This window comes from Sphaerodactylus townsendi, linkage group LG12 (genome assembly GCF_021028975.2).
Source record: "Sphaerodactylus townsendi isolate TG3544 linkage group LG12, MPM_Stown_v2.3, whole genome shotgun sequence".
NCBI lineage: Eukaryota > Metazoa > Chordata > Lepidosauria > Squamata > Sphaerodactylidae > Sphaerodactylus > Sphaerodactylus townsendi.
In genome coordinates, this window is record NC_059436.1 from 36,391,543 (window position 1) to 36,508,132 (window position 116,590).

At 45.0% G+C, this 116,590-nt stretch overlaps 3 protein-coding genes across 7 annotated transcripts; 1 reads left to right on the forward strand and 2 right to left on the reverse strand.

Moving 5' to 3' along the window:
• Window positions 1-21,195: 21,195 nt before the first annotated feature.
• ENTPD8 (ectonucleoside triphosphate diphosphohydrolase 8) lies at window positions 21,196-42,675 on the forward strand. The gene is made up of 10 exons (XM_048512308.1): window positions 21,196-21,531; window positions 31,250-31,377; window positions 32,286-32,403; window positions 34,175-34,325; window positions 36,014-36,173; window positions 37,150-37,380; window positions 38,903-39,160; window positions 40,604-40,714; window positions 41,520-41,657; window positions 41,827-42,675. Exons 2-10 carry the CDS (start codon window positions 31,252-31,254, stop codon window positions 42,007-42,009), a joined length of 1,476 nt encoding a protein of 491 aa, XP_048368265.1. The 5' UTR covers window positions 21,196-21,531; window positions 31,250-31,251; the 3' UTR covers window positions 42,010-42,675.
• A 1,621-nt stretch (window positions 42,676-44,296) lies between these two features.
• Window positions 44,297-61,331, reverse strand: NOXA1 (NADPH oxidase activator 1). 4 transcript variants are annotated; one of them, XM_048512062.1, is made up of 15 exons: window positions 61,037-61,331; window positions 59,068-59,150; window positions 57,733-57,841; window positions 56,226-56,360; window positions 54,308-54,415; window positions 53,293-53,352; window positions 52,359-52,390; window positions 51,331-51,466; window positions 50,579-50,638; window positions 49,336-49,420; window positions 47,618-47,673; window positions 46,627-46,796; window positions 45,936-46,041; window positions 44,790-44,913; window positions 44,297-44,525 (listed from the first exon to the last, which is right to left on the reverse strand). In XM_048512062.1, exons 1-15 carry the CDS (start codon window positions 61,208-61,210, stop codon window positions 44,368-44,370), a joined length of 1,596 nt encoding a protein of 531 aa, XP_048368019.1. In that variant the 5' UTR covers window positions 61,211-61,331; the 3' UTR covers window positions 44,297-44,367. The 4 variants fall into 4 exon arrangements, with proteins under 4 accessions (XP_048368019.1, XP_048368018.1, XP_048368020.1 ...); XM_048512061.1 differs by having other exon boundaries at window positions 46,627-46,820; XM_048512063.1 differs by lacking the exon at window positions 56,226-56,360 and having other exon boundaries at window positions 46,627-46,820.
• Window positions 61,332-67,465: 6,134 nt separating this feature from the next.
• LOC125441921 (discoidin domain-containing receptor 2-like) lies at window positions 67,466-95,228 on the reverse strand. 2 transcript variants are annotated; one of them, XM_048512948.1, is made up of 17 exons: window positions 94,992-95,228; window positions 89,899-90,052; window positions 87,857-87,959; window positions 86,791-87,019; window positions 85,347-85,494; window positions 84,817-84,922; window positions 83,152-83,338; window positions 81,724-81,970; window positions 81,183-81,281; window positions 80,343-80,503; window positions 78,320-78,515; window positions 77,606-77,850; window positions 76,080-76,201; window positions 74,444-74,641; window positions 72,561-72,795; window positions 70,905-71,054; window positions 67,466-69,647 (listed from the first exon to the last, which is right to left on the reverse strand). In XM_048512948.1, exons 2-17 carry the CDS (start codon window positions 89,963-89,965, stop codon window positions 69,507-69,509), a joined length of 2,634 nt encoding a protein of 877 aa, XP_048368905.1. In that variant the 5' UTR covers window positions 89,966-90,052; window positions 94,992-95,228; the 3' UTR covers window positions 67,466-69,506. The 2 variants fall into 2 exon arrangements, with proteins under 2 accessions (XP_048368905.1, XP_048368904.1); XM_048512947.1 differs by having other exon boundaries at window positions 81,183-81,284.
• Between the last annotated feature and the right edge of the window lie 21,362 nt (window positions 95,229-116,590).

Below are 116,590 nucleotides of genomic sequence, written 5' to 3' on the forward strand. Positions count from 1 at the left end.
TGGTAATTATGGTTTGCAGCAACAAATGGACCTATCTTCCATAAATCTTTTTGTGTGTGTTTTGTTTTGATATACCTTTTTGCTAGCAGCCATTATAAACATCTTGGGACAATGCCAATAACAGGTTGTACTCTCTAGTGTAGGGGAAAAAAATTACATTTGAAGTAGTGATATTGAATGGTTTGGAGGTGCAAATGACTGAAAGGAGTTCTTAGATGTGTCTGTTAGATGCTGCCTTTTGTGTGCATTGTAGGACTACATAATTGGAAGGGCTTTAGCCAGAGATGTTTTCTCAAAACGTCTAAGGCAAGGGGATGTTCATGACCTCCTTGGTCACCTTGTTCCATGCCTGAACAGTTGCACTTCAAGTCAGCAAATGTTTCCTCCATGTTTTGAACCAGATCTACCTCCCAGTAATTTTAAAGCCATTGGTCCTTGTCTTATTCTCAGCGTGCAGTTACTCTTCCCCTTTCTTGCTTTTTGTGAGACAACAGCCAGGACCCTGCCTAGGAGGTGACCTCGGAGGGTACAACTAGAGCACTTCATTTGGAGCCCTGATGCCCGGTCATCTCCTGAGTGGGGAAAAGGGACTTGCCTCATTGTTCACTGCTGTGGTCCTGGGTTTTGAAGAAGCGCCTAATCAGTTACGTTGTCCTTCTATGGCAGGGGTAGGGAACCTGCGGCTCTCCAGATGTTCAGGAACTACAATTCCCATCAGCCCCTACCAGCATGGCCAATTGGCTCATAAAAGTTTCCACCTCCCCAGAGTCTAGCATATCTGGGCTTCCTGGGCAGGGACAGGGCCACAGAAATAAGCCTCCTTCCTGTTCTCCACACAATATGGGAAGACAGCATAGGAGCTCCTCTGTAGATCTATATGAGAGAGATGCTTCATAGATAGGTTAAATTTTGTCTTCCTGAGATGCTGACATTTCAGTCCCCAATGATGTGAGCCCGGTAGAACTGCCATAGTCCCATGGCTTTTGACACTGGTAAATAATATGCCCCACAGAGTGTACAAACACTATATGTGCTCTGGGGCTAACACAAATGCCTCCCATCATTCTCTTGGGTTGGCTTTGGTGCATTTTTTTGCCAGTGGTGGTCACACTTGAGCAATTAGACTTGCTCAAAATATTCTCTTGGCAAGGTTCAGGGAAGACCCCTGATTTTGCAGGACTGCCTTGAATGCAACACGATGTCCTTGTGCAGCTCAGGAAGGAAGATCAGAACAGCTCTGAAAAAATTATGACCAGGGGTCTGCAACCTGCGGCTCTCCAGATGTTCATGGACTTCAATTCCCATCAGCCCCTGCCAGCAGGGGCTGATGGGAATTGTAGTCCGTGAACATCAGGAGAGCCGCAGGTTGCAGACTCCCGTTTTAGACTAAGAAACTGCCTTGCATAAGAGTCAGACAGGTGGTCCATCTAGCCCGTCATGGTCTGTTGTAAGTGCCATCAGCTCTGCATGGTCTGGAGTGGAGAAATCTTTCCTGGCTTTGCTACATGAGATAACAAGATATGCCAGAGATTGAAAGCACATGTGCTCTGCCTCAGAGCTGGGTCCTTCTTTAAACACCAGTTCAAACTATACACCATCGACCATGTTCTTTCCAGCGCCCCACTGAGGTGGGATTCTAAACGTCTAGTCCAGGGAGCTTCAGGAATGGCTGCCAGTGAGGGGATGGATGACTGTTACATCATACAAGTTCAGTTGCGCACTCCATATGATGACGTTATGAATTTTGAAACTTTGAGTTTCTTGATTCTGCTGAAACTGTGAGTGTTTTTAATGAGGTTTGGCGTGCAATGATTACATAACAAGATAGTTATTTATTCCTTCTCCAGAGCTTTTCATGATTGCAAGCTGTTGTTGTTGGGGGGGGGGGGGGGGTTCTGACCAGGCGGCAGAATTTGAACCCTTATTAGGCTGAAGACCTGTGGGAAGTGCTCATATACTGATGTTGCATCGGGACCAACCCATTCCTCCAGGGGAATATCAAAGCAATAACATGTTGGGGTCTCCTAGCAGCCCCATTCTTTTGATCTTTCCTCTCCCTTCTATATCTAGCTGTGAAGGGTTTCTTTGTGCATAACCATCTTTATCCCCAAGAGGATTAACTTTTTTAGTGTTGATCACACAGGTCCCCATGCAATCACAGTCCTAATTTTAGGGAAGGTAGACAGTATAGATTTGGCCCAAATCATAGTGTTTGGGACACATGGATGGTGAAGCCTTAGGATATAGTTACAGCTATACTGTAGGGTAGGGGAAATTATAATGCAGTCTAAGCATTCATAAATTCTCCCCCAAAGGTCTATAGAGTAGTACTGAGGTCTGGGATACAAAGAGGGTTCGCAAACCTTGTTTCACGAATCTTTACATAAAACCCTACAAGCTTATATAGTTAAATGGGTTGGATATATCCAATGTGTTTGCATAAACAGAAGACGAGATTAACCCAAAGAAGTGGTGGTGATGGCTGATTTGTTTCTCCTATGAAGGAAGGATTTTGTGTCACTCAGTTGGGTTAATTTTGCTTGAAAACTGAGGCTTTTATAATGGCACCCTGTCTTGGATGCTTCTAGGACCATCTTCCTTGAAGCAGTCCTACAGAAAGGAAAACTCCAGATTCTTTGAGTCAAAATTTCCAATTGTGCTATGAGTGAGAATTTTAGGAATTCATGGATGGGGCCCTTGATCCTAGAGTCCTTTTTGCAGTTTGGATCCTGGGTGGCTTTGTAACTTCTGATTAACCTTTTGGTGAAAGCCACAGTCTGTGATTGCTAAAACGGACATTAGCTGGAACAAACAGTGTGGGAATTTGAAGGTTTGTTTGCTTCTTTCAACACAGCTGTTTCCACTGCCGTAAAGGAAAGTTTTTTTCTGAAGCTATGAGGTGGCTTGTATCTTCTACAGTTAGGAACTGGCTGTATTTGCAGTACTCCCTCTTCTTTAGATAGCAACCACTGACCTCAAGAGGTCAGGTGAGTTCTTTGCGAATATATGAATTGCCTTGCTGGGTGACACCAAAGTCTTGCCTTGCTTTTCTGTTCTATTTTGCAGTCTTTGGAGACATCTGTCTGGCCATGTTTGTAAAGAGAATTCCGGTCTGTGACAATGCAAAGCAGTTCTCTGAGTCCCCAAATCTCTCCCTCTAAGAGAAGTCTGAAGTCATGTTGTCAAAGACTGAACTTGCCGGCTCATCTTCCAGAAGGAGATCTTTTCATCTGCCATTAGAAGTTGGGTCTATCCATCTCTTGCTTCTCTGTATTCAAGGATCATTTTCTAAACAAATGGACGTTTCTAGGTTTTAAGAAGTGATTTAATAAAAAGAAACCTTGAGGATGACAGAGAATTGATTCTTGTTCTTTTCTCCAGACACACCCCTGCTCATTGGTCCTAAACCTTGACCTCATTCTAAAGGGATTTTATAATGGTAGATCAAGAGCAAGTCCCTGGGTTAGTTCATTGAAATAAATTCTACGGGGACAGTAACATCTTTGTGTTTGTGATCTCTCAGCACAATACTCACCCCACTATTGAGAAGTCTTATTAACACACAGACTGTCAACTGACGAGTGCTCTGATGAGGCTGCCTTGTCCCTTTGCAGCATCCCATTCCTACACTTGTGTACTCTGTGCTTTTTATACTCCTGAATAGTTGGAATGTTCATAAATATTCCACAACATTCCACCAGCTTAGCCAGTGGCTAAGGGCATACTGCAGGCAGGTTTGACCCCCAGTAGATATGGAAGTTTCTAATCATGTAACCTGCATTCACTTATGTCTTCCCCCAATTTTGCAAGTTTATCTGTTGGTGGAGGTTAAATTGCACAATCGCACAATTCTCTGCAAATCCATAATTTCCTTTCATTTGATATCTCTCTGCAACCAAGAGTGGACATTATCTTGAACTGCTTGTTGTTTGAAAGCAGGTATTGAATGTGACAGTTATAATTCATAGTGCCCTTTGTAAGTTTGGTCATAAGAAGCATGCTGTTTTACTCCCTTGTGAATTTTTCATATGTTTCAGCTCAGTTTTAAGAGAACCCACCTGGAGAGTATGAAGGTAAGATCTTTCCAACAAAACAATGAACATTTATTTGAGTTTAGGTCAAAATACCCCTAGAAAAGCACACATTTTGCTCTGTGATATCACCTCACAAGGCACCAGCAAACTGAGGCCCTTTCCGCACACACACGGAAATGCACTTCCACCGGCATAATTCATGCAAACGGCTCGGGGACCGTTTGCACGCTAGTGTGCGAGCGGCCCCGACTTTCCCCTCAGCCAGAGAGGCAGCTCCGTACGGCCCCCTCCACTCACCGTCCCATCCAGCGTCGCTCTGGAGGGCTGCAGGGACCTGCCCACGCTGCCCTCGGACCTCCAGGTCTTACTGTCGGCGTCTTCCTGTCGGCGTTGTTCGCTCCGCGCCGATGGGAAGATGGTACTTTGCAAAAACCTCGCTCATTTAGCAAGGTGAACAGGGGCGGCTTCACGCCGCTCTCGGGCGACCAGGATGGCACTGCTGCGATGCAGCAGCGACTCCTGTGCAAACAGCAGCCCAGGGACAGTGTTTTTGCCATCCCTGGGCTGCTGTATATCACCTGTGCGGAAAGGGCCTGAGTTTGTATAGAATAAGGACAAGACGATTATGCCAGAGTTGAGGATGTATAACAAATAAAAATTGGAATGGGTGAGTTTTACAAGTATGGTTTCTCAAACTCTTACTCTGGGTGGAGTCTCTCACTAGGCCAAGAATAGAAAATTGCAGTTTTCCTGGTTAGGCTCTGATAAAGGGTTTTATGAAGCAAGAAGGAGCAAAACTCAACTGTTCTAAGGAAACCCCGAGAAGTGAAAGTTGTGTAGATATAAATACACTTCAATTCTCAGAAGGTGGTCTAAATTCTGATTTAGAAGGATATCAGCTCGTTTACCAGCAAATTAGCTTGACACAGTGCTCTTTCACACGCAAATTAATTATTTTTCTTTCCCCTGGTCCCTGCTTTCCCAAATGGCTGCTCTTCAGAGCAGAGAGACTATTAGTTAATAATTAATATTTTATAGGATGGCACTCTGACACTGACCAAGGCAGTTATCAAACAAAAATATAGGCCGTTTCCGCATGGCAGCGGAAACAGCTGGGTCGGCGCTTCTCGCGCCGACCCGAAGACGCTGGGACCGTCCGCATGGACGGTCCCGGGAAGAGGCGGGCAGCCGGCGCCGCGGAGCGCCGGCGCCCGCACGACCCGGTTTGTCCCTGGGCCTCCGCCGCGTCGCCGGAGCGGCGCAGGGCAGGGGGGCGTGTCCCCAGGCCTCAGCGGCAGCGCCCGGAGAGCCAGGGACAAGAGTGAGTGCCGAATTGAGGAGGTACCGATAAAGCCGCTGCCGTTAAAACCGGCAGCAGCTTCCTGGCCAGCGTATTCCCAAAGAAACGCTTCTTAAGCGTTCACCGAGGAATCCCTCGCCCGACTCGCGAACAAGCCGGGAGGCGTGGGGGCGGCGCGGCTGCGCTGCAGCTGCGCCGCCCGTGCAAATGGCAGCCTGGAGACGGCGTTTTTACCGTCTCCAGGCCGTCATTTTCCGCCTGTGCGGAAACGGCCATAGATAACATTAAAGCCAGCAAACTGCTTTTTTGAAAGGATTTGCCCTAGGATGTGACCAAATTTAAGTGTGAAAAGGAGTGTGAAAAGGTGGTGATATGATAAACCCCTTTCTTACTGTTTTTGAAATTGTGCCCTTAATCTGAATATATGAAATTCTAAGTCTGGGAAGGAATTTATTTAATGTGCTCCAGGAGAAAAATTTTCAAGTTTACATTACATTGATGGCATTTTACACACCATACACTTGTGCAAAGTGGAGCTGTGGTTCTGTTTTCAAAGCCATTTTCCGTTTCTGCACACTGAATTGTTCATCTGAAATGTACACATTTCTCATGTTATTTGTAGACCAATAAATTAGTGGGGAGGGATTTACTTGAAAGAGCCTTGGAGGGGACTGATCAGGGACTGGGGAAAGGAAGCTTTGACTTTGGCAAAGCGGGGTCAGCATTCTCCGTGGCAACGATAGCAGAGGCAGTCAGCCCTGAGAGATGCCAGTGAGTCAGGCTATTCCTGCGAACCTTCGAAGATGGTGGGGAGCAGGATGGGAAACGCTGATGCCACAAAAACTTAGACAAAGATGTTCCAGTTCCTTTTTCCCCCACACTCAAAATAGTTTTGACCTCTTGGGAGCGTTTTTAACAGTTCTAAGGAAACCTGAGCTGGTGAAGCAACTTTAGGAGGCTTAGTTGAAGTTGCCAAGAGGGAAGCACAGAGGGGGATTTGGACAATTATCCCCATGAAATCCCTCAGGAGCCAAGGATTTCTCCCACAGAGACACTTTCAGTCGAGAGGCCCTCACAGCCATTGCCTTGGGGGTGAGGAAGTGGCAGGCGAAGGGGATATATGGCTCTCACTCAGGCACAACAGGCAGTCCTTGTGGGCATCATTTTTTGCCCTTTTAGCCTAACTGCAGCATTTCTTAAATAAGGCCTCCTTTAGAAGACATTGCGAAATAGTAAAGTGTCACCTCAGAAAAACAAAAGAAGTGGGCTGAGGTAACCTCAGCACGCAAGATCTAGAGAACTTGCTACTGCTTTCCACAGTGGCAGTAGAAGAACTGAAGGGAGTCCTTCTCCTCCCTCCCACCTTTTGGGTGGGAAAACCTGTCCTGGGCTCTGGTTGGGATGGGGAGGAACACTCTGGAGAGTTCTGATCTTCACTAAAGCCTGCTATTTGATCCGTGACTGATCTGAACAAGGCCTCTCCTGTTCCTGTCCAGAAGACCACTCGATGAATAACAGTTACAGGTAAGTGCAGTGTTGTTTTGCTGCTGTGAGTAGCTGTGCGGAAACCACATAAACACTCTCTGTGGGGACACTGCCTCCACCCTCAGGGTTACATGGGTGTGGCATGCAGATGTTCTTATGCTAGAAATCAAAAGGTGAGGGAGGTTGACTTTCCACCCTTATTTCAGGTCAGGGCTGTCATTTTTGCTGGGCGGGTAAGTTCTCTAGATGCAGGAGAATTGCTTGCTGGCACAGCAGTGCCAAAGACGTTGGCAGCTGTCACTCAACTAGTTCCCTCTGCATATCTGCCTCTGCACAAGGAGGTTTGCCTCCCAACTTCTTTCAAGCACTTTTAATGTTTAAACATTTACAGCAGTATGTAAATGGGACACAAATTCTGATTGTGTAATTGTTTAATATTTTACCTTGCTAGGACACAGCCACCAAAATACTTTTGTCCGGACTTAGGTGATAGGTGGATTCCACAGGTTTGGCCTGTGGCTCCAATGAACCTCCAGCAGAAAGTCCATGGCTTTTCCCCTGTAAAAAAATTATCTATTTGAGAATCTCGCCTACACACCTTTCATTGGTATGGTTGGCATGATGAGGGTTTTCACCCCCTTGACCTTTTGAGATTTTCTCCCCTATTTCCTGCTGCAGTTTCAGAGAACAGCAAATGACACACTAAGCAATTTTAATGCTCAATCCTTCCCTGGTAGAAAGTAGTAATATTGTAATTGAGCATTGATCCCAACTATTTCACTCACGCCCTTCTTAGCAAATCTGGTTTCTATAATTTCTGGAGGGTCTTCGGAAAGTACTCTGCAGGGGCTCCGTTCTTTTCCACCCATAGTTTTCAATTATGTTAAGGATGCAAGGATGAATTTTCTCACACCCATCTCACCTGACTTTGCAAAAGGTATATCAAGTTTTGCTTCCAGGTGAGATCTCATAGCCTCCTCTTCCTCACATGGTGCTCCGCTGTGCTTCCTTTACTGTCCTTAATTTCTCTAGGATCAGTGAAGCCAGGCTGGCTGCTCCACAATTCTATTGCATCTTCAATGGAGAACTAGAAGACCATCCTAGAAACTGCTGAGGTGATCACCCCATTCCCCAAAAGGAGAGATACTAATGGGAGGCAACGGAGTGTAGCCTTCCGGCTGCTTCTCCCTGACATTGGTCTCATCAGGACATGGGAAATAATCCCAGAGTGCCACTCTTCTGTTTCATGATGGGAGCAGAGGGGCCAAATATCTCTCATCGGCAGTGTGCCATGAGTTTTGGCAGGTGCCCCTGAAAGTAACTCCGGCTGGCACTGTGGAATGTAAGCATCAGATGTCTCCAGGAGTCACCTCCTCTTTGCACGCATCTCTGTGTCCGGGCTCGGCTGCAGTGCCCGGACTTACCCCTCTGAGTCCCGCACCAGCTGGCACTGCAGAGGAGCCTCTTGCAGGGAGGATAAAGGCCTTAGAGGCCTCAGAAGCCTTGTTCAAAGGGGAAGGCAGGGAAGAGAGGAGGCTTAGGCCCAGCAAGCCCACAGCTGAGGCAGCTGTAGAAGATGGGCTGGAGAAGCAGCTCAGACCAGGCAGGGCCCACCCGCCCACAGCTGAGGCGGCTGTAGAAGATGGGCTGGAGAAGCAACTGGGATGAGGAAGAGGAATGAGAGGGCAGAAGGTATATAAGGAAGTGGGAAAGGGCGAGTCTGGAGCTGCCGCAGCAGCAGAGAATGTGGATGGTGGTGTGAAGAGACAAGGGAGAAGGACAGCTCAATGGTGGGAAGTGGGAAGGAGGGAAGAGGACCCTGAAGCCCAGACCTCCTTTGAGAACCTAGACCCCGGTTCAAGCTGGTCCCCATCCTGTGCAGTAACAGGGTGGGAGTCGTTCACACAAGCTGTAAACACCTCTCCCTGTGAGGCCACAGGGGAGAGACAAGGCCCTGGAAACTCCTCTCCCTGTGAAGCAACAAGGGAGAGAGAGAGAGGGAGGGTGTGAACTCTCAAGCCAGACAGGGGAAAAGAGGCAAGGAGACCTACTAGGAGGAGGGTGGCATGGGCGAGGGCTGCCTGTACATCCAGTGCTTTGTGGGCGCGGTGGTTTCTTGGCCCTTGGGCCAATTGGGAAAGTCATCGTCTGGGGAGACCAAACCCCAGGTTAGGGAGGAGGGAAGGACACACCGCCCAAAGGGCCTGGGCGAGGGGGGGGGGGTGGAGAACGCCACACTCAGATTATATCCTGCACTTGAGTAAATGAATGTTAATGGATACCTCTGAATGATCCTTTATAACAAGGCATTGGATTCTAAGAGTAAACACACAAAATGGTTACCTTTGTCATGGTGAAAGCATGAAGAGGAAGCCAGCATGTAGGGGGAGGGGAAAATGTGAAATGAATAGGAAGTATTTGTGCATGTTTCTCTTCTCCACCCCCATCACACATCTTTCAGTGCCTTTATGTAAATTCAGTAGAGCGGTAGAATTACTGGGTGCCAAGGTTCCTGTCAAATAAGAATCCCAAATAGACTTGGCAGGCTACACTATGATCTCTTTACAAAAAAGGTCCTGGTGCATGGTATGCATGTTCCGTCTTACCCATCGGTCAAATATACTCTGCCCAGGATTCTTTTTCTGTGTAAACAAACCCAGCTAACTCATGACACCCACAAACCTCTGTAAACCTTTTCTTGGGTTTCACAGGGCCTATCTTGGGTGTGGAGCATGAATTTCCATGCAGTTGGCACATCAGTTGGGGGTTTCTTTGCCATCAAGTCACACCTGACCTATGGTGATCCCTTAGGATTTGTAAGGCAAGAGACATTCAGAGGGGATTGCCGTTGCCTGCCTTCATGTCATGACCCTGGTATTCCTTGGTGGTCACCCTTCCAAATACAAGCCAGGGCCATCCCTGCTTAGCTTCTGAGTTCTGAGGAGATTGGTCTGGTCTGGGCAATCCAGATCAGGATCAATCAGTTTATAGGGTAGACTGTGAAAATGCTTTTACATCACTAGGGTGCTAAGAAACCTCCTTCCAATTTGGCTGGTTTGCATACATTTTGCACAACAGTCTGTTTCATGAATTTTTCATATCCCAAGTACAGCTCTCCCTCTCAATTAAACTTGAAGGCACACTTGATTTTTAGAAATCAGGGTTTATTAGAGTAGCTCGAAAGCACACAGGTTTAACTCACATTCTGTTCACCAGCTGAGTGCAGCGAGACTATTTTTCATTCAGCAGTTCAGTTATTTGAAGATGCTGAAAAATAACCCAGGCAGGCTTAAAGTGTTCCTAGACAGTACAGCACAGAACATTTGACAGTCTTTTGTGCATGCATATTCCCATGCAGCCCAGTGAGAGTTCTAATTTCTGCCCTCCGCCCTAAAACAGTTATTGCTGCATGCCAGTAAGCTCCCAATTGTTCAATCAGACAGAAGAAATCAATTGATCAGCCAATTTAAAAATAAAAAAATATATGTTAAAGATTTTCTGTTTGATGTTTCAGTCTGGGTTACTGATGTTATTTAATGTGTGTGAATTTTTGTACAGCCATACAGGATGCATAGATTACTTTCAGGGTGACTCCAGGAGACACTCCTGGCAAGAGAACCCAGGTTTGGTGAAGCTTGGTACGGGAGGGGGGGTTCAATATTATGGACCCTGCAAAGGGTAGGGCCCATCTCCCACCATCCACCAAAGCAAAGTTCATGAAACCTAGGTGGTGTCATCAGGCCTTGCTCCCTTTAAATCTGGCGCCCCAATCCACGCCGAAAGAAAAACAGTTCTCACGTTGTTCAAAGGGATCCCAGAAGGTCTCTTTGGCATGGATTGAGGGGTGAATTGAGGGGTGGATTTAAAGGGACCTTCTGGCTCCCTTTAAACACCCCTGAATCCATTTGGATGCCTGAATCATGGTTCAGATTCTGGCATTCAAATGGATTCAGTTCAGCTTGCATTCGGGGAGCTTGAATTCAGCTTGAATACTAGCCGAATTTCTGTTTTGGTGATTTGGCCATGCCCAATCGCCAAGCCTATATATATGTTCACTGTTATTTATCCCTAAATGATAGAAAGTTGTTGTGTTTAAATTAAAGGTTTCTTAATTTGTTCAAGCAATTTCATATTTCTTTGTCGAACCAAAGGGTACTGTCATTATATTAACTTTTTAATTTTCCTAGGTCTCCAATGGAGATTGATGTGATCAAGGGTAAGTAGGTTACACCTTCACCATCAATAACAATAATCAATAACAAATACAATTTAAGAGCAGCTAGGAAATGTGTGTGACTCTGGAAATAAGAGGTGAAGAACATTAGAGTCCTGCTGGATCAGAGCAGTGGTTTGTCTAATCCAGCATCCTGTCTCACACAATGGCCAAGCAATTCTTCTGGAGGCCCAACAACAGATCACTGAGACCAAAGCAGTGTCAGTTGCAGAGGAGGGTAGAATGTTATTTATTTTTATATTGGGTTTTAGATCCACCCCCACCCCGGCAAACACTGGTTTCAGTTCTCTGCTTATTGCACTCATTTTGTAGATACTGTTGTACAATACATTCATGATGCATGCATTTTAATGCACAATTTATGCAATATTTGTGCATGCAGGTTGTGATTTGTATGCGTAACTTATTTATAACCTTAATTTATTTAACGCACAAATACCATTGAACAATATGAAGGTGATGGGTGAAAAGGCAATGAGGAAGTGGAAAAAGCTAGAGGAATAAAGAACCATGGGTTTGATTTTCAGAAAGGATGCACAAAATTGGATTTTGGATCAAAACAGGGAAGAAAAATTTGTGATTACACAGGGCCACTTTTTGAAAATCGAGACTGCACCTTCTGATAATTGTTTCCCAAGAGGGGGCAGAGGGAAGGATGGATGGAGGAAAGCATAAATTATATCACCAGATATTACTACCTCAGTGATTTATTTTAAACTGTTTTAAATTATTTAAATTGTTAATTGGTTGATTTTAATTGTGGATTTATATTTTTAATATTGTGAAATGTTTGTATTATGTTGTGACCCACCCAGAGCCTTCCGGGGATTGGGCGGATATAAATCTAAATAAATAAATCTAAATAAAATAAATAAATAAGACCAGGGATCCTTGCCTGCCATTGGCAACACAGGATGAGGAAGTGCTAGTTTCTCTCAGGATGCCCGTTTGTCTTCAACCAATCTCTTTTCCGCATTCTTGTTTCCCTGTCAGATCTTTAAAAGCTAATGAACCAGTTCCTGAGTGACCTTTCCTTTGATAAGCTAGTGGAGATTAAGGTGTGGGATATTAACTAGATTTTGCTGGTACCCAACATTTTGCCACTTGCTGGCTGGCGATTGGGGCGGGGGGGTGTCTTTGCCTGGTCTACAGAGTGAATTTTGTTCACTGTGGGAGGAATCTTGTATTTGGTTCTTATTGCTGTAAGTGCATCTGGTTCTTGTTCAAGCTGGAGTCCAATAGGTCAGATAAAGTTAGATATGTCTTATGTGGGGGTTTGTTAGAAAGAAAAAGAGAAAGTGTGTCAAAACAAACCAAAACTTTATTAACATGAACACATTCCAGTGACAGGCTGAAAACTCATATCTGCACTTGGGAACGGTGAGAAGAAAGCAACAAGGGCCAGTTTGTTGCACACAACATTAACTCAAGCAACAGACATGCTACAAGGCCTTCCCAGGGACCCTTACAGGCAGAGGTGGGATCCAACCAGTTCTCACCACTTCTCTAGAAGTGGTTACTAATTTTTTCTGAGTGCCGAGAAGGGGTTACTAAAGCAACCTCCCTGCCCAATAGGGACTGGAGGTGCGTGTGTGCGGCGGCGCCACTGTTTGAATCCCACCACCATCAGAACCTGTTATTAAAATTTTTGGATCCCACCACTGCTTACAGGTCAAGTATGCTCTTTGCTTTCTGCACCTGCTTTGCAGTGACCTGGGCCCCCAAGCTCTCCTTGCATTCCTGCACTGCTATCCTGCCTTTTTTTGCACACGCAACCCACATGCCTTTCCTTATTGGCTCTTGGTTGCAAGGCAGCCTCAGACAACTCGAGTTGGCAGTTAAGGAGCACACAGACCCCAGTCCTTCCAGTGGGGCAACATTGTTTTGTCCCTATGTTAGTTGAGTTTCCTGAATCTCCCAAACTTCTTCTCCAAAATAGCCTATGGAGGCTGAGGGTGCAGTGCAAGAGGTCTGGGGACTGTCCTCAGCAAGCACTGGCAGCGTTGCCTGCGCCGGCTGAGTTTCTGCCAATCGCACAGGAACGTAAGCAGACTGGCGTGGGCTCTCGTGTTGTGGCCTTCCCCCTGAGGAAGCTGGCAATGAGGCCAAACCAGGTTGCTGTCCGGATAGTGTGGCACCCACTCCCCCCCCTGTTCGCCAGCAGTCAACCTGTGCCTCATAATGTCCACCAGGCTTTCCATTATCAATTACCCCAATCTATGGCCCTCATTATTGAGGGAAAATGCTGTGAGCATTCCGCAAAAGCCTGTCTTGTATGTTCCGCCTCCTGTCTTCTGCCTCTGCCTCGCTCTGCTCCACCATTGCATGTGCGAAGTCAGCTAATACACCCACCCTGCGAACTCTTCGTCTCTCCAGCAGGGCCCGGCATTCCGGTGATGTCTCAACACGAGGTAAGGTGCATTGTTGACCTGTGAATTGTAGAGCAGATCGTGAAAGGGTCACTTGCCTCCATGATACATCCTTAATTGCCAATCAGTACACACATACATGTCATGAGGGTGGGCATTTACTCAGCCACCTGAACAAAAGGTTAAAGTACACGGTGGGACAGTAAAATGCACTGTGGTGCCCCGTCTCCTGATCCCATCGCTCTGAGCATCCAAATTGAATGAACCATGTGTTGTGACTTCCAATACCTTCACTGCTTGAGGGGTGGTTGCTCAAAACTGCCTAATGAATCCCTTGGAAAAGGGTAGCGAGGGTTTGTGGGCCAGGCTGCAGAATGAAACACCAGCCCCAGAATTTCAAATTGTGTCAATTAGTCTACACACCCACAAACCTTTTTATATCAAGCAGTATACACACAAGTATGTTTGTGAGTGTTGTGGCATACTCACAACATTTTTAAAATGATTACACTGTCCAAGAAAGTTTCATTAAAAATGCAGAATTCGATTGGTCGGGGTGAATATGTAAATATTGTGTAAGAATAATTCTTTGTTCTGGGAAATAGTGGTTCATGTTGCCGGAGGAGTATTTTGGCCTACACCACGGTTTCATTCCATTGTCCTGCCACTGTGTATCTTATTCAACATTTCCTTCTTTATTTTCCCATCACCAGCAATGTTCAGTTCAGTCAATGGAACTCACTCCCTCACCCATAATGCACATCTGTAAGGAATAAGTACGGGTCAAAACTTATGCTTCATGTCACGCTGCATCAGAAGTAACTGTAACACGTTATTGCCTGTCAGGATACATGAGATATAAGTACAGCACATACTGAAGAGAAAGCCTGACAGCATCTTTAAATCTTTTTGAGATAAGTTCTGACAGGAGCTCAAATGTGCATTCATGGGTGGGGTGATGAGGGTGGGGTGGCACACTCAGGTTCTGTCTGCTGGCCCACAGGATGTGCCTCACCCGCCATCAGCCGCACCTGCTTGATTTCCATGTCGTGCTTAGGCTGCCAGCTGGCTGAGGTTTGCTTTCCCATGCCACCCTTGCGCCAAAGAAAGCCTTTTTCATGGACTTCCATTTATTCTTAACCTGTGTTGGCGTCCTGCTGAACCCTCGCGCGATCCAGTGCCCAGCTGATTGAAATGTATGCCTTCCTATTGGGCAACCTGGTGCTGCCCATAAGGAGCTTGGCAACATGTCGCTCCTTGATAGTAAGGAGCATCAGTTCAACCTCTTCCTTGCTCCACATCACTCCTTTTTGGCTGCGAGGAGACATTTCCCCAAATGCAGCTTGCTTTTTGGAAAGCCTGGTGCACGCGTGCCCACGTCAGAACTAAATCGAAGCCGAAAATCGGCCCCGCTAGCACGTTCCATTCTGTTCCCTGTGCCCACGTGTTAATGTTAGCATGTTTCGGCGTGTGCACGTTTAAACAAAACGTTTGAGCGTCAGCACATCAGCACGTGATGCATTCAACACCATTTCTGTGTGGAATGTGATTGCAGAGACCTCACGGGCAGTTTTTGGATCTGGCAACTTGCTATCACCTTGCCCCATGTTTGAATTAGCCAGGCTTCATTCAGATATTCTACACAGTGCAACCAAAACATGCTACTTATGTTTGATATCCACTCGCTGGCATGATTCCTCTGCAAAAAACAATTTCATAGAAGTGGGAACGTGATTACAAGACCGGTGCTCCCACTGCGGAGAATAAGGCAGACCTCCTTATGGAAGCAGATTTTGGATCACTATTGAGGCGTGGCAAAGTGACACAAATTTAATGTATTGTGACCACCTCACCATGGCAATGATTCCCCAAGTGGCTCACAGGAACCTCACCCCCTGTTCTCCTTGCCTTGGCCCACTTTGGCTGCCTTCATGCCACCTGAAGCTCTTATTCTGGCATTTTAAAAAACAGGTTTTGGGGTGCAAGGCTGTCGCTGAGCCTGCAGAAGGTTCTCTTGGTCATCCTGAAGTTCCTCAACCACTCCTCATCGTCCCAGGAGGACCACATGCGGCTGTACCACCAGTCCCTGCTCCACCAGTCCCGATGGGGCATTGGCACAGCTGCAAGCGCAAGCTATTTTCGTCCTCTGCGCCCCCTGTGCGAAGAGTGAGGCAAGGTTGCCATATGGCGCAAGGCAGTGAGGGCAGCCGCCACGAGGCTCCTCTGAAGGCTGAGATATGCAAGGATCAGGAACAGAAGGTCTGCCACATCACGATCAAGAGGCATGTTAAGTCCCGCAAGGGTGGCTCTGCCTCTACGTCAACTGTGCCAAACGTAAATCAGATAAACTAAGAAGTGACCTCAGTGCCTACTGTGACTGGTACAAGATTACCCCTCTGAGCCAACTGAACACTGCCAAAGTAGAGGTGAGCACTGTGTCCCAGGCAAAAATTCACTGTGTCCCAGGCAAAAATTCACTCTGTCCCAGCTGTGAGCTGTATAAGCCTTCTGTGTCAACACGGTCACAAGTTGTGAGAAACTGCCCTCTGTGCCAACGTGCCAACAGGACAACGTGCCCATGGGAAAACACTGGGCAAGATTGCAAGAGACTCACATGCAAGCATGGCCAAATGGAAACAGCAAGGTGAACGAGACTCTGCGGTACCGTTCCCACAACAACACAATAGCCAATCACGATAGGCAATCTGAAAAAAATATTATAGGTGGGGTGATCACGCGCACGTGTTTATGTGCTCACGTTACCACGTACTCTTGTGAGAAAATAAAGTTCCTGCCCCTACACACGCAACAACCAATCAGGACAAACCATCCAAGCTGATCACGTGTAAATGGGGATTGTTACATTGATTGAAACCAAGATAGGCATAGATGTCTTCAATAGAAACATGCTGCGGTGGGGAGATTGAAACCTTGATGAAAAGGTGCGGTTTATTTTGAAACCTGGTTGTATCTAGTTTTGATTTCTCAGTGGGGATTCCACCAAACTCTGGGCCAGAATCTCCAGGAATTTTCCCATGGTGGAGTTGGCAACCCTATGCCTGCAATAAGTAGATCCCCTCTCATAGCTCTTAACACCTCCACTTTAAAATACCTTAAAAGACTCCACACCTGCTTTTCCCAGCCATACTAGATTGCTACAGATCAGCTTGGTAAAAAAATTAAAAAGCCCTCTAAAGCACAGGTGTCAAATTCACGGCCCTCCAGATGTTATGGACGGCAGTTCCCATCATCCCCTGCCAGCTGGCAGGAGATGATGGGAACTGTAGTCCATAACATCTGGAGGGCCACAAGTTTGACACCTATTCTCTAAAGGGCTGAGAAGGTGAAATTTAGCCCCATTCCCCAGTGACTCATGGGAGTATCTAGATGGATGCACCCCAAAAGTTTCTAATCTACTTTAGATAAAGTTTGGTTTATACTTTCTCCTGAGAAAAGGGGGTAAAAACAGAAAGTAGAAGAATACAGATTGGGCATAATGAAGTCTGGATACTTCCCCTTACTGTGGGGATTTTGTATAGTCGGTGAGGGGTCAAAAAACCCTGTGTGGGAGCAGTGTTTGATTACTATGACATTCTGAAATAGGGAAGTTTCATATCCAGGGAATGTCCTTTTGTGGCTGGCACAGGGCAACCCAAGTCCACACATAAAATAGGAAGCTGGACTGTGAAGTTCTGTACCCTTTTCAACGTTTGACTCAGCTTTTGAGAACGGGGAAGTGAGATTTTAACTAGCAACCAGAATGTTTATGCTAAACTAAATTTATATATATAGTGCATAAATATGGTTTGGGACTGTTGGAGAAAAGTGAGCTTGAAGAGTAACAAATAGCAAACCCCATTCCACTTTCTAGTTAAGATGAAATATGAAGAGACAGTGGGTTTTGCCTTCAAAGGCACCTAGAAATTTCTCCTGCCTCTAAAAAAGATGCTGCAGCAAGCAACTGTCTTCTCAGATTCCCTTTGATTTATGGTTAATTAAGGGATTAATTAATGGGGCCTCTGCTACTGTGAACCCAGAAGTGGAATTCTGCCTCCATCAGCTAATGAGTGATAGATGGAGACACCTTGAACTAGTCTGGTAATGTCCTCTCCCCATCAGGCCATCATAACCTCAAAGGTCAATTTATCATGCTCTTGCGGATTTATATTCTGCTATACATTCATACTCTAAACAAGAATACAAGGGACATGGATAGATGGTCTCGGTGGCTGGTCTTCAAGGCTGACCAAGAACCTAAGACAGTTGTCTTTTGAGGTCCCCCAGAGCCCAAGTCTTGCCTTGCTTTTAGAGATGCTACACAGGCCATGTGGAGGGCCACCCGTCTTCAGCCCCTGAGGCTCTCCAGCGTTGTTTGACGCGGTTGCTGGTTGGTTGAGTGCGAGTCGGCTGAAATTAAATCCTTTAAAGATGGAGGTCCTGTGGCTGGGTCAGGGAGGGTGTCCGGTGTCCTTTGGCCTGCCCACACTGCAGGGTGAGGCTTTACGGTTAGCCTCATCCGCCAAAAGCCTGGGGGTGGAATTCCCATAAGCAGGGTGCAGAAGTGACCTAGCATTTAGTCTGCTGCCTTTGCACATATTCTTACACAAACTGGTTAGTAGGTTTGGTGATTTGGTAAGTCCAAATCACCCCCACCCCCCCACCCCGAAAAAACCTTACTTTTTTTTCGAGTTTTTAATTTCCTGCCACAACAACCCAATAGCCAGGGAGTCAATAAAGACACGACTCTGCTTTATCAACTTGTGGAGTGGGGTAGGGAAGAGAGAGAGAGAGATCTGGTCTCCCCGCCATCTCCTGGGCTTAGGAGATGGAGGTGTGAGCAGTGTTCCCAATTAATACATTTTTAAATTAAGTTTATTATATTTAGTTAGGTACATCCCTGTTAGGCAGATCTTCCTTGTTCAAAAATTGTATAGGTTTCTTTTCTGGAGACTCACAGAAACTTGCAGATTGGTTGCCTCCCTCCTTTAATGTTCCCTGAAGATAATTTCATTGTGTTAACAATAACCCTGGATCTCCAAACACAAAAGCATGATAGGCTCAAACAAAAGGGTGCTATTTATTATTATTATTATTATTATTATTATTATTATTATTATTATTATTATTATTATTATTATTATTATTATTATTATTTAAATTTGATAAACCGCCCACCCCCAAAGGGCTCTGCTAGATTCTTTATTGTGATCTAACACCCACATCCGGGAAGATCGGTCAGCTGGCTCTGCCCTGCTTTGTGGTCCAAAAATTTCAGCTCACCAAACGGCCATGGCGGGAGCGTCAGGCAGTGGGTTCAGCCCTCAGCTTCAAGGATTGTCATCAGCACCCAGATAAGGACTTTTACCACCTTGAGTTTCCCACTGTTGCAAACTCCTGTTGGTAGTGTAATATCGCAAGAAGTCGCTGGCTTTCATTCATGGTTTCCTTAGTACTCTGTATTGTGTTTTTAATCATTTCACTTTGTCCTTGAATACTCTGTATTGTGTTCCTGATTACCCTCTGACAAACCTATAAGAACCCTGCATGTTCCCCTGCCCCACATGGCTGTGTTAGCGAAAGTTTTGTAGTAGAGATTCTTCGATTGTACAGTAAAAACTGTCATTGAGAAAAACCCTGCTTGTCAGGCTGATTTGTTGCTGTCTGTCTATTTCATTAAAATAAACTCATCGAGTGTTGCCCCAGCAGCAGGTAACCGGGGGGAGGGGGGTGAGAGAGCCCTCCTTTGCTTTCCAAACACATCCAGGCTTGGACAGCAGGGCGGGGGGGGGGAGAGGGGAGGAGACGAAGCTTGATCCTCCATGCCGAGCTGAGAGAAGCTCTGCATGCAAGGTCCCACCCACCCCAACTCTGCTGTCTAAGCCTGGCTCCCCTTTGAGGCTTGGACAGTAGAGGTGGGGGGAGAAATGGCCCAGTCCCAAAGGACTTGGATAGCAGAGGCGGTGTGTGTGCGTGGTTTTTGTGTGTGTGCGTGTGTGATCCAGACTGGAAAACTCCTGTAGATTTGGTGATGGAGCCTGTGGAGTGCAGGGGCCACAGTGGATTACAAGGTCATAGAGCCCACCTTGCAATGCATCAGTTTTCTCTGGGGAAGCTTATCTCTGTATGCTAGATATGAGCTATCATCATTCCAGGAGATCCGCAGGTCCCACCTAGAGGCTGGCATCCCTAGTTAGACTGTTGGACTGGGAGTAGATGGACAGGGCCAAATCACCTCTCAGCCATGGAACTGGCTGCATGAACTTGGGCCAACTGTACACATTCAGCCTCACCACACTGTTATGATGAAAAAATGGAGGTGAAGAGGGGTACAAGATCCGTTGCTGCACATGAGCCACCATCTGGGGCCTACAAGAGGTTTTCTTCCCCTCCCAAATGGCTCTACGCCCCCCTTCCCCACTGATGTCCCGTGAGGACCAGGCAACTCTAGCTCTAATTATTGTATCACCTAGAGCAGTGGTGGCGAACCTTTTCGAGACCAAGTGCCCAAATTGCAACCCAAAACCCACTTATTTATTGCAAAGTGCCAACATGGCAATTTAACCTGAATACTGAGGTTTTAGTTTAGAAAAAGTGGTTGGCTCCGGGAGTAAGCTTGGTGGTCGTCGGTGGCTTTGCTTTGAACTCTTCCAAAGGGTGAATCATGACCCTAGGAGGGTTTACTCAGAAGCAAGTCCCATTGCCAGCAACCGAGCTTACTTCCAGGTAAAGGATCACACTTTAGTTCTTCGCATGAAAATCAGTGAGGTTTAACAGCTCTTAGCAGGTTTACCTACAGTGCTTCCCCAAAACCTGGTCTTAGGTTTAATGCTAATATTTGAGCCCAGCGGCCCAGGCCAGCCTAGATGTGTGTGTGTGTGTGGGGGGGGGGGTGACTGTTTGTGTGTGCCCCCAGAGAGGGCTCTGAGTGCCACCTCTGGCACCCATGCCAGAGGTTTGCCACCACTGACCTAAAGGCAAACGTGGATGGTTCCAGCAGGACGATTCCCCTGGAAGCAGAAAGCTGCAGAATCAGGAATGCAATTGGATGGAGACCAGTCTAGTATTTCCAGTGGGCATCCCACCATGATGTAAACACTATTTATATGTTTAGGTATTTCATTTCCTGGAGGTTTATGCTAAAGATTCTTGAATATATAAATTGTGGCTCTAGATTTTTAGAATGGATGCAAAGAATATATACTAGACAAAAAACCCCCGAGAATTTTAATCAATGGTGCCTTGACAGAAGAGATTCAGATTGAAAAAGGAACGAGACAAGGATGTCCGCTATCACCTTCCTATTTATACTAGCCTTAGAATTCCTTGCCAGCAAGAATCTGACAAGATCATTTCCAGATATTTTCAACCCCAGAGCTGGCAGCTCTACCTGTGGTTGACTTAAACTGTAAATTCTTCACAGCAGAGATCTGCCTTTTTTTGGCTGTGCCATGTATGTTGGTGATGCCAGAGAAATCCCTGGCTGTCCCTGGACAAATGATCTTGATTTTTTTAAATCCATAGATTTTTAGTACACCTTATATGCTTTTCCAGCATGTCTCGAAGAATAAATGTTCTACGCAGGAATGAATAGACTGTGGAGGAGGCAGGCCAGAACAGAAGCGAGTGGTATGCCACCCTGCCACCTCCTGGTGGGTGACTTTGCTGAGTGCTTGGGCCTGTCTCTCCTGCTCCCCAGGTGTTCCTTCACCTGCAGCACTTTGAAACAGGAGAAGCCAGTTCAAACACCGTGTCCTTGATACTCATTGTGAACCCATCAAGGAAACTGTTGTTTTATTTCTTCCGTGTCAAACTGTGGCGACTTGATGTGCTCCGCTAAAGAAGTTGCTTGGCTTGAGCCTGGCCTGTAAACAAACGTGTGGGCAGGATATGCCACAGGGGGTGTGCTCTTTGCAGCCAGGAAGGGGGAAGGAAGGAGAGGATTCCAGTTGCAATGACGGGTGAGGAGGGAGGAAGTGGGGGCTTGATTAACTGAACAAACTTCAACAGACAGGCAACCTTTGCACAGTTGCACGCCAACTAGAGAACACTGCTGGGTGGTGACAAGCGTTTTTGGTGCCCAGGAGTCTCGCTCTTCTTTGCCTTCTGGAGGTAAGTGCAAATGCCCATTGCTCCTCTCCCTGCCAACCGATTTATTATTGAATGTATATCCAGCCCTATCCCCGCAGGGCTCAGGGCGGGTCACAACATAAAATTGTATACAGTCAGATGAATATGGAGGGATTTTGGTTTTGATCTTCACTGCAGATTGCCCCAGTTAACCCAGCAAATAGAGGCTTCCCCAGTGGGTAGTTATTAGATGGCCATGTCTTCTGCCAGTTGCAATCCCAGCTGAGGAGAAAGTGATTGAGAGAGATAACACTTCAGTAATACTTCATCTGAAGTGCCTTTTATTTCATTGTTTGAGACACTCAGGCATGTACTATTTCATTAATGTTTGCAAACCCTTGAAAGGTAGGTCAGCCTGTTCATCCTCAGATCCTTGAAAGGCAGGTCAGCCTGCTCATCCTCAGATCACAAAGGAGAAGGCTGAAAACAGCGGGTCGCCTGAGGCCATTCCCCTGCATTTTTGTGGCCAAGATGAGATTCAAATCGAAGACTCCCGTTCTATAGTTCTCAGGCTAGCTTGGATTTGTATCATGCCTTGCAGGCTCATTGTGATTGGTGATTTAGTAAAGGTCATCTTGTCCTGTCAGCTGTCATTGGAAAGGTGGGGGAAGATGTGTCCAGGATGCTTTTGCTCCAAGGTTAGCCTGTCTTGGAAGGAGGCTGACCTCACAACCATTTAGTCAGATACCCCTGTGGTGTAAAATTGAGATGCCATCTGCGGGTGAAATAAATCTGTGAGGGATGGAAAGGATCCAATTTGGCTGTATAAATTGAAAACTTATTTTCTCGAATATGTTGTTTTCTCCATTTCGAGTGCTGTTGGATTTGGTTTGGGTTTTTTTAAGAACAGTGAGCTTAACAAGTGAATAGTTTCATGTTATTGCCTTAAAATCTAATGACATGGGGTTTTTTAAAAACAGTATTCCTCAAAGTCAAAATTTTGAAAAATAAATTATGAAAACTATTCTTTATTCAGAGGTTACTGATTGAATTCTGAACGTTTTAAGATGGGTGTTATTTTACATCCCTTCCCTCAACAATTGCACAGTTTCCAGTCCTCTTGGTCTATGGGGTGCTCTACATCCAGTTTCTTCAGTTTACTTATTTTGTTTCTGACAGCTATCAGAACAGTCACTGAAAATTCTCAGAACTTCCACAGAGACCCTGAACTCTCCTTCGCCAAAAATATGAGGCTCCTATCAGGGCTGAGCTGCTGTATGTATAAAACAGCTTATGGACATCTTCTTGAATAATAGACACAGCATTTATCTGTAGGGTCATTTTTTTCTATTGCCAGTTTTGAATTGAAAATATCCAGATCTGTCAATAAAATATTAACGTTAAAAACAATTACTATGACAACAGTTACATGGGTTATGTGATATAAAACTGACTCATGAAGTAACTAACCATTTCACACATAACAAAGTGTACAACACACTCTAGGTCTGGTGTCCTGTCTCCAACCTGTGTCAAACCTGTAACATAGTCACACACCAGTTGCGGGTTCTCTTCATCCCTGCATGTGTGAGGCCAAATTCAGACTTGGAGAAGGGGTTCCAGCCTTCTCTTTTGCGCCATTTTCCCCAACCCAAAGAAGTCTTGGAAGGTGCTTTTAAGGGAAACTCACAAGCATCAAACACAGCCCCTGTACCTGGCAATGTATTCAAAGAACTTGATATCTTATAAAGCTTCATAACAACCCAGTAAGGCTGGTCAGTATTGCTGAAGGGGGGAACGAAAGCTGAGGAAGCAGATGCTACCGTGTTTCTTCGAAAATAAGACAGTGTCTTATATTAATTTTTGTTCCCCAAGATGCGCTATGTCTTATTTTCAGGGGATGTCTTATTTTTCCGCTCCACAGCTGCATGCTCTGGTGTTCTGTTCGATGGGCATGCTTCCAAACAAAAACTTTGCTATGTCTTACTTTTGCGGGATGTTTTATATGTAGCACTTCAGCAAAACCTCTACTACGTCTTATTCTCAGGGGATGTCTTATTTTAGGAGAAACAGGGTATTTTAAGCAAGTTCTTGGCACAGGCAAGATTTGAACCAGGTCTTCCCAGTTCATAGTTGACCTCATAACCATTTTGCTGTGACAGCCAGTTGACTCCTGTTGTTAGCGATTGTCACGGCAATCAGTTGGTGGCGGGGGGTGGGGGTGGGAGGTATGTCTGTTGGTCCTGATTAGTATTTGTATGGGAGATCACCAAAGACTTCAGGGTCACTACACAGAGGGAAGCAATAGCAAACCACCTCTAAACATCTCTTGCCTCAAAAACTCTAAGGGGTCGCCATTCATCTGCTATGACTTGATATCACTTCCCACCACCATCACGTCTCTCTTGGCTTATAACCAAGGATGTGTTGTTTGGCAGCTAGGGATAGTGTCAATTTTCCACCGTGAGAACCATAAATACTCGGAGAGCTGACTTTGTTTTGTTCTTTTAACAGTGCTAAGAATTCCATTTTTGGCTTAGTGTGGGTGCCCCTTCCTTTATTTTAAGCTTGTAAATATATTCGACAAGGAAAAGAGCCAGCATTCTTTTTGCAGCAATAGACGGATGCAATAAATTACTAAACGAGCATCTTAGCTACTTTCTACAGCGGGCTTTGTTTTTTGTTTTATTTTGCAGCTCCAGAGCTAACTTTTGCAATTTCCTGCCCCAAATGTCCCAGTTTCAAGACCCAATCAGAGAGCGGATCATCAGGGCTTTCCCAAGAAGCTTTTCTGATAGAAATGCAGTGAAAGCGACAAACACCGAAAGTTTTGAAATCTGGGCTAATCATTTACCCTAGTGTGTGACTTCATTAAAAGGGGACCAGGCCTTCAAAGTGTCTCAGCTGGCCAATTAGCTATGCTCTTTTGCTTAGGCATTAAGGAGAACAATCTACCCAGGTACACTCACTGGCTTTACTCTCAGGAAAGTGGACTTAGGGTTGCCCTGTAGATCACTTTTCTAAATGTCCTACTTCTGTGGGAGGCGATCTGCCTAGCTTGCATGAATTAGATCTCTTGGGCAGGAGACCTTTGCTATCAAATCATAGCAGACTTATGGAGATCCCTTAGGATTTTAAAGTCAAGTGACATTTAGAAGTGGTTTGCTATTGCCTGTTTCTGTGTAGTGATCCTGAACATTTCAAATCTCTGCGTTCAGCAGAGGCCAATTTGCTGGTGGTCCCCGGCCCCTCCATGATGCGGCTGGCTTCCACTCAGGCCAGGGCTTTCATGGCCCTGGCCCCTGCCTGGTGGAACGCTCTTCCTCCAGCTGTCCGGGCCCTGCGGAACCTTAATGAGTTCCGCAGGGCCTGTAAGACTGAGCTATTCCGCCGGGCTTTTGGGGAGGCCAGCCGCTGATGCCCCCCCTTTAACAGCTGCTGTCCCTCCTTAGAGGAGTTTTAGCTGTTAGACGCCATCTGTGGTTTTTGAAATGGTATATTATGATTTGAGCGCTGTATTTTAATGTGGGCCAGTACTAAATGTACGGTGTTTGTCTGTTTATTTGCCTGTTTGTTTTGTTTGCTTGTTGTGAACTGCCCTGAGCCCTTCGGGGGAGGGCGGTATATAAGTTTAATAATAAATAAAAATAAATAAAAACATCTTTGGGGATCTGCCATCTTTGGTTCTTATTATCCTGTTGAGTAAACAATTGCCATTAGGAAGCTACAGAATACTAATAGGAATTAAACATTTTATTGAAAGGCCTTAAACTTGTGTGTCAGTGCCATCAAGTCACTTCTGATCTATGGTGACCCTATGAATTACTGACCTCCAAAATATCCTATCGTTAACAGCCTTGCTCAGATCTTGCAGACTGAAGGCCTTGGCTTCCTTTATAGAGTCAATCCATCTCATGTTGGGTCTTCCTCTTTTCCTGCTGCCTTCAATTTTTCCTAGCAATATTGTCTTTTCCAGGGATTGCCTTTTCATAATATGATCAAAGAACAACAGCTTCAGTTTAGTAATTTTATCTTCTAGGAAGAGTTCAGACAAGATTTGATCTAGAACCCACTCATTTATATTTTTGGCATTTTATACATCCATAAAACTCTCCTCCAACACCACATTTCAAACAAATCAACTTTCTTTCTACATCAAAGCAAAATGAAATCAAATCAGACTCATGGATATAAGAGCACTAAGACAATTTATATAACTACATCAAATTACAGGGGATACATAAACAAAGAAGGCATGTGCCTATTGTACAGTTCTCAACAAGAACCAGCCCTCAGTAGAGGACACATTAAGTAGTGCAGAGATGATCCATACATGGTTATCCATCCTTACATGGTTACCAGATAGACCTGGTAAAGGTTGCCCATGGATAAGAATGAGCATAATGCTTTTTAGCTATTCTGAATACAAAAATTCTATTTGCCTCTCTACTGCCCTTCTGTTGTGGGGAGAGGAAGGGAAAGGAGCTTGTAAGCCACCTTGAGTCTCCTTACAGGAGAGAAAGGTAGAATATAAATCCAAACTCCTCCTCCTCCTCCTCTTCTTCTTCTTCTTGGTTGCCATGCTTTATGGTGAGTGGGTATGGCAGGAGAAATTCCCAAGTGATCTTCAGAATGTAACCAAGGGTATTTGCCATCAAATCTCACAGCCGTTGTTGAACAGGCAAATTATTCCCTGATCTCAGACCAGTTCTGTATGTAATTTATATATACTACAAGGGATTGAGCCAAGCAGGGTGTTGCGCAGTAGGAGTCTTTTAGTGTTTCATTTTCTGCTTCAATTGAATAGTATTGCCTCTAGGGAGGACTGATGACTATTGGGGAGGCTGCCCCCTCTCATCTATGCATTTGCTTAGGAACACCTCTGCAAAGCCATATGGCTTTTCCTGAGTATTTTAGAGAGACTTGAAAAGTACCGGTAAGCTTTCTGAACCTGTGGAGACAGTCTCGCATGCTTGTATATGTATAGGATCTATATGGTGTTTCCAGTATATGAGCATACATTGAAGGTAAAGGTTGAAGTTATGAACCTGTTTTCCTCCAGGCACATATACCGATTTATGATGCCCTCCTCCCATGTCTGGAAAGGGCATTTCCATCCTCACAGCTGTCTTAAATCAGCTTCTACTTCCTCGCCTTCTTCACTGAACGGATCTTTATTGCAAGTGGTGGGAGAAGCTTAAGATACAACTTTTCTCTTTGCAGCAAAACCTTTCTTGTTGTTCCCATAATGGCACAATGGTGATCATCATGAAAAAGAAAAGAAAATGAACAATTGGGGGAAGCTGTAATTAAAGAAACTGCTACCTCTCGAGGGATGTCATGGTTACCGTTAGTTAACAGGAAGCAATTAAGCGAACAAATGTAAAGGCATAATTATAGGGAAAAGAATAAAGACCTTTGATGAAAGGAATCTGCTTATCTTGTTTCCAAGGATCTTAACCTTGGTTCGGTGAGTGCCCGATGTTTTGAAATGGGGAATATAGTGCTCAATTCAGTGGCATGGGGAACCAGTTTTATTTTTGTTGGCCCTGAATACAGAAACAGGATCCTCAAGTAGGACAAAAAAAAAAGTCATAGAGTGAAGCAGCCACAAACTACTTGCATGCTAACCAGCCATATGTTTTGTTTTTTCATCTTATGTTAGATGGTTTTTCTAGTCAATTTAGGGATTCAAAAGCAAAACATTCCAGGTTCAAAAGTAAGGTTGCAACTCAGTGCACATATACCAGTCGACTGCAACCTGTGGCTCTCCAATTGGCCATGCTGGCAGGGGCTGATGTGATTTGTAGTCCATGAACATCTGGAGAGCCACAGGTTGCAGACCCCTGACATATACTGAGAAAGAAATTCCCTTCAAGAAAATGAAATTTACTTTCAAATAAAAATGCGTAGGGTTTGGCATGCACAGTAGAAGCTATGCAGTTGGTCAGAACATATCAGCCTACTCCCTCATTCCAGTAAATTTGTTTCTAGCTGTAATGGAAACAACGGAGTTTCACTCCCATGTAAAGATGTTAATTGCAGTAGCAAAGTTTGGTAAATTGCACTGCTGTTGCAAATCACTACTATACTGATGTGCTTATTTGAAATATATTTCCGCAGAAATCTCAGTCTTTGTCCCCCATTGTTATACTATTTGTTTTTCTTTACGCCTGTGATTGTGCGTGCGCACCAACCACTTCATGCACCAGATAAAATGGGCTTTAAGTCCACAGAAGTTTCTGCCCCGATTATGCCTCTTGGTCTGTAAGGCACCCCAAGAGTTTATACATATTATTGTAACTGAATTTGAGTTGCCACATCTATAGTATTGTTGGAAGAGAAGGACTTTGCGCTGTTTCCTGCCTCAACCACAGAGGGCGGTTTACTAGTAAGCTCGATGCTAGATAGGGACCTAGGGATTGACACCTTTACTCTATCATACTGGCACTATCCCTTTGATGTTAGACTGATACTCTCAGGGACTTCCTTTGGGCTCACTCTCCTTCTCTCTAACCTTCTGCAGCACCATGTGCGTAGAGAGGATGGACGCTGCGTGCATCCATCCCCATCCAGCTAGATTAGATTAGTGAACCTATCTATTTTAGGAGCAGCAGTGGCGTAGGAGGTTAAGAGCTCATGTATCTAATCTGGAGGAACCAGGTTTGATTCCCTGCTCTGCCGCCTGAGCTGTGGAGGCTTATCTGGGGAATTCAGATTAGCCTGTGCATTCCCACACATGCCAGCTGGGTGACCTTGGGCTAGTCACAGCTTCTCGGAGCTCTCTCAGCCCCACCTACCTCACAGGGTGTTTGTTGTGAGGGGGGAAGGGCAAGGAGATTGTAAGCCCCTTTGAGTCTCCTGCAGGAGAGAAAGGGGGGATATAAATCCAAACTCCTCCTCCTCCTCCTCCTCCTCCTCCTCCTCCTCCTCCTCCTCCTCCTCCTCCTCCTCCTCCTCTTCTTCTTCTTCTTCTTCTTCTTCTTCTTCTTCTTCTTCTTCTTCTTCTTCTTCTTCTTCTTCTTCTTCTTCTTCTTCTTCTTCTTCTTCTTCTTCTTCTTCTTCTTCTTTTTCTTCTATCTCCCTCCAACAAGTATAGCTGCCTCTGTTGTGCAATAAGGATGTCAGGTACAGCAGTATCTTGTTTTAAGTGGTGAAAGTTGGATGATAGACTGTTAGTGAAGCTGGCACAGCGATGCAGCGCTTGTTTGTCATAGGAAGATCTCAGGTTTGCTCTCCGGAGTCTCCAGTTGAAGGATGAGGGAATGTGGCTCAGTGCTTGTGCATCTGCTTGGACGGCAACCCCCCCCCCCTTTTAAAAGGATCCGTTTGTAGTGGCAATGTGCCTGGGATCCTGGAGAGCCGCTGCCATCTGAATTGACAGCACTAATCTTGACGAACCAATAGTCCAATTCAGTATTCGGCAGCTCTACATTTTGGGTGGCAGCGCAGGGAGAAAGCCCTTCCTGCCAGTGTCTGTGTAGAACTGCTGCTGCCTGTCAAAGGAGACAACATTAAGATACACAGACTGTCTGAAGCCAGCTTCATAGGTTGGGGTTTTATATATAAAACACATATCCACATACTGATGGATGTTGAACTTGTTTATTTAAGGCAGGAGTTGTGACTCAGTGGCAAGGCACTTTATAGGAAGGGCTTTATATGAGAACATAAGAACATAAGAACATAAGAACAAGCCAGCTGGATCAGACCAAAGTCCATCTAGTCCAGCTCTCTGCTACTCGCAGTGGCCCACCAGGTGCCTTGGGGAGCTCACATGTAGGATTCACATGAGCAGGTTCAACTCCAGTTAAAGGAGGTAGCAGGTGATGGGAAATTTTTTGTTCTGTGCTTGGGGAGCTGACGCTTGTTAGAATATGAAAAACTCAGTGAGATGTACCAATGGACAGACTCTGAAGCAGTTTCATATGGTTCCACTCCTCTTTCGCCTGTTTAGAGACAGATCCCTTGACTGAACCACTGGCGATTAGAACGGACTTCCCTGTCATTAGCAAACAAAGAATGCAAAGAAAACCACAAAAGAAGAGTGAAATAATTTCCTTGAGATGAGATTAGCACCAGCCTGCTGCATTTACTTGTGTTTACTTTACTATAACATACAAACCTGTTTTGGACTCATTCCCTCCAGAGCTCTGCCAGTGAACCTGCCACAATAAGTTAACCCTTCTTTATAAACCCGAGAGGCATTCCTACCTCTGCAGGGGTTGAGACACTGTCAGTGGCTTGTGGGGTTCCAGGGAAGGCTATGGCAGCACGATTTTATTATTCTGTGTGAAAATGAAAAGCGCTGTTCTTTTGTTTTTGTAACAAGACAATATTCTGGGCATAACTCTTGACTGACTCATGAAGAGGCACAGCCTTCTCTGAAGGTGATTCCTGCATCAGGAGTGGTTGAGTAATCCAATCATACCTTGATGTAGAGGTGTAGCAGTGTTGCCTGTCCCCAGTAGAGGCTGACCTGGAAGGAGGCATGGTTATCAATGACTCACGCAGAGATGCAACGGACCATCTGTTTTGCAAATGGATGATTTGATCACCTGGGATCACCTGGGAGCCTAAGGATTTACAGTGCCATCCTAAACTTGGTTACGCCCTTTGGAGCCCAATTTAGAAGGGTGTAGCTTTGTTTAAGATTGCATTGTTGACGTAGCGTGCCGTTTCAGAATGACTAGGCTAGGAAACGTACAGTGGGACAGTCACTCCAGGAACCTACAGCATGTATGTGTTGTGTGTGACTTCAGCAGCTGTTTGATTTGGAGAGGGAGGGAACCAGTGGGTGGGAAAGAATATGGCACTCACTCCATCTCACTTACCAAACTCCACTGCTAATTTTCCTGTTCTAAAAAGGTCCCCATATTGTTCCAGTTATGAAAAAGAATTTATTTTCCACAGCCTCTGTCCCTGACACGCACACCCTTTTTGAGTCTGCCTGAGGGACCAAATGAGATTTATGTATACAGTTTCTCTCTTACCTTTATTCCGTAGAAATCAAGATAGCATTCACAGAGGCCTCAGTTCAAACGTTGATCTCCAAGCCGCTTAGCTTCAGGAAAGAGCTTCCTCATATGAAGCTGGCCCTACACTGTGCAAGTTGTCTAGTCCAGGGTCTTATTTTTAACAGGAAGCAGCTCCTCAGGGCTCAGAAAGGAAAAAAAGTATTTCTCAACATATGGAACCCTATTCCATGGAGAAGCAGAAGGGCTGATTTTTATACCCCACTTTTCCTACCTTAAGGAGTCTCAAAGTGGCTTACAATCATAGTCCCTTCCCCACAACGGGCACCTTGTGAGGCAGGTGAGGCTAAAAGAGTTCTGAGAGAACTGTGACTAGCCCAAGGTCACCCGGCAGGCTTCATGCTGAGAAGGGGGGAATTGAACCTGGTTCTCCAGATCGGAGTCTACATCTCTCATCTACTATATCATGCTAAGGCTCACCTAGGATACTCTGCTGCCAAGGTCCCCCTCTGTTGTGCCATGTGACCCATGACTGTGTCCCCTGAATGTTTAGCTTATCTCAAGACTGTTAGGAAGGGAATGTTAATGTGATTGGATCAGTGGTGCTGAACAGAGGAGGTGAAAGCGCTTTCTATTGTGTTATTTCCCACAATGACAAACCTGTACAATTGATTTTGGTGCACAGCTTGGGCGGAGGTGGCAAACATCAGCCTGAGAGGTTCTCAACCTCAAGTTGCCTTGACTGTGTAAGGTAATTTTGATATTTTCCTCCCTTTTGCTCTTAGAAATGGGTATCAACTGGAATGGTTCCTTCATCCCTGTAGCCCTTCTGGTTTTGGGCGTAGTCTCCCTCATAGCCCTGATTCTCAGCTTGGTGGGTATACATAATGTCACCCCGTCCCCGCAAAATAAGGTGAGTGCAACCTATTGTTCTGAGACAAGGCATGTGGAAGTATGCTTCAGTGGCAGGATGCAAACCTTTAACTCAAACAGCTCTCTTCTTCAAGTTGGCTGCCCCCCCATTTTTTTTTGTCAGAAGTGGAAAGTAACTTATGCTATCTCATGTCTGAAAACTGTTTCATTCCAAGGTAGAATGGAAGGTTATCCCACTAAAGTTTCCAGTTATACAAAATCCTCAAAAATTCTCAGTTTGGAAAAGCAAGTTTCTAGTTCTTCAGTCTGATGACATAGATCTTATAACATAGAGGAAGAGAACATGTGTGTTCCCCCCGCCCCCAATAACTATATGGTTCTCCATGTGGCAAATAGAATCAAAGAGAATTCTGCAACCTATGCAGAGATACGCACAGTTCTTGCTTTTTCTGATTGTTGCTGGATGCAGGACTCTGCTTCCCCCTCCCTCCGCAGTTTATACAGACATTGAAATTCCTTGTCCAGCTCTGAGCCTGGGGAAACCAGTTCTTCCAGTTTGCTGCTGAAACCAGCTCTGCCCAGCTCCGTCACAAGCCCATCTCCCCACCAGAGTTTTTTGGAGCTTGTGAAAACAATTTCCCCTTTTTTTAAACGAAGAGAGAGAAAAATGAACAAAAGTTTACATGAATGCCCTACTTTTAAAAAAAGAGGTTTCAGTTTGCTTAAAGAGGGGGGGAGAATATGTGGGGTGGGGTGAGATATGTGGGGTGGAGCAGAGAGAAAGTCCGCCCTCCAGCGTGGTCCCCCATACCTCCCATACATCTGAGATCATCCTGAGTCATCCTGTGAGCTCAGAAGGCGCTCAGATTTGACTTGGTGGCTCAGGTTTGCTTTAGTTTATACACCTGTCCGTGCCTGACTCATTTTGTTCTGAATGTCTTCCTTCAGTATGGACTGGTATTTGATGCAGGTTCATCCCACACTGCTCTGTTTGTCTATCAGTGGCCAGCAGATAAAGAGAATAACACCGGCATGGTCAGCCAAACCTTCTCCTGTCATGTTAACGGTCAGTTTTTCTCCTTGTGCTAAAGGTGGTGGGAGAGAGCAGCGGCTGGTTGCTGTAGCTCTCCTAATGTTTGATACAGGGGTACAGAAGACACTGCATCAGGCGGCACAGGCAGGAGTGGCCACAGAAACGCCTTTTGGGCCCTATGAGATTCCATCCAGCAGAGAATAATTTTTGGGTTCAGGTTCAGTCTGGTGCAGCTGTTAGAGTGCTGGACTAAGCTTTGGGACAAGCCGGTTCAAATCCCCACTCTGCCATGTAAGCTCACTGGGTGATCTTGGGCCAATCATTCTCAGTTTAACCTACCTCACAGGGTGGTTGTTAGAATAAAATGGAGAAGGGAACAATGATATTGCTAGCTGCCTTGAGACCACTTGCCCTGAATGAGGCAAGGTGTGCAAGGGGGGGTGGGGTTTAAGAAAAATTCTTTAAAAAGAACAAGGGGAAAAAAACTTTGAATCCAGCAACTAAATAAAGTTAAGAAAAGAAAGAAAATAGATAGATAGATGTAATGACAAAAATACAATAGTGGAGGTGGGTCTACACATAGCTGACTTATGGCAACCCTGCAGGGTTTTCAAGTGGAACAGACGTTCAAAGATGGTTTGCTGTTGCCTGCCTCCACTTCACACTCCATCCAAATTCAACCCAAGTCTGATGCTGCTTAACTTTTGAGATCTGACAAGATCAAAGAAGAAGAAGAGTTTGAATTTATATCCTGTAAGGAGACGCAAAGTGGTTTACAAGCTCCTTTCTCTTCCTCTCCATACAACAAATACCTTGTGAGGCAGGTGGGGATGAGAGAGTTCTGAGAGAACTGTGACTAGCCCAAGGTCACCCAGCAGGAATGTAGGAGTGTGGAAACACATCTGGTTCACCAGAGAAGCCTCTACTACTCAGGTGGAAGAGAGGGGAGTCAAACGCAGTTCTCCAGGTTAGAATCCACCTGCTCTTAAACACTACATCACACTGGCTCTTAACCACTACATCCAGACTAGTCTGGGGCAACTGTAAATGGCTTTCTTCTTTTAAAAAAGTCCATATGCAGTTGCTGTCTGTATGTCATGCATTCAAATACTGATAGAGTTCTAAAGTCCTCTGTCCATTGATTTACTGGAGGGGGTGGGTTTTAGCTTCCCGGTTGTCATGCTCAGCCATGGTGGGGGAAAAAAACCCAATTAATGTATTAATAAATAAATTTTAACCATGAACACACCCACCCTGATTTAGGATGTGAACAAGAAGATAGGTGTAAGCGGATGCATTTAGCAGTGCCGTACACGGTTCTCCCCTCTTCCAGTTTCTCCTCACAACAAGCTTGTGTGGTGGATTAGGTAGATAGTGAATGAGGGCAGCTGGTCACCCAGTAAGATGGTGGCTAGGTAGGTTTCTGTAGTCCTAGTGTAGCCCTCGGGCCACTACACCATACTGGATTCCCTATCACATACAGTTTGACTTGAGTGATGGAGCTGGCCTTTTATTTGCATCCATGGCTTTTTGCCAAGTCATCAAAAACAGGCAGGTGTTCGCTTGCAGGGAGGTGGCAGTTTGCAACAGATAATGGCAAAACCAACATCGAAGAAGGATGCAGGGAAACCACACTGAGATGTCATTAGACCTGTGACATGGTTTGTACTTACAAGGGGTGCTAACAGTCACAAGGGAACACTGAGGTGTGAGGGATTTGAAGGGAGCAGTTCAGTGTGTTTCTCGGTCTATTCAGGATTATCCAGGCATAGAGTGACCCCTGATCCCCCTTCTTGTCTTTCAGCATCTGGGATCTCAAGTTTTGCCAAGGATCCGCCTCAAGCTGGTGACTCCCTCAGGGAATGCCTTGATGAAGCTATGAAAGTGATTCCTGAAGAGAGAAAGCGGGAGGCACCCACTTATTTGGGAGCCACGGCTGGTATGAGACTATTGAGGTACACACAGTACCTAATTCATTCTAGCCACAACCCCTTGCCAGTTTCTGCCTTACAAAACTATACCACAATGCACACAAACAAACAAATATTAATACATGGCATACTATATAAGCAATGCAAAGAAATGAATTACAAAAAGGCAGAGAAATGAAGAAAAAACAGAACAGTAGGCTACTGTTCTATTCCCTTTATAAAAACACCGTCTCTAACAATTCCATTATGCTAGTTCCGCCATAAAAATGCCCTTTTGAACATTTCTCTTATATACACTCTGCAGAATTATAGAAATGTGGGACCCTTCTTGACTTCGGCTGATTCTGCATGGGCCAAAAACAGCAGTGTGAAAACGGTGTGAAAACAGTGTAAAAGGGTTTAAAACGGTGCAAAAGGGTTTATACTGTTTTCACATTGTTTTCACACTGCTGTTTTTGGCCCATGCGGAATCAGCCTTCCTTAGGTGAAGGAAGGAGCCACAGCAGACAAAGTTCAAGTTTAAGAATCTTTTTTCTTAAGTCGAACAGAAAAAGAAAAGTAACAGCATTAAAACGAAGAAGACCAGTTTTTAAAAAGCATTTATGTTGGTCGGCCAGAGAATCCTGACTATTCTACCAGGTGTGCCCTGATTCCTATAGGGCTGGATGGAGGCATCTCTGCCCCTGTTAAAATTACAACAGAGTAAAGTGAAAAGAGAAAGTGCCCACCACTTGGTCAGCATACCATAACTAAAAGGATTCTGTCTGAATGGCAATAGTGTCCGAGCACTTATGCTTAGAAACAAAAATGTATAGCAGCTTTAAGTGGCCTTTTGGGAGAAAGCTGGCAGATTCTGAACCCAATTTAAAATTAGGTTTCAGTTGTCACTTCCTAAGAAATTAATGTTGCTTTTGTTTTGTTTTTAACAAACAAGTTCCTTTTGATGTGGGACCTGTCCTGTGGGGTTCCACAGGTTATAATTAGATTACTGTGAAGCACTTTACATTGGCCTCCCCTCAAAATCGACATGAAGACTCCAGTTGGTGCAGAATCAGTTATTAGCTTGTATAGATGGATCAAGCATATTGTTTCCATTCTGCAGTCACTCCATTTGCTCCCCGTCAGTTACCAGGTGCAATTTGAGGTGTTGGCTGCCATATACAAAGCACTTCATGACCTTGATCCCTCAAGTCTTGGGACCGCCCTTTCCTTATTCTCCACCATGATAGCTGGTGCCACTCTACAAATGGGCAAAATCAACAACTACCCATACACAAATATATTCTTTGTTGTGGCTACCACCTTATGATTGGCTCACCTGAAGTGTCAAGAAGGTTTCCACTCTTCAGGCTTTCCACAAACTATGCAAAACTGAATTATTCACAAGGGCTTGTCTACACATGTAATATCCCTGTATTACAATGAAACGCTGGGGGTGGGGGGTTGGGGTTGGGGTTCCTTGCTTGGGATTCCTTGCATATTGCTTAGAGGCTCCATGAACAAGATTTCCAATGCCCAAGAGCTGTGGCTAAAATACCCAAGCCAACTTAATGTGCATAACTGCTTGTCATTTTCACATTTCCCCGCGGTAGATTTCAGATTGCCTCAGATCAGCATCCTTTTTCTTTTTTTTAGTAAAGAGCTGGCTATGGATAATCCCATATTGCTAATTACTCTCACATGTTTACAATATTTTATTTTGAACCCTACAGACGAGAAAATGAATCTGCAGCAGAAAAGATTCTGGCAGAAGTCAGCAAGACTATCAAGGAATATCCCATAAACTTCCAGGGGGCTAAAATCCTTACTGGGAAGGAGGAGGGTGCTTATGGATGGATCACCATCAACTACCTGCTAGACTCCTTCACCAAGGTGCAGTGGGTATTTCCAAAATGTAACACGGTTTAGGCTTAATATGGGAACAGGGTATGGAAAACTGCAAAATTTGGTGTGAAGGTAGCATGGAAACTGTTCCAAAAGTTGTTTTTTCACTGGGAGGGGCTTGAAAAAAATTCACACACGCTGGGCCAAATTTCCTCCTTTGTTTTGCGGCAGTTTTAGCTGCCATGACTTATTTATATAGCCTCTGATCCCACCCTCTTTGCAATCATTGAATCCTAACTCTGAAGCAGTTCTGTTTCAGACCTTCCTGTCTCTTTGCTTTCAAGATGGCAGTTACTAAGCAGTTGTTTATTGGCAGTAGAAAGCACCATGAAGCCACAGCTATGGTGACCCCATAGGGTTTGCAAGGCAAAAGAGAGATTCGGAGGTAGTTTGTCATTGGCTGATTCCATGTGGACTGAGAGAGTTATGAAAGAACTGTGACCGCCCTAAGGTCACCCAGCAGACTTCAAGTGGATTTCTCTAGACTAGAGCATGACGCTCTTAATCACTGGGCCTTTCCCCACTTACCTTAAGCCCCACGCTACTTGAGGAGAGTAGCGCGGGGTCCTCTGGCACTCCCCATGACAGGAGCAGCGACAGCGCAGCCGCCCCGACACTGCTGCTGTCGCGCCCCCTCAGCGCACGGCATCCCTGGCGCTCTTCTTAAGGGCGCCTTTTTATGACCACGCGCATGGGGGGGGGGTGGAAGAGCGTGGGGAAAGGCCCAGTACATCCTGCTGGCTCTTAGCTATTTATTGGTTTGCAGTAATCTGACAATGTCTTTAAAAGCTTGCCTTTCATTATCAATGACAGGAAACATAACTGACCAGGATAAATAAAATCTGGGGAGACACTTTTTCACAGAGTTCCACCACAGGAGAAGAAAAATTGGCAGGTCTTTAAACTGTATCCGTCCATTTAAGTATTTTGATTGCATTTGCATTTCCCTGTTGTGTCTCCTCAGTATTCTATTGAACATCGGGACTGGATTCACCCTGCATCAGCCCATCCCTGCGGGGCACTGGATCTTGGAGGGGCATCGACCCAAATAAGTTTTGTCCCAGCTGACCCAATCACAGAGAGAGATGAAGAGGCTCAGTTCCGACTCTATGGGTTTGATTACTCTATCTATACCCACAGCTATCTGTGCTACGGGCAACACCAGGCACTCCTGCATGCCCTCCGGGTTATTGTTGTAAGTAATCTGTTGACGTTCATAAGCCACCCAAGCAAGTACCGTGGCATGGAGGGTGGGGACAGTGGTTCAGACTAAAAATGAAGGAGATAATCCTTGGGCAAACATTTTTTCCCCAATTTACACCAACTGCCAATGGCATGCAAGGATCCCAGGCAAAAAAGTTTTTTTCCCCATCAACATATCATTTATGATCCTTGGACTAGAGAGGTTGGGGATTGAACTTGGAAACTTTTACAAACAAACCATGTCCTTTACCCCAGTCTGTTTCCAGCAGTATCTTGTGAACATGTGTGAACCTATGTTAATGCTTTTTATCATTGAACCATCTAGGGCAGGAGCCTTGTGGATTTCTGTAACCAGGCTATAGTGCAATAAAGGGATCTCTAAATATATATATATTAATATAACTATACAAAGAATAATCTCTACTCTGTTCACACGAAGATAGCTAATTCTCTTAGGCTCCTTAGTACAAGGTTATTGATCATTAGTAGCCCTTTATGCAATAACCGTTGCGATAATCATTAACATGAATATCTTAGGCAGATTGGAGGATTTTATATTTAGAGATCCCTTTATTGCACTATAGCCTGGTTGCAGTTTTCTTGGTATATTTATTTACTCTGTAAGTGTAACTCCTCTTTGTTGATATTACCTTTGGTTTTCTGACACAATATAGTGGGCCCACAAAAATGGCTGCCACACAAGATGGAGCCAGCCACAAAGTGTCAGGGAGTGAGATGATGCATAAATCTAATAGGCTCATTCCGCACATGCAGAATAATGCACTTTCAAACTGCTTTCAATGCTCTTTGAAGCTGTGCGGAATGGCAAAATCCACTTGCAAACAGTTGTGAAAGTGGTTTGAAAACGCATTATTTTGCATGTGCGGAAGGGGCCATAGTAACACTTCGGTGTTTCAGGCAGAAGCTCTGTTTAACAGGATTCCTCTTAATCTGTGCAGCCAGTCAGAAGCCTTGCTGAGCCCCCCTCCCCGCAACATACTAAATACATTTGGTGGGAACCAGAAAAGGTGCCCCCGGACACCCTGCTGGGAACTCCTGGTTTAGAATGAGAGTCACACCATTGATTTTCCACATTTTCTCATCTGACTGACCTCAGCTGTCCAGGGTCTTATTGTAGCAGGCCTAACTTTTCATTAAATTATCACTGCATTCTGCCATAAGGCTAATTTCAGTCAGATGTGCTTTGCAAATTCCATGCTCAGAACTCCATTCCCAGACATCTGGAGACCCAATTTGAGTAAATACTGTGGCATGTGAGGATAGGAGGGTTCTAAGCTCCCCTCACCAATCTCTTAGTCCAGCATTCTGACCACTATAACATGCTGGTTATTTAGTAACTAGTAGACATGAGCCACCCAAAGCTAGAAACATTAATTTAAGCCAGTTTTCTGTGGCCCTCGTTTCCTTCACTGTGCAGTGGCTATAAGGTTACAGTGGTAGAGGTTTCTTCTGTTATGACTGATTTAATGTTTCACTCTGGCTGTTGTCTCCAGAACTCTACCTCAGTTCAGTTTGAGCACCCCTGCTATCCTGAGGGTTACTCTGAGAACATCACAAGGGCATCCTTCTACAGCAGCCCATGCGCAGAAGGGCAGGAACCTGTAGCCTCTGGGAATGTGATTCTAAGTGGCATAGGAGATGCCGGCAGATGCCGGGAAACCTTCAAGGACATCTTCAATTTCTCATGCGATCACAACACATCCTGTGGATTCAATGGGGTCTACCAGCCGAAAGTCCATGGAAAGTTCCTGGTATGATATGGCAGTAGTTGATCCTGAAATGCTAGGGAACAGGGCAGAGGCATAGCAAGGGAGAAAAGCACCTGGTGCACCGGTGCGTCTTCCGCACCCATCCTGGAACACCCCTGTCCTGCCCCAGAACACCCCTGGAATGCCCTCGCCATGCCCCCACAGGGGCATGTGCCCAGTGTGTCGCGCATCCCCCCCACCCCCTTGGAGCTACACCTCTGGAACAGGGATGAGGATGGGGTGTATGCTGCACTCCTTATGTTTGCAGAGAGATCAGGGGGCGAATTTCTATTCCATGGGCTTGACTGTGTCGGATGAGTTTAAAATGTTATTAGCACTTGTCAAGAAAGGAATTGAAGAACCTTTCCACCATAACGAGATGGTTTGTAGATATGCCTTCTAAGAAATGAAACTTTGGTCACCTCTCCAACTTCGGACCTTCATATAGATTTAATGTCAGGAAATAGCGGGACACATCATATAACTTTTGTATATTTCCCCCGGTCCTCTTGCTAAAATGCATGATTAAACTAATAAGCAATTCCATGCATTTTGATCTGTCAGTGCTGAAAGATTAACTTAAGCATTTGTTGGTTTGCTGTGTCTGTCTCAGCCACAAGATCTGCTTGCAAAACATTTGAGCTGAGTTAACTAGCAGTTCAAGTTTCGCAAAAGTTAGCTGGCGTTGCAAAGTAGTGGAAGGCATCACTGCTCAAGCTCTGTAAGGCTCCTTAGGGGGTCTGATCATTATTTTTATGTGTTTGTTTAGCTAAAACATTTATTTGCTGCCCTTCCTCCCCACAGAGCTCATGGCAGTTTGCAAACATAGATCAAACACATCAAATAAAATACTCAAAAAACATAAAAACCATAATTTGAAGTCATTATTCAGGATTGCTTCTAAACTTAACCAAATGCAGTCCCCAAAAACCCCCAGCTTCCACTGCCTCCTAAAAACTGGAAGTGAAGGTGCCAGGTGTACCTTTCTGTGTAGGTTGTTCCATAACTATGGGTCTGTCATTGAAAAGGCTCTCCCCCGTGCATTCACCAAATGAACTTTCTTTGATTGATGGGACAATCAGGAGGGCCTCTCCCTGTGATCTTAATTCCTGGGCATTAATGAAAGCAATGCATTATGTGGGAAGGCTTCCGCTGCTAGCCAACAAATTAGGCTGAGTTGTGTTGCAAAATGTTTTTACTCATTCCAGCAAGTTTGCAGTGTTTGCCTGCCTCAGCGGTCCTGTCTTTGAGGGGAACACGAACATCTTCCCCGGAGTTAACATCTTGAGGCCTTTCCTGCTAGGCTTTTGGATCCCTTCCTTTCCATCAAACTGTCAACCGGGGCGGACTGCCCTCAGTGCGAACTCTCTCTTCAAAGTTCCCCTCTATCTGGGGTAACAAAACCGCATGGGTGCTCCCATTGATACCCTGTTCTTTGTCCCCCAGGCTTTCTCAGCATATTACTACACCTTCAACTTTCTGAACTTGACCGAGGGACAGCCGCTGGATGTTGTAGAAGCTGCCATTCGGGAATTCTGTGCCAGAAGTTGGACTGAGGTGTGTACATTCCTGTGGGATATGGTTGGCTACCTGGCAGATAAAGGCTACCCTTTCTTACTTGTGGTGTCTTCTGTAAGCTCTGAAGCAAAAAATTCAGGTGCGGCAACCGGCTGAAAGGAAGATGGGCTAATGGATTCTGAAATGGCTGAATAGAAGAACTCAGAGGATTAGAGCAGAGGCAGCCTTTTCAAGTTGAGCCATACTAGGGCATACCAGATTGCACCCCTCAAAATGTTTCTACACAGGTGTCGTCCACGTGAAGATGTACAATCTGTGCCTACAGTCACCACAATCACAGCAGGACCCATCCAGCTTCTGTCTAACAAATTACAGCCCCAGACCTGTTTCTTGATATGTGTGTTGTATATGGCATTTGCAAAGTGGTGGGGAGCCTATTTCAGATGGGGATTGAGAAGAAGATGTCAGAACCCTTGCACCATATGCAATTTCACCTTCCCACCCTCTTCTCTGCAGGCTATTTTTATGAGAATTAGTCTGGTGTAACAGCTAGAATGTTACCCTAAGATTAGGAAAGACTTCCTCTTACTCTCTCTCTCACACACACACCCCTGTTCTAATGTTGGAGGTAGGAGGGAGAGGAAGCATGAGGTAATCTCACAGATACTAGCCAATTGACACCTTCCCTGTGCAGCTTTCCCCCCATTCAAGCAGAACTGCAGCATGTTTCCCCCCCCCCACTTGCCCTAGAGGAAGAAAATGTTCATTTGTTTACAGAGCAGCAGAATCACTAACAAACTACCTTTTCCTCCTCTCAAAATCTTATATTTTGCTTTTTTCCCAGTTAAAGTCAAATTACCCCGAGGAGAGGGAGTCTCGTCTGAAGAGCTACTGTGCCAATGCCAATTACATCCTCACCCTCCTCGTGGACGGTTATGGCTTCAAAAGTGACATCTGGCGGAGTATTACCTTCCAGATGAAGGTGAGGGCAGAGAAGGTCAAGGGGTCATTCTGCTAGGATCCACAAGCCAGAGATCCTGGGGAAAGGAATCCCACTGCTGCTTCATGTGCCACCTTCCTAGGATTGCCAGTGCCGAGGGCTGGCACCAGCTCTTCCTGCTTTGATTGCTCTGTGTTCTTTCTTTCGGCAGGCTGCCAATTCAGACATCGGCTGGACCCTAGGATATATGCTAAACCTTACCAACATGATCCCCACTGAATCCCCCCAATCACTGAGAGGACACGAAGAGGGCGTTTGGATAGCAAGCATTTTCTTCATTGTTCTGATGCTAGCGCTGTGCCTCGTTTTTCTGCTCATCTATTTTCTAAAGTGACAGAAACAGCCCTCTTCAGACAAACTGCACCCAGCACTTCAGGATTTGGAGGGGTCAGTCGGGGGAGGCACCTAACTTGACCCGGATACACAGCCAGAGGAGCAGAGATGTTCTCTTTTGAGGGAAGCGTTGACTTGGCAAAGGTTAGGCCTACCACCCCATCTAGCCTCCCAAGGAACACTCCGGCCTAACAGAGCAGATGCCAGCTGGTTGTTCGAACCACTTACTTTTTGTATGTGCAGGAACTGTTGAGGTCAAATTATTTCCTACTTTTCCTGAGCTATCATGGACATGAAACAGGCATTCCCCACTTCAAATCTTGCCTCCCCCACAGACTGACTAGGTAACCTAAGGCAAGCTACACACTCTCAACCCCTGTCTATCCTTTCCATGTGTAATGTGGGAAATCATGATATTGGACTACATTAAAAGGGCTGTTTTTGACAATTTTGAGACAATATATGGGAACAGCTTTGAACACGAAGACCATGCGTATGGTTGCTCATAATACCACCATGCTGTTAAGATAAGAGTGCTGCTCTAGTGTTTACAAAGACGTGGTTGCAAATACTGCGTTTCAGTGTCTTCCCATCCCAACAGATACTACCTGCACAAGCACTTGTGAAGCCATGATAACAGAAATAAAAAGTCTGGTAATTAAAAAGTCATTGGTTTGTATAAACTTAGACTAAAATGGTCCTGGTTGAAGAGAGATTAAAACAGTGTGTGCTTTTAGCCATGGCGGCTAAGTGAAGCTTCCATGTCCAGAAGCAGTAGACTTATGGATATCAGATGCTGTAGGGGTAACAGAGGAAGACTATTTTCTTCAAGGCCCTGCTGATGGGTATCCTGGAAGCATTTAATTGGGGCTCTATTGGGAAAAGAAATCTAGTTTGACACAGGTTAGCCCAATTTTGTCAGATCTCAGAAGTTAAGAAGGGTCAGCCCCACTTAGTGCTTGAGTGGGAAACCAACAAAAGAGTCCAGAATCACAACACAGATGCAGGCAATGGCAAACCGCCTCTGTTCATTTTTTGCCTTTCTTCTTCCCCATAACTGGCTCGCTGCAACTTGATAGCACTTCCTACTTTCTGTAAAAAGGATGCTAGATTCAACAAGATGTTTCGACTCTTCCAGCTGAACCTTTTTATGGTTTAAAGCCACTACAAATTCTCAACAAAAAGTTGGCACCCTCTAGATTAGTCCTGGCCAGCAGCATATATTGAATTACTTGGGGTCTTGGGTCCATTTATCCTTATACTTCCTCCCAGTGGTGGGATTCAGCAGGTTCGCACCGATTCGGCAGAACCGGTTGTTAAAATGGTGCTTGTAAACAACCAGCTGTTAAATTATTTGAAACCCACCATCGGAACCGGTTGTTAAATTATTTGAATCCCACCACTGCTTCCTTCCCTAGTATCAACAGCCAGTCCCATTTTTAGGGGAGTAAAATCCTAGTTTTCCCACAGGGAAATAATTGTGTTAAATAATGTTCCCCTCCTAAGGTGAAAATAGGATGCAACACTATTGGAACCTCCCACCTCAATTTGCAAAATTCTTCCCTATCAAAAATTGCAGCTTGCCAGAGGAGACAGGCAATTGTCCCCTGTAGTCTTGCCCACGAGGCCCCAAGGAAGAGACGAGACGTGGAGATTCCATCTTGTGGAGAGCACCAGCGGCAGGAAGCGCGGGATTCCGTGATCCTGGCAACTCTGCCGTGTGCTAGGCTCTGCCTCCTTTTATTAGGGTTTACAAGAGGGGGGGCAATGTGGGTGGACCAGGAGGCAGGAGAGCGGGAGAGAGGGAGATCATCATGTGATGCATGATCTCATCGGGCTACTACGTGCAGGAGGAAGCATCCACGTCTGGGTCTAATCCACACCTGGAGGGCAAGAGCCCCCTTTGTCCCGGACATCTGGTGACCGTGAGTCAGGCATCTCATGACCTGTGACTCATGGGGGACTGGGGGGTGGGGGAGCTTGTGCGCCCAGAAGGCCGTAGCCGGCACCGGCATGCCAGGTGCTCTTTCTACGGTTCTGCTGGGTTCACGGGCTCACCCCTACAGTCCCCTTTGCTTCTATTACTTCTATTCCTCTGCACAGCTCTATGAAGACTCTGACAAAAGCTGTGGAATAAATTCTGCAGCATAAGCAAAGTCAGTTGATGTTCATGCCTTCTGCAAGCTTAAGAATCCCTCTTTTCCTGGCATAGAACAGAAGTGACCTTGTGCAATTTATTTCTGAGTACAGAGGTCAGAATAGACAAAACCCACTTTGTAGCCGCCTGCTATAGTAACAATACACATTTTTATTTATTTCCTCTTAAATATTGTAAAAATGACGGTCATGGAAAGATTCCTCAGTCCCCCGAAGGGGAGGCAACCGTGCCTGGGAAAAGGGGCAGAGGGAGATCAGCAGCAGCAGCAGCAGCAGCAGGAGGGATCTCTCGCACAGCAAAGCATTTTGGGAAAATCCCAACTGTTCCTCTGCAGCGCCCTTCTAGCCATTCCTCATTCACTGTGGAAACACAAGAGCAGGACATGAGTTTGAGGATGGTTGGATGCAAATCCAGTGGCAGACAGTGTCAAAGGCAAACAGAAGGGCCCCAAGGCTCTTAATGATCATGAAGAAGTTTGGCAGATCCACTCTGCCACACAAGGATTTCTCATCCTCTGCATTTATTTAAGGAAACAGAAGTGCTGAGCCCAGGATTTACCCAAAGGATGTTTTACCAGGTTAGAAGGACGCGCTGGTCTGGGCCACCAATCAGAAATGCATTACCTTCAGATAGGATCTCCAGTATGTCACCTTCCTTAAAATTCAGGTCCTCCATCCCCTGTGCAGTGTAAGGATGTTGTGCCACCATTTGATAGAGAACACGTCTGTCTGTGCGGTTGTCTTTCCCCTTTGGAAAAATGTAAGTGGGTCTGAATCTATATACATAATATTTTAACACGGTGGAATATGGAGGGGATATAATAGATTATACCATGTCAGAGTACAGGTATAGGAACACATTTTTGATATACATGCTTGTTTGTTTTTAAACTCCTTGCAAGCAGAAAAAGAATGTGGCAGGGAGAAGGGTACAGATACAACAACACAAGCCTTTATTGGCATATAAAACGGGACAAATTTTTAAAACAAAACAAGGTTAAGAAATACAGTTAAAATTACCAATTTCCAGTATAAAATTTGCAACAGTTTCACAAAAGAGTACATCAGAGCTGTTCAGGAGATTGGGTATCTTATAACACTCATGCCACTGAGAACATTGCAAGAAAATGGAATTCATGTATTTCATGCGTATCTTATTGTATTTAGGGCATAGAAACAAAGAATGGTCAAGTGTTTCAACCGTAGTCATATCACATGAACAAACTCTTTTAGAACGTTCCATATTCTTAAATCTTCCCTCCAGCAGAGCTGATGGCAGCACATTACATCTTGCAGTAGCCAAGGCTCTCCTCTGGGTGGGATTAATCAGCAGACGAAGATATGCTGCCATAATTCCTCGCTCGCATGGGATTAATAATGTAGTCGGTGAACAGGTTGTCTTGGCAGCACGAGTCAAATTATGAAAATCAAGATCCAAGAGCCTATTCTTAACTAGTCTGAAGGCTTCCACCTTTGTGAGCATAAGGAGTGAATCCAAGGGGAAACCAATAGCTTCAACCTTTCTAAAGATCAAAGTATACCATTCTGAAATAAAGTGATCTGATAAGAGAAGGGTACAGATATCTCCCTGCCATGTTAGCTGTCTGCTGTGTTAGCTGTCTTGACATAAGACAGTCCATCCTTCTCTCCCCACAGGACTTTACTACTTAATTCTCTCTTCTAGCTGTATCTATGTATACAGCAAAAAGAGCATGCTAGAACAGAGAGGGAATCTTTCAGCCAGAAAACCCAGCAACAGAGACTACATACCTGGCACCAAAGGGTCAGCTGGCTACCTTGTACCTCTTGCCATGTTTTCCTCAGTTCCTCATCCTTGCTAATTGGAATTAACTCATCACTGCCTGTAGGTCTGTACCTGCAAGTGATGAGGGACAGAACTAGGCTGGTGGTTCATGCAAAAGGCAATTATGGAATTCTCTGACACAGAATATAGAGAATGCGAGGGACTGGGAAGGCTGGCCATGGATGGAGGGAAGATGTCTGGGGCAAAGCTGTGGGCACTGGCAAATATGTCCCGCTCTGGTGACAAAGCAAATTAAAATCATGCTAGTAGTGATCTCACTTACTGCGGAGTGAATGGAAGGTGAAAGTGGGGCTTGAAGAAAAATGTCCATACAAGAAATTTTGCCACGACAGACATTTGCCCCCATAACGCAGCAGACACCTTGTGCATATTCAGGCAATGCCATAAAGTCCAACTTCCAAAACAACCATTTTCACCAGGTGAACTGATCTCTATTGTAATAGCAAGAGATCTCCAGCCAGCATCTGGTGGTTGGCAACCCTAGCTGTGAAAGGTGCAGGAGGTGTACCAGAAGAAACAGCTGACAGTTTGAACTATGGCTGGAATTTCTCTCTCCCCACTCCTTTCCTCCCATCAGTGGCTCTCTGCTCCTCTAGGTCCTTGGCCTGTTGCCGGCTAGACTGTCACAGAACATACCTCAGTATCATCTTCTCAGCTTGCTTTTGGCACTCTTCTTGCAGCAAGGCACGCAAGTGAGCCAGGGATGGGGCACTACTCATCTGTATGTTTGCAGTGTAAGATCCGTGAACTGTTAGCAGAATGGGCCTGCCGTTGATGGGAGAGACTTCCTCCTGAGCCGATGGGGTCTGCACAGGAGAAGAAAGCTCTGCCTACCCCAAGCAAATGAACACTGTTTCACAGAGGGCTTTTTGCAAGGCCATTTCAAAATGCAAAAACAGACAATCCAGTTGATATGCAATTAAATCAGCAAAAAAAGGTATAAATAACAACAGTTTTGTTCCTTTTAACAAAATCTCCAGAGGGTTGACAAGAAACAAACATTCACATGTACATGTACCAAACGTCTAGCTTCCCACCCCCCAGATGTTTAGCTATAATTCAGGATTATTGCTTCCCACATGGCTAATCATTACAGTTTTGGGAATGGTGAAGGTTTGGGCAACAATTGGCTAAGCCACCCTTGGGTCACAGAGGGCTGGAGCAGCTATTGACTGAACTACTCTGACCCCTGAGGAAAGGCAGGGCAGTCAGAATGCTCAGAAGAAAAAGGAGCACCTCGGCCATCCCGAACTCCTTTGGAGTAAGAGTAGAATAGGAAGTAGGCACTTCAGGAAAAGAAGACAGACGTTAACAGATAAAGTTAGAATGACTCTCTCCTCCTCTGGCTGCTGCCTAGGAAGCTACCTTGGGTCCTTTCCAAATGTTTGCACTCCCCTCTGGAATGTGATCTCAACCAGTCAGAGACAATTACCCTGATATTATGTTATCCAGAGGATCAAAACAGAATGGGATGAAGCACAGGTGTGTGTATGGGGGAGGGGGGCAGCACTCCTCCTTCACTCTCTGAACATTAGGCCTGCCTGGCAATTGTTCTTTTGCAACTATGAAAGGAAAAGGCACAAATTTGGGGACCAGGGTATCTGCCAGGGTGGAATTGTGGTCTTACCTGCAGTGCTTCTTTGGGGTCAGTGTCATTCATGTCCACATTTCTCTCTGTCGGTCCTGCAAAGAAGAATTCATGTCTTTTGTTGCATTATCTTTATCTCTGTTCTATGTTTTATTCTGCCCTTTCTCCAAGGACCTCAGGGAAGTACACTAGGTTCCCTCCATCCCTCCTTTGAATCTTGCAACAACCTTGTAAGATAGGTTAGGACGGTTGAGTGACTGGTCTAAGTGAGAGTCATGACCAAGTGAGGATTTGAACTGTGTCTACTGTGTCCTTGGCTGCACCCACATGGCTATTTTACTTCCCCTTGGCAGTTAAACAAGGATGCTTTTAGCAGCATCCACACAGTGCTATTCTTCAATTACCCACTTTCCAGGGTTTCCCAAACCTGCTTTGTTACAGTCTTTTCTGAAACATTGCAGTTCAAGCAGGTTTGCACATCACCTGGAAAGGAAGGAGTGTATTTTCAATGCTCCCACTGACACCAGCACTATTTTACAATCAGAACTACATTACTGTCCTCATCCATAGAATCATAGAGTTGGAAGAGACCACAAGGGCCATCAACTTCATGTCCAGCCCCCTGCAATGCAGGAACACACAATCAAAGCACTCCCGTCATATGTTCATCCAGCCTCTGTTTAAAAACCTCCAAAGAAGGAGACTCCACTGCTCTCCAAGGCAATGAATTCCACTTTCGAACAGCCCTGACAGTTCCCAGTTCCTGGTGTTTGCTGTATGAATTACTCAGGCAATCTGTTTGGCCCACTAGATGAGTCTCTGTCTCTGAACGCAGAACTTGAACCTTTAAACAGAAAGGCTCTGGATCTCATAGGAATGCTGAAATCTACTCCCTTCTCATACACGCACTAGCCCTTCTCATCAAGATCCACCCCTTTCGTTCACCTGAAAAGGCTCCTGTAAATCTAATATTTATCTGGTGGAAGAAAACTTTCAACAACTGTGTCTCTGGCCAGCATGTGGGAGCGAGGTAAAGGCAGGGGGGAAAAAACCATTGCTAGAAATGAGGCATTTCTTCAATAATCTCAGTTGTGAAGCTTACAGTTATTTAGCAGGGATGGAAAGGCACTATGTCCATGCACAAAGGCAAATTATATGACTATGACTGATTGCATACAAGCCAATATATTGTGGAGAGGGAGAGGATGCCATGCGAGTAAGATAGTCTTGAGTCAAAAGTAACCTCAAAAGTAACCTTTACGGCTCTGGTCCTGGCCTGGGGGAACGCTCTTCCTCCAACTGTCCGGGCCCTGCGGGACCTTGGTGAGTTCCGCAGGGCCTGTAAGACAGAGCTGTTCCGCCGGGCCTTTGGAGGAACCGGCCGCTGATGGTGCCCCCTTCCCCACCTTTCATAGCCCTCTACATCTGGGCCGTTTGTCATTCAACGGGACCTGCCATTCCTCCCTCTTGGGGAGAGGATTTTGAATATGGAGCTGCTGGACCCCATTTATATTTATGCTAGTATTTTTGTATTGTAGTTATGAGATTTAGCTTTTACTGTTTTATCGCTGCTTTTAAAGATTTAGCCATTTTATGTTATATTATGCTTATTGTTGTACACCGCCTGGAGCCCCTCGGGGATAGGGCGGTATAAAAATCTAATAAATAAATAAATAAATAAATAAATAAATAAATAAATAAATTCAAATACCAGCGCTGCCCCACCCAAACCCACAAATTCTGGCCTTGTTGCTGACCTGGTGGTGGCTGCATCCTTTGCACCTCAGCGGGCCGGTTAGGGGGCACTTTCTCAGGGGGAAGGGGGATCCCACCCTGGATCTCCTGCAAGAATACAGAGAGGGGGATATTGACATGCTCAGTTCCTTGTGATAACAGATGATTCTGGGATGATGAAGTAGGGGTGTGTGCAAACTAAACCAAAGCTTGTAAGAGTGCTGGCACACCTGAGAAAGGCTAGCAAAGATGCCGACAATCCAGCTGACCCCTATCACTATGCCTTTAATATCATGGTTATGGCTGTTTCACACATTGCTGTTTATATAGGTTGTGTTTGGGGTTCCCGCTCTGTCTTAGTGGCCCTTCACTACCCTGCATGTAATGCCTGATTCAGACTGGGACTGAGGCCCACAGGAAGAAGGGGCTTCAATCTTTTCTCCTGTGCTTTCTGAACCTGACACAGACCCAGCGGGGGAAAGTGACATTCTTTCTCTCCCCTGGTCCTGATTTAAATTGGGAACCCCAAATTTGGGAGTAGAAAGATACCCACAGCTCACAACGAATCCAGGCACAACCTGCGTAGACTATAACATACACATTGGCCTGGTTATAGCAGGTGAAAACTTTTTATCTTCTTCCAGTGAAAAGTTTTGCCTGCTGACAGCTGCATGTAGTTCTTCTCTGGTCAACTGGCTCTCCTAATGGCCAAGGGCAGCCAGTGGTGGTGGGGAATCTGGGTTCATAGGATCTCCAACTCCCAGTTGAAAAATTCCTGGAGATTTTGAGGGGAAGGAGGGAGGGATTTAAGGAGGGGAAGAACCTCAGACCATATAAGGCCATAGAGTCCACCCTTCAAGCTCCTCTTTTCTCCAGGGGAGCTGATCTCTGTAGCCTCAAGATCAGCTGTAACTCGAGGACATCACCAGGCCCACCAGGACTGGCAACCCTGATTTGGGAAGAAGAGAGGGTCTAGGTGGTAGGCAGTCCAGGCAGTGCTGCTAGACAGAATCTTGTACATTAAAAGTGGGAAATAAGCAGGGTTGGAAGAAGCAAGTGAGGAAGAGGAGGAATCAGATACAGGTTCTTGCAAGGGTGAAAACTCCAGGAGAGATTCAGGAAGATCTAAGCTCTCCCTTCCCACTGAGGCCTATGATACTACCCATTGTCTGGTTCTCTTGCAGAATAAAAGAGTTGCAACGTGGGGACAGAAATGGGATGAAAGCAGGTTCTCAATGAAGAGATCAACATTTAATGCCACCTTACCCCTTTGCTATGTCCAACCTGCCGCATGGGCTCCAGGTAAGAGACTGGGATGCAAACTTTCTGAGGGGGGAAAACATGCAAAACTTAAACATTTATGTGGACATTTCTGGAATAGTCCAAGTATGGGGATGAGAAGCACTTTTTTTGAAAGGGCTAGAAGTTGATGTGCATATGCCTTTTGTACTGTAAAATTGGGTTTATAATCATTAATACAAACACTGAATGCTGTTGTGCATCATGCATTCCTGTGAGATGAACTGCACTATGGAATCCGTAGTCTTCAAAGAACAACAGATAGTCAACAAACAGGCAAATGTTAAATTGAACTATTAGGTGAGTGATTTTGACTCACAGTGTGGTGATGTGTGCCTTTGTGAGTTTGAATTCATGGGTGGAGTTAAGAGATCCAGGGAAAACGGTTGGGACTGGGACCTGACAGAATTAAGACTGAGAACTTCTGGTTAGCTGTTAACAGTTCTAATAGTTCCCATTGTTAATCTGTTTTAAACCACTACGTTCATCCTGATGTTCCATCCATGCACATGGAGCAAGGAAAAAAGGGATGCAGTCAGAAAACTGAGGACATGAACACTCACACACTGTCTCCACATCTCTGACTCAGTTACTTTGAAGCATTCTCTCTTAGGGATTTCCCAGTGAATTTGGAGCTGTAGAATTCTGCTGTCTCAGATTATTAGAGGGCCAGCCAGCCCCACTCATACACACTACCCACTAGAGTGTTAGGTACTCACCTGCCCCTCAAATATGCCTGATGCATGACTGCCTGGACCCATTGATAAGATGTAAACAACGCTGCCAGCTTTAAGGGGTCCGCCCCTCTCTGGGTAATACGGGGCCACCAGGTAATGGTATCCGCCCTCTTGCTCTCTGCAGAGGAAAAGGAACCACCAGATTATTTCATACAGCAAAGTTAAGCAAAATGCAAACACGCACACCTGCCAAGACACCTCTTTTTACAGCAGGGCCTGCGCTTTCTGCATCAGAAGCAGATGAAGCTTAGTCTAGCAAAGGGGCAAGCTGTATACATAGAATCTCTGACATTATACAGCTGTTTTGGTACAAGGGTCCAGACAGCATAAAGTGGAAAGCTAACATTAGATCTTGAATATTCAGCCCTGTCACCTCCATGTCCACTAGCAGTCTGTCTGGCTATATTTGCATTTTTAAAAATACAAATAGGGAATCTTCTTTTCTGATACCAATAGGGACTCTTCTTTCTCTCTGTCCCATCCACAGCTGGATTTGTGCACAAACATAAGCAAGCTACATCTTAGGGCCTCAGATAATGAGAGGCCTCTAAAAATAAAAAAAGACTAAAAATTACGAAATGACCATTTTTGTGACTAATGCTGCGGAATCTTTTGACATAGTTTAGGGCTTTAGCGTGTCCTAATTAACCCCTTGATGCAGCGCAGCTGGAAACTAATACCAGTAGTTGTTTATGGTTATGGTCATTTGGAGGGGCCCTATTCTGTTCTTTGGTTAGTGCTCTGGAAATATATGAACACATGCAACTTCCTTATCAGTCCTCCTAGCTTAGTATCACCTTCTTTGACTGGCAGCAGTTTTCCAGGAACCCAAGCAGAAAAAGATCTTTCCTAACACCTACTGTGTTTAACTAGAGATGCTGGAGAGGAAATTAGGGCCTTTTGCAAGCAAAGCTCCTGAGAAATGACCCAGAATATAAATTGAACATTATGGGTTTTCTTCAAATAAAAATAAACAGAGCCAAATGCCCGTCTGTGGTCTGGCCACTCACCGGGAAGGATCCATTTCGGGATTATAACAGCCCTGCAGAGAAAACCAGATTGCATTTATGACCATGAGCATGGAAAAGAGGGACATCTTTCTTTCCCCAGTGTTTCCTTCAGCCCACAGTGCAGAGGTAATGGTGTCTCAGTGGAGATTACAAGCAGAATGACTGCACAAATATGTGTGTTTAGAAGGTATCTCACCTTGCCCCTGCATGATTCACCCAGCAAAGGGGCAAGGATGGGGCTTTCCCCACTTACCTTCTGCTGCGCGCTACTCCGGGAAAGTAGCGTGGGGTCCAGCAGCACTCCCCACTTGCAAGGGCGGCAACCACGCAGCCGCCCTGACGCTGCCGCTCTTGCACCACCTCAGCGCGCGTCATTCCTGGAGCTGAAGAAACAGCACCTTTTGATGACCCCACGCGGAGCACGGGGTTGTGGGGAACCCCGAGAGCGCGCCAGGAATGACACGCGCTGAGGGGGTGCGAGAGCGGCGCGCAGCAGAAAGTGAGTGGGGAAAGCCCCATAGTCTATCCCTGAAAAGTGAGGAGGAGGGCACTTTTCTGCTCTGTTACCAGAATGGCAGAAATTCAATCAGTGCAACCAACTTCAATCAACTTCAATTGGCTTTGTAGGGTTAAGCTGCCCCTGAGGGCAGCATGCACCCCGTGCATGTAGGGGAAAGCTGCATCACTTGGATTTGTGCATGCCAGGCAGCTGTTAAAATGCCGAACAATAGTTTTCTTTAATCCATCCTTATTTTTTAAAAAAAATTGGCAAAGGCTACTGATAGGGAAAAAAGTAATATCTGCCCCCCAGTGCCGCTGTCAAAAATGTAGAGGAGCATTATCAAGAAATAAAGGGTGGCCACCGTAGCTTGTCTCTCATACAGGAGTCTGGGGCATGGGATTTGTGCCCCCCCCCCCATATTCCCGAGCTCACCTGGGGCTGCAGACCCTGAAGGCAGCTGGCATTATCTTCCTCAAAAGCAGAAGAGATGACCTGTAATGACAGGGGTTGACATTGGCAAAACTAGCGCTTATGAGTTAAGCACTAGATCTTGACTGAGTTTCTCCAGAGGAATCCCCCGTGCCAAATTCCTAAATCAATGTATTTATTTTACTTCGTTTACACTTTGTCTTTCTCCCCAATGCAGATCCACAACAGCTTACATCATTTTCCTCTCTTCCATTTTATCCTCACAAAAATTCTATAAAGTAGATTATCCTGAGAGTGTATAACTGGCCCAAAGTCAGCCAACAAAGCTTATGTGGCAGAGCGGGGATTCAAATCTGGTCTCCCAGACTCTTGTCCGATACTCTAAACACGATGCCACAGATGTCTTCCTTTTGGTCTTCTCCTGGCCTAGCTCACCATTAAGGGCTGCCATCAGCCAATCCCAGGCCCCTTTACCCTCATCTGGGCTGCCTCTCCCCCATCCCTTTTGGTAGATTAAGAACATAAGAAAGAGCCTGCTGGATCAGACCAGAGTCCATCTAGTCCAGCACTCTGCTACTCACAGTGGCCCACCAGGTGCCTTTGGGAGTTCACATGCAGAATGTGAAAGCAATGGCCTTCTGCTGCTGCTGCTCCTGAGCACCTGGTCTGCTGAGGCATTTGCAACCTCAGATCAACAATGATCAAGATAGGTAGCCATAGATCGACTTCTCCTCAATAAATCTGACCAAGCCCTTTGAAAGCTATCCAGGTTAGTGGCCATCACCACCTCCTTCATATGTGTAACTTAATTTCTCTCAGATAGAAAACCAGTAGCGAGTTAGAAGTAAGTGAGGGTCATTCTCCCCAATATCTGGATTTTTTTTACATGTTGAAGAAGGGGGAATAATCAGTCCAGTCTGAACTGGTACAGGCCAGGCCAAAGGCTATCCCCTCCATGAGGGCTGGGCTCAGAACATCAGAATACCACTTCTTCAACAAAAAGGCCTGCAGATACTACCTTGGGTCTTCCCAGGAAATCTTTTGCTTCTAGTTCCTCCACATCCTCCTTCCGAGGTCTGAAGAATTCCCCCTCAGGGAGGCTCCTAGGCTGCAGGAAGAGACGGTCCTAGGACAGGGCAGGGCAGACACTTCAGAACATGGCATTTTCCCAGCATAAAAATAGACCCATCATACAGTCCAGAAACTGGTGCTTTGACCTTTCTTCTCTGTACAGAAGCATCATTGTTACAAAATAATTGTGCAAAATAATTGGGCTGCCCCGTTTTTGTTTCACAAAATAAAAACAGAAATAATATGGCATGTTTAAGAAGAGGAGAAAGAGTTTTGGATTTATATTCCACCTTTCTCTCCTGTAAGGAACTCAAGGTGGCTTACAAGATCCTTTCCCTTCCTGTCCTCACAACATACACCTTGTGAGGTAGGTGGGGCTGAGAAGAACTGTAACTACCTCAAGGTCACCCAGCAGAAATGTAGGAGTGGGGAAACATATCTGGTTCACTAGATAAGCCTCTGCCACTCAAGTGGAGGAGTGGGGAATCAAATCCGGTTCTCCAGATTAGAATCCACCTGCTCTTAACCACTATACCATGCTGGCCACAAAGTTATTCCGGTGTAAACTTTCATGAATCAGACCTCACTTATTCAGATGCATATTTGATTGATCTATGTTTATTTATTTACAACATTTCTATGCTGTCTTCCTATCGAAACAGGGTCCCCAAACTTTAAAACATTAAAAATAAAATATATATCCAATAATTCAATAAAAACATTTAAAGGAGGCATGGCAAGCAGAACAAAAATGAAATAGATATTTTATACAAATTTTTATAAACAAAATCACAGAGAGAAATGGGGAGGAGGGGGTTATCCTCTGCTGTGGTCAATCAGTGTTGCGATCACAAGTCCACAGACACAGAGGAACTTTTGAAGACCTTTTGAAGAGTATTCCAGGACCCTTCCTTAAATGTTCAGCCATCTTTTTACAAAAGTCTCCAGACTCTTTTATTTATAGAGGTAAGGAAAAGTATAAGGAGCCCCATGGGGCAGAATGGTAAACTGCAGCACTGAAGGCAAAGCTCTGCTCACAATCTGAGTTCAGTCCCAAAGGAAGTCGGTTTCAGGTAGACAGCTCAAGGCTCCGTCTCCCTGAGATTGGGTAATGAGCACCTAGCTTGCCGGGGGCAAAGTGTAGATGACTGGGGAAGGGCAATGACAAACCACCCCGTAAACATAGCCTGCCAAGTAAACGTGATGTGACATCACCCCATGGGTCAGTAATGCGGCTGGCCTCTACTCGGGTCAGGGATTTTACTGCCCTGCCCCCTGATTGGTGGAACGCTCTCCTTCCAGCCATCAAGGCCCTGTGGGACCTTGGACAGTTCCGCAGGACCTGCAAAACAGAGCTGCTCCACTGGGCTGGGGGGGGGGTGTCGCTGATTGCCTCCCACGCCACCCCTATATACCATCTTATTTGGCCACCATATGCTGTGCCTGGTCCCCTCCCAGGGGGTTAGAGGTCTCTGCAGGCTGCCATCTAATGTTATTGTTAGGTTTTCCTCTGGTTCATTGATGTTGTATTTAAATTGATCTTGTTTTAACTGTTAGTTTACAACTTTTAATTGTTTTGTCCTTGTACACCACCCAGAGCGCTTTGGGGGCGGGTGGTTTAGTAAATCAAACAATGAATGAATGAATGAATGAATGAATGAATGAATGAATGAATGAATGAATGAATGAATGAATGAATGAATGAATGAATGAATGAATGACCCGGTGCTCGCACATAGGGCTTCATTTACCTTTATTTAGTCTCTGACTTCCTAACAAGGCATTCAAAAGCACCCTTCCTCTTTCTAGTGGTCTCAACGCTTCTGCAAAATGGCAGCTCTAGTTTTGTGAGAAGAACCTCCCACCTGCACTTGCTCCAGAGCAGCACTGAGGTGTACGGTCTGATTCCTGGGAATCCACGCACAGACCTCTTCCAGGGTGCGTTCGGCATCCTGCCACTTCCCAAGCTGACAGTAGACAGCAGCAGTATTGTATAGCACCTGTAGGTCGTTCAAGAAAGAATACCTCAGCCAGACACTAACCTCTTGGGCCACACCACATTCCTCAGGACTAAACAAAGGATGAACATTCAGACAGATTATAGTATTACCTTTGGTGGCAAACTTACTGTCCCAACAGATGTGGCTGAAATTCAACATTTTAAACTTTAGTTTATCCAGATCAGGGTGTTTGATTAGTCACCAACCTGGATTCAAATGCATGGACTACCACTCAGTCAGTCACTGGGCTTACCGGGTGACCTCGGATCTAACACACTTTCTTAGCCTAAACTATCTCACAGGGTAGTTGTGGCCGTGGGGATAAAATGAAGGAGAGGAGGATATACAAGCTTCCTATGGGTCCCCCTTGGAAAGAAAGGCAAGGATAATAAATAAATACTTCACTCTAAACATACTTCATTAGAATTATGTAGAAGTTGGGAGGGTCACACCTCTGAACTTCTTGGAGGACAGCAAGATGTGCAGCTGTTTTGACTTACTTGCTCTTGGTTTCTCATTGTGTGGGACTAACATAGCTACAATGACTAAGAATTAATTACCTCAGAATTTTGCTTTTTAAAAAGTGAATTAATCCTCTCCATTTAGATTGGACCTAGGTGGCTATTCCTTTGAGGTACACACGTTACAGCCTTGGCCCTTTCCGCCCAAACCAATTAAAACTTTTTGAGGCAGGAAATACAATGTTTCCTCCATGGAGTTCTGCATGGATTTTAGCCAAAAACATTTTATTTCCTGCCTCAAAAAGTTTTATTTGCATGCTGTTCCCAAGAGATTCTCTTTTGGAAATGGTTTTTTGAAAGCAATTACTTTCTGGAAGCGTTTTCACTTGTTGCATGGCTTGTTTGTGCTACCTAACGAGTTTGTGCATTCGATGAGATTCAAATGGGGGCATCTCCCAGATCTACACCCACATCTCATTATCTGAGACACACTCTGCACCCCTTGGAACCATACTGAACACCCACCTCCCACAAGCTGGCATTGGCTGTCCACTGATGCTGTCAAATTTCTTGCAATATTCCACATGTCACTGTGGGAAGGGAGTGCTTGGGGCCCACTGGAGAGCTCCCCATAGTTGAGACTTATTAGTCCTTCTCCTATGTAGGGTTGCTCGCTCTGAGTTGGGAAATACCTGGAGATTTTGCAAGTGAAGCCTGAGGGGGGCGGGGTTTGGGGCAGAGAGGGACTTCAGCGGATTATAATAATGTCATACAGTCCACCTTCCAAAGCTGCCATTTTCTCCAGGTGAACTGGGTCTCCTGGAGATCAGCTGTAACAGTGGGAGATCTCCAGCCACCACCTGGAGGCTGGCAAGAAGCCTACCTGCTACTCAGTATTCCGCATCACTTACCTCCCAGGCATACAACACAAACTTCAAACCTAGCTGCTTGTAATCAATAAAGGAGTTGTTTCGGAGGTGAGCCAGAGCCAGACGGCAGTTGTCCAGGGCTTCTTCATACCTGCCTCAGGAAAAATACTGGGCTGTAGAAGAAAGTCTCGCTTTGAGCTTGGTGTAAAATCAGAACAGATAATTAGTGTGGCTTAGTGGTTACAGGTTCAAACTTGGAATGGAAGATCCAGGTTCTATAAATGGATAAGTGTGTCTGAGACTCTCACTTGGCCATGAAGTCCACAAGGAGGTTGTGAAGGCCACAACATTTCCTGATATTGTCCCCATTGAAAGATATTCTTAGGTGTTCACCTGTCTCTGTATATTGAGGTTCCATTAAGCTATCACAGCTATGTAACTAGACAAGTCCCCTTTTCAAGCCATCTTGTGGCAATGAATTCCATAAGTTAACTACAGATGATTCCGCACAGGCCAAAAATAATGGATTCAGAGATGTGAAAAAAATGTTACGGGGGAGAAGTTCCCCAACACTTCTAACCAGTTATATTTGGCTGAATCCAGATTAAATGAAAATCACTGAATTACTGACTTTTCCCCTTTAACCTGGATTTCAGACACTTCCTGCTTGCCTGTGCAAACTACAGCAAGCAGGAAGAGTTCTATTCCTCCCCCCCTTTCCACCCACCACTATGGTGGATTCTGCAGGCAGCTACCATTAGAGTGGATTCTCTAATCCACTCTAATGACCAATAAGTGTGTGGGGGAGATTTTCAGGTAGGAGGACCCTCGGATGCATGGATTGCAGGGAATCACAGCGTTTCCCATGTGAACCATGCTGCATCCTGACACAAGAATCCCAGTGATCCCAGATAAGCCCTACACCTGCTGTGCAAACATTGACTCAGACAAGATGGGTTCATTTAACCCGTTTGTGTTGCCTGTGCAGAAGCAGCTTATGTGCTGTCTGAAGAAGTACTGAATGTATTGCCGACAGATTGCAGAATCTGATCTGCTTAGCTCAGTGCTGCCTGCTCTGACCAGCAACAGCTCTCCAGGGGATCTTTTCTTATATCTGTTCACACTAGATCCTTTAGCTGGAGATACCAGGAATTGATCTTCAGCTACTAAACGTGTATTCAGAATTATACTCTGTGCAAGGGATTCTCCTGAACTCACAATTAACACCAACCCCTATCCTTGGATTGCTCTTCAGAGTCTCAGTTTCCCTGCCCAACCTCCAAGAAGTTAAACCTTTGGGTTTATCTGATGGATTTGATTGTGTGATGACCCTAACTCGCTGATTCTCGTCCCCTGTGACCAAAGAGCAGCACTTACCTCTCCAGCCGCAGGCAGACATAGCCTCTCTGGTAGTAGCCCACAGCTAAACAGTTATCCTTGGAAATTGCTTGGTCAAATGCCTGGAGTGGAGATGGCAGACACAAATAACAATCCCAATTAAGCACTGAAGTTGCCAGTCTTTTATGATTGTGGCTGCTCTTGTGAATGTAGCTGCAGCTTGCAGAAATAACCTGTGCTCCTTTTTCCTGACATGAAGATACTATGAGTGAAGATTTTCACTTGCTTCAGGCTGGCAAAGGCTCAGGAGCAGAGATGGGTAACAATCGGTACCCACCATGAATACAGCTTCTTCAGCACTGGTAAAGATGCCAGCCACTGTCAGGACCGAGGCATGCTGGGGTTGAAGCATGCAAGACAGAAAATAGTTCAGGCTTAGTTTGAACCAGGACTGTTTATACTGCATTTGTGGGGAATTCCGGATAAGTTTGGCATAAGCAAAGGCACAGCTCAATAAGAAGCTCTGTGAGTCAGAGTTACCAACCTCCAGATGGCCCCTGGAGATCTCTTGGAATTACAATGGATCTCCAGGTTACCAAGATCAGTTCCCTTGAAAAAGAAGTTTGGGGAGGATTTGATGTCACTTCCAGGTGAACTGGCATTCAGAGCCACCTCTGAACATAGAAATTCCTTTCAGCTATCCTGGCTAGGAGGCATCAATGGACTTTTCATTCAGGAATTTGTCTAATCCCCCTTTAAGTGCCAGTTAATTCTCTGTGTGTTCATTCCAATTGTTCTGTTTCAGCTTTGTGGTACATTCATGCACCTGCTGGGATTTCCCCAGCTTTCCTCTAATCTACCTGCTTTGGTCTGAAGCTTTGACAATGATCACAGCAAAGCTTGGATGTCTGTCATGTGGGTAGGAAATTTTGGATTTTCCTGGTCCCACCCATTCAGCAGCCATTTCCCCCCATGGCAGCCTTTTCCTGTCACTGGGGCTTTTAAAAAAAATCATACCAATGTATAATTGGTATTATTACACCAATATACCATTATATCAATATATATTTGACCGGGATAACCCCAAGCTAGTATGTTCTCATCAGATCTAAGAAGCTAAGCAGTTGACTCAGGCAAGTATTGGGATGGGAGACCACCAAGGAATACCAGTGTTGTGATACAGAGGCAGGAAATGGCAAACTACTTCTGTTTGTCTCTTGCCTTGAAACCCAGTGGGATCACCATACATCATCTGTGACTTGATGGCACTTCCTACCACGTACCAATATATGTATCACCTTCCCTCAATTCTCTGCTTCCATTAAAAAAAATTCAAAAGTATTTAGAGACTAATGCTTTATTTCTGTTTTTATTGTTCTTTGCCCATAAGACAGACTTCTTTATTAGCTGCATTAGGTTCCAATACTTGTGTGCATGTGGTGGTGAGAACCACAAAGGATTGCGAAGAGTTCCAAGCGGACCTTGATAAATTAGGTGAGTGGGCTAAGAAATGGCAAATGCAGTTCAATGTAGCAAAATGCAAAGTGATGCACATAAGGGCAAAAAATCCAAACTTCACATACATGCTGCAAGGGTCAGTGCTATCAGTCACAAACCAGGAAAGGGATTTGGGGGTCTTAGTTGATAGTTCCATGGGAATGTCAACTCAATGCATGGCAGCTGTGAAAAAGGCAAACTCTATGCTGGGGATAATTAGGAAAGGAGTTGATAATAAAACTGCAAGGATTGTCATGCCCTTATATAAAGCCGTGGTGCGAGGGAGGGAGGGACGGAGGGAGGTAACTAACTGCAATCCTTTAAACTAAAGACATAAATAAATGTTGTCTGTCCTAAGTCTTTTGTCTTATCAATCTTATCAGGTAATCTGAGAGTTTTAATCTTTCTGGAGGAGCAGCCACACTCTTCACGGCGTTGCATTATTTTTTTAACTCTCTATGGCAAACCCAGGTTTGTTGCCAATCAATGTATAAAAATGGGTTTGACTTACCTCCAGTGCTTCTGCCAGGTCTCCTCTTAGGAGATGGATGCGGCCAATGTTGAACTCTGTCTTTGAGGAAGGCGTTTCGATGCTTTGGAAGATCTTTAAGGCTGAGGCCCAGTTGCCCTCCTCCAGAGCCAGGATGCCTTTGTGCCAGTTGGTCACTAGGTCTCGATAGGCCATGGCCTTACTCTGAAACTGTTCAGCGTTTTCTCTGCTGCTGCTTGCTTTGCTTTCAGACAGGTGCAAACCAGGAAGTTCAGGATCCTCAGACCAAACCAGGCAGGCTGTTATTGCTCAATATGAGCATAAGGAAATGCCACTAGAGGAGGAGTCACCTGGACTCCCAGGACAAAGCTTTGTCTGTCTGGGCGGGACACAGAGGGTTTTCTGTCCCCTGTGATCGCTTCAATTGGGTCTGTACTTATCCGCCCTGCAGGGACAATTCCCTTCATTATATGATCAGGTTTCTGGCATGTACCAGATTTCGCAAGTCTGAACATTTTTGGAGCTTTGCACTCAGGGAAAAACACTTGTTTTAAAATGAGAACTCTTCTTTCCCGTTTGCGCCCAATCAGTGATACTCTGCTCATTACTAGAGCATGTTGGTATTCCGCAAGAGAAGATGACAGCAATGAGGCATAAAAGCACACATCTACAGTCTACTGCAGGGGTGGCCAACTTATGGAGCTCAAGATGTTCATGAACTACAATTCCCATCAGCCCCAATTGGCCATGCTGGCAGGGATTGATGGGAATTGTAGTCCATGAACATCTGGAGTGCCATAGGTTGGCCACACCTAGTCTATTGCATCTTTGTCTGACCCTTTTTGTATGTTCTTCTTTTAGGCAGCCTCTGCTGGGGATCGGTAGATGCTGCTGGATCTGCATCAGGTGTAGCTGGATTATTCCTTCCCATTGAAATGATTCTGCAGAATGACCAGAGGTTAGGGGTCTGCAACCTGTGGCTCTCCAGATGGCTCTCCAATTGGCCATGCTGGCAGGGGCTGATGGGAATTGTAGTCCATGAACATCTGGAGAGCCACAGGTTGCAGACCCCTGGAGGAGTTGCTGCCGTTGCAAGTCTGCACCGGTCACTGCCCGCTTCCAGTTACGGGTTGTGGTTTTAAGTTGGGAATGTCTGCTCTCATATACATAGAGATCATCAGACATGATCCTGCTCCAAGAAGTATCTATTCAAATTTAAATTATTTCACACAGATCCTACGGCAGATTCAGAAGGGAACTGTCTGAGATTTTTGCAATATGTAAGCATATTTAATCAAGTGATTTTAATCAAGTTTCTCGAAAGCCAATTAAAGGACTTCCATTTGTCATATTTTTTTCATACTGAAAATTGCATGGAATGGATAAAGACTTAAAGAGCTCTGCTGGATCAGAGGAGTGGTCCATCTAGTCTAGTATCCTGTTTCACACAGCAGCCAAACCAGTTATGCCAGAGGGTGGACAAACAGGGCACGGGGTCAAGACCTTCCCCTAATGATGCCTCCTAGAACTAGTAATCAGTGTTTGGCTGCTTCTGTACATGGAGGTTCTCTTTAATTACCATGGCTAATAGCCACTAATGGATCTCTCCTCCTCTTAAAGCTATCCATACTTGTGGCCATCACTTGATATACTGAGAGTGAATGCCATAATTTCTTTACTCATTAACTAAAAAAGCCTTTCATTTTGTCTGTCCTGAATGAATTGCTCATGAACATCACTGAGTATTCCTGAGCTTTAGTAATATGGGAAAAGGACAAAATGCTTTCCACTTTCTGTATCCCATGCGTAACTTTATAAACGTCTGTCATGTCCCCCTTAATCACCTTCTTCTACACTCAAAAGGCTCAGACTCAAAGCTTTTCCTCTTGGGAAAGGAGTCATGAGACAGTAATAATTTTGCTTGTCCTTTCCCACACTTTTCCCATCTTTGCTGTATCATTTCCAAATTGAACTGCACACAGTGTGCCACATGGAGCCACACCAACACTCAATGCAATATCGGTGGCTTTATTTTTGGTGGCTTTATTTTCCTCCCCTCATGGCCAACAGGGGCTAATGGGAATTGTAGTCCATGAGCACCTGAAGCGCCTGAGTTGGACACCCCTGTCCTAGAGGAAATGGCAGCTTCAGAGTATGGACTGTATGGAATCGCAACCCCACTAAGCTTCCTCCCCTCACAAATCTGCCCTCACCAGGAGCTGCCCCCAAATCTTCAGGAAGCGCTCAGGCCAGAGTTGGCAACCCTATGCAGAAGCAGAGAGGGAGAAAATGCAAAACTGAAAACCAACAGAATTTATTGGTCACTTGTCAATATAAAAAAACAACAGCAACCCCGCAGTGAGGGCTTGATTGTGGAGGAACTGCTGGTTAAATTCCAATATATTATACTATGTACACATCTGAATGCCATTTCTAAATACAATATGTACACAGCCATACAACAGCCAAAAGAAACGATATACAACCAAGCAAGGTTAGTTAAAAAGAAAAGGCCTTGTCTGCGATGAGGGAATCGTATGTGCTCTAGGACAAATGGCAGATGGATCCACAGTTTCAAACTTCAAGTAACATGGAAAAGAAAAATAAAGAGAAAAGATGCCCTCTTCCAGGAAGTCCAGAACAAATAGGCAAAGGGTGTAGAACTGATGTTCGTTTATGAAATATTCCAAAGCCATCTCCTGTTAACAGGGCAACACACTACAAGGCCCGGTTGTAGCCCTACTTGCCAACTTGCTGGGTAGCTGAAACTTTTGGCTGTTGGCTTCTAGAGTTACCAGCTGACCAGAAAAAAAAACATTGGATGCTCTTGTGTCTTTGACAGTGACAATCTGGAGAACTTTGCTGATATTGCTTCATGTGGCACAGAAATAGTATCTGAAGACTGAGTGGCTGTTAAAAAGATATAGGAGCAGGGGTGCATAAAAGAGCTCACAATCCCACTGGTTTCTCAGGTGGCCAAGGATTTAGATTGCCAGTAAGGATACCCCCAAACCATGTTGTATTCTTCCACCAAGGAACCGCTCAAGTGGTATAGCCCCTGCTTGGAGCTAACCACTGGCATCTCCAGGTAGCAAAGCTGGCAGAGACCCAGGAGAACCACCTCCAGTCAGTGTGGATAGTATTGGCCTACAGGGCTCAGTGGTTCAACAGTCCCTCTTTTCTCCCATTCCTTTGGCAACCAAGAGGAAAAGACTCATCCAAACGTGTGTCGATGTGAGGAAAGGAGGCAGTAGGATATAGTGGCTGGAATCTGAGTGACTCTTAATCCTCTCTGTAAAATGGGTATAATGGCCTAGCTATATAATACATTGCCATTTGGTCCTGTTCATGGGACATGTGCTAGAAGTTTTGTGCTCAGAACTGAATTATTAGATCAAGGCCCCATTCAGACTGGGTCTGTGGAATAGGGAACAAGGGGTTTAAGCCTTCCTACCTGCACCATTATCCCAACTTGAAATGGAGCTTCACTACTCAAGACAGAGGTAGCATACAGCTTGTACTAGGCAAACTCATGAGCACAAGTGAAGGTTCATGAAACTTACATATGCTCGCGAGTTTCATGCAAGATTTCCCCAAGGGGCAAACCCTAGCTTTCAAGTCAGGGGAAGAGGCGACTTAAGCTCCCTTTCCCAATGTGTCACAGTACCAACTTGAATCAGGTCCCTGCATATCTGGGAATTCCATTCCAGACTTGAAGCATGGAACTTTTATCACATACCTTATGGATAGGACTCGTGGTGAACACATGGACAATGTATTGCGTAGTTAGGACCTGCGAGAGATCTACAACAAAGGGTTGTTGTGAGGCAATTGTTTTTAAAAGCACCTTCTACATCTATCACATTTTTATCCTGCCCTTCCTCTAAAAGGCAGCACACATAGTTCTCTTGCCTCTTTCGGTCCTCAGAACAAGCCTATGAAATCGGTCAAGCAGGGAAACAGAGAGCTGTCACACCCACCCCAGTGAGCTTTAGAGCAGGATCTCTGTGGTTTGGACCTGGGTGTCTCCAGTTTGACACTAAGCACTGCACCATCTCTCCTCTGAATTGCAGGGGGAGCTGGCCCAAGCAGTTTCCACCATGTGACTTCACAGAGCTTTTTCCCAATTGCAAGGCCATTCTGTCCAGCATTCCACAGAATGTACTCCAGAAGCAATCCTTGCCTGAGTTAGGCAATAAACCACATCATGGAATGTGCATTGACACTCTTACTTTAGAGGGAAAGGGGTTAGACATGGAATGTTGAAACTCAAGGCAGCGGCTTTTAGAGAAGTGATTTTGGCCATGAGAAGAACCAACCTTTGGGACAAAAGAGGGAGGGACCTGGGGGAGGCTGAAGACCAGAGATCTCTGGAGGGAGGATGGGTATGGAGAAGAGAGGAAAACCTGCTGCAGGATTTGGAAGGGTTGACAGTAGTTGCAATGGAATGCAGGCAAGTGAAAAAGCTGAATTTCACATTTAGAATAATTAAACTAACCAACCTTTGGTTTACTGCTCAACACCAAGAGACAAACTGCAACAAGGTGCAAGAGGCCAAGTGCGCAAGCAAAGGATTTGCATTGGGGCATAACTATTTTTGATGGGAGCTACGTGCAACAAATACAGCTCACTGTCCATTTGCATTGTTTGCAAAGCCAAATCTGATTGGCCAGAGCCTGAGTTTTGGAAATGGTCATAGTCCACCAATCAGGCTGCATGATCCATTTGCATATGCATGTTAACTGAAAGGCTACAGTCCAGTATGTGCCAAACTCCAGTTATTCAAAAATTCCTGGCTTCTTAAATAAACAGCATTTTCCTAAATAATCTTCTGGAAAAAATAAAATTTTAGAGTTGCTGCCCCCCTCCCCAGTTGCTGATCAGTTCACTTAAGGCCTGTTGCCAATGACACCCACCCCTCAAGAAAGTGCAAGACTGCAGAACCCCATTTTTGAAATAACTTGCAACTCATCTCTTACAACCATGGCTCCTGGCACATCCTGGTTTCAAGCACCTCCTGCATTCCCAACAAATGCTGCACCCTCTATGGCCTGCACAGGACTCACAACAATAGTATTAGAAACAGCATCGGATTTTGCTCCTAATACAATCAGTCAAGGGAAGATCACACCTTGGTGACTGGGCCAAGGTGATTGAGAACAATGGACTCTAACCTGGAGAACCAAATTTGTTTCCCTGCACCTACACATGAAGCCTGCTGGGTGACCTTTCGCTGGTCACAGGCCTATTGTGCACGCAATCTGCCCTCCAGGGAATGTACATTCTCTTCAGGGAAGAGTTTTCCTTATGGATGCGTTTTCCCCTCTCCTGCACTCACTGCACTGCAGATCCAATTATCCCTGCAGTTTCAAAAAAATGGGGAAACTACAAATATTTCCCTGCCTGCACAGGGAGAATGAAGGAATCTAGTGTCCATTTCTCCTGCTTCAGGTTTTCTGTTCTTCCCCACCTTCCGCTGCCCACATAGGAGCAATTCCACCCACTCCTAAGCAAGCATTTCTGGGGAAATGATGGGACTTTTTTTTTGACACTAATATTCTGTTGCAGCAGCAATAGAATGCTAAAACTGTCAAAAATGTTGGAAGGTGGCAAAAAATATATGCAGCAATGAAGCCAGCGATCCGGAAGAACCAGAAAGCAGGGGGAGGCAAAATGGCAGCTAAGATCAGAGCAAACAGTGCATGTAAACCCTTTGCATGTAAACAGAGGCTCATTCCGCACATGCAGAATAATGCACTTTCAGTGCTCTTTGAAGCTGTGCGGAATGGCAAAATCCACTTGCAAACAGTTGTGAAAGTGGTTTGAAAACACATTATTTTGCGTGTGCGGAAGGGGCCAGAGAAATGCAGGAGGCCCCATTGTGGAGCAGACAGCCTCAAGGTTTGCATTGCATGAATAATGGGTCACAGCACTCTCAGAACTCTCTCAGCTCCACCTACCTCACAAAGTGACTTCTGTGGGGAGGGGAGGGGAAGGCGATTGTAAGCTTCTTTGAGACTAACTAAAGGATGAGAAAAGCGGGGTATAAAAAGCAACTCTTCTTTTTCTTCAGAGAACCCTGGAAATTGTATTTCTAGAAGGGAGAAAGGGTGAATAGCGATCTCTAACAGAATTCTTGGCACCCTTTTGGAACTACATTCCCAGGATTCTTCAGGGGACACCATGGCCCTTTCTGTGCAGCACAAATAAAACATCTTGAGGATGTTAAAAGAAGTGTTTTGGGGAAGAGCTCTGCACAGCTTTTTCCCCAAGGACATTTTATTTCTGCTCAACCTGTTTTTTTCAGAAGATGCTAAATTAGCTATCTTTTTCCCCCCAAGATGGGGTTCAAGATGTTTCCTGCTTGCTGTGTGGAAAACAGGAAAGGTCTTATTTTTCCCACCCGATTTCAAAGCTCTTCCACTTTCATTTTCACCACAGCTTGCGCCCGCCATTTTCTCCTGCTTGTGATTCTCCGTCCCACCTGCCATTTGCTGAAGGTTTACGACAAAGGTTTCCTCTGCGTGCAGCTCATCCACCTGCGATTTCACTGTATAAAGTACATGAACAAAGTTAGTTTAGACTGGCCATCCCGTGCACGTGTTGTTTTTCTTCGAAGCTACGATGACTCAAAATATGTGCATGCTGCAGATTCTCACAGTGTCACTGTAGCTTCAAAGTCACCTTCCTCAAGGAAACAAAAAGCAAAACGACATGCGTACAGGATTGCCAGTCCAAACTAACTTTATTCATGTACTTTAAACAGTGAAATTGCAGGTGGATAAGCTGTAAGCAGAGGAAACCTTCAGCAAATGACAGACAGGATGAAGAATTACAAGTAGAAGAAAATGGCGGACACAAGTGAGAGCTAGTGGCTGGGGGGAGGTGGGAAAATGTAACTGCTTCCCCTGGCCACACCTTTTTTGTCTGTACTATGCAGACAAAAAAACCCCCAAAACAGTTCTTCTCAAAATGTCTGCAAGACGTTTTATTTGTGCTGTGCAGAAATGGCTCACAACTGCTCACAATCACCTACAGCAGATTAGCGTACCCAATGTACAACTCTGCCTAGCTTACTTGAAAGATATACCTGATGTAAGGTATTCTGCATCTGAGAGCAAAATGTGGAGAGGCAGAATAGACTACTGGAACTGTTGTGAACTCTGCATACACACATTCTTTCAAGCTCTACCCTTCCCTACCTCTTCCCTTTTCTGAGATTGTTGGGTGTTTTCTTTTTCTCCAAAAAAAGGGGAACCTCTCAGCTGTGCAGGACTGTGCACCTAAAACCCAATTCCATGATTATGAAACACCTTTGGAACAGGATTTGGTCCAGAGATATTTCTAAAAGGTTTAACACGGAGATATATACATGAGAGAGTAAGAAAGAGGAAAAATTCAAGGTAATAAGAGGTGCATTCTTTAAACAAGGGAGAAAACAGGTTGTATAAATATGAAGCTGATAGCTGGAGACTCCATGTCTGATCCCCCCCCTTTCCTCTTTGGAGTCTTCTTAATGCAGGGCCAGGATACAGGATGAATTGCACATCAGTCCATTTTGGCTACACGTTCACAAGCACAAGGTAACAGTGTCAACTATTTCCTCCTACAAAATCCCAACCCTCCCCCCAAAATCCCTTGACTATAGGCGAATGGAAGGTCCTTGGGTCCAGTGGCCTCCCTAAGATCATTAACATTCATTTTTTAAAAAAGAGAGAGAGATAAAATCCAGTGTGGAAAAAATTCACACATGCCCCACTCATCACATTGCTAACATCCAAGTTCTGGAGGATGTTAGCTTGCAACGCTATTTTGGGTGGGTCTTGCTGCTACAAATGGCACCCCCCCCCCTCCCCCAACCTTTCCCCTTGCAACTCTTGGTAGGTTTCCCTCAGCAAGGAGGAGATGCCAAAAATGACTTTTAGGAGAAAGTCAAAACTCCTTCCAAAAAGGGAGATAATTCCTGGGAGGCTGGGTTTCTTATTTCCTCAAGTGTGTTTTTGAGGCACCTAACGATGACCAAGAAGAAAAAAAGGTATAGATCCTCACACAGTATTTCCAAATGGAATGCAAAATTATTCCACGAGATGGCACTTTCTTGGCCTTGTGGAGTCAACCACAGATGGCTGAGGGAGGCAGCAGCTTCCACGGGTGCCTCCTTCAAGGAGAACTCACCCTAGGTGGATTCTGACCAAGGACACAAAGCTCCACAAGAATGATTCTTCTTTTCTGTTGTGGTGGCCATCTTCTTTTCTGTCATGGTGGCCATCTGCACAACCTCTGTGGGTATATCACATTGTGAAATGGCATCTCACCCAGCGTTACAGATGAATCCCAAGAGGTAATGACCTCAGCTGTTTGTCTGCAATCCAACAGGTCTCGTGGACTGTGGAAAAAGAGCCCACCTGAGACCTGGGGAAGGATTGGCCAAGCAGAGGCAGCTCAGACATTATCATGGCCTCTACCATGTTCCTCAGGTTCTTTTAGCCAGTCAAATGCTCCCGTCCATTTGCTCCACCAGAAACAGGTGGATAGCCTCGAATGCTGGGCGGTCCTTGATATCTCGACTCCAGCACTTCATCATCAAGGAAAACACAAGATTTGGACACAGGAGTGGTTGAGAGAGATAAGCCTGTGGACGGGAGAAGAAGAATGAGGAATTAGTAAACAAGGGGGAGTGAGGGAAGCTCAGCTAGACAACCAGGGGGACATGGTGGTGAAAATGTTGAGTTAGGATCTGGGAAACCCTAGTACAAATCCCCACTGTTCACTCGCTCTTGACCCAACCTACTTCTCAAAATTATGAAACCAACAACATTTCTGAAATATGAATTGCCATTGCAGGACATTAGGTTTATGACAGGTGGGTCCTCTGGTTGGTTAATCTCATAGAAGCCAGCAAAGACTGGAAACAGAATAGAGGGAATTCATGCTATAAAAGTTCTTGCAAAAAGTTAAAAAGGCTAGATACACTCATGGAGGAAAATAGATCTCTCAGTGGCCACCACATTTTATAGTGAAATGAACCTCCATGCTTGAGAGCAGAGTATCATTGAATACAATTTGGCGGGGGGGTGGGGGGGGCAGGGATAACATGAGAGGTTTTGGCCTCCATGCCCAGTCTGCAGGCCTTAGGTGGGCGGCGGGGGATATCTGATTGGCCATGTGGGATGACGGATTAAAGGAATCTTTGGTCAGACCAAAAGGAGTCTTTTGAAGTTCTTAGTGTTTCTTGAACTTCCTCCTGTGAGTGCTGTTGACTGCCATTAGGATGGTGGCAAGCAGGAGTCATGCAAAGTAGCAAACAAGGGAAAATGACCAACCAGGTCCCTTCCTTCCCGTCTCTTCAGCTACGCAGGAGCCCATCACCAGGGAAATCTTTAGTTGCCAGTTGTGAAGGTATGGGGCAAAAAAGCCCCTGTAGCAGAGTAGCACAATACACTGGAACACAGTAGGAAGTCAGACGCACACAGCAGCTCAGCTTCATAGAAGCGGTCCTACTTTTATTCGTTCATAAGTATAGCTCACACCGACAAAGTGCTCCGCCAGGCAGTGCGAAGACAAGTGTTTCACAGACCTAACTACACTGCAGCCTTATATTCGGTTTACTGGCCAATCACAGTTCTTTACCAATTAAACCCAGAATGAGGCTGTGTCATGTGATATCTGTTGGTTAGATTTTGATGATCAGACACCAGTTACAACAGTGCTCTGACACCCCTTCTCAAAATCTATTACAGTATTCTCTATGGCCAGAAAAAAACAAAAACAAGAAGAGCCACCCGACCACGGCCACACAACCTGAAAAACCCACCACAACCAAGAGAAGAGCTTGTTTGGGTTGCTTCAGCTCTGACTGGAATCACTTTGCTGGGCATGTTTCCTGTACCTGGCGGCCTTGGTCCCGGAAGAACTCCCCTGTGTTCTCAATGACCTGTTCATCTGAGAGCCAGCTGTAGGGCTGCTCTTTACACAGCGTGAACATCTCCCACAGAGTCACACCAAAGGCCCACACATCACTGGCTGTGGTGAACTTGCCCTGCATGGAGGGAGAGGAAGGCCATGAGGTTAAAAGGCATTCAAAGATTCAACACAGTTTGGGTGTTCTGCCAGGTGTCATCTTATCCTACCTTAGCAAAGAAAGCGTGAGCAAACAGATCCTCTACGGGGTGCCCAGTTTCTACTAGTTGATTCTCACAACTAACTAAACACATCTAAACTAGAGAGATAAACTAGTTTAAATTCCCAACACTCCCTGTAAACCATAATTCCCAGAATTCTTTAGGGGAGTCGGTGTCACATGAATTTATGAAGCTGCCCCATACTGAATCAGACCTTAGGCCACAGGTCTGCAACCTGCGGCTCTCCAGATGTTCATGGACTACAATTCCCATCAGCCCCTGCCAGCATAGCCAATTGGCTATGCTGGCAGGGGCTGATGGGAATTGTAGTCCATGAACATCTGGAGAGACACAGGTTGCAGACCCCTGCCTTAGGCCCATCAAGGCCAGTCTTTTCTATTCAGAGGATGATTACAGACAGGGGAGCTGACCTCTGCTCCACCCCACCACAGCATCAGGCAGGCACCTGGAGCACTCTTGCTTTCTGCGGGGAAAGTCGAGAGCAACAGCAGTAGGCGCAGGGCAACTTCCTCGTACGTCGGCACAAGGAAGTTTGCTGAGTGCCACTTTCACTCCTTCTGCATGGCAACTTCCTTTTTTTCAGTACAAGGAAATTTGCTGTGCTGGGGTTCGGTTGCTAGCAGGCCATGGGGGCCTCCTGCATAATCAGCCAGACTGGCAGCAGCTCTCCAGGGTCTAAAGCAAAGGTTTTTCACGGCACTTGATACTTTTAACTGAGGTGTGGGAACTGAACCTGGGACCTTCTGCATGCCAAACAAACACTCTACCACTGAGCCACAGCCCTTCCCACATGTATTTGGCTTATATAAATCTGACTACTGGTTTATCTGGCTCAGTATTCTTTAGCCTGGCCCTAACCCTTTGGGGCCGTAAGCCCAGAAATATCATTTCCAATACCTGCTACCTTTGGAGCCGTAAGCCCAGAAATATCATTTCCAATACCTGCTACCTCAGGTCCTCTAGCTGGGAGTACTGAGGATTGAACCTGAAGCCTTTTGTTCAGACTAAATCAGGGGTCTGCAACCTGCGGCTCTCCAGATGTTCATGGACTATAAATCCCATCAGCCTCTGTAGTCTATGAACATCTGGAGAGTCACAGGTTGCAGACCCCTGGGCTAAATAAACCTGAACAATGTGCAAAACATGTGCTCTAGCACTAAATTACAGCCATATTTAGGCAGTATCAGACCAATGTAAGTTTCCAGTCTAGATAGGATTCTGCCTCTTACACTCTTCTCCACTCTCCTTGCCATCCACCAAGGACTTTAACCTATATAATCAAGGGACAGTACCATTGTGTACAGTGTCTTTTAAAATGTAGATTCTCAATCAGTGCATCCAATGGCCCCTTTGGTCCTACACAGACAAAAGGAGGCTTTCTGCCCACTGCCCCACCCTCTTACCAGCAGGATACTCTCCCAAGCCATCCAGCGAATGGGCAGCACAGCCCTGCCTTGGATCCGGTAGTAATCGCCACTGTACAGATTCCTGCTCATGCCAAAATCGGCAATCTTGATGGTGTAGTTGTTCCCAACCAGGCAGTTGCGCGTAGCCAGGTCTCGATGCACAAAGTTGAGGGAAGCCAAATACTTCATGCCGGAGGCAATTTGGGTAGCCATGAGCAGGAGGTGGAGGCAGCTGAAAAAGACAACAAGATGCAGACAGTCGACGGTGAGATCCTTTGGCATCCAGTCCAAGCCACTCCCCAGCCCCCAGACTGTTCAAAGTGGCAAAATAGGGGCCAGTGACGGGAGGAGAGTGAAAAACTTTCAGCGTGTGCCCCAGCCATCATCTGGACCAGGCACCACGCAGGTCAGGCACTGCCAGGCTTACGGTTGAGGCCAGAGGCAGCTTCCATCTTGCTGGCCTCCCTTCCCTCGTCCTTCCGCTTATTTATTTTGTAGTACTCCTATTTATCAACTTTGTCCCTCCCTTATGATCGGGCCACTTGTAGTGTTTGGTGCCATTCAGTTTTTATTATTGGGATTTTAATGCCTTTATAGGTTTAATTGTCGTATTGTTTTGTCTTGTTGGAAGCTGCCCTCAACCCCACTTGTCAGGAAAGGGTGAGATATAAATTGAACAAACAAACAAACAAACAAAATGTGGGAACTGAGCAGAACCAGCAACTCACGTCTGACTGGCACACAAGGTGGGGACTCGAGACCCACCCTATGTATTCCCAGAATGTATAATTTCTTACATGTGGAAACTCAAACTTTGCCCCCCAAATGAGACTGATAGTGATGTCTTGCATATCAGTAAACATATACTGGAATAACTGCTTAGGAGTGCACTGTAAATTATCCAAGACTGCGTCATTTTCCCCTAATGAGGGAATCACATTTCCAAAGAGTCAAAGTGAAGAAGAAGAAGAAGAAGAAGAAGAAGAAGAAGAAGAAGAAGAAGAAGAAGAAGAAGAAGAAGAAGAAGGAGAAGGAGAAGGAGAAGGAGAAGGAGAAGGAGAAGGAGGAGGAGGAGGAGGAGGAGGAGGAGGAGGAGGAGGAGGAGGAGGAGGAGGAGGAGGAGGAGGAGGTGGAGGACAAGGAGGACAAGGAGGAGGAGGAGGACAAGGAGGAGGAGGAGGAGGAGGAGGAGGAGGAGAGCTTGCATGAGGGACATGACCATGAGGTCAGGTTCATTGCAGTGGGGTTTGTCATAGAGATGGCATGCAAAAGGTGACAGGTTCGATCCCTGGAATTTTCTGCTAAAAAGATCTCAAACTGAAAGGGCAGGGAGCCTCTGAACACAGAGGGTCAATTCTTAGCTATTATGACTAATACCTGAGGACAGGCCAATCTTCCAAGAATGTATCTAAGCTGCTGTTGTGCGTTTCCCAGGCTTTTTGGCCGTAGCCTGATGGTTTTGGCTCCTAATATTTTGCCCACATCTATGGCTGGCATCTTCAGAGGCATGTCATAGTAAGATGTGTAAGATGCCACAGAGAGAAACACATCTCACCATGACATGCTTCTGAAGATGCCAGCCATAGATGCAGACAAAATGTTAGGAGCAAAAACTACCAGACCACATCCGCACAGCCTGGAAATCCCACAACAGGCAGTTGATTCTGGCTGCGAAAGCCTTCGACAATACAATATTATCTAAGCCTTTTTAGAAACCTACTGTGCTAATGGACGTTGCAATATCTTACGACAGTGAGTTCCATAAGTCAGCCATGGATATGAATGTTCAGGTGCAAAATCATAGATCATGGCTACCAGCCCTTCTCTCTGAACCGCTTGCTCTTCTCTGACCACACCCCCATCCCTTTCCTTTTGGTCACCTGACACAGGGAATGTTATTGGAGAGCGTGAAGGTGCTTGTGCTCTGCCTCTGCAACAGGAACTGGTGAAGATCCCCATTCTCCATATACTCGGTGATCATACACAACGGATCGTCCCGTACACACACACCAAGGAGGCGGATGATATTTGGGTCCTTTAGCCGGGACATGATCTTGATTTCCTTTAGAAAATCGTTCCTTGGAAAGGTAAGAGAACATACAGTGAGACTCTCATAATCCTGCTCTAAAATAACCCAAACCCAAATACAGACAGGTAAAACAGACAAATACTGGTTTTTGGGTGATTCTTGGCTCTTGCTAGACTCTGTTTTTTTTCAGAAGAGATAACCTGCTAGGAGTTGTTTTTTTCCTCCCAAAGTACAACTGCTGTTATCTAAACCCTGCAGTCCTTAAATGAGAGTCTATAGGCCTGTGAGTATCGAACACAAAAGGCTGGCAAGACAAGATAGTAAGATCTTAATCTGGGAAATAAGTTTTTTCCTTCATGTTTTTACATTTCTGTAACATTCAGCCTGGTGAATAATTTTAATAGGCTTGAAAGCTTGCACAATGAATTGTGTCATTTTGTTTGGCCCTCATAAAAAAAGTATTTCATTGAGTTATTTTTTTGGATTCGTCATGGGCCAACAGGATTCCTTCAGTGTAGCTTCAAACCACCATTGACAAGGATGTCAGGAAAAGGACAGAAAGCAATCTAATACCTCTCCAGTCCTTTGCAAGCATGAAGTTTTTTGTTGCCTAGCTTATACATCGGCAGAATTCACAACATGTGATCTCAAGGGCACAATATTTTGTTTGATTGAGGCAACACACACATTTCTAGCTATGGTACATGCAATCAAAACCCCAGGTTTGCTATGGGCAGGCATTCACGTGTATCAGAGTTTGGAAAAGCACACATTGTCCTCTTCATGCAAAGTGGCAACCATGTGCTACTGGGAGAATTGTGGATAGTTAATTCTCCCAGTAGGTGACCTACAGGCACTGATAAAGAAGTTGACTGTGGAAGGCTTCTACCATGACTGGATCGAGCTCCAGTGGAGAATCCCCCTATCTGCATAAAAATTGTCATTTTAATTTTTGGTTCCCCTGAACCAATTTCTGGTTGAAAAGTGAAACAGAATAAACACAGAAAAGCAAATAAATTAATTTCAGTGAACATCCAACACCTGGGTGAGGATTAATATTTGTGTGGGAATTAATCCCAGATGGATTTTTGTGAATACTGGAAATAGAATTTGGATGTATACAACTGAACTGGCAGACTATCAGCATTCATTGAGATATATCTGAGCATTCAGAAACAGTCAAAACAAGCATGCCTATCATATTGTCAGCATTCACACACAATTGCCAAAAAGTCCCTGAATTCCATACACTCACTTTCTGTGAGTTGATGTACAACTCTTTTCATGTACAAAAGCGCACAATAAATCTTAACTGAGATTTGTCTCTCCACTAGTCTCATATTGGAGGGCCCTCTTGTTCTGATATTAAAAGCAGGGTTGTCTTAACTAAGCATCACCATTATGTTAATGCCAATCAAATCTCCATAAGACTTTGTCAGCCAATGGCAGATCTTTTTTTTTGGACTGGTATCACAGTTTGAGCTCACCTGGCTGTCTTGGTGACGTTGGCTCTGAGCATCTTTACAGCTACTAAGACTGCCCTGCTGGAGGCCTCTGCAGAGCCCCGACCCAGGAATTCTAGAAGACCATCCGCTTCACACAGATGGACCTGCAAAAGAGAGGCCATGGAGCAAGGTCAGACAGATCCAGGGAGGGGAAGGCTTCTCACACATTCTGGGGAACCCACACACATACTGGCTGGTTGGGAGCAGAATGAAGTCAATTGCAATCTACCTGGTCTCGTGTTCTAAGAATAATTGAAGAGGCAGACCAAGCTATGAGGCCTGGGATTGGGAAATCTCAGCAGGAGCTCAAAATTATCTCAGAATCATTTTCTAGTTCATTAACAGGCAGGGCTTCATCAGTAGGCAAATTCTGCTATATGGAAAGGTGAATTCCAAAGCCAGCTGACATTTGCCCAATTTACTTCTCTTGCTTGAGTTTATTCTGTGTTTGCTAGTCATGGGGCAGGAAACAAGGAACACCATCTTCCAACCACTGGAAATCTCAGCTGTCTCCCTTGCTCCCTTTCTTCTGATCTGACCTGATTCCAACATGTCACTATATGCCTTGTTTACATGTATTTTCTAATAAGCCACGGATAAGTTTCCCCAGGAAGGCAAATAGCAACCTTCTTTGGCTGTTTCAGGTTGGGAAAACAGTACAGAGGCCCAAGCCCTCTATCCTCAGGTGGTCCGGTGGAGAGGAGACGTCTGAGGGGGGATATGATTGAAGTCTATAAAATTATGCATGGGGTAGAAAATGTTGACAGAGAGAAATTTTTCTCTCTTTCTCACAATACTAGAACCAGGGGGCATTCATTGAAAATGCTGGGGGGAAGAATTAGGACTAATAAAAGGAAACACTTCTTCACGCAACGTGTGATTGGTGTTTGGAATATGCTGCCACAGGAGGTGGTGATGGCCACTAACCTGGATAGCTTTAAAAAGGGCTTGGACAGATTTATGGAGGAGAAGTCAATCTATGGCTACCAATCTTGATCCTCCTTGATCTCAGATTGCTAATGCCTTAGCAGACCAGGTGCTCAGGAGCAGCAGCAGCAGAAGGCCATTGCTTTCACATCCTGCATGTGAGCTCCCAAAGGCACCTGGTGGGCCACTGCGAGTAGCAGAATGCTGGACTAGATGGACTCTGGTCTGATCCAGCAGGCTAGTTCTTATGTTCTTATGTTCTTATGTCCTGATCCGAATCAGGTCTGCATGAGTCTTAGAATTAAGTTTCAATACAGATCTCCCAGCACCTGACTATTTCACAAGATGCAGAGTAGATTCTAGGAACTGGAAACAGAGAAATGTATGATTAGGCCCTTGGAGAAAACTGGATTCCGTCTGAAGAGATGATCATATTGTGATTTCAATAGATATGTCTGCAAAATACCATTCATCCAGTGGGTTGGCCAGCAGATGGCAGGATACCAACTCCTGTCAGCTGATTGGCTTTTCTTAGCAGTCTTTTGGCCTGGGCCAGTCCATTTTTGGAAGAGGATACCTACCTCCCCAAACTGCCCTTCCCCCAGCTTCTCCTTCAGCTGCAGCTGCTGCCTCGGGAACTCAGCCACAGAGATGTCCTTCTTGGTCAAGGAGTCGACAGTGATGGCCGGCACAGCGTAGGTGTTGTTGCCTGTCACACCCTGCAGGCTGACAATATCCGTTTCAGCGTAGTGTGGGACATTATTCTGGAAGCCTTGGTGAGGTGTGCATTTGGTAAGATCGGGCTCGGCGTAATCGCCACTGCAGGCTGAAAGAGCCAAAGGAAGACTTGACTTAGTCTTAGACAACCCTCAGGTGCCACTGTCAACATCAACATGTCATGACCAGTAATTATTACCTCTGCGCAGATGACTTGTTGCCATGTCCTAACATGATGGATGACAGGAAGTCTTGCAAGAAGGCAGGGGAAGTATACACAGGAAGGTGGGAGGTATGAGGATGGGTGGGAGGGAGGGCATGAGGTTGTGAGTAGAGCCTGGTGGTGGGGCAGAAGAGGGCAGGAAGGACTGGTCCTGTCCAGGGTCTCCTGAAACCTGGAACCAGTCATGGACAAAGCTGCTTTTTCCTAATTTGTTCCTGCTGCTATAAAAAAGCCTCAAAACTCTGTGTCTATGTTCTTGTTATTCTAAGGATTAAACCCTAGGAGAAATATTGAGGTGGACTTTATAGGTCCATGTTCCCTGAGCTGTATTGTCCTATTGTCGAGCACTTCCTACCTGAGTCCTCAGCACTTTGGGAGAGCTCAGGCAGTTTCTGGAGCAGGGTCGTGGGCTGGTGATATTCCAGGTCCAAGGGGAAGACCCTTTCATAGGTGGGGTTAGTCTGGTGGATCTGTGTCTGACCACCAACAATCCTGGAGCTGTAGAAGGACAATCGGACAGTGGCGTCTTCTTCCAGGATTCGCCGAGGAGCCTAGGGAGTGAAGAAGAATATTGGTGAAGGCCTGTGCAAAACACAATAGGCTGCACAGAGAGGTAGTAAGACAGCAGAAATTACTTTTGGCCATCTTGTAGGCTCAGAAGGTAGTGGATTTAAGGCTCCCTAGATTCAAGTCTCCTCTTGATCTTTGTTGCTTTATTTTAGAAAGAAACAAACCACACATTATCCTAGAGTTCTGTGACAGGACAAGGATTTTTCAGTGGTGGTATATCGCCTTTGAAATTGCGGCTAGCCTGTTGCCTGCCCTACTCTCCTGTAGGTACCAGGCAATAACATTTTTTTAACCACAGGCTTTAATTAAAGGACTTGTTGTTTGTTTTCATTGTTTGTATCATCTTCTTGTAGCCTGAGGACTGAGGAGACCGGTATGATAACGGTAGAGGCCAGATTATTTATTTTGTCAGTTGTAAAGTGACTTTCAGGTAGGCTAAATCCTCAAGGGCTGTTTCCATTAATATTGCAAGCTCATTTCCAATCAATTTGGCAAAGGACTGTTCTAAACTCCCTTTAGAAAATAGACCCTTTCCTCAAGTCCTATTAGATCCCTATTAGATCTAGGAATTGAAAGGGCTAAATTGGTTATTTGACAGAGAATAATAGATAATGAAAGGCAATAGGATATATCGAATACATCTAGTGATATTGTTCCTGATTATACTAAGCATATTACTGTTCCAGCCGCTTATCTGTATTTCTTAAATTCCAATAATGCTAGAAGGGCTTTTGCGCTTGTAATGCATTGCCCTCTGTTATGCGGGAAGGGACATTTAAGAAAAAAAGTTATGAACAGAGACTTTGCACTTGCCCACTAGGTGATACTGATTCAGAGCATATTTTAATTTTGTTTTTTGTAACAAGATTCACAAGGAAACTTATTAGTCCATTATTAGTAAAGTTTCCTGGCCAATCAAGTAAAACCAGACTTGAAAATTCTTTTGTCTAGAAGGGATCATCAAATGACAGGTTGTGAGATTTTGTGTTCAGATCTGTAAGACCAGAAAGCCGATTTAGTTTTTAAATACACATTTTGATCGGAATTTCTGGATATTTAAGTTTAAAGATTAGATACATTTCTGTTCAGATAAGGAAAATTGGTACATGCCTTTTATAGTTTGTATTTTATATATACTATATATTAATCTTGACAAGATGGAAATGATCGTGTTGGTTGCTGATTGTAAATTAATAAATCAAACTGAATCACCAGTTGGTTGTAGTGGGTTTTCCGGGCTGTGTGGCTGTGGTCTGGTGGATCTTGCTCCTAACCTCTGAAGATGCCAGCCACAGATGCAGGCGAAACGTTAGGAACAAGATCCACCAGACCACGGCCACACAGCCTGGAAAACCCACTACAACCAGTTGAATCCGGCTGTGAAAGCCTTCGACAATACACTGAATCCCCAGTGTTTCTTTTAAAGTTTCACCAAAACTGCTTTTAGGCGGGTGTCCAGATCAAGTCAGGGAAGTGATGCAGCACCTAGAAACAGTTAACATTTCCCCTCTGGTTTCTTTTTTTCCTGACCTAAGCTGCCACCCACACCTGACCCCCTTGGAGGAAACCTACAGGTAACTACAATGGCTCTACGCCATTGTAAGCCGCCCTGAGCCCTTTGGGGGTAGGGCGGAGAATAAATATAAAAATAAATAAACAAATAAAAATACACCTGATGAACAGGCTCCCAGGAATACCTAGTTGCCCTTAGCTGATCCCTCTCCCTGTTGGAGAAAGGGCAACAAAGCTTGGGATGGAGGAGGCTGAGGTCTCCCAAGTGAGCCAGCATGCCGTGGGACGCACATTACCGTCTCCAGCCGCTTCTGGGCGTACTGCCTCCACAGGATGGCAATGATGATGATGAGGAGAACCAAGATGATGGCCACGAGACAGCCAACCAAGCTGGAGGTGCTCGATTCCTCGGTCTTGGGTGCCATCCAGGGGCTTGTGGCAAACAATGTGGTGGTTCCTGAATTGACAAGCAAAGATACTGTGATGCATTTCCTGCAGCCAGGCAGCAAGATATTCCAGGGAAAGAGCTATGGCAGAGGTCTGCAACCTGCGGCTCTCCAGATGTTCATGGGCTACAATTCCCATCAGCCCCTGCCAGCATTGGCCATGTTGGCAGGGGCTGATGGGATTTGTAGTCCATGAACATCTGGAGAGCTGCAGGTTGCAGACCCCTGAGCTATGGGATTTACAGTGCAGTCCTCGAGTTCCACCCTTCAAAGGCCACTGACTTCAACGGACTTAGAAGGGTGTAAATCTGCTGAGAACTGCACTGTTCAATTTCCTTTGGATAAAGGAGTGTTTGAGGCTTCCATAGGATGTTACTTTATATAAAACCAGTCTCATTCTTATCTTCAACACCCAACAACAGGAGTTTTGTGGCACCTTAAAGGCTTGCAGAATTATTGTGGTATTCTGCCACAGTATACCCATTCGTTGTTAAGGTTACCACAAGACGTCTCTTTGTTTTTTATGTAGGAAGCTGACACAATCATCCCCTCTGGAATGCATTCCCCCCACTTTTTCTAAACTGAGAAGCCACAAATGATTTTGCCTGTCTGCCTAGGAATGGTGCTCTATTCCTTTGACAGCAAGTTTGCTTATCGTGCTTTGGCTGTGGCCCTGAGTCCCTTTCTTACCCCAAGTCCCCTCCGTCACGTTGGGTTTCTCCAGTAAGAACACTTCCATTGTTGTGCTTAAAGCCACAGTGACCACAGTGGGGTCGACAGCATCCATGTCTGCTAGAGAAACAAAAGAGTAATGTTAGCCTATCATTCGTGGCTTGGACATTCCACACTGAGCGGAGCCAGGACAAGTTTGTTAAGGCAAGGTCACCCAAAGGCAAGTACCTCTGTCTCCAAAGGACTGCCAATGGGAAGGTCTATGCTGTAATTTCTACTTTGTGTTGCAAGTGAACCGTTTGGATGTTTTGATAAATTTAATTTAATTACAGGTTCTTTTTCATTTAACCAGCCTCTTCAGAAGAGTTTGCCAGCTGCATCTCTGCTGTGCCTTTGCCTATCAGCTTCTACTGGGGAATTTTCACTCTGCCATCTCTCAGCACTTAGTACAACCACAAATAATTCAAACCCTGCCACAACAAAACCAGCTCACAGAGGAAAGTCCCCATTACATCCCTGCCTGAGTCCCTGTTCTGATCCTTTGCTTTCTTCTGCTCACCTGATTGGAAGGAGATTTCACTGATCATCATCCAGGTATCAGCAAAGTAGAAGTGGCAGAGGATGGCTTTGCCCACACGGTGGTTGAGGGGGACAGTCACATACCGTGCACTGGGATTTTTATCATCCAAGACAGTGTCCACACCCACAGGCTCAGACTCCCACTCTGCAATCAACCGTGGCTTAAAGAAGCACTCTACCCTCTGAAAGATCTTCACTCCCTTGGAAAACATGTTATTGCAGTGGACCTGAAAGGAAAAAAGTAGGGGGAGAGAAAGATACAATGGGTGTTCTCTGTGCTCTTCCTCTTGCAGAAAAGGAAGGCGTAAGAAATCAGTCCTCATTAATGAGGGCCTTTTCTGTGGTTGCACCCCACCTTTGAATACATTCAGCTATCTTATAACAAGCAAGACCAATGGTCCCTCTAGCTCAGCACTGAACTCTCTGACTGCCAGAAACTTCCCAAGGTCTCAGGCAGAGAAAGGTCTTTCTGAGGCACAAGCCAATCAAGCCCTTCTTTTTCTTTTTCAGGTGAATACTGCCGCTATATTTGGTTCACTTTCACATTACATTTGCACAGGGGTGGTTAATGAACCTCTTGTTTCTTTTTCGCAACTTATATATATGCCATGTGCAGAAATTTTAATGCACTTTCCAAAGTCAAAAGCCAAAAGAACAAACAAAAAAACCACACCCAAGTCTGCAAGCATAAAGCGGACAAGATGTGAACATTAGAGTCACATTAGAACCTAATCAGATCTATTCAATGGGGCTGACTCCCAGGAAAGTATTCTTCATATTGCACAGTTAAAGTACAATCCTAAATATAGTTATCATCAGAGGTGGGATCCAACCAGTTCTCACCACTTCTCTAGAAGTGGTTACTAATTTTTTCTGAATGCCGAGAAGGGGTTACTAAAGCTACCTCCCTGCCCAATAGGGACTGGAGGTGCATGTATGCGGCGGCGCCACTGTTTGAATCCCACCACCATCGGAACCTGTTATTAAAATTTTTGGATCCCACCACTGGTTATCATCTTTTAAACTAAGGTGACCAGATTTCTACTATTAAAAAGCAGGGCGTGCGCGCGCACCCGCATGAGCACACTGCCTTTTGCGGCGGCGCTCCCCATCAGGAAACAGGGAAGCGCCCCAGAAGGCACTGCGGCCGCAGGAGCACATTGCCTAATCGGGACAATGCCAAAGCCCGGCGGGACGCGGGACACATTGTGCAAAACCGTGAGTGTCCCGCGAAAATCGGGACGGCTGGTCACCTTATTTTAAACTCACTGGCTTCAACGAGTGTTAACTCTGTTTAGGATTACACTGTGAGTTTCCTATTTATTGTGAGCTTTCTCAAATGCCTAGGAGCAGAAAGGTAGCCTGCATAGCTCCTTAATGAACCCACAAAGGACTGCAAGGGCTTTACCTTCATAGAGGTGAAGTTCCTTGGCCGGTCAAACTGGAACTCCATTTCCACAGCACCACCACTAAAGCTGTCGTTTCTCCAGCCAACGTAGTCATAGCCTGGCCACACACGGTACTCATGGCTCTTGGTAAAATCATCCAGGCCCAGAACTCCATCGGTCAGCTGGCCCAAACCACCATGCAAAAGCCTGGGGAGAGACCTTTAACAATTACATACTGCCAAGAAGCATCACTACATGGAGGCCTGGTATTCGCAATAAGTTTTTAAAGGCCATGGAAGCAATGTGTATATCTTGCCCACAATTCTGAGGCCCCTTCCACACATGCAGAATAATGCACTTTCAAGGCCTTTTGCAGCTGGGTTTTCCTGTGCAAAATAGCAAAATCTATTTGCAAACAATTGTGAAAGTGGATTGAAAATGCATTATTCTGCAAGGGGCCGGAGTGTAGCCATGGATCGGCAAGGTTTTTTAATCCTACTTTTCATTTATGTGTTTTGCTTGAATGTGGGGCACTTAATGCACAAGTGGAAGTGGAAGTGATCTGCTAGCCAGCACATTTCCATTGAGGTACAGCAGCACCAGGTTGTTCCATAGTTATTTTTGTAGTTTTCACGCATTATTGACAGACACCACACTGCAATTTGCAGTGCTCCAAGCCACTCCCACATTCCATACAGAAGTGACATAGGAGAAGGAGACTAGGAGATCCATGTCAAATCAGTATGCCATGCAAGTAACTTATGCTATGGATAGAAAAAGTGTGAGCAGTGACTGCATAATTCAATGCGTGATTACAAATGCATGATTATCAATCCTGAGAACTGTTTTCTGATGGTGAAGATTTGACTCTGCCCCCATGATACTCCAGATTCCTTTACTGAATATTCAGTTTTCATGAAGAGGAAAAAAATTAAGACTCTAGCCCTTTAAGGGATAAGGCACACAAGACATTTTACCAACAGAATAAGCTTCATTTCTGTCCAGTTTTGCAATATCCAAGAGAGATGTACGTGCCAACAAATCAAATGCTGGTTCATTCTTGCCCTCAGTTGGGCCATGTTGGGCCCTCAGTTGGGCCATGTTGGGCCATTCTTGCCCTCAGTTGGGCCTCAAATATTTTTTTTCAAATGTTGCATTAAGAAGAACGAGTTTGGATTTATACCCCACTTTTCTCAACCATAAGGAGTCTCCAGGTAGCAAAACTGTCTGAAGATTAGCAGAGTGAAGCTGTCTGAGTAACATCAACAGCGCTAATCACTGCACTTTGCAGAATCTTTGCCCACCCCCCCCCCACCCCCAAGACCTAAACACTGATAAGAAAATGATATGGACATGGAGAGGGTAAGAACACGTCCAAACTGGTACTATTACTCTGCAAATATTGGCCCCTTCTGCACATGCAGAATAATCCACTTACAATCCACTTTTAATACACTTTGCAGCTGGATTCTACTGTGCGGAATAGCAAAATCCACTTGCAAACAATTGTGAAAGTGGATTGAAAGTGCATTCTTCTGCATGTGCGGAAGGGACCATTGTGTTTGCAATCTCTCTCTCTGTATTCAATCTAATATTTGAGTGGAATTGGCACAATCTAAGAAGCATGATAGATGAACAAGTGAGGTGAGATGTCTCTTCTTCCCTCCTCCCCAGGCCCCTCTTACTTGCGTTCTTGGTAACCATCATAGGTTGAGTCATTCAGGTAAACAATTGGGTGGCCAGGAGCTGCAATCATGCCTCCCTCCGGCATGCTGTATGACTCCAAACCATCTGGAAGAGAAGATTTGGGCGTCAGTGAGAAAATCCCAGTCCCTTTGCTCATGTGAGTCACTCTGAGCAGGAAGCAGCCAAGGATGGGGCCAGGTTCTTCTTTCCATCTCTTCTGTCCCTGTGCTACCAGGAGACTCCAGGCACTTGTTAGGAGACATGGTTTAGATGCAAGCTGGTGCCATCCAGGTGGGAAACAAGCAGGTTTTCAAGCCAGTCAGGAAGACTGAGTAACCTGGTAGCAGATCTGTACCCAAATTATGAATTGCTGAGACTGAGGACACTATGTGATCTCTGCTGAACTATTAGCTGCAATACCACATTCTAGCTATCTATAGTAGTGATGGCAAGAGCTCCTTCCTCCAGCAAGCTGGTGTGAACCACAGAGAGGAAAGGAGCCAGCCTTCTGCTGCCCGTGGGCTCTTACCAAACCAAACGCAGCCATAGAGCTCCACTCGCATGCAGACAGTCATGGGCTGCTCGGTCACTGGGATCACTCGGATGTAGCGGGCGATAACAGGCGGACGCAGATCTTTCAGGACAACTTCGTAAGTGTCAGTGTTACCTTGAATCACCTAGAACAGAGGAGTCACTGCAAGATTCCGCCCACTCAAAGCTTAGCTAGGTTAAAATAAAGATGTAAGACCAATACAGCTGGTATACTATCTGACAAAGTGAGCTTTGATTCTCGAAAGTTTACATCCCAAAAATTGGTCTTTAAGATGCTAATGAACTTGAATTTAGTTGAGCGGTATGGCTGTAAGTCTTCTTAGGACATTCTCCCATGGTCCCAACAGCCCTTGTCATTACCCTAATCCCAGATACCAAAGATTTTGGACAACAGTCAGTTCTGCAAGGAGGACCAATATTTCAAAGGCAAACCTTTCAAGAGATTCCTTTAGGGCACCTATTCAAATCTTTTCCTATGTTGCATTTTCCAAAGGCAACAACAAATATCAGATAGCTGTACCCTTCTTTTAAAGAAACAGACATTATCTTTACCGCTGAGTATTACCTCTCCCTTAGCCGACTTTGAGATTAAGGAGGAGGAGGAAGAGGAGGAGTTTGGATTTATACTCCATCTTTCTCTGCTGTAAGGAGACTCAAGGTGGCTTACAAACTCCTTTCCCTTTCTCTCCCCACAACAGACACCTGGTGAAGTAGGTGGGGATGAAAGAGTTCTGAAGAACTTTGACTAGCCCAAGGTCACCCAGCAGGAATGTTCGAGTGTAGAACACATCTGGTTCACCAGATAAGCCTCCGCCACTCAGTTGGAGGAATGGGGAATCAAACCCAGTTCTCCAGATTACAATCCACCTGTTCTTAACCACTGGAAGGAAGATGGCTTCCGTCCTAGGTCAGGTGACAGAATGCCTACATAAGCCCTATGCACAGCAGTATCCTCTTATTCAAAATTAAACACTATCCCTACAAAGCATTTTGACAACACAGATAAAAGATTCTTTTGAGATATTAAAAAATTACACTTACTGTGGTACTCACATACCACTGATAAGCCTCATGCTGACACTCTGTCGTGATCTGATTAAATCCTTCAGAAGCACATATCATGTTTTTAATCTTAGCCTCTATCCTATTGTGCAGACTTGAAAATAACTCCTTGCCTTTGCCTACAGCAAGCTGAACGATTGCCTCCAATTCAGCAACACAGGAAGTTTTTGGGATGAAGGGGCGGGGGGCAGGGCTAGAAAAATGCATTCCTTTCTACTGTCAGGCTGCTGATATGCCAGAAACTACTTGAATTAGTACACTGCAGACAGGCAAGCTGCTAACACTGCCATGCAAACAAGTAACTTTAGTAGCCTTGTTTGCCTTCTTCTTCAAAGATGCTTCAACTATTTCTCACCCACCTGCCTGTTCTGGCGGTCCTTCCAAGACAGCCAGCGCTCTCCGTTGCGGCTATAGTCGATCCGGTAAGCTCGGGCAAATTCCTTCCCGGTGGCTCGAGCGTGCCGCCCCTGCGTTCCCACTAGCGTGATGAAGTAGAGTTTATGCAGATCTATCTGGAGAAACTGCACATCCTCCGGTTGTAGGAGGCCAGCTGGACACCAGGCCCCATCTCCTTCCTCCCTTAGCAACCTGAGTGTGATACAAAGAGAGAGAGAGAGAGATAAACAAAGGCAAAAAACTCTGCACCCCAAAGATGTGGAAGGAAACAGAGGATACAAAACCTCACTGAACGTGAAGCTTTATAAAGACTATGTAATGAACATTGGCATCTTCCTTATTCTGGCTAATCATGCTCAGTATTGCCTGTTCTCAACCAGGATGGTAGTCAGACTTTTTTGCTAAGAGAGCCCACCGTTTTTCTTGCAGGGCGTCAGAAAAATTACTGTTGACATCCCCAGAACTATCAGAAACGTCTACACAACCCCTTTGCAAATTCAGAAGTGTTTACATGCTTAACGAAGGCTTTCCTTAAAACAGTAATAGCTTTCTCAAGTTATTTTTTCTAAGCCCCCTGCCAAGTTCCCAGTCATAGCAAATGGGAATTTGTTTCAGGGCACATCAGAAAGAAGCTCTCTTTCTTCAAATGGAAATGGTCTCTCTTTTTTTTTTTTTTGGTCTTTTTTCAGGATATAAAATTAACAGAAAGATTTTAATAAAAATCTGTAAGAATATAGGAAGAAATTGACATTTGTAAAATTATAGTAAGTGATATATAGGAGTGAAGAGATTCATTTTTACTGATTTCCATCTGTGCCTCTCAACCTCAGAACGCTGACTTCACTGAGGATTTCCCTGTTCCTCAAAAGCAGAATTTTGGGGAGCATTTCAGACATTTCCCCAGGATGAGAGAACCAAAAAGGCCCTGTTTTGAGGAAGGAAATCCTTTCCATTCGTAGAAATTATTGCTGAATCCAACCCAGAGTCTACTTCTTTTCAGAGGCAAGTCCCACAACTGTGCCTGCTTACCGTGCATACTGTGGTCCTGTAGAGTCATACCACTGGCTGGACGCTGTGATATCCTCATCTTGGATTGTTCCTTCGTGCATCCCCAAAGAGTATCGGCATATTGCTAAGGAAAGGAAGGTTGACACAAAGGCCCATTATTCACAAGGTGTCTGGCGCACAGCAGGGGCAAATGTCCATTAGGGCAAGATTACCTGTACAGATGTATTTCACTGAGCCCCACTTTCAATTCCCATTCTCCCTACACCAAGGCCCTTTCCGCATGGGCACTGTGTGGGGGTGCGTCAGCATAAACAATGCCGACGCACCTCCCTGGGACTGTTCGCACAGACGGTCCCGGTAGGGGCGAAGGGGAAGGCACAGCCTTCACACAGGCTGTGCCTTCCCCAACCGGCTTACCTTCTCCTACTGGCTCCCGTCGCATTGTGGAGGCTAGGGGACATGCCGCCCCTGGCCAGAGCAATGGCGCTGGAGACAGAGGTCAGGGGGGCATGTCCCCTGACCTCCGCAACGTGACGGGAGCCAGCAGGAGCAGGTAAGCCGGCTTGGGAAGGTGGGAGGGAAACAGCGCCTTCCAGCCGCTGCCGTTCACATGGCAGCGGCTGGAAGGCACTCCTTTTGAAAAACCTCACTCATGGAGCGAGGTTCAAAAGGGGCGTTTCCGTGCCACTTGGGCACTGCGAGCACTGCTATGCGAACGCCTCCCCAGGGATGGCTTTTTTGCCGTCCCTGGGACGCTCTATTCTGCCCGTGCGGAAAGAGCCCAAGTGACATCACCTTAAGTGCAACTTTAATTTTCTTTGCTGCCAGAGCAGGGGAGATTTGCCGGTGAGCACAACTTTGCCCTGGACAGCTTCCCTCTGCCCATCGTAAGCCTACCTGGCTTCATCCCACCCACCCTTGCCCTGCGGTATATGCCTCTCCCCTTCCCACTCCCAGTTGTGATACTCCTTCCTGCTTCCTCCTGCCAGATTGCTTTTCCAATGCCTGTTTACTGCCCCTGACCCCCCTCCTCCTGCTGACTTCTACGTGTTGGAACAAACAAGGCACAAAATAGTTCCCGTAGCACAGGAAAGTGATGATTGGGAATTGGGAGAGTGTTCCAAAAGGTGGATCACATTCCAGGGGGTCTGCACCCTGCCATTACTGCCCCCTTCCTCCCTGCCAGAGAATGGAAACAGTGGGTAGGTGGTGGGCAAGTAATCTTTTAAAATGTATTATTGCAGTGTATTATCGAAGGCTTTCACGGCTGGATTCAACTGGTTCTGGTGGGTTATCGGGGCTGTGTGTCCACACAGCCTGGAAAACCCACCAGAACCTAGTATTGCAATGTTTGTTATTATATTGTAATATTGATATATCGATATAAAAAGATAATCATTGTAAAAATGATGCTTTTTTGGTGCATTTTCCAGAGTAAGTCAAATAAATAATACAATAAACATTTTACGCAGAGAATCTTGAAAGCACAAAGAAATTTGTCAGCAATGGAATCCAGTTACATCTTCCCAGTACTCAACACTCTTAGCTTTTCACTAACAGCAGGCACTTCTTGTATCTTCAAAGGTAGGCCCCTTCCGCACATGCAGAATAATGCACTTTCAATCCATTTTCACAATTGTTTGTAGGTGGATTTCGCTATACCACACAGTAAAATCCAGCTGCAAAGTGCATTGAAAGTGCATTATTCTGCACGTGAGGAAGGGGCCATAGTCTGCAGGCTTGCTGTGTCTCTCCCTTTAGCCCCCTGCCCAAGTTTCTGCTTAGATCTCTCTGAGTAGTGGTGCTATGTTTCTTCACAGCCCTGCCCAAACCCAGTGAAAAGGGACACCCACTGCTTGTAAACACCCATTTTGTTTTTAAAAGGTAGCCATTTTTCCCTCAAGCATGCACATTTGGGTAAAAAAAACTCCATAGCAGTTGGAACGGGGGAGCAGGTAGCTACAAGGACTACCTGATATATAGGAAAAACATCTGGATACTGGGGCATAAAACCAGGGCGAGAATCTACCCAACAGTTTAATGGTGCACTAATAGTCTCTTACCAAGATTCACTTCTGAGCTGGAGCAACAGGAGATCCCAACCAGCAGTAGGACTGGCAAACAGAGCATCCTTGGAGATGTGGGAAGAGTTTTCCCCACAGCCCGCGAGTTAGTCGGGCTGTGCTCCGTGGTGGCCAGTTGATGCCATTCAAATGTCTGAAAGAGACAGAGAGAAAGATCTGGTTTGGTTTGGAGAGATTTCTAGGTTAGATTTGTCTGTGTGGCTTCATAAGGTTCAAAGAAAATTGGCTACCCAGAAATTATTCTAGCTGACCCACAAAATGTATGGTCCAATTAGAGAAGACATTAAAATATCTATAAATCAGTACACCCAGTACATTTTTTTCATGGGAAATAACAGCTTGGTTGGAAAGCCATTAACCAGCAATATTTTAACAAGGCACCTAAAACAGCAATTGTACAATAAGTTCACGTTCTATAAAATGTGTCACATTAAAAGAAATGACCAATATTAAAGGAACTGTTACTGGAGACCAAGATCAAGATTATTCATACTATAACATTCCCCATTACTAAGTATGGATGAAAAGTTGGCAGTGAAGAAGGTTGACAAAAAGAAAATTGAAATGTGGGGTTGAATGAAGATTCTGTGGGTACCATGGACTGCCAAAAAAGACAGATAGGTAGGCTGTGGATTGAATCAAGCCTGAATTCTCCCAAGAAGATAAAACTCAACTGAGGCTATCATATTTTCATCACATCATGAGAAGACAAGACTCACTGGAAAAGAAAGCAACAGTAGGAAAAATTAAAAGTGGTAGAAAAATACCAGACTCTACATGAAGACTCTACATGAGACAGATTGACTAATATGGGCCTCAAGTTTGCAAATTACTATACCGTTTCTCACCGAAAGATAGAAGCTCAATTGAGAATTAATCAGCCTCCATTTTCTGGACCCTCTTTTTTTCATAGAATGCTCAGCTTGGGTCCTAGTGTCCGGCACCATATCAACCAAGCCCACCCCCCTTGCCCCAAAGACCATGCTGGGCACACAACAAGACACTCACTGCCCTGCCGGGCATGCCACCAGCCCTCCAAATCCCCCTCCAACCATCTACCCTTGCCCAAAAGACCACACCAGGCACATAGCAAGCTGCTCATTGCCCCGTCGTGTCTGCCACCAGCCCTTCAAAGCCTTCTCCAACCCACACTCCCACCCCCAAGATCACACCAGGCACATGGCAAGTCACTCACTGCCCCGCTGGGCCCACCACCACCAGCCCTCCAAAGCTCCCTCCAATCCTCCACCCCCAAGACCATGCTGGGCATACATCAAGCTGCTTGCTGGTCCACTAGGCCTGCCACCAGCCCTCCAAAGCCACCTCTAACCATTCCCTCAAGGGAATATTTTTCAGTGAGAAGCACGCTACTTCCACTGATCAACTTCTGACTGTGCTTTTATCTTTCGCTGAGACAGGATATAGACCTCAACAAGGCTGTTAATGATAGCATATTTTGGAGGTAATTCATTCATAGAGTCACCATAAGTCAGAAGCAACTTGATGGCACATAATATGCATAATAATGACTAATGGAATGCATTAGTTTCTTCTGAATGCCTACAGGAATGCATGGGCATTGCTTTATGCTTCCCCAATCATTCTGCAGAGAATCACTGCATTCTTATAATCATTTTCTGTCATTTCCTTTAGCATAACCCCTTGGTAAAAAGAAATGGTTGCAACAGGTACAGGTTAGCACTGTGGAGTCCATTGGAATATCTCTTTAGACAATATGGATGCGCTTGATGCCAGTCCACAGCAATTTTAAAACTCAGCATATACTGGGGGAAATTTAGCTGGATAATGTATTGTTGAAGGCTTTTATGGCCAGACTCAACTGGTTGTTGTGTTGTGGGTTTTCCGGGCTGTGTAGCCGTGGTCTGGTAGATCTTGTTCCTAACGTTTCGCCTGCATCTGTGGCTGGCATCTTCAGAGGTGTATCACAGAGAGAAGCGTGCTCTGTGATACGCTTCTGAAGATCCCAGCCACAGATGCAGACGAAACATTAGGAACAAGATCTACCAGACCAGTTTAGCTGGATATGGTTTTTCTCTCTCTCTCCCTCCCAAATGCACACATTTTACTGCAATGGCGACTCTTCTTTCCAAACTCTCCCCTCTGCCCAAGCACAGGCAGCAGGGTAACAGCAAAAGAGACCAAAGCTCTCAGCCTATGACCTGATGTAGAGACAGGAAAGCGTTAATCTCTCCTTGCTGGGCCCAGGGCGGATCCAGTTGCTAATTGCTAACAGCTGGCAGCATCCATACTTCAAAAAAAAAAGCCCTGTTACAGTCATTGGAGGAATAGAAATTTTGCCTTGGCCTGGAGAGCCATCTATGCTGAAAAAGAGGTGGTGGGATGGGAAGGAAGGAAGGAAGGAAGGAAGGAAGGAAGGAAGGAAGGAAGGAAGGAAGGAAGGAAGGAAGGAAGGAAGGAAGGAAGGAAGGAAGGAAGGAAGGAAGGAAGGAAGGAAGGAGCCAAAACAGCTGGCTTCAACCTTGGGGTGAAAAGCACCCACAATCCACCCTTTTGATGCCAGGCAAAATGCACAGGATTCCTGCCACCCTTCTCCAAGATGAGTTCTCAACAGAAAGGAGGAAATGCATTGCTGAGGCCCTGCAACATCTGCCAGCCTTCTGCTCCCGTCTCCAAAGCTTTTTGTTAGTCGATTAGATTCTCCCGACCAGGTCCTGCATTCTTCCTCTCTTTCACGTTTTTTGCAGTCTGTCTAAAACAGTGGTTCTCAACCTTCCTAATGCCGCAACCCTTTAATACAGTTCCTCATGTTGTGGTGACCCCCCAACATAAAATTATTTGTGTCTCGGTTCCTAAGACCATCGGAAATATGTGTTTTCTGATGGTCTTAGGCAGACTCCTGTGAAAGGGTTGTTCGACCCCCATCTAAAAGGTCATTGTCCTTTCTTCTCTCCCACTTTTATCTCGGCTGGACCGTCATCCAGTCCTGAGCCACTGTCGATATTCACTGTCAAAATATAACACTCTACATTCAAGTAAAGAGATGCAATAAACAACTAAAATAAGCAAAATACCCATCCACCCCCAAAAGTCAAAAATAGGCAAATCTGCATTTTGTGTACCCACAAACTGTCCCTTATGTTCCCTTTCCCGCCACTTTTTCTGTTCTCAGCCCCCCTGCCTCCGTACCCTGTGATCTCTCAATTTCGTGACCTAGCCTGCTGTACAGAATGGTTATGAGATTTAAAACAACATGAGTAAATAATGTTTTCCACTGTGAGCAGTTTGGAGGAAGGATAGGATAAAACAATAACAGTAATAAACTAAACGCTTGTACATTCATGTATAATCACATACTTTCTGTCACATAACCTTGGGTCAAGCTGCTCCAGCAGTGGGATCCAACTCCTTGGACTCGAATCCGATGCTGGAAACATCCAAACCACCAGGCCCCGCCCCCAAGTATAAAATATCCAAACCCCTCCTTCCCTCAAGCAGCTCAATATTTAGTGCCTGCATCATGCTCCATACTTGACTGCTAGGAGAGTCCCATGAAGTTAACAAACAGGCGTTAGAAACAACAAATATCGGGGACTTAGAAGCAGTCAATTTCAGGAACGCTTACAAAGTCTATACTTTGATAAAGAGCTCTATCTATGCACTACCCTTCTTCCATGCCTAGTTAACTAGATGGCCATCTACCTGAACGGTTCAAGATTGTACTCTAACAGGATAAAGATAAAGGATAAAGATTGGCAACATTTGTGGGATCTGGTGTCCAAATAGTAAAGAACACTATAACAACATCTACATAAACCAAAAGTGAGAAAAATGTTACAGCAGAATAATGTGTGGGGTGTACATTCAGGCAAGTAGATAGGTAGGCTCTACCTTCTAATCCATAGGTGTCGAACTTGCGGCCCTCCAGATGTTATGGACTACAGTTCCAGATGTTATGGACTACAGCATGACGCTGGCAGGGGATGATGGGAATTGTAGTTCATAACATCTGCAGGGCCGCAAGTTCAACACCTATGTTCTAATCCACATGACCCCATCACTCAAGGCCAGTCCTGTCACAAGGCAGGCCTAGCCAGCCTGCTGATTTTAGAGTTTATTAAGTTACAGTCCACCTTTCTTGCTGACAGCCAAGGCGGAGAGCATGAAGGGTAGGGAATCACCGAACCTTTAACTAATTACTTTTGTTTTTACTGCTATGAGAGAAAACCGCTTGGTTTTCCACCTCATGAACCAAAACCGATGCAAAAGGTCATAGTCCCCAACAGGATTCAGAATGGAATGGCCATTGTCATTACCCCACAATCTGTTTCGGGGTGGCTGCATTTTCCAAAAGACAGGCAGGGAAACAAAGTTATTCATGTCACCTCTTCCAAAGCCTGAGGGAGGAGGGAAATACATCCTCTTTTTCTTGTTCTCCCATAATTGTACACATGGGGGGGGGGGTTGGCGGGGGGGGGAGGCGAGGGTGTCTGTCATGCACCAGGCCCTTCCTAGCCAGCTTCCTGAGTCACAAAGCGCATCATTCTTTTTTGGTTGCACATGTATCATATATTTATTTCCCATTTATTGTGCACTGTTAGCACATGTCTCATGGGGAATGCTTTCATGATAGTAACACTGTAGATTTTTGCTGAAATAATATAGGCACATTTCCCCCCTCCTTTGAGCAAACACTGTGAATTCCTGTACATTTCCTGCACATTTTTGTACTTGAGAAAGTCAGACCCCTTCCCTTCCCAGCTAACAGCAAACCGAGTCAAAGTTGATGTCCCCTGCCTTTACTTAGGCCACAAGGGAGGGAAAGGCGCTTGTAAGCCCCTTCTGGCCTCCCTCCTGCCCACGCCTGTTTCCTGTCGCCAGGACGCCCCACTGAGTCCCCTCCTGAGCAGCATGACAAGAAGGCGCAAGAAGCTAGGCCAGGCCCTGTGGTTCGAGAAGCCCCGGCAAGCTGCCAACATTGTCTTTAGAAAAAGAAATAAATAAAGCACTCAGACATGCTTGCACGCGCGCACACAGAAAGGAGGACCACAAGAAAAGCGCAAAGAGGGCACCCCGGGAAAGAAAGGCCCTACCTGCCCAGCCTAGCCTCTCCGTCACCTCCACCATGGTGATCCCAGCCTCTCTACCGCCATGGATCCAGCTGCGCTCAGCTTCCCAACATCCCTTCCCCTCACAAGCAACTTTTCCAGCAGCAGCAGATCAGCTCAAACTTTCTGAAACTCCTCCTCTGCTCCGTCCCTCCACATAGGCCCTGGAGACTCCCTTGCTTTTGTCACTACAGTTCCTATGGCAACCCCTGACGGAGGCCATGGAAAAGAGCAGATTTTTTGAGGCAGGGCTGTTGTCTCCTTCGCCTCCCTCCTCCTTCCTTTCTTCATCCCCTCCCCTCCAGCCCTTGCTCCAGCCCCTCTGGCAAGGAGCAGCTTCTCTGGCGCTTGGGCCAGGCCTGTCTGGACAGAGGCCAGACATTGCATGCAAACAAGGCAAACCACAACACAAAGGCAGCTTCAGAAAACAAGGGCCAGAGAGCTAAACTCAGGCTACCGCACTGTTCCCACACAATGGGAAGCCGGTTTGCTCTCTGCTATGTTGCTATTCCAAACAGACCCGGATGGAACCTTTTGAACCTCACTTGCTTAAAAAAGTTCTGGCCCAGCAAATCTGAGGATGGCTTGTACAGGCATGGGTCCATAAAAGTACAGAGCGTCTTCTAGCACATACATTCCCAGACACATGCACTAGGAACCATCACAGATAGAAACAAAGCTATTGTACAGTGCGTAACATCTGAATGTTTCTTAAGGGGCAGGCCAATTCAGAGCCTGTGGTTAGCCCATCCTCATGGTCGGTCCAACTGATTGCTGTATGAACAGCCAGGTCTGTATGCCATTAAAGGTTAAAATGAAATGAAATGAACAGCCAGGTCCTCTCCTCCAGTCAAATTGGCTAGTGAATTAGCATTAGAATTGGCACGCTTTGTCTATTGTCCTGTTTCGAGATGTCAGCTCCAGATTGGGATATTCCTGGGCCCTTTCCTCACAGGCCAATAAACACAGGTTAAAAGTGTTTATTTGCATGTGGATGCAAAGGTATGCATTGTTGCAGGGCCTGCCCAAATTGGCATTCTTTTGCTTGGTTCAGACCCTGGGGCCACCATTTCTCTCCACCTCCCCCCACAGACTTTTTTAAAAAAAATTGGGAACAGAAAGGCCCCTTCCGCACACGCAAAATAATGCATTTTCAAACCACTTTCACAACTGTTTGCAAGTGGATTTTGCTATTCCGCACAGCTTCAAAGAGCACTGAAAGCAGTTTGAAAGTGCATTATTCTGCATGTGCGGAATGAGCTAAAGATTGCTATATTGGTAGTGGAAACCCTACCCCATAGGGTTTTCAAAGCATGATACTTCAAGCGTAGCTTGCCATTACTTTCCCCTGCATCATGACCCTGGTATTCTTTGGAGGTCTCCCATCCAAATACTGACCAGGGCCAACCCTGCTTACCTTTCAAGATCTTGTGAGCAGTAGGTTCAATAAAAATAAAACATATTTTGTATGATTGAAAATTTTGGTTTTATTCTTTTATGTATATATATTTAGGTACATTTCTGTTAGGTAGAATTTCTGTTTAGGTTTTCTCTGAGGGCTATCAGCAACTTGCAAGTTGATTGCCTCCCTCCTCCCATGTATCCTGAAGATGATTTCATTATGTTTGCAATAACCCCAGAGCTCCAACCACAATGAACTTGCAGAAGAGGGATTCTTTATTGTGTTATAACATCCACACCCTGGAAGATCAGGCAGCCGGCTCTGCCCCTGCTTTTGTTTCAACGACGTCAGCTCGACAGCTGGCCTAGCCAAGACCCTGAGACAATGGGTGCAGCCCTCAGCAAGGTCTTCTTGAATAAATGTCATTAGCACCCAAGATAAGGACTTTTTTCCTGCCTCAACTTTCCCGCCGCTGCGAAGACTTGTTGGTAGTGTAGTATTGGGAGACTTCACCTGCTTCCTTTCGTTGTCTTTTGAGTACTCTGTATTGTGTTTTAAATAATTTCTCATTGTTTTTGACTGCCTTGTATTGTGTACCTGATTACCCTGCTTTGTTGTACCTTTAAAAAATCCTATATGAACCCTGCAGGTTCCCAGGCCCTGTGCGGCTGCACTAGTGAAAGTTCTAGTAGAGATTCTTTGGTGTGACATTAAAAATATTTTCATTGAGAAATACCCTGCTTGCTGGATCCTTATTGCCGCGAGTCTGAATTGCTATATTAATTCATTCTGTTGATCATTGAGTGTTGCCCTAGCAAATGGGTAACAATCTGACTTCATCAGGCTAGCCTTAGTATTATAACATTATAAAAAAACTGTTGTCATGATCTTCTAGTTGCTAGATTTCATTTTTTAAAATACATCTTAAGCCCTACTGGGATAGAAAAAAATTGATCCTTATGACCAACCACTGGAAAAAATCAGAAATATATTTGGAACTGTTGGGTTGGGGAAAAGTATCAAAACGAAGCACTGTGAATCAAGTGTATTTAGAGCCAACCCTGACTAAAGACCAGAGGTGGCAAGTCCAAGTAGTTTTTGTGGACGACTATGCCATTTTTTCTGATGTTCCCGGAAGAACAGACTTAGCTCTGCACAAGACTGACATGGGAGATTCAAAACTGATAGCATTCCCACCTTACTGATTCACTGGTCCTAATGCCACTGTCATTGAAAAGAAGTTTAAAGAAATGTTAAGCCTTGGGCTGGTTGTAGTTCCAAATGTCCTTGGGCCTCCTCTACTATGAGATTGGTGCAAAAGCCAGATGAAGTGGTACAATTTTGGATAAGCTACAAAAAGTCAGTGACATATTATGAAAGAGGGAAAACCATTGCCATAGCGAAGGAAGAATTCCAGTGTACCAGTTAGCTTGGGGTATTGGGTTTTGCTTTCCATTTCCTCAGGAGAATATTTATGTTTTAGTTGAGGGTTTTCTAACTGTGAGTGCTGAGTGAGGGTACTGAATATATGTACCAAGCCCATTAAAACCCTGTGTGTATGAACAAGCCATTAGCCAGAACGTAAGTTTAAGGAACTGTACTATTTAAGAAACAATTATTTAACATCTAAGCTGAACTCTTCTTCTTCAAACTGTATCTGAAACTGAAATTGAGTAAGTATTATTAAGTCTGTGCTTAAAGAACTAAAAACTGAATTTCTGTGTTGAGGTCTAGTGTGTGTATATGTGTGTGTATATATATGTATGTATATTATTTGCCTCATCTCTTCAAGTTATTTCATTTCCCTTTCCCATATCCTCTCTGTTAATAAATCTTGTATTCAGTTTAAGTTCAAAATCTGCCTCAGTATTCTTATTTTGTGTGCCTTGAGGGGTTTGCCTAGAAAAGGTTTAATTCAATGAACATTCTTCACCTTCTGGGCCAGTAACAGGGCGGAGGGAAAGTGTTTATCTCTTACCATACGCTACTGTATTTCTGAGTCCCTGAAGACAAAAGGTGGGGAAAATCTGACAAGCTAGGTCAGTGAGTAGTTTGTCTGAAGAAGTAGAGAAGGTGTGAGGTCTGTCGAACAGCCTATGTTATTTTAAAAAATCTCTGAATGCAATAAATATTTTTTTACAAACACCTATCAGAAACTTTGGATTTATTGAGTTTACACGGAATTGTAAACCCAGATTTGCAGCTGTATTTTTGCAATACACCAGGTCACTATCCTCAGACCATTTATTCCAGGATAGTTTATCTACTGTCAATTGAATTACTTTGGATGCACAACTTATTCTTTGCAGCTTGTAAGTTTCACCCTTTGGGAGTGTGACTCTAGGACAGGCATCCCAAAGGCCTTTGAGAGAACAGCCATTCTGATTACATCAACTGACCTTTTCTTTTTTGAATGTACAAATTGGCCAGCAGCAACCTTTAATAAGCCAGTTCTTATATAAACATGGTGTGCGGGGGGAGTGAGAAATGGGAGGAACCAATTTTCAATGCACACAGACTCCCAGGATGTATCCCTGGTGCTTGTTTCTCCCCTCTTGGATACAAAGGAGAACAGGAAATGGGAGCAGACTGTCCCTATTTTCTGGTCCCTATCCCTGGCAAATCACTGTTTCTGTTTTAGAAGATGCTTGCGGGATGTCGTGCTTAAGGGCTTAGTTCCTCCCCACCAGTTGTGAGGAATGCATTGTGTTTTTAGTTTGCAAATAGCACAATGTCTGTATGCATGAATGCTAAGGACCAAACCGCATTAGTCACAGTTGAGAGTTCTACGTACTATACTACTAAGCAGGGGTTTTTTTTGACAGTTAACCACTGTGCAAGACTCTGATTTGGGTTGGGGCAGGGAATATTTCCTCTACAGTGCCATTTTTCTGACCTGTAACAGGCCAGCAGATAAAGCAGCCATATCTGGGTTGGGAAAATCTTAGGCTCATTCCGCACATGCAGAATAATGCACTTTCAAACTGCTTTCAGTGCTCTTTGAAGCAAACAGTTCTGAAAGTGGTTTGAAAACGCATTATTTTGCGTGTGCGGAAGGGCCCTTGGAGATTTGAAGAGGTGTTGAGAAAGGACAAGGGTTTGTGGAGAGACCCCAATGGAGCACAATACCATAAAGTCCACCAACTAAAGCAGACATTTTCTCAATTCAATTTTTTTAACCTTTAATGGCATATAAATTATGAGTATGTTTCCATTTAAAAAGAAGAAAACATTTAAAACATTTAAATACGGGTGTTTAAAATGCTTTCCAGGAATTTAGCCACTGCCCAGGTGATCGATGGATTACAGTCACTTAGCAAAAAGCGAGTGGTCTGGGACTTGGAGTACTCAAGTCCTGGAAGCAACAAAGGGTAAATTAAAATCATGCGCAGGTTACTGTGAAGACAGCATTCCAGAAGAATATGAGTTATGGTTTCTATAGATCCACATCCGCAACGGCATAGTCTCTGATGTTTAGGGATCTGGAGGTATCTCCCTGAGGTTTCCGCTGATGGGAAAATATTGAGGCATGCTAGCATGAATGCACGACGTTGGTTAATGGATAGCAGAGATGAGAGATATTTAGCAGCCATTTTCTCCAGGGGAATTGATCCCTATAGTCTGGATATTAGTTATAATACTTTGGAGGCTGGCAACCCAACCTGTGTAGCTGCTATTTGCCCTGTGAGGCAGTTTTACATCAGGAATCCTCCCCCCAGTGCACTGTGATCCTGACCTAAACTACAGTCTCACATGCAAGCTATTTACAAGAAAAAAAAGTGCTTGGCAGCTACATACAGAGAACACACACTATCTTGTTTAACACTAAGGTCCACACTGGGAACGTTTTGCACCTGAGGTTTTGCCGAGGTACATTTCCAATTGTTGAATATGTATGTGTTATATATGCCCCATTTTGCCCAGTGGTAAGAAGTTCCTGGGATAGTGCTTATCCAGGTCAGTTTCCTTTGAAGAAAAGATGAATAGGGCTTTTTTGTGGTATTTGTTTAATTACAAATGTACCACTGGAGCTTTTAGAGAGGCCCAGGGGCACACTAACAGGCAGTACATCTGCTACTTTACTTCAGATTCCAAAAGAGAGTCAGCCTGTGCTTCCCAATGTGTTCTTCCAACTCCCAATAGTGGCTGTTTGCTCCTTTTTCTCTCTTTAAGAATCTAAAACTGGTCGTAGAATCATAAACTCAGAGTTGGAAGGGGCCATACTGGCCATCTTCCCTCGCTATGGCAATGGTAGAAAATGTTGACAGAGATAAATTTTTCTGTTTCTCACAATACTAAAACCAGGGGGCGCATACATTGAAAATGCCGGGGGTGGGGGGTGGGATTAGGACTAACAAATTCACGCAACGCGTGATTGGTGTTTGGAATATGCTGCCACAGGAGGTGGTGATGTCGTCTAACCTGGATAGCTTTAAAAGGGGCTTGGACAGATTTATGGAGGAGAAGTCCATCTATGGCTACCAATCTTGATCCTCTTTGATCTGAGATTGCAAATGCCTTAGCAGACCAGGTGCTCGGGAGCAGCAGCAGCAGAAGGCCATTGCTTTCACATCCTGCATGTGAGCTCCCAAAGACATCTGGTGGGCCACTGCGAGTAGCAGAGTGCTGGACTAGATGGACTCTGGTCTGATCCAGCAGGCTCTTTCTTATGTTCTTATGTTCTTAACCCCCTTCTAAGTTCAGGATCAGCTTAAAGTATTCCTGAGAAGTGTTCATTCAGCTGCTGTTTGAAGACGGCCAATTAAAGGGAGCTCACCACCTCCCTAGACAGCCAATTCCACTGCTTAACTGCTGTTACTGTAAAAAAAATAATCTTAATATCCATTTGGTCTTCCTTCTTTCTCACACCGACACAGACACCCTCCTCTTCTGCCCATCTCTCCCAGAAGCTAAATAATTTCCCATTACAGCAGTTAACATCTATAGAGGAGATTCCAACAGTTACTGAGAAGCAGTACAGTTTCTTTTTTCACAGGTTCCATGAAGCACGTCATTTTAAGCAATTGCGTAGAATAGAACAGTGGTTCTCAACCTTCCTAATGCCGCGACCCTTTAATACAGTTCCTCATGTTGTGGTGTCCCCCAACCCTAACATTTATCCATTTTACAGAGGAAGAACACTGATGCAGAGTCTTAGGCGACCCCTGTGAAAGGGTCGTCCGACTCCCAAAGGGGTCCTGACCCCCAGGTTGAGAACCACTGGAATAGAAGCAAGCTTCCTTGAACATACCAGCAACCTTCAAATGTTGCAACACAAAACTCTGCTGTTTGTAACAGGCACAACTGCTGTTTGTTGTCATGCTCCCCTTCCTTATTCCTTTGCACATGGAGCATGGTTCATAACTTCTTGTGTAGGAGCCCTCCAATCATGCTCAATTTTCCTCCCATCCAAATGCAGGTGTTGGGCTTAATCTGCAGCTTGGTGATTCCAAACCACATTTTAATGTCAGTTTAGAACTCCAGTTTGTGGGGAGGAAACAAAACTCCTTTTGCTCAAGTGCATGAGCTGCCGGCTGGAGTTTGATGCACATCTTCTGAAACCAGGAAATATTCAGATATGCAAGCACAAGAACAGGCTGTCGTGAATGCCTGTATGCAAAGGACAAATATGTACTTGGCTGGATAGACTATTGCAGATTAAATGAAAAGCCACACAGCAGATATGATAAATCCTTCGATGATGTGCAAGGCCCAGGTTAAACATGTGCGTAGATGCTGTGCACAAGCAATGGCGCAATTTAAAACAAGGTGCTGCATGAGTGCAAAGTCCCACAGGTGGAGTTCTTTTGCCTCAAAGAGCACCATGTTTAAAGAAGGATAGGAAAGAAGGATAGAGGGAGACCCTTTTTGTGAGAATGGGGCAGTTGCAAGCATGCCTGTTTTCACGTGTGAAATGTTGCGGGAGATCTATTTTTGTTGGTTTGTTGATTACATTTCTATACCCACATCCTCTCCTGTATGGTCTTGGTAGTGAAAAGGTAGTGAGAAAAGAAGGCACAAACAAAATCTGATAGCAAGCTCCCAGATAAAGTGATCAAAAACAATTAAGCAAAAAGTTTAAAAGACTGCATGTTTAAAGAGACTATATGAAGCTGCTTTACAGTCAGTCAGATAATTGGTCCGGCTAGTTCAGCACTGCCTCCTCTGACCTTTGTTTGCTTGTTTTGTTTTTGTTATCAAGTCACATCTGAATTCTGGCGAACTGTGGTAGAGTTTTCAAGGTATGAGACATTTAGAAGTGGTTCAGTTGCCTGCCTCTGAGTCACGACCCTGGTATCCCTTCCAGGTCTCCCGTCCAAATAACTGCCAGAGATTATTCGGGTGAAATCCTCAGTTGCTTTGGGGCTTGCAAAAGACAAAATAGTTGGATTTATAATGTGTCTGGACTGTTTAAAGACTTCTCCCTCTTCCAGCAAATAGACTGGGATCGATTTTTTCCTCTTTGTCACAGCAATTTGTATCTCTTTTTAATTAGACAGTTGGGTTATATTTTTTAAAAAGACATTGAATAGGAGTGTTTGTTAAATCGAGATTTTCTTTCAAAGATTTCCAAAACTAAAAGATTGGATCTGTCTCAAAAGAGATCTGGTGACATGGCAGAATATTGTTTAAGCAGGAGAATATTGTTTAGGTTGGGGATTGAACATGAAGGATTTTGGGGCCATCTGGTGGTCTTAAGAGGGAAACAGTTTTCCAAACACACAAATTAATCCTCATTGTGCCATGGAGAGAAACCCATCTTACTATATGACATGCCTCTGAAGATGCCAGATGCAGGCAAAGTGTTAATAACTAAAACCACCAGATCACAACCACACAGCCCAGAAAACCCACAACAGCTGATGTCAAGAAAATGTATGCATGTATGTACGTACATGTGTGAGTGTATCTCCTTTGGGACCATTTCTTAAGACTTTTTAAAAAATCCAATCTATTTTTGGGGAGATGATTATTTTAAAAAGACTATTTATATTAATACTTAACAGCAATATAATTAGTACAAAAACTTAATATTGTATATTGATAATAATACATCTCACTTCTTTTACCTTTGTATTCTCCTCACTATCTTTACTGTAGTTTTCATGGAATCTGTTCTATTCTTTTTTCTTTTTATATTCTGATGTTTATCATTTTAATCAATTTTTTCTTCTTTCTATAGTTTCTACCTTGAATTTCATAAATTAAGAAGACTAAGAAATGGTAGTCAATTGAACTGCCTGAACTATTTAGCATGAACATTTTAAAATGTTTGGTCTATAAATCTTTGTTGAATTATTTAATTTTTGTGTACGGAATAGATTTGCTTTTAGATATTTTTGAATATTGTTGAACATTTAAGTCTATGGAATAGTACATGGAAGGACTGTATAAAATATATTAGTAAAGAAGAAAGAATAAAAAGACAATAATGACGTCAGAGGCATGCCAAAAGATAAGAAGAGAAGGGACGATGATGAACAGGATATCCTAGAGGTAATGGACAAGCTTTCAGAAATATTTATATAATTATGAAACAAATCAAATAATCAGAAGAAAAAAATCAATAAAAAATTAGACAAGAAGACAGCATGCAAGTCCTAGGCATGAGGCGGGAGATATCAACAGGACTATCAGAAATGTTAAAAACAAAATAAACAAGGAATTTGGAAAATCAAAGGAAGACAAAAAGGAATTGAAGTACACTTACATGGGCAAAACCTGCTGTTTTTGGCCCATGTGGAATCCGCCTCAGGGAGAAAAAAATGCCATTTCATGGGAATACAGCTGATCATAATGAAGGCTCTTACACTAGAAAGAGAAAGCAAGCAACGAAAAGACGGAAAGAGGAGAGGTTGGGGAAATGGAGATGCAAGAGAGGCACGGTCTCAGATTTTTATGCTTTCCCAAGACAGATTCTGGAAAGCCAATAGTGCAGGGTGGGGTATCGTCCCTAGACAGATGGGATTAACCAGGAGGAAGAGGCCTTTCTGGGAACAGCTTGTACAACATGAAACCCCACACCCATCAATGCTTAAGGTCCGGACTCCAAAGCAAACCCAGAGAGGTGGAGTGCAAGAAGTTTACAGAACACAAATCTTGCTTTTTCTTCAAGACAAACCAAGTGCTCCGTCTTCCGGCACAGGAGACTCTTGGAAAAGAGGCCCTGGCTTTTAAGTTTTTGAAGTTACTGAGAGATTTGTACATGTTTATAATAATACTTTGTGCGTAGATAGGGTTTTGGTAAATACTTGTCATTTTTTTTCCCTCTGTCTCTTTCGTAAGCTCTTTTCACTATGCTAGGAAAAGCTTTGTTGCTAAGTTTCTGTGTGACAGGCTGAAAAGTTGCAGAGAGCGTGCAGTGACAAAAGCTGGTAAACCTAGAGGAGCAAATATGGGGGGATTTTATAGAACTACCACCGCCACACACACACACACCCGCGCACACGTATGTTGCATTGAGAAAAGGATATTTCAGAAATTCTCACCAGGGAACAGAAATAGCATGAAACATTTAAGAGTGCCAGATTATACTTTGAAGAGTCAGACTGTACCTTTAATCAAGACGTTGGGCTGTGGCTATACTCCGATTTCTCCTTCTTGTATCAAGACAAACTCCAGGTATGCCCAAGAAGTTACTAGCAGTGGACAGAACAGGGAAAGACTGTTTGCAATTTAGAGGTGAAGCTGAAGGCACAGGGAGAATCCCTGGGTTGTAAATTGGCAACTTTAGCAACATTCCTGCTATTGCTAATGACCTTTTCAACTAGCAGTTGCAGCTTTGCCTTTGGCTGACCCACGGAGGCTAATATTCATGCTATGAGAGCTCCCCGTTCATGTGTCACATTTTAATCTTTCTCAAGGGAGTTCAGGACAGTTATACGCGGTTCTCCTTTCCCTCTTATTCTCACAACTTGGTAAGGTAGGCTAGGGTAAGTGGCAGTGATTTGCCCAAGGTCACCATCAAGTGATTATGATGGCAGAACAGGGCCTTGAACCCAGGTCTCCCAGAACTTAGTTCTGCACTCTAAGCACCACACCAGCTCTGCCCCAAAGCTGTTGTTAGCCTTATTACTGTAATGGTTGGGAGGCTACGGGACTTAATGAAACTTGGAGGGACAGTTGGAATCCAGGGCAGTAGCACCTTAGAGACCAACAGGGTATAAGACAGTCGCTCACTTAGTCAGATATGGGTTGGAATGGAGATCTGAATCTTTTTATCCCAGTCAGAATGTGGGAGGGGTGCTGTAAAGAATGCTTGAAAAGCATGCAAATGTGTATATGCTAAGTGCAGTCTTTTCACTTCCAACTCACAGCAATCAGTGTCCCCCAAAACATCTTTGCTCAGGTCTTGCAAACTGAGATTTGTGGCTTCCTTTATAGAGTCAATCCATCTCATGTTGGGTCTTCCTCTTCTCCTGCTGCCTTCAACTTTTCTTAGCATTATTGTATTTTCCTGTGATGCTTGTCTTATACAGTAACCTCAGTTTAGTCATTTTAGGTTCTGCTGATGTGGCCAGTGATTCCTGAAGGGGAAGGATGCATCTTAGTTTGGTGCCTTAGCTATGACCATTCTCACAATACTAGAACCAGGGGGCATACATTGAAAATGCTGGGGGGAAGAATTAGGACTAACAAAAGGAAACACTTTTTCACGCAACGTGTGATTGGTGTTTGGAATATGCTGCCACAGGAGGTGGTGATGGCCACTAACCTGGATAACTTTAAAAGGGGCTTGGACAGATTTATGGAGGTCGATTTATGGCTACCAATCTTGATCCTCTTTGATCTTAGATTGCAAATGCCTTAACAGTCCAGGTGCTCGGGAGCAACAGCCGCAGAAGACCATTGCTTTCACATCCTGCAGGTGAGCTCCCAAAGGCACCTGGTGGGCCACTGCAAGTAGCAGAGAGCTGGACTAGATGGATTCTGGTCTGATCCAGCTGGCTTGTTCTTATGTTCTTATGTTCTTATTCTGCTTTGAGTGTCTCTGCTAGGAGTTTAGTCTCTTGAGGGAGTCTACACTCCTTATAGTATTGCTCCCAGCTTCACTGATACACTCAAACCCTCATTAAGGTGTGGGTAAAAAAATGGATGCAAAGGTACCATGCATATTATAATCAGAATGAACAGAGCACAGGAGCAATGCTTGGGGGCCAAAATGAGCATACGTTGTGTTATAAGAAGCCTATGTTCCTTATTCAGCCCTGGGGGAGGATCCATTGTTCTGAACTTGTGAATGAATTCAGTTTCAGCAATCTCCAGCTGTAATTTCCTCTTGAAGTTTCTCTGTTCTAAGGGATGCTTCAGCCTGGGAAATTTACAACAAAAACTTTGGCGGATCCAGTTACAGATTTCTTAGGCAACTTAACAATGGATCCTAAATGACACAGGTGTAAGCTAATGTATGTATTTTCTGTCAGTTGCTGTCAAGCCCCGGATCTGTAGACAATCACCAGACTCTAGATTTTCAAATCAGAAGCCTTTATTGACAGACATTGGTTGGCATGGGTAGAGAAAGCCGGTTCTGGTGGACTGTCTCTGGGTAAAACCTTTTATCACACCTAGGCCTCCTCTCCTCCCCCCTCCTTCTTTCTCATCCCCATATCAAAGGCAGAGTGAAATAGAACAGGAATGTTACAACCATTATTCTCCTCAAAACTGGTGTGGAAGATAAGGGCTGGCTCTAGTTCTCTACCTTGTACAGATCAAGGAAGGCAAGGAAGTGAAAGTAAAGATCTATTAACATATCAGAGCTCCCTTTGACGTCAGAAAGGCCTTCCTGACAGTTGCATAGCAGTTCAAAATTGTTGTATGTTGAATGAAACAAGATGAGCACCTCTAATTTCCCCCCCTCCTCCGGGACTAGGCCACATTAAATCCCTGAATGCATAGTCCAGCTAAAAGAGGAAAAGGTAACATTCAGCTCTCTCTCTCTTTCCTTCCATGCAATCCCTTTGGTGCTCTCTTGAGTGGCAAGCAAAGGGATGCCATTATCGTCAACAGGCCTGAGGTATTTTTGTGCAATATTATGGTAGACAAAAGCTGTCTCTATTCCTCAAATTAGGATCATTACAAGATTGAAAAAAATAGCTCTTGTTAAAGAGCTATTTAGAGGAAACACCTGGAGGGTGAGGCTGAGCATGCCAAAATTGCTGCCCACACACTCTCAGACAGAGGTAGCTGAGAGGGCGGACTGTCTGGTCCTGACATTATTAGGACTTGGAAAGTGTTTGCTCAAGCTCTAACTGGCCCGGCCTTTGGGGAGCAGTCCCACTGAAGGTGTTGGTTATATATGTTTTCCTAGGGCTGCTTCTGGTTCTTCTCTGCTGCTAACCATGTAGGTTCCCTTTAGTTGTCATGGCTTATAGCCATTGATGAATGTACCCTCCATAATTTTTTTTAAAAGCTATCTATGCAGGTGGTTGTTATGCTTTGTAGTGATGGGTTCTGTGACTTAATAGCACATTATGTGAAGAGGGACATTCTTGAGTGGTTCTGAATCTCTTAATCTCATTGGCTATTGTAGGAAAGGGTGGGGGGAATCTCTGTATCCTCTCCACACCGTATCGTCTCTGTAAGTGCTATATCTTATGTACCTTATCTCTGCAAATCATGTAAATGTATAAACACTAAGACATCACATGGTATTCTTTCTCACGATGGCTCATTTTGTTCTGTTGATAGCAAGACTGTGGAATAATTATGTACTTCTAACATATCTTTAACCTAACAAAGATTTCAATTATTATTAACAGGACAGGCTACAATGGAATAAATGAGCGTTACAGCATATTAAGTATAAGTGTATAATTGTATTTATTTATTTATTAAAAATGTTCTTTGCTGCCTTTTCTCCCCAAGGTGGCAGACATCATAAAACACTCCAACATTAAAAAGATTTAAGGTATGTATACAACAATTCAATGAAAACATGTAAACACACATAACACCAAAATCAAGGAGGCCAATTACAATTACTAGAGGTATGCCATAGGGAACACTGCTGGCACAGGAAAGAGACAAATCTCCTTGGGGAGGGAGTTACATTTTGATACTACAACCAAAAAGGCCCTTTTGGGACATACCACCTGTCTAGCCTCAGATGGCAGATACGACGTGGCACTGCTTAATGCTTTCAGGCAGTGGTGGGATTCAGCCGGTTCGCACCACTTCAGCAGAAATGGTAAAAATGGTGCTTGTAAACAACCAGTTGTTAAATTATTTGAATCCCACCACCAGAACCGGTTGTTGAATTATTTAAATCCCACCACTACTTTCAGGTGTTCAGAGTACTTCACATCTTTCATCTTGATGAAGTGTAAGGGTTACTGTGCACCAACTCTCTGTATGGTATAGTCTAGACCAGGGGTAGGGAACCTGCGGCTCTCCAGATGTTCAGGAACTACAATTCCCATCAGCCTCTGTCAGCATGGCCAATTGGCCATGCTGGTAGGCTTATTAAGTATGAACTCGACATCTGAGCCTAGTCTGAACCAGGGGTGAGAACCTCTTGACTCTCAGATGTTCGGGAACTTACAATTCCCATCAGCCTCTGTCAGCATGGCCAATTGGCCATGCTGGTGAGAAACGATGGAGAGTGGTCCTAGCTCTGATCTCATCTAAACTTTAATATGCGGTAGTGAGAGAACTTGGGCAATAACTCTTCATATGAAAATAGAGATGGAGCTTATCCCACTTTTTACTTGTCAAATGTTTCTTCTTACAATCCATTTCTTTACCCAAGATTCCCTGAACTCCTTTGTCCTGTGAGTCCCTTTCGCATAAGCAATAGCAAACCTAGGTTGACCTCTTGGAATATACATACAAAAAGAACCACAGCCTGCGCCGGCTTCCAAATGAGAGCATAAATGTGATATATGTGAGCTACCTCCATTACAGTTGTGATAGCGCATCCTGCAAATCGTTTCAAATCCACACCTGATTCGCAGGATGCCCTATCAATTGGGCCCCTTTGCAATTCTGGAGGAACCCCCCCCCCCCCCCGGGATTAAATAACAATGATTACGCTCCTGAATAATTACATGCTGTACAACCAAGAAAGTGCAGTTAAAGCCTGCAGGCTTGCGATATAAAGAAAAGAATGAACTGACAGCATAAAAAATGGGGGCGAGAAGTGAAAGGAAAAGAATGCCTTCCCAAGTTGCTCAAGAGGCCGTATAATTAATCAGAGAAGCGCCTGGATTTGGCAAAAATAACACTGTGAAGCAACAACCAAAAAAACAAACCTAAGGACAAAAGGCAGAGATGGCAGAACCCCAGCTTATCACACTAACCTCTAAGCCACCAGAGGAAGGGGATGCCCGTAGCCCACGGGGCCCCAAAACAGAGCTGGAATGAGCCTGCTAAGAGGCAACTTATTTGAGTCAAGAGGATACGCTCACAAGTCTCAAGTTCTCAGAAAATGTCGCAGAAACTAATGTGCATTTTTTTCCACCTTCCTCCTAGGGCCATGTGGCAACAAAGTCTCTGACATTGTCCCCTGAGATCTTCCGTTGCAGTTCTGAATGATTCTGGCTCTGCTCAGCAAATGTATAAGAAAAAAATCCCTTCAGGTCCTTGATGTAAGTTATCTGCAGATCTCAGGGTGAAAGCCTTGTTCTTTTACCTCAGATTTCTGCAAAAACAGTCTGCTAAACATGGGTTATCTGGAATCGACGTGGCTTTTGGAGACTGCACACAATCCCACATGTTTGCTGAAAGTAAGTTCTCTCTTGAGGCCTGTTGAGAAGACTGTGGGGGGTTGTCTCTCTGAGAGTGGTTCCATTTCTTGAGGAATTGGAGAGATTCTTGAGGCTCTGGGTATCTGTAGGAGTCTCACACCACTGGTCCTCAGCATAGTCTTGGCTGCTGCCACTACCCTGCCTCTCTGGGACAGGCTCCTCCATCAGGATTTGCAGCAGAAGCACACCAAGAAGAAATAGAAGCCATCGTTTAATAGGATCACCCTTCTCCGGGAGGGTATATTTTCTCCTCAGCGGAGGGTATAGCACTCTGCTAGGCTTTCTGCCTCTCTGGGCTGGGTGTCCTGGAGATTTTACCAAAATCTGTGGTGCTGGATGACTCTCAGGAGTTCCAATTGCTGAAGGTCTTCTGGAGTGAGGTGTGCCCACATCGAAGGGCATCATTTTACTAGCCAAGATATCCCTTTGCTGCTGTGGAAAAAAAAATTCCAGGCACTGTGGAAATCTACAGCCACTTGTCTTGGTTGAAAAGGATGATATGAATGAATTCTATCCAAAACCTCCCTCTGTGGCCTGTTAAGGCATAACATTTAGAGATGTGAAAGAGCGGACTCTTGCTGTGATTTTTTTTTTTTTTACCATCTCTGAGATATTCTTATCTGATTGTCTTTTTCCTGGTCTATAAATACTTCATTTGCCTAGCGGAGCCGGCCCAGGAGGAGCCTCCCTGACTCACAGGTGACTCTGCACAGCAGCTGCCCCCAAACATTCACCTGTTCACACCCATGGGCGGGATGATGACTGAAGCCAGGGGCTGCCTACCATGCTTCTAGCAAAACGTTCAAACCTGGGGTGGGGCTCTAGCCCACAGCCCTGAAATTTCGCTCAGGCTTTGGGTACAAGCCGTGTGTGCAAATCAACAAGCCAGCTAGGGTGCAACAGATTTGGAATGGCCTCTGTAAGAGCTGCTGCTCTTCACCAGCTGCTGCATTAGAATTTAGAAAAAGTGTGGTACTGAATTGCTGAATAAATTGTATGAGAAATGAGAAATGTGAGTTTAAATCCTGGCTACCAAGGAATCTTGGGCAACTCAAGCCTCTTCCGCACATGCAAAATAATGAAATTTCGATCCACTTTCATAATTGTTTGCAAGTGGATTTTGCACAGTAAAATCCAGCTGCAAAGTGCATTGAAAGTGGATTGAAAGTGCATTTTTCTGCATGTGCAGAAGGGGACTCCGTTTCTCCTAGGCAACCTCACAGAATTGTTGCGAGGTGAGTATTTGGAGCTGCTGAACCATGCCAGACAGGACTCTGGGGTAGTACTTCTTGTTCTTTTAACCTATGACAGCTTCCTTTGACTGGCACTGACTCTCCAAAGAAAAAACAGACTTTCCCAACATGAGCTCTACACCTTGTCATAGTGGCTGACCTCAGTGTAAAGGGCTGCAGCTCTGACATGGCACAAGGCCCCCGTTCAGTTCTGACCCCTGCACCAATCAAAATACTTGAAGGACTATTTCTAATCAAGAAAATGGTGCTGGAGGACTTAACTCACCCTATCGCTGCTACCATACTCTTGATCTGTATCAGCACCCTGCCAGCTGTTTTCCTCCTAGCTAACTTACACATCTGGTGTTTTGATCACTGATCTGCCGCTTCACTTGTACTTGGGCCCCCATGACCCCTATATAATACAAAAACTAATACAATCCAGAAGAAGAAGAAGAAGAAGAAGAAGAAGAAGAAGAAGAAGAAGAAGAAGAAGAAGAAGAAGAAGAAGAAGAAGAAGAAGAAGAAGAAGAAGAAGAAGAAGAAGAAGAAGAAGAGATGGATTTATATCCCCCCTTTCTCTCCTGCAGTGACTCAAATGGGCTTACAAACTCCTTTCCCTTCCCCCCTCACAACAAACACCCTGTGAGGTAGGTGGGGCTGAGAGTCCTCAGAAGAACTGTGACCAGCCCAAGGCTGCCGTTTGTTGGAGTATACAGGGCAGGCTAATCTAAATTCCCCAGATAAGCCTCCACAGCTCTAGTGGCAGAGCGGGGAATCAAACCCGGTTCCTCCAGATTAGAGTACACCTGCTCTTAACCACTGCACCACTGGTAAACTTTCAGCAATAAACGCATCAACTCAATAACTTCCTCAACTCTTGAAATTAGCCAGTGCTGCAAAATATATCCAGTGTTGTCAATTAATGGCTAGGATTTGCTTTGGGAATCGTCTCACCCCCTCCTATGCTGTATGCCCCAGCAGAAAAATGTAATCATGATAGTAGGCAGCAAGTGCTTAAGAAATTCTCCCTATTGTTGTTATTGTCAAGCAAGGGTAGTCTATATCATGCTTCAGGCATCTAGTTCAAGGAAGGTCTTTCATTCCAGGAACAGGAAGCAAAATTAAACAGAAGAGACAACGTGAACTCTGCCAACCCAAATCAAATATCTTAAGAATGTGGCAAAGTCTTTGTTAAAATTACACTTGGGTAGCCACATTGTTGAGGAGGATTAATCTATCAGGAGTAAATCCAAACAGAGATCTCAATCAGCTTCCAATTGTGTTAGGTCTTTGAATGTTATTTTTTCCCAAGTGGTCTATCAATATATGAGGGAAATCAGCTTCAGGCTCTGCTAGCATTGCTGACAGCTTCATTTATCTTAGCCTGCCCGTAAAAGGCTGAGAGGCGCTAAAGAACAGTCTTGGTCTTTACTTGGAGACCAGTAAATTATGAGTCATGAATAATGTTCAAGAGGCACCCACTCCTTATTTCTGACTTCAGCATGGGACTCAGGGAGGGGGCTGAGGGGTCTTTCAGCCAGAGGTGCATCTGGGGGGCAGGGGTATATCCAGAGGTGGGATTCAGGGGGTTCTGAAGGTTCTGTAGAACCTGTTGTTAAAATTTAAAATATCACTTTTTAAATACTTAAAAATGTATAGCAGGTTTTAGTGGCATAGGAGGTTAAGAGCTCGTGTATCTAATCTGGAGGAACCGGGTTTGATTCCCAGCTCTGCCGCCTGTGGAGGCTTATCTGGGGGATTCAGATTAGCCTGTACACTCCCACACACGCCAGCTGGGTGACCTTGGGCTAGTCACAGCTTCTCGGAGCTCTCTCAGTCCCACCTACCTCACAGGGTTTTTGTGTGAGGGGGGAAGGGAAAGGAGATTGTCAGCCCCTTTGAGTCTTCTACAGGAGAGAAAGGGGGGATATAAATCCAAACTCTTCTAAGTATTAATATTTTTAATACTTAAAATAAAAAAGTGATATTAAAAATATTTTTAATACTTTTTAACAGTCATTATTTGAATCCCACCACCATCGGAACCTGTTGTTAAAATGTTTGAATCCCACCACTGGGTATATCTACAGAAAATGGTGCATGGGTGGTGGTGGATGGCCTGGGCACTCCTTGAGAGAGGCCCCCAGACAGCCCAAAGCCCTCCCGCCCCAGATAGATCCATCTGAGCAGCAGGGCTGGCCACACTTTCTGCTGCCTCCTCCATGCCTCTTTCTTTTTGCCTTGCTGCGGCAGCGCTGGCAATGGGCTGAAATGGGCAGGCCAGGCAGGCAGCAGAGAGAGGGGAAGCCCTGCCCCCTGCAGAAAGGGAGTGCTCCCCTTGGGGCTTGGGCAAAGCAACAGCCATGGCCATAGATAGTCAACTCCCTAACGTAGCTGTCGGTCAGCCCTGCCGGAACCCTTGGGAGAAAGGGGAGGGCCAGTTCAAGGTGGGCCCTGTCAGGGTTGACTGACAGCTACCTTAGAGTTGCCAACTCTGGGTTGAGAAATACCTGGAGATTTTGAGGTGGAGGAACCTCAGTGGAGTGAAATGCCATAGAATACACTCTCCCAAGTATCCATTTTCTCCAGGGAAACTGATCTTGGTTGTTTGAAGAGGAACTGTAATAGAGGAAGATCTCCAGATACCACCTGGAGTTTGGCAACCCTAAGCTGCCTCCATATGGGCTGCTTCCACAAACAGACTTTATTACAGGTTGGCTATGTTGGGGGGTCTTAGGACTGGGTGCAATGACAGGATGCGCAGACACCATCCCAACGTCTTCATCCTCCTTGCTGCTGTCTCCATGTCAGAACCAGCTTTTTCCACCCCCAAGGGGAAGCAACCACAGTAAGACCATCCCTCTTCTAAGGAGGAGAAGAAGAAAAATAGTTGGATTTATTTGTTTGTTTGTTTGTTTGTTTTATTAAATTTCTATACCGCCCTTCCCCGAAGGCTGGCCTTATGATTTAGATTTATAAACTGCCCCATCCCCTAGGGGCTCTGGGCGGTGTATTTATTTATATCCCCCCTTTCTCTCCTGTAGGAGACGCAAACGGGCTTACAATCTCCTTGCTCTTCCGCCCTCACAACAAACACCCCGTGAGGTGGGTGGGGCTGAGAGAGCTCCGAAAAGCTGTGATTAGCCCAAGGTCACCCAGCTGGCGTGTGTGGGAGTGCACAGGCTAATCTAGTTCACCAGATAAGCCTCCACAGTTGAGGCAACAGAGTGGAGAATCAAACCTGGTATTTCCAGATTAGAGTACACCTGCTCTTAACCACTATGTCACTGCTGCTCCAGAACGATGTACAATTGTCCATCGTGAAACTGTCAGACGATCAGTTCATCCAACTCATTTGTCTGCGGTGGTCTACTGGTGTGTCCCCAGATGCCAGGCAGAGAAAAATGTTCCTTTTGTAGACCGAAGATGTGATCAGCCACAGTTCCTCTGTTCTGAGGAGCTTATTGCATGCCACAAGTCAACTAATATAATTAAAGTTCCTCCAGCTTATGGTCAAGGTGGAAAGGGTACCATCTAAGGATCATTATCAACTTTTAACCTCCCTCTCTCGTATACTCTCCCCTATGATTTTAGTCACCATCTGTTTTTAGAATAATGCTTAAAAATATTAAATGAATATTTATATTTTAAATTATGCAAGCTGTCCTGAACCCAAAAACAGAAAGGCAGCCTATAAGTATAATAAACAACAACAATAAAAATTGTCACAATCCCAAAGGACCCATCTGCAGAAGAGACTGCCTGTTACAACTCTGCATGAATTACTGCTCCAGTATCAGTTTGAACTGGGGGTGGATAAGTAATTCTGCCATGCCTCTGTGTCAGGCAGGATCAAACAGTCCAATCGCTGCTGATACACAGATGCAGCGGACTTGTCTGCCATGGAATAGGCTGTTCACTGGGATATGAGAAAGAAGAATTCTATTAATATTATTCAGAGAAAAGTTTCTTCCCACTGTCAGAAGTTTGAGCTATATGGGGTGCATGATTACTGCCAAGGAAACTGTAATTGTTTTTCTGTGCTCTGGCATCTGCATTAAAACTCCCTATTACTTTCCAATCTACAAGTAAGGCGCTGGTTTTTTCCTTATAGCAATAAAACATTATGATATTGTATATGGTTTGGGGTGAGGTTTTTTAGCTTGTTTTAAATATTGCCAAGGTGCTGTGAACTCTACAGACCAGGGGGACGGGGGGAGGAGGGGGAGGGAGGTGAATTTGCAATTTTGAAATAGATCAGGAAAACTATCTTTCAGTTCCTGGGCCAAGGCGAAGGTGCAGGCAAGCAGATGTGAGGGATCCATATGTTGCTGTTACCAACAGTGTACATTAACAACATGTTGTGAGGCTTGTGGGAGAGAGGAGGAAGGGAATTTGTTTTGCCTGCACGATCTGTTAAAGCCCAGGGCAATTCAAGGCACACCGCCCCTCTGTTAGACGCTCCAGTGAGATTGCTAAGGTAATACTTAATTTTAACAGAGCACCTTGGAGCCATTCAGCTCCCCTCCCTTCTTTTTCCTTTCTTCTGATGCCAGTGAGCCTTTCATTGCCAAAGCGGGGAAGGTTGGGTAATTCCCCAGCAGAGTGCCTACCCTTACTCATGTCCTCATGTGCTTATTCTCTTCTCAGTTGCTTAGCAATGCCATACACACCTGTTGGCATGCACACCAGGCTTTATATTCCCCTCAGGTGTCCACCTTGCCCAATGTCCACTGGATGAACCCAAGGCATCAGAATTGGGAGCACTGAGATGACCAAAGTTGTGAATTTGGTGGTGCCTTTCCCACTGGTTCCTCCCCAGATCTGTATGATCCACATTTGCTTCCGAGTTCCCTGCAGGGAACTCAATTGCTTGGTATGCAGTCTGCAGAGCCCAGTTCAAAACATAGCTGTGGTGCATGGGAAGAAGGTGCTTATGCCTTTCTTCCTGTGTGATTTTCTAAAGCAGAAACAGGCCTGTTGTACCCGCTCAAGACTAATAGTATACCCACAGGCCAACTACCACCACTGGGGCGATTTCAGGTGGGGAAAACATCATGAAGGGGAAGACTGAAGCCCTGTTTCCTTGTGTGCTGCTGTCCCAATCCAGTATTGGGAACTTGCTAGTACACATGAATCATGCAGACTCAGAGAGGATCTGGAGCAGGGCAGAAACGTACCATAAATGGACAGGAATGCACC

Excerpts from the sequence above, each read along its gene's own strand:
- ENTPD8 (XM_048512308.1), top strand. The coding sequence starts at position 31,252 with ATGGGTATCAACTGGAATGGTTCCTTCATCCCTGTAGCCCTTCTGGTT. Across the intron at positions 34,326-36,013 it reads GCTGGTATGAGACTATTGAG|ACGAGAAAATGAATCTGCAG; the intron begins GTACACACAGTA and ends TGAACCCTACAG. Across the intron at positions 40,715-41,519 it reads GTGCCAGAAGTTGGACTGAG|TTAAAGTCAAATTACCCCGA; the intron begins GTGTGTACATTC and ends CTTTTTTCCCAG.
- LOC125441921 (XM_048512947.1), bottom strand. The coding sequence starts at position 89,965 with ATGCTCTGTTTGCCAGTCCTACTGCTGGTTGGGATCTCCTGTTGCTCC. Across the intron at positions 81,285-81,723 it reads TGAAATCTCCTTCCAATCAG|CAGACATGGATGCTGTCGAC; the intron begins GTGAGCAGAAGA and ends TTGTTTCTCTAG. Across the intron at positions 78,516-80,342 it reads CCCAGAAGCGGCTGGAGACG|GCTCCTCGGCGAATCCTGGA; the intron begins GTAATGTGCGTC and ends TTCACTCCCTAG.
- NOXA1 (XM_048512061.1), bottom strand. The coding sequence starts at position 61,210 with ATGGCCTATCGAGACCTAGTGACCAACTGGCACAAAGGCATCCTGGCT. Across the intron at positions 59,151-61,036 it reads ACCTGGCAGAAGCACTGGAG|GCATTTGACCAAGCAATTTC; the intron begins GTAAGTCAAACC and ends TCTCCACTCCAG. Across the intron at positions 50,639-51,330 it reads CAGGCATATTTGAGGGGCAG|AAAGTTTGCATCCCAGTCTC; the intron begins GTGAGTACCTAA and ends TTCCCCCCTCAG.